At 34.8% G+C, this 144,179-nt stretch overlaps 1 protein-coding gene across 1 annotated transcript; it reads right to left on the bottom strand.

Annotated features, from left to right (window-relative positions):
• Positions 1–41,915: 41,915 nt before the first annotated feature.
• On the bottom strand, positions 41,916–122,259 carry Fgf10 (fibroblast growth factor 10). Its single transcript, XM_027954426.3, has 3 exons — positions 121,868–122,259; positions 48,285–48,388; positions 41,916–42,250 (listed from the first exon to the last, which is right to left on the bottom strand). Exons 1-3 carry the CDS (start codon positions 122,196–122,198, stop codon positions 42,053–42,055), a joined length of 633 nt encoding a protein of 210 aa, XP_027810227.1. The 5' UTR covers positions 122,199–122,259; the 3' UTR covers positions 41,916–42,052.
• Between the last annotated feature and the right edge of the window lie 21,920 nt (positions 122,260–144,179).

Genomic DNA, 144,179 nt, shown 5'->3' with positions numbered 1-144,179 from the left:
GTACTAAAGGTAATGAACTGAAAAAGTTGAGACTGGGGTGGGCTGTTAGGCAGGAAGAACTCACAATTCCTTGCATTGTTTTTTTTCCAAAATTCTACACCCTGTAGCCATCACCATTCTTGGTTTTATCTGAGGAGTAAATATGGGCTACAGTGACACAAGATATCTAGTTTAGCAATTTGAAAGTCAAGGTCATCTCCATAAAGAAAAGAAAGTTTTGGGCATCCCCAGGCTGTTCTTAACCTGTCTCGCAGATCAGGAAGTGGAAAATCTGGTAGATAACTCGATGGATTTTCAAACTCCTACAGCCCACTGCAAGCTGAGCATGGCACATCATCCCTAACACATTCTATCAGTGCTTGCTGTTATCTCACCCCTTGTCATAAGCTCACTTGGGAAGCTTAACTCTGGCAGTGAGGTTGCCACCCCTATAATTGTCATTCTGATGTTCAATTTTACCTCCTTCCAAAATCTAATTCTCAAAGCAATTTTTATATCTTGAACACTTCCTCCTTATCTCTGTATAGACCTCTAAAATGTGCCTTTTAATGAAAACTGCACCTGTTGATAAATTCTTCAAGAAGCATAGACATCTTAAAGATCAAAGAAAAAAAGGATTGAAATTTGTAAGTGATGTTATTTTAAACAAAAATAGGTGAAACTGACATCCTATGACATTATGGAGTGCTATGATAGTTTTGCATTAGGAACTCCACAAATAAAAGACTTAAGATCAAGAGATGAGGGACAGAAATTCAAGAGATGAGACAGAAATCTGCAGGAAAAAAATCAATTTCTTTCTTCTTTTTGTTTTTGGTACTGGGAATTGAATCGAGGGGGTGCTCTATCTCTGAGTTACATGCCCAGCCCTTTTCTTTTTAATTTTATATTGGGACAGGGTTTCACTAAGTTGCTTAGACTGACCTTGAACTTGCAATCCTCCTGCCTAAGACTTCTGAAGCTCTGGGATTACAGATATGTGCCACCATGCCTGGCAAAAATCAGTTTCTATAAAATAGTTCTCTTGTTATAGGTTAGGATGAAATTAGTATAAATTCAATAAAAATCTCTAAATATTTTAAATGTACATACAGGGATTATATAATTTTAATGTTTGAAAGTTCTCAACTCTTGATAATGAATCAAAAATTATTCCTGGATATTAAAAGAAAGTTATAAATGTCAGGTCCATGTCCCAGAACCACTGAAACCCAAGGGTTAGGGCTCTTGCATCCATGTATAAAAACACAATTCATGTGCATACATTGAATTAGATGCAGTCTGTTTTAGGACCATAGATAGCAGCACTGGTATAAACTAGGAGCTTGTTAGAAAGGCAAATTCTCAGAACCCATCCCAGACCTACGGCATTAACATCCACAGTTCAGCAATATTCCCAGTGATTTGTATTCAACATCCAAGAGCACTGGTCTAGAGAGATAAACACCAGACTAGGATACAGAACACTTGTGTGCTATGTTTCGGTCACTTTTATAAGCCATATATCCTCTGTGAGTGTATTCCTTACAGCTAAAGAAACAGATATAATTATACCTACCCAACTTACTACAGGACTGTTGTAAGGATATTAAATGAATTATGGAAAATATGTAGAAATACTTCAAAAGATTAAAAGCACCCTGTTTATATAAACTGTCCCTCTAATGTGGTCAATAGAACCACAGATTTGTAGAGCTACTTGGCTGTTCAGTTTATTCCACCTCTATATTTTGAGCCACATCCTTGATTGCTGCATGGTTAACCCCCACTCACATTTCTTTAGCCTCCTACTATAAATGCCCAAAGGTAGCAGCACATTACTTTTTTTCTCATAACTTTTAAGTCATAGGGAAGTAAGAAACAGAAGTTAAAAAAATAGCTTAGTTAATATCCATAGAGTGCCCAGTAATATACTATATACACTAATATAATTCCATATTTGGAAATTTAGGATTTCAATAAAGCCAGCATGATTTTATGAGTTCCACAGTTTCCTCTCCTCATGGTTCATTAATGTTTGATTCATGTTTTTTTGATTAACACACAATCACACGATGAGCTGATCTGTGTCTCTATGAAAATTTAGTACTAGAACTCCACCATGAATATCTGGGGAAATGTAGACTATAATATCATTATCTTTAGAGCTCTCCTGGGCCCTATTCTCTGGCTTCTTTTGTCCATTTATCATTTCTGTTGCTATTTTGGACTTCATAGCTTTTTCTTAATGTTCTTTTTGGTATGTTATATAAAGAAATGGAATTCATTGTGATATATTCATACATGTGCATAACATAATTTGATCAATCTCATGGCCCTGTACCTCCCCTTTTCTTCTTTTCCTCCTTCCTCCTGATCCCCATCCTCTTCTTTAATGATCTCCTTCCTATTTGCATCAGATCCTCCCCTACACTGTCCGCCCCCTTTTCTCTCTGACTTCCACATAGGAGAGGAAACGTAATGACCTTTAGCTTTCTGACTCTGGTTTATTTCACTTAATATGATGTTCTCAAGTTCCATCTATTTTCTGCAAATGACATAATTTTATGCTTCTTTATGGTTGCAGAAATAGGAGTGCCCAGTAATATACTACAGAGTGTATGTATGATACTTTTTCTTTGTCCATTCATCCATTGGTGGATACCTAGGCTGGTTTTGTAATTTGGTTGTTGTGATTTGTACTGCTGTAAGCAAGGCTATGCATGTATCACTTTAGTATGCTGACTTTAACTCTTTAGGAGAAATACCAAGAAAAGGTACAGCTGGATCATATGCTAGTTTGATAACTAGTTTTTAGAGCAGTTTCATACGGATTTCCTTAAAAGTTGTACTAATTTACAATCTCTCTAACAGTGTAGAAGGGTTCCTTTTCCTCACATCCAAGCCAGTATTTATTATTATTTGTATTCTTCATTATTGCTATTCTAATTGTAGTGTGATGAATGTTTTTTTTTATTTTAAAAACTGACCAAAGTAGGAATTTTTTGCATTTTCCTGATTGCTAAGAATGTTAAACATTTTAAAAATATATTTGTTGACCATTTCTATTTCTTCTCTTGAGAAATAATCTGTTTCATTCATTTGGTCATTTATTGATTGGGTTGTTTTGGTGTTTTTTTGAGTTCTTTTTTCTCAATATTAGTCTTTTGTCGGAAGAATAGCTGGCAAAGGTTCTCTCCCATTCTGTAGGTTCTCTCCTCACACTCTTAGTTGTTTCCTTTGCTGTGCAGAAACTTTTGAATTTGATACCATCCATTTATTAATTCTTGGCATTATTTCCTGAGATTTAGGAGTCCTATTCAGGAAGTTGTTGTCTGTACCTAGCTTTTTGTGTCACAAAAACTTCCAACTTCCTGCTACCCTCACCCCCATACCATGAATATGTTCTTCTGGCATTCCTCAATAGAAGTCTGGGTTCACCTTTAACTTCACTCCTCATTGCTGACTCCTGAACCAGCTCTGTTCTGTTCCAAGGGTCTGTCTTGCCTCTTCTATAATATCTGGGTGTGGATAAGAGTATTTCCTGCTTGTACTTGGTGTGGTGTTATATACTTCTCAGTAACTTGCCATGCTGAATTTAAAATTCTAACAGAGTTTGCTTCTTCTTCTCCTTTTCCTCCTCCTCCCCTTTTTGCTCCCCTACTTCCTAACCCTCTCTCCTCTCCTCCTTCCCTTCTCCTCCTCTCATACTCTTTGTTTTCTTTCTTACATTGCTCCTACCTGAAGCTGTGTCATAACCCTAATTACCCATGCTGTGGTTTCTCCTGCTTTCAGTTTATTCTCTTTTGAGTCTTATTTTTATTCTACTAGGCTCAATTCCCATCTTTTGTGCTTAGATCCATTGTGTCTCTATTACATATGATGTCTGTCTCCAATTTAAGGCTGTGTGTTCTCTGGCCATCTGTCACTAAGGGTAGAACTTAAGGTAATACAAGTGTTGGGCCTCACCATTTACTTGTTTCTTGGTCTCATTTTCTGTTTGGTGGGGGACACTATTTAATTCTATTCAAAGATATTATAATTCTAGAAGAATGGTGTCTTAAAGGTCACCAGAAAGTTAGTGCTGAGGAGACAAAACCAATCAGGCTCCATGATATTTCCTTTGATGACTTGTCAACAAAGAAGACCAATGATTCAATCATCTACTAGTAGGACTTCGAGAACTGCAAACATGCCTTTTGTTGATACCTCTTTATGTAATATACACTCGTAGCAATTCTAACAGGTTTTATTTTGATTGATATAAACTAAGCTAAGGATTACAAATCTTCCTATTTAGCTCCATAAAGGCTGATAACAACCAGTGTCAGTTTAAAATTTGGTAAGAACTTATTATTTGTGTCATTGTAATTTAATTTCTATTTGCAAAATTTCATGAGACCTGTCTTATATATGTTTTTCCACATATTCTTAGTGTTTAGAGCAAGTAGAAAATTCAACCATCAATCATGAAGAGGTATTTATTATTGAAAGAGTTAAGAGATCTTAAGAAAATGAGTATAAGAAAAGTGGATATCTTAGGATCTCACATGAGTTTGGTTACTTGAATTTAGTTTCATTTAGTTTGAGTATTTTGGGGTAGAAACTGTGCAGTACTCCTGGTAATATTTAAAAAGTAGAATTTCTGCCAGCTATTCATGCACTAAAATTCTTACTGTCGATGACCTTGCAGACTGCCTTTCAAGGCTACGAGCAGTATTTCTATCATTGTGTTTTGTCTTCACTCTCAGATTAGATGATTTTAACTCATTTCAATGAACTCTATCTCCTTATACTCAAACTCTGGCAAAGTCTCCTTCCATGTTGAATGGGGGAACTTATAAAATTTATAGAATATTGGGGAAATAATGGAATGTGGCTTACAAAACTAAGGAATAAGGGACAGTGTGTTTTCCCTTTTCTTTCTTGAATCATTTGGTTTTGAGAAAGCCAGCTGCCAAGTTGTAAAGATGGTGAAGACTTCTCCTTGTGGAGAAGTCTATATGACTAGGACCTAAGGCTTCCTACCAGGGGACAAGTGAGGCCTCATGAAAATCGGAATAAGAGCAAACAGTACTGAAACAGGGATCCTCCTGCTTCCACTAAGACCTTAGAAATTACTAAAGCTCTGGTAGCCACCTTGAAGGCCATCTCATGAATTCCTGGTTCACAGAAACAATAACTCTGCTATATCAACAGTCAACTAACTCGTTACACAGCAATATATAACTAATGCATAAAATAGATACTGAATCATTAGTGGGAAGTTCTCTGATCTGGATGATAATTAACAAATATACAAGTCTTTAATCAAACAAAATAAATTAGGATTGCTCATATCTAATTGATTTCTACTTTTACATATTTAAATCACTTACCTGTCATTTAGTATTTGAAAAAAATTAAGTTTAAAATGTAAAAGGATGGGGTTGGGGTTGTGGCTCAGTGGTAGAGTGCCTGCCTAGCATGTGTGAGGCACTGGGTTTGATCCTCAGCACCAAATAAAAATAAATAAATGTACTGTGTCCATCTATAACTGAGCAAAATATTTAAAAAAAAAACTAAAAAGATAATTCTATAAATTAAATAGAGGAGAAATTTGAAATCCCAAATACAGAATTTATATTTGAAAATCTGCAAATTAATAATTTTAAATTAATAGAAATCATCATTGTATCTCTCAGTAACTATAGAAATCACTAATCTCTGTTTGGGTTGGTAATTTTCAAGATACATTAAAAAAATTAAGGAAACAGTTTAAAGTGCCACTTGTCAATATTTTCCAGTTCTGTGTAAATTTAAGTGAACATATAAAACATATTTTCTCCTGCTGCTGACTTTTTATTGTCCTGGGCCAGTAGTAAATGTGAGACTGCCATGCTAAAGGCTATAATTTTGTGCAGGAAACCACAATATGGTCTGGGAATAAACCACAAGGACTTAGATGAAAAGATAAAGTTAGCAAAAAAATCTTTTGACAATCCTATCAAAGTCTATTCTCTGAAGAAAAATTCCATTTATTCCTTAAACAATGAAATGAATATCAGAGGAAATGCTAATTTTGTTGTTTAGTCAAACAACAGTTCTACTTTACATGTGTTATTTAGGCAAAAAAAAATTGAAATAGAGTCATAAATATTTTTAGAGTAAAGCTAGTTAGCTTTAAAATAATGTATCCTTGTCTACAAGAGAGAATTTTATTTTTTTAAAATTTTCTTTGGGTTTAAACCCCACTTTCACCACCCACAAAGTCAATTACTCTGAATATCCTCATTTCATTATCTTTTATAACATTTTGAGGAGTAAAATTAATTGGAGCAAATAGTATAGTTACTATAGAAATGTTCTGTCAGTTCTCTGGAGTAGCATGCAGGTTCCTGAAAGTAGTCCTGGGATGGTTTTTCTGATTTTAAACCTTTCTAAGTTGAGGTCCATGAGATCCAGAAAGAATATAAAATGCCCAAGAGTTCCTGTAAGTTGTTGTATTTAAAATGCTTAAGTTGGCATGAGGAGTTTTTAAAATGTACCTGAAAGGAGTGCATTTATCAGTTTTAACTCAGCTGAGTGGGAGCTCTTTAAGAAAGGTTCTGTCTATACTATGCCCTTTGTCCGCACAGTATCTTTGCCCAGATAAACTCTTGAGTGGGAGAATGTGCTCTGCCTACACTCTGGCTGAGAGCTTGCTCCTCATACTCTACAAGCCCTGTCTTAGAACATTCACTAGAACACTATCAATGCTTTTGCCTGGAGAATTTAGTGGAAAAATCCCAGGGAAATAAGACCCAAATATAACTTCTTATCAAAAACCTCCCTTGCATATAGAAGAACATATTAAGGTGAAATAAATGGGCACAAAGAGTCTGAATTATAATAAGACAAGACATTATCTTTTTCTCCAAATACTTATTGTGCATATTATAGACATGCAGCTCATGCAACATAAAAAGAAGAAATTTTAAGACTAATTTTAAATAGAAAATTTGATAAGAATGCAGGATATTAAGGGAGTTTTGTTTATTTTTTCCCCAAAGGAGTCCTTAGCCTTTAATGTAAAATTATTCCTATAATATATCAAGCTATTAAGAGACAAGATCAATGACAGGACTCCAAGTACTGAAAGGCATTAAATGCAGCAATTTCTATTTCAACAAATGGATCCATAGTTATTTAAATAAGACTGCAACTAAGTGATGATTTGATTAACCTCTTGAAAATTCACTTTCTTAGCAGAACAACATTGGTTCTACACAGAGAAACAGTGAGCAGTACCTTCAGCTGGTGGAAATCCAAAGCTCTGTTTTCCACAGACACATAAAATTAGTTGAGACTAGCCAATATTCTAGCCTATAGTGAAGTCTGTGTGTGTGCTTTGTCAGCTTCCATTACTATATCCTGTCTGCAAACCAGGTGCACAAAACATTGCAAGGAAGTGGAGTCTGGTTGCTGATAATTAATGGAGTTGTTTGGTGAATGAAAGTCAAAGCTATAGCAATATATTTTCCTGGAGAGTGTGAGAAAAGTTTTCCTGAAGCTAAAACAGGATCTTGCAAATGAAAGCATATAATCTGAGAGAACACGTAACCAACAATAAAAAATTAAAAAAAAAAAGAAAGCATATAATCTAAGTGAACACGTAAATTTTTAAACTCATTAAAATTCAATGTCTAACTACCAAACTTAAAGAAGAGGGAGGGATAAAAGATTTTTATAGGGCATATTAAAGTTTTCTTATAAAGAAAATAAGGCAAAGCTACTCCTGCTGATGAACTGTGAAAATAATGGCTCACAAAACATCTTACCATGCTTAAGGGCTAAAATTTAGGTTATGTTATGGCTCTATTCTCAAATGTGTGTCCTCTAGATAAATTTGATCCAAAGTTGGTGATATATACTTTGTGTTCACCCATATTTGAAATTGTTTTCCCTAAATGCATTCATGATTTAAATCATGTTTTATGGTGGAGATGTGAGTGCTCATTTGGCAAAAATAAAAATTAAGGATTAGGTGTCAATGATTATCTATTATCTGATCAATTATGTTGGATACCTATGAGTAAATCATTTTTATTTTATAAAATTGGGAATATAGAATTGGGACTATGTCAAGACAAACCAAAGTTTTTCAAAGACTTACAGATCATGTATTTATATAATAAATGATCAAAGATTATTGAAGGAAAATAATCCCACTGATCCAAGAGAGTTATCTATCCTATTTGGAACCAAAGTCAAATTGCTAAATAGGAAATGAAAGCAAAACCAAAACAGCAATAAGGAATAAACAAACTAAAAACCTCCCTTACCTATTAGAAAACTGTCACCTTTTTCTAGCTTTAAATGTTTGGTCAAATCTCCAGCTGTTTGGCAACAGGAATCATTTAATCAACTAGCAAGTGCCTGTCAACATCTACTAGATTTTTAACCTTTATTTGTAACAGAATCATCTGGGCAGTTTATAAATGTAGATGCCTTGTCCTGGAACCCAGAACCTGCTGTTGACCTGGTCTGAGGTTTATTGTTCAGGAGGGAGTTATAAAGAGGTAAAACACCTATGTGAAACAACTAAGCCTGTTCTTAGGGCAAGGAGTGGGGTGGGTGAGATTACTATGTAATTTAGAAAAACGAATCATTAAATAGATACCTTAGCAAGTAAAGGATGACATTTTCTATTCTCTTTTAACTTTATGTGTTATTTCCTTTTTTTTTTGCATTGAAACAGTGAATACATTATGAAAATTCACACAAGGAGCTATGTCATATCACTTGCTTTGACATGTGATGCTTAACATTTTCTTGCTGGTAGTGACATTTTGAATCTGATGTGTTTTGAAACATTTCTTTTAAAAGGAATGTGTTTTTCAACTATTATACTGTACAATAAGAAAAAAGAATCAAACACGGCATCTGCAAATTATGACACAATATGTAACAAAGTAGTGGAAAACTATACTTTTGAACAAATTATTTTAAAAAGAAAACAAAAGAGCAGTTCCTTAATTTCACTCTTGGGTGATAGATTGAGCTCAAAACAAGGACACAGTCATCCATGGGAAGCAATTAGAACAGGAAAGTAATGAAGAGCACTGTAAGACACCGATAATCAGAGGGAAATGGAGGAAGAGGAGTCCATGAAGGAGGACAACAAACAGTAGCCAGTGGGGAAGAAGATGTCACCAGAGTATTATGGCAGTGAGGGGAGGGCATATCATCAAGGACCAAGTGAGCCATGGTGCTAAGTGTTATTCATCTAAGATGAAGAGGGCAGTCATATCATTGGCCTTTTATGGGAAATAGAAGTAAAAGTCCTAGGATTAAGTAAAAGTCCTAGGATTTTAGGAAGTCAAGGATCTATGAGAATATTTAGAATTTTGTACTGGATTTGGGAGTTCTCTGCCATAGGAGCAGAATTTTATGTGGAAAACAAGACTGATCAAGGGCCTCTTGGTCTCATGTGAGTTACACTCTAGTAAATAGTGAGTGATAGCAGTAAGTAAACTAGGTAGATGCATTCTGATATATATTTTTGAGCCAAAATTGATGAGTATCACCAAACAGCACATTTAGGAAGCTCAGAGAACACAAAGAAGGATAAATACTAACAAATGTACACCTAAGTATACACTACTCAAGCTTCAGAAAACCAAAAACAAAGAGAAAAAATTGAAAAAAGTTATAGGGAATAATATACTTTACCTATAGAAGAACAGGGTAAGAATTATGGTAGACCTCTCCTCAGAAACAATGCCAGAAACAATAAAGTGGAACGAAATGATAAAGTGTTGCAAAAAAAGTATACCACATCCCTAGAATTGTATATCCAATTATCTTTAGGTATCAAAGAAGGAATAAAATTTCTTAGATATTTTAAATTGACAGTTCACATTGACAACCAATGTTTAGATAAAGCTGGTTTAGGTTGTAAGAACATGAATGATGATTCTTATAAATAACTTGAGTTAAAAATGACTTAAATTTATCTGTAACTCTTTTTCTTCCAATGACCGCTAAAAAAGGATTCTGACTTTGTGAGCTCAGTCTCTCCCTCTTCCTTTTAGAAGTATCTAACATAAGAGAAAGAGAAAGAAAGACTTGGTGGAGAACAAGATGATTAAGAATTAAAGGAGAATTTTCCTCAGTTTTCTCTTCTTCTCACTTTGTATACATTTGTATGTGAATATTGAGAGATCAGCTTGAAAGCAATAGCAATACATGCATATATGATGTGAGTAAAATTTATGGGCAAATAAAGGGATTTTAAATGTTGTTTACATGATATAAATATTCAAGTTGAGTTAAATTTTTGTTACTGCTCTGTGTTCCATCTCTTCTCTGAGGACCAATGAGTTATATCTTAAATAAGTGCAGAGTACAGTTATAACTCACATGATTATCATAAGATTTTCCCTAAGTTTGTCAAAACTGCCATATGCTGTTGAGATTTCCATGACCATATTAGTTGATATAGATGGAAATATTGTTTTGGACGAATTGTGACAGGGCTTGGAGGCTTTTACTTGTTTTTTCAAGAGCATGACACAAGCCTCTCTTGGGAGGGGCTGCTTCACACCAGTCAATATGTAATTTCTAGGATATTTATTGCTGGAATAATTTGACCATGGGAACATGTCAGTTGTTAACTCAAAGTATTTCTAGAAAATAATCTCACAATGGAGCACAGATTTTCATTCTATCTGGATCCAGTTGTTTGTCTGGAAACTAAAACTGTCCCTTAAACTGAAAGATATAATAAATAAGAACTTTAACAATCAATATAGCATTATTTCTTTTTCTTTCCCCTTGTATTCTCCTCTTCTTCCCTCCTCTTCCCTCCCCTCTCCTCTCTTCTTATCTCCTCTCCTTTCCTTTTCTCCCACTGAGGGTATGGCAGATAACTTGTAGTATTTTGGAAGATTATGGAAGTCACTGGACTTGTGTAACTTCAGAGTTTGTTACTGAGTTGTTGTTGTGTTTTTTGGGAAAAAAAAGTTGGGGAGACAAAAAGACCGAGCTCATTATCTGGCTATAAAACTTCCTTTTTGACTACGACTTTACCTTAACTGAAGATAAAAAGTATAGTATGGTAAATATATGAACCAGTAATTGAATTACTTATTATCAGTATCAAATATTATACATAGTACATAGTTGAACATGATTTATCTTAGAGCAACTGGAAGAGCAATATAGCTGTTTATACCCACATTACCACAAACCCTTGAGTGATGTGCTGGGATGTGATGCTGGGGTGGTCACAGTGTCACTAGGTGATCAAAATTTTTCAGCTTCATTATATATGAACATATGTGGTCATATATATGGTCCTTTGCTGACCAAAATGTCATTATGCAATGATGACCACATATATAAAACTTTATTTAATCTTCAAAAACTGATTACTTATCTAATTATATAGGGCAAAGAATATATATATATATATATAAGTTATGCAGTAAAATAGCAAAATGTTGGAATAAAACCAACAGCATAAACAAAGGCCTGTGTGCTCCTCTCCTAAACCTATCTCTCTTTTTTTTAATATCCCAAATGTATATAATAGATTTAAAATTTGAAAGAAAAAGGCACACAATCAATAGAAATATGTAAAAAATACATGGATAACCCATTGCCATATACATGTATATAATACATATACTCTATACATATTAAAGCATGTTTTGAACCCTTTATCATTAGAGAGACACAAATTAAAATAATCATGTGCTATCATATTTTGATTATAAAATTGATACAAATTAAAAATGTAACAAATCCTGGTGATGAGGTTGTGGGACAAACAAGCATTCTCATGTGTTATTGATAGAAATGCAAACTGGCTTTTTCAGAACTAAATTTGTTAATATCAAACAAATATAAATATGCATTTTTATCTTTTGATCCAGAAATTAGACATTTAGCAAGTCACCCTAAGTATGTACTGTAAATGATACAAAACTGCACATGCATAAAGTTTATTACAGAATTGTTTGTAATTCCATGTATTAGAATAATCTAATATCTTTCTATAGAAAATAAGTGGAATCAACTGTGATATATCCACTAAATAAAATCAGAGAATATCGGTGACAAAACAACTGATTTTCTTCACAGTTCTCTTAATTTAGAAAGCCAAGGGGAGAAGAATGTTTTTAGTAGGCTATTCTCCATGTAAAAAAGAAGTGAATCTAAAAATGTTATGAATATACATTTTATTTGTACCAAACATATATATATAAGTCTAAATAAGGAACTAAGGAATTGTTTAAACATAGAAGATAAGTGGGAAAAAAGAGGAAAGCAGGGGAGAATGGGAATGAGTGGGAATGACGTCCTATCCCCATCTCTTGCTCTTCCTTTGAACACTGCACTATATGGTTAGATGGTTACTTTGCTATAAAAATCGTTTTTCTATGTTTAAATACTTAAACAGTTGAGCTTTTAAAAATTCTCTCATATTCTATGTAGTCTTTTGGTCTTTCTTATTTTACCAATATGTATTTCTATAACTCATCTACATTTTTAAATTTAATATCAATGTTGAAGGACATTTCAGTTTTCATTGATTTACAATTATAAATAATGCCAGCTGCTTAGAATATTCTCATACATGTTTTCTGTATATTTGTCTTCAGGTTCACCTACCCAAAGTTTCTCTGGGAGTCGAAATGAAGTTGTAGTAAGGCATATGAATATTTCGCTTTATAAGTTTGTGCGTAATATTTTTCTAAAATGATCAAAAGAATATACTTTCCCACATCAGTTGTACATGAGTTCCTGTTGATTACATTACCCTGTAATACTTGGAGATATCAGATTTATTAATTTTTGCCAAGGTAATTGAAAAATGCGGGCTTCCAATGTGTGGAAGAGGAGGGAATATTTCTTGATTTTTTTAAATGAAGTCAGCATCATACTTTTAAGGAAACCAGAGATATTACAAGAAAATAAAACCATAGATTGATATTTCTCATAAACATATATGTGAAAATCCTCAATAAAGGATTATGAATTAAATGCAGTAATATTTAATGTTATGACACCAAGATTGAGTTTATTTATCCTGAGAAGGCAATGCTGGTCCAACATTCAATATCAGAGTAAGTCAGTAAGTTGATAAACTAAGAAAGCCATATGATTGTATTTAGCTAGAAGAAGACAAAGTTCAATATTCACTCATGATAAAAATTCTTGACAAATGAGGAACAATGGGGAACTTAATTCAATAAAAGGATGTACAGAAATACAACTAACATTACACTTAACTATGAAAGACTAAAATCTCTTCCCCTATGACTGAGAAAGGGGAAAGTATGATCATCCTCTTCATTACCCCTATCTAGCATCATACTTACGGTCCTAACCAGTACAATAAGCAAAAAAATAATAATAAGGTATACAACTGATGTTGGCACCAGAACTCAGCAACTGCTCTGCATGACACAAATGGACAAGAAACCATTATCTTCAACAATAGACTGAAATAGTTAGGGTAGAGTTAGAATAATTTGTGAACAAGAAATCCACTCGATCTGCACCATGGCATTGTATCACTCAAAAGCATGTACTTGATGAAGCTACAAGGAAGGGACAGAAAATGAAAGATATGCTTAACCAAACTATTGAAGGCAACAGTTTAAAAGATCCTCAGTACTCTTGGAACCTAAAATCTCATATATATTTGATAAAAAAATACCCATCTTCCCAAATTGCTTGTGGCATGAATTTATTAATAGATTATAACTTGTAAGTGAAGCATTGATGTGGTCTAGATATGTTCAGCTTTTGTTTACTATTTATTTAAATGTATTTTCTTTAAACCACTCACTTGAGACTTATGGGTCCCTATCTCTTTAACATAGATTTTTTCAATTTGTGTTTTGTGAGGAGCACCATACAATATGGCATTGCCATGTTCCTAAGCTGCCAAAATGTTTCTTCCAGCTGCCTTGATGATAAATGTACCATTATATGTGTCTCCACAAGAGCTATAAGGCATTGAAATTTTTTCTCAGCCACAAGTCCTCAAGGCCCTTAAAAGAGGAAGTAATTATTTTCAAACTACCACAATGACCTAAGTAGAAACATCTGGTATTTCTATATCCACTACTATAGTAGAAAGGTAGCCACACTAAAAGCTATCCAATTGCTGTTTAAATAGTAATTTTAGAGAACTATTATATATTCCATAATGATATGATTTTTATTGATTTCTGTATGGATTTCCTTACGTACATTAGGGAATTAGTATATGTCAGTCTACGAACCAAGATGCATAAATACTTATGTAGAAAGCAAAGTGAAACAGGTGGAGATTATATAGAATTATTTATAAGAACGAATCAATCCCAAAGAAACAAAAATTTAAATCTACAGGCAATGAAATACTCAAAATACTTAGGTTAACTTCCATCAACTACAGTAGCGTTACCTTTCCATTCTGTTCTCTGAGGAAGAAATAGTAGAAAAACCAGTTATCACGTGGCCTGAGACTATTACCAATCTATGGCTTTGTATTTCATGGGCAATTTTATTCCTTAGTTCTTTGTTTCAGAAAAGAATATGAAATCAAATAAACAAAACAGTTGAAGGATAAAATGTTATCAGAAAGGTAAAAGGACCTGCATCTTCCTATTGCTTTGTTAAAATAACTAAAAAATATAGTTGACCTGGAAGAGAGATTGACCTTGAAAATTTATAATAGATTGTTAGTTTAGCCTCCGGAGGGGCAACAGCAGCTCAGCAACGGGCAAAAAAAGAAAGGATTCAGAAAGTGAAGACTAAGAAGTTCATGTCAGCAATGGCTGGTATTCATGTTCTGGAGAATTCTGTTTATACAAAGGAAAAACAAGGTCAAAAAGCCCAGAAACATTTTGTGGGTAACTTGTATAGTGCAAAACCAGTTTATTTTCTCTGGTGGCTAACTCTTTTTAAGTAAAATCTCATGTTTTTCCAGTCATAGTAGCCACACCATTGTTCAGAGGAGTACAATTTCTGTATTACAATATTAATAAGTAGGAGTGAAGAGTTACCACAAATGTAAGAAAAAAAGAAACTTAAAACGAACACATTTCTTTTATATGAATGATGGCATTGGAAAAAGAATTTTATAAAATTAGAGGCAAGACTTAGTACACATAAATGGCATCTATTAGTTTTTACAAGGTTGTTTTGAACTCACAATTTAAGTTTGGGGATCTAGTTAGCAGAGTGCATTATTAAAAGCCTACAATCTGGTGATCTCAATTCAGATAAAACCAATAGAAATATATGTAAATCCTTAACAGTGTCTTACAGTTGAATTAAAGTATTTGAACCACCCGAGTAGATATGAGAAAAAATCACTTTGACATTATTACTTCAGAATGAAGGCCTTTGTGTAGCCAAAGTGAACATATGTAAACTCTGAGGAGTCTTGTAATAGCTATGGGAACATATTCCTGTTGAGTTAATTGCACCTCCAGTAAAAGACTATTTTAATCATCTTGAGCTGTGTCCTAGATCTCTCATAATAAAGTAGACATTCTGCTTGTTTTACAACACAGAATATGAGGTCACTATATCAAATTGTAAAATTTGTTGACTATGAGAAGAAATTTTAGTATGTTGAAACATCTTAATGAAGAGCATTTAAATTTAGGTAATTATATATTTCTTTTACCTTGTTCCAGGGATTAAACTAAGGAATAAGGAGGAAAAGCAGACAAAAGATTCTGATTGAAGAGGCAGCAGACTATGGGGTGATCTGATGGACTTCAGGTTCCAGAAGTACAAGCTATAAGTAAGGCAGGCAGCACAATGAAGTGTGGATTCCCGTAGTACAGATTTCCCCCCCTACTTTTTAAAAATTGGTGCACTGTAATTGTATATAATGATGAGATTTGTTGTTACATATTCATACATGTCCCAAATAGAAGAATATAATTTGAATATAAAACGTTCTTGCCTTCGGAAGATTCTTTCTCTGTAAAGATGTAAAATTGGTGATTATAGAACCTGGTTTGCAATATATGGAAAGTAGTCACATATTGTTTGGTCTGAAGCTTGGAACATAGTAGGTCCCCAGTAATATCATTTTTCCCTCCCTACTACATCAGTATAGCAATTATGTTTTAAATGTCTTGAATTTCAGGTTGTTGAGAACTGAACCATGACTCATTCATATTTATAAGCTCAGTATCTTATCATATGCCCTGTGATAATGAAGCTAAAAAAATTACATGGAAGTAATAGAATTACTTGTATATAGGAAGACGAAGGGAAATATTTAAACAAACATGTTAAAGGTTATAAGCATGGCTAGCAGCATTACCTTGACAGTAACATTAATACAAAAAGAATTAGATGGTTTTAAAATGAGATGAAGGACTTGGAAGCCAATGTGTTACAGTTCAGGAGAATTATCAATCACTTGTGTAAGAATCAAAGGCATACCTGAATGTTCCAACGTTGATTGATCCAAGAAGTCTTACCAAGCTCTCTAGACCAAATGCACTTTTCCTCTTTACCTTTTAACCACATTCACAATCAAAGTTATGATTGGTCAGTGACAGTGCAGTAGCCAGAGTTTGTTAGGCTAGAGCTGAACAAAACAGACTAGGTCCCTGCTGCTATTATTTTTTGGTTGGAGTGCTCACATTAGGCCAAGACTTGACTCATTCATACCTAGTTCTTCATTTCACACGAATAAATCTTGCCTCCCTGCCTTCTCTTCCCATCAAGATGAATAACACACACACACACACACACACACACACACACAATTGTTATATGCTTCTTCCACAGTATTAACACTTGCTAGGAAAAAGAATCTTAAATAATAATAATAATAAAAACACGAAATACTAGTGACTGAAATGAGACATTAAGTTCTCAATTTGTGTTCTCAGTCTTACCATTCTACCTTTGTGTTGCTTGGATAGATTGATTTCAGGAAATAGAAATAGATCACTGAAGCATATTCTTAAAGATGAATGCTTGGAGAAACTCTCAAGAGAGTCTACTAATCATCAGAAGAAAATACTTGAGAATCAAATACACAGTGAGTTGGGCATGCCAAACGCACAATTGACACCTGCTGCCCCAAATAGTGGATGTCTTATTAGTCATTCTTTTCACTGTATACCACTATGTGAAAAAAGTGACATTTTTGAATTCTAAACTTTTGAATTCTAAAGCAATGGAATTGATCCAGTGAAATTCCAAAACCTTAAGTGTCCCTAAGTACTCTGTAAGCTATTGAGAAGCAACTGAATCTTTTTTCCTCCTGGGATCCATTGGAATGATTTATGGTTGAGAGATTTTCATATTCATTTACCAGACTACTTATGTATGCTGGGAGCCATTAGCCAAGTAGGTATGACAATTTCCTTGCCAGCGTACCCCATGTTGCAGTGACATTGAATGTAGGTGACCTTGCTCAAGGACCAAGGCGGATTAGGGTGTTCCCGGTTTAAGATAATCGGGTTTAGGGCGTTCCCAGGTTAGGTTCCAGGTTTAAGGTTTAAGATTATTCCTGCTGGGAATAGGGCGTATCCTGCTGCCTGAGTTCCCCTTGAGTTCTCACGGGATTCAGACAGTATTCTTTGGGAGACAGAAGCCCAGTGGAGGTGGATTTGGGCAGAGAACGTGGATTTCCCCAGAACGTGTTTGTAGACGGCTGGTGTGAGTTCGGGAATAAAGAGTTGCTGTTTGAATCCACAAGCTGTGTGATGGCTTGTGATTGTGTGCCCAGCCAGACTGCGGCATACGTATAATAATTATATAATACAAAACAAGAACAAAGACACAAAGTAGTTGCTAACCACAAAGTTAGCAAGTTACTTGGTAACTTGAAACAATAAAATTCATAAAAATTTTGAACCCAATAAATAAATGCCAAGCACAATTAAAAAATTCTTAATATTTGATGAAATAATTAAAACAGCTAAATTATTCCAAAAGGAATTATAATATTATTAAATATGCAAAAGATTAGATTTCACCTAAGCAATAGTATTCACGAACAGTAATTTATGCATACACATAGGAAGATCAAATGGTGAAACAAGAGAAGACATTCTTTAGCAAGATTTGGGGACATAATTAAGATGAAATATTAAAAAGAATTATTCCATCTTTAATACCCATAGCTACATTCCCAAGTATAAAATTATATCATTAAATGATTTCAAATCTAGCTTTAATTGGTATTATTCAATAATTTTGAGTCAAAACAAAACATTAAAACCACAAAACATTTAAAATGGCTTATGTTCAACCACGCTAAAATTGGGCAAAACATATTGCTTCACTAGAGTAAACCTAAGGCAGGTATCAAATAAGTTAGAATTTTGAAAAGAAATGGGGATGGTCAACTTGAAGAAACTGTCAATGCACTGCACATTAAAAGGGGTTTGTACCTCTCATCTGTTTCCTTGTAAACACATTTAACTGATGGGCTAATACATTTTGACTTCAAAACCCCCAAGTTATTCATTATGGGAGGAACTCTAGGGATGAAGGAGAATCTTGGCATACTTGGAATAGAATTGAAACCCTAGTTGCAGCTCCTTACACAGACTGTGTCTTAGGGATGGCCAATAGTCCTCATTACTGCAAGTGTGGGGGGAAAGGCACTCTCATTCATTGCTGGTGGGACTGCAAATTGGTGCAACCAATCTGGAAAGCAATATGGAGATCCCTTAGAACACTTGGAATGGAACTGCCATTTGACCCAGCTGTCCCATTCCTTGGTCTATACCCAAAAGACTTAAAATCAGCATACTATATGATGTAGCCACATCAATGTTTATAACAGCTCAATTCACAGTAGCTAAACTGTGGAAGCAACCTAGATGTCCTTCAGTAGATGAATGGAAAAAGAAACTATGGTATCTATATACAATGGAATATTACTCAGCATTAAAAGAGAATAAAATTATGGCATTTGCAGATAGATGGATGAATTTGTAGAATATCATGCTAAGTGAAGTAAGCCAATCCCCCAAAACCAAAGACTGAATGTTTTCTCTGATAAGTGGATGTTGATTCATAGTGCAGGGGACATGGGAAAATTGAAGGAAATTTGGTGGGGCAAAGAGAGGCTGGGGTGGGGTGGGGATATGTGGGTAGAAAAGATGATGGAATGAGATGGACATCATTACCCTAGGTACATGTATGACTGCACATATGGCGTGACACTACATCGTGTACAATCATAGAAATGTAAAGTTGTGCTGCAATTATGTACAATGAATCAAAATGATTCTGCTGTCATATATACCTAATTAAAATTTAAAAAGAATACAAACAACAATAAATGCTGGAGAGGATGTGAAGGAAAAGAAACACTTTTTCACTGTTACTGGGTTTGAAAATTAGTATAATCACTATGGAAATTAGTATGGAGATTCCTCAAAAGACTAGACGTGGAACTACTACCATATGACCCTGCTAGACCTCTCCTAGGTATTTATCCTAAAGAATTAAAGTCATCATACTATAGTGATACATGTATATCCATGTTTACAGCAACACAATTTACAATAGCCAAATTATGGAACCAGCCTAGATGTCCACCAATGGATAAATGGATAAAGAAAATGTGGTATATGTACATAATGGCATTTTAGTCAATCAAAAATAAAAATGAAATTATGTCATTTGCAGGAAAATAGATGTAACTAGAGACCATTATGTTAAGTGAGATAAGTCAAACTCAGAAGGTCAAGGGTTACATGTTTTCTCTCACATGTGGGTGCTAGAGAGGAAAAAGGAAAAGAATGGTTGGGAGAGGTCTCATGAAAATCCAAAAGAAATCAATAGAATAGAAGAAAGGGACCCATCAGGGAGGAGGAGGGGAGAGAAAGGGGAGTTACTGGGGAATGATATTGGCCAAATTATATTGCTGTATTATGTGCATGTACAAATATGCAACACCAAATCCCACCATTATGCACAATTATAATGCGCCAATAAAATTATGGAAAAAAGCTAAAAAACAAAACAACAGACAGACTATGAAAAGTACTAACAGGATTTCTAGCCTCTCTTGTTGTGGAGGGGAAGAACTTGAAATTTAGGCAGAGGAGAATGGAAGTGAAGCATTTCTGCATCTGGCATGGAAAACCGGCTCTTTTTCTTCAACTTTTAGAAAAAGGCTTTGGATTAAACTTTGAAAACAATATATAAATGCAAGCAATTCAAAACACCTACACATCTAGGATTTTAATAAGGGCAAGAAAAGGAAAAATAAAATGGACAGAGAAGTTCTAAGAAACACCCTTACAATTTGTATTTTCAAGTTTCATTTCCCAAGAAGACCACAAAAGAGAAGATTCGTTTGCATGTTTAAAAAAATTTATAAAATCAGCCAGGAGCAGTGGCACATGCCTGTAATCCAGCAGCTTGGGAGGCAGCAGCAAGAGGATGACAAGTTCAAAGCCAGCCTTACTTAGTAACTTAATGAGTCCCTAAGCAACTTAGTGAGGGCCTGTCTCAAAATAAAAAATAAAACAGGGCTGGGGATGTGGTTTAGTAGTTAAGCACCCTGAATTCAATCCCTAATAAAAATATTTAATTTGGTGCCAGTAACACTAGAACTACTTGATTATTTTGTTTCCTTTTCTGGAAATTACTATTTATTTATACTACCTTCATTGTAATAGTGAGATAAAACATATTTCCTTATTTATTTAAACTACATATATTTAGTATGGCCAAAGATTCAAATAATGAATACATGTCTCAAATATATAATTCAAATAGTGACCACATACTCATGAAAACAAAGATTCCCTCAAAATATAAAACTTGCAGTAGCAAGAGTGTAACTCTTCCCAAAGGCTAAAGGGTATAAAGAATGAACAAAAGATTCCATTGACTACACCATTACTAATATTTCAAAATATGTCTTTAATAAGAAAACATTTCTGGACTCCATGGATAATGTTAGAATATATGAAGATTATTTGAAAATTACAAATTTAAAAAAATGGCTTTCTACACTATTTTTATCTGTTCCAAGAGTAATGAGGATGGGGTGATAAAGTCAAATATTACTCTGTGAAAATGGAATATAGGAATAATGACAATGGTTATCATAGAAGTTTAGTATCAGTATTGAAGAAAAAAAGTTTTGATGTAGAAAGTCTAAGGATCCAGAATCTGAGAGGTGTATTGGGGTGGAAAAATTAGTAACAGAAAGAACTGTCTATTTAAAGACCTAGAGACAACAAGGTTCATGGCACATTTCAGAAACCTGAAATAAATTCACTATGGCTGGAACTCACGTTTGAATTAACAAAACATTTGAGATGCTTCTAAAGTGAATACACAGTAGGTCATTACAATGGATCTATGGTCATAATTTGTGAATATTCATGTGGCCTGTAAATGTGCGTGTGTGTGTAAAATAGTAATTAGTAAATCCAATCTTAAATTGCCAATTGAATTATTTTAAAAAATTTAAGACATGCTAATGAGGTATCTCAGAGTTGATCTAACTGAAAGAAAATACTCTTATAAATCTAGTTCCAATGAGAAGAAAAATGAGAGCTGAATAAGAAACATTGATCTACTTTATTTTCACTGAATTAATCACATTAAAAGTTACTGAACATCACTATTTTCCAAATAAAATGTTTGATTTTCAACATTTTTTATAATCTAAGATTAACAAATTCATAACTCAATTGAATTCATATAATGCTATTTGATAATTTATTTATTAATTTAAGAAAAAGTTATTGAGGACAGACTTCATGTCAAGAATGACCCATGACATGAAATGCTCATGTTTATTAATAATCAAGTAAATAAAAGTAAAAGTAAGAATGGATTACCATTTCACAACACCAGGTTGTGAAAAATATTGTTTAAATTTCTGAAAATACAGGTTTTGGCAAGAATGCGCTATAACAGGAACACTGTGGAAATATGACTGTTAGTATCACCATAAAAAGCTACTTCAAATCAGCTTGTAAAGTAGCAAATGTGCTCACCTCAGTAATTCCTCTCCTATGGGTGTGGGTAGTAGATGTTCAAAGCATCAGAAACCAAAACACAAAAATCACCAAACAAAACTTAAATCTTTTGATGGTAGCGTAAATGAGCAATTAGTAGTATCTTTAGGAAACCAGGCAACAATGAAAATGAATTAACTGCAGCCAAACTTAACATGGATGAGTTTCAGAGCCACTCTTAGGAAAATATTTACAGAAAATATACAGAATCTGATCACTTTATACATACATGAGTTCAAAAGCAAGTTGAACTACATAATAAGTTACCTGGGGATACATCAATCTGGGCTAAAACTCTTATGAAAAATGAGGCATTTACTGTCATAATTCTTACTTTCCTTATCATCTCATTCCTCCTTTTGATGGCGCTATTTATTATGCTGTGTATGGCTCCTCTTCTTCAGTTATCTAAAGTTCATAATGCTGAAACTTATCCGTTTGACAATAGCCAAACTGAAATGTTCTTTCTCCATGATTCCCTTCCTTTTGGCTTTACTATGTTGTTTAACACATTATACTTGCACAAGTTTACTTATCTAGTTTTTTGTTATTACCCTTGATTACATCCATCTCACAGATGGATCACAGACCTTTAACTTCCTCAGCCTCACAGGCCTTAGCAAAATGCTTAATATCCAGGAATGTTTACACCTTTTCTTTTGTAAACTAAATTGTATCTCAACAAAAAGTCAACCTGTTTTAAAAATCTTAGCAAAACCCATGAGGAGGTTATAGGGTAAAAGAACACTTGGGTGTGTATTTTCTAATTTTGAACAAAATATAAGGTAGGGAACTCTTGTAAAGGCAAAGCTATGAGAAAGGACTCCCTGTGCATGAGTATACATACACAGATATTTGACTTCTTGAAAGTGGTGAATGCATATAATTTTCAGTGTGAAGTCCTATGTCTACAGAAATATTTTCAGAACTATTTTCAAATCACACTCTTCACAATGAATGTATTTAAAAAATATTTACTTCTGAGATCATTGATACAACTTTCCTTTGAAGAGATCGATGAAATAGTGTTTATTTTTTTCAGAAACTTTTTTGTTGTTATTAACATTGTAAGTGAAGAGCTTGTTCTTAAAACAGAAGTGCTTGCTCTGCTGTTTTCTGGTTATTTACACTTGTTTATTTGTTTGTTTGTTTTTGGTACTGGGGATTGAACCTAGAGGCACTTTACTATGAGCTACATCCCCAGAGCCCCCTTATTACTTTTTATTTTATTCTATTTATTTTGAGACAGGGTCTCCCTAAGTGGCTTAGGGATTCACTAAATGGCTGAGGCTGGCTTTGAATTTGTGATCCTCCTGCTTCAGCTTACAGGTGTGCCCAGTTTTAATTGTTGGTAATGTTCTCTTTATTCTGAATATTTATACACATCTCTTAAAACTACTTTTGCATCTTGCTAGAGTTAGTTGAATTAAAACTAGATAATACAACCTGTGAATCCACTAAACTGGCCACCATAAACTCCACTGTACGCTGAAGTGCTAAAAGTAAATAAATTGGGAGAGTCACATGGTCCACCTTCCTCTTCCCACAGAGTACCTCTACTACTACGATTACTCATGACTGTAAAACAGAAGGTCAACAGTGTCTGTATATTTGTGAGATATCAGGAAAACAAACTTTTCATGCAGCACACAGATTATTTTGTGGCTTTTTACACTCCTCTTTTGAGACTATTTGAATTAATCTAGAGGTTGCCACTAGAAGGGGGGGAGATGAAGAATCACCAAAAAAAAAAAAAAAGTGCTTAAAAGTTGTCATAAACAAATTGCTTTCTTTTTACCACTGTCTGCCATGATAGTAGGCAATAATGGTCCTTCCCTTTGATAGAAAGAAAAGGGAAGTTCCTTTTGAATGGGCATAAACACAAAGATAATTAAGGGGTCAGAATTTAAGATAATCAAACAACAATGCTTCTCCAAACAGGATATTCTTTTTTTGTGTTTTCTTCAACTCCACTTCTCCTCCCCACCATTTCATAAAATAATTATTTTTTAAAAAACATAAAAATATGTTTAGGCTATAATCCAACCTATGAGATGAAACATCTCAAAAGAGAAGGAAGTTACAAGGCCAGAAAAATTAAAGTAATATGTTGTAGAATTATGGATTTGGTTTTCATAAGATTTGGTTATTAATGATTAATTTAGAAAAAAACTAGAAAACCATAGTTCATCAGGTTAAATATGAGTTTATTTTAGGCCACATGTTTCATCATTTCTAAATTAGAAGGTATGTGTATCTGAAAAATTTAGGGGACAAATTAAGTTTCCATCTGAATCAAATGTTAGTAAGAAAACTTAGATATTTCTTCTCATAGTGCAACTGTTTTTGCATTTATTCAGCTTTTTTCCATAGGCCAAGAACTGTGATAGATTTGCATGTATATTTAAAGTCTTTATAAACATCTTAAAGGATGAATTATAATTGCTATTTTACCATAAACAAACTGACCTTCAATTCAACTAATGTATAACTGACATAACTGATGCAGATTTGAATGCAGGTGTGTCTGAGTCCAATGTTTGTATTTTCTCAACAACAGTGAGATTTTATTTTATTGACCTGTGAAATCAATTGCTAAAGAAAGAAAACAAAAATTGTATTACTTTAATATGGGTGCAGGGGAAATACTTGGCAAAAAGCAATACACGATTTATGATTTTCATCACTGCACATTATACCCATATTACAGGAAGGAATGGATGACAAACCTCTTTGTCAAACTCCTAGGACCTGCATAACAAGTAACATGTAACATATTTTCTACAGGTGTTTATTTATTTTTTTGTTTTCTTCAGTGTTTGAAAACAGTGTGTGTGTGTGTGTGTGTGTGTGTGTGTGTGTGTACCATCATGTATATTTATTCTTGAATCTGCAATTCTACCTAGGTGGCAATAAATCTGTTGCATATTTCATGCTCAATTAAAAAAAATCTTACAAGATTTCCATGTATTATGGAAAGATTGCCATCTGTCCCCTATTTAATTAGGTCCATCCTGATTATGTTAAATGTGTTCTGGCTCCCGTTAAAATTCTCTAAATATACATGAAGGAGAAATTGTTAAAAAAATGAATTGTCAGCAAGAAAGGAGAGATTTAAACAAAGAAAGAAACCCTAAGAAAAGCTTGACAAAAAGAAATATCTCAAACCTGAATGCTTAGATTGAATTAAATAATAACCTTTCCCCTTCACCTCTCATGACTAATCCACACCAAAATGCAAATGCAACTTGAAACCAATCATTTTGGAAGCTTCAGGAGTTTGGCTAATTTTTCCTTCCTGTTACTTTTTGTTTCGGAACACCTTTAGGCTTTGGGGATCTTATTGGAGCCAGGAGGGGAAATGCCAAAATACTATAGGGAAGGCTCGATATTGGGGTAATTTAGACCTGATTTGAGGAAGAAAAATGTTGCTATAAATGTGCTATGTTAAAGAAAAATCTCTGCTTGTGATAGTTACACTAGGTTGAAAAGATGTAAGAATTGCAGGCAATAAAACAAAATTTAGATAATAGTGCAAAAGTAAAAAGTTGTTAGAAGCTTGTAGGGCTGAGGGATAGTGTATTAAGCTCTGGTTCTGAGGATGGGGTTATCTCGTCTGCTTTGTTATCAATTCTGTGGTTATTTTAAAATCTCTCCCCTGAATTTTACTACTTCAAAAATATATGACAGCAAAATATGATCATACTGATCCATTAGCATTCTAAGGAAATGCAAAATTCCTTCTTTCATTCATTTATGTATTCACTCAACAGATATTTGCTTGCTGACAACATGCCAGAAGTTATTCTAAGTTCTGACCATACAACAGTGAACAAAAAGTATCTGCCCTATGGATCTTAAATTCAAAGAATAAATAAACAAACATGTATTTTGTTAGATTGTATTAAGTGACAGATAGAAAGAAAAATGAATCCATGTAAGAATATGTTTTTTTTTATATATAGAAAGTTCAAAAAAGGCCTTTCCTAAAAGTGCCTTATTAAGGAGAGAACTGATAAATAAGTAAGACATACAGAGATCCCAGGGAGAGTACCACAAGTTAGGACCAGTGTACCCAAAAGTCCTGAAAGTGCCCTTGTGCTTGTGAGTTTGAGAAGCAATGAGAGCAGTATGGCTGGAAAGCCGTGAGCACGGAGGAGACTGACAAAAAGCACATGAAGAATTTTAGCAAGAAACTTATATAGCTTCTGAGCTTGGAGTTTATGCTTATGTGTGAAAGAAATAACAGCAAAGTTATTAAAAAGCTGCTACTCTATCATGAAAACGGAATACAACTGAAAGAACTGTGCTACCAGAGTTTAGAGTTGCTGTGTACCACTTACATAATTTCTCCCAAAGATAACCTTACATCAGCTTCACCAAGGCAATTGGTACAAATATAATTTTTAAAAAGCACATCTACATGCACAAAAATAGGTAAAAAGTTTGTTTAAATAAGAGAAGGAGATCATTGGAGTAAAAAATTTAACTTTCGCCTGATTATACCATGCATTTCAAATGAGTCAGTTAAAATCCCCAAATGATGCTGCCTCCTCCTCTTCACTTCTGCTCTTTGGCTTTCTCTTCCTTTCCCTCTTCTCCATTTTCTCAAAATGGCCATTTTTCCTCTCGCCCTATCCGTCTAGGGATGAGCAGATTTGCTCCCGTCCTATCTATGGACGGGCAGCTTTTTTTTTCGTCACTTACCCCCAAGTGTTCCGGGGCTCCCCGTATGGGCCACCATCTGCCGCAACCTGTCTGCAGCAAAATGACCGGGGGGTGACGAGCAACTTGTGTACATTGATACAGCAGGAGTGGGAGCCATTTATTGTAGGACAGGAGGGGTATATATACATTCCACACAGCTTATCTAATTAACATAAACTAGATACAGCAGTCAACCAATAAGGAATCTCCACACTTAATGGCTCTCTGGCATTACTTCACAAACCACTCCCTCTGGCAAAATGCCAGGCGCCATCCAGACTTGTTTACAGACTCTAACACATATACATATTGGAATTGGTTTATGAGTAAATGACCTTATGCGCTTAGTCGCCTGGGATAGTTCTTGCCTATTCCTGCTTCAAGGCATAATTATTAACAGTATTCCTATTCATTATTGAAAACTTTTTTGTTTAAAGAAAAAACATGTATGCTTATTTTATACACAATAGAATTGGACTTAGAAATAAATAAGGATGCAATTGGCTATCCATATTGAAAAGAATAAAATTTTATCCACATCCTACACCATAATAACAATAAATTCTACACAAGTTGAAAGTCTGAATGTGAAAAAAAATCTTCAAAGCCTTCAGAAATAATTACAAGAGAAAAGGCTTAAATTTGAGAATGATTCTTTTAAATGGCATGAAAACACAAATTATGTTAAAATTTAAGTTTTATATTTTGGAGACATTTTGGCGAGCAACCTGATGATATATGGAAAATTTAAAATATGTTCAAACTCTAGAGTGTTCTATCTTTAGTTATGCATTAAGGAGACTTTTGATCTCACACACAAAGGGACTTGTACAAGTCATTTACTGTCTTGGTATCCATGAAATTTACATATGCATCAGTTTGAGGGAGAAGAAATAAATTGTGGTATTTTCCTGAAACAGAATGCAATGCATCAGTTAAAACAAATGGACCACCAAATAAAAATTTGCTCAAAATCATAGGGAGGCAGATATTGGCCCTTTTTTTCTTGAAATTGACTGGGTCACCTGTTCCCTGTGTTCTGCATACCAAGAGTGCCAAAGGAAAATGCACATTTTATCAAAGACTATTTTTGTGACTTTAGAAAATAGGAGTCACTAGATACTTTCATATTTTAAAATTTCTTAGCAAACTTAGAATTTTTAAAGATATCCTGTCTATAAACTATTATGTTTAGCCATTTCAGATACTTGAAATATAACAGAGTGACCTTAGAAAAAGTCTAAAGACCTAGTTTGGAACTTAAGGCACTTTCAATATTATCTTATTCTATATTAAACTCAGACATGTTAATATAAAATTTTGTTAGTTCATAGAAGTTTTTAGGATACCAAGAAAATGAGCATTATACATCTAAGGTAAAATAAACATAAGTAGTTTTCAGTTTTCTTGAGTCAAACTATTATTTACAAACTATTATTGACCACCTCTAACCCTTATTTTAATCTGAGTTTCCTTATGTCTGTTATGACTTTTGATTACTGAATACTGACCTCTGGCTCATGGAGATTTAGGTATCTTTACTGAGCTGAGTGTTTATGTTTTGCATTTTTTAAAAAAATTTTTAGTTGTAGTTTTTGCAATATCTTTATTTTATTTATTTATTTATATGTGGTGCTGAGAATTGAACCCAGGGCCACACACATGTGAGGCAAGCGCTCTACCACTGAGCCACAACCCCAGCCCCTCTGTTTTTCATTTTTGTTTTCTCTACTGACTACGACTTTACCATGGTGTTAAACTAGCTTTTGAGAAGCAAAAGGGATATTTGTCCTAAAATAGATCATTTGCTCCCACAGATATCATAGATATCAGTGTTGAGGAACCAATCCATGAACTAAAACTGAGGGATCTTCATAATAAATACTATCCAAGATGCTGGAGATTGCATGGTATTCTCGTTCATTGATCGGTTTTAATTTTGCTTTTTCATCCCTGAGTTGAACATCTTCATTTTTCCCATTTCTCTTCTTTTTGTCAGTTTGCATGCTCTACAGATGGCAAAATAATTAACATCCAAGTGTTGGGGGCAAGGATGTTGGTGATGGGGTCTTAGCCAACTAATCAAGGACCTGTTTCCCTGTACTCTGTATTCTCTTTAGAAGTTGAATTGTGCTGTTGATGATACACGTTATCCTATTTAGGACTGTTAGAATATAAATGATTTCCTTAAATTTATCTTTCAGGGGTTGAGGGTATAGCTAAGTGGTAGAGTGCTAGCCTAGAATCCTCAAGGCCCTGGTTCAATAACCCTAGCACTGCAAAAAAAAAAAAAGTGTTTCATAAAAGTAATTATAATTTGGGTTTCATTCTGTATTTCTTCAGAGGCATCAAGGGCAAGTTCATTAGAACTCAAACAGGCGAATTCTAATATGTTAAATAACAATGATGAGTGCCTTTTGAGGAGGGAAAAGTGCTGTACCTCATTTCCTTGACTAGCTTAGCTGTGCAGTAATTGTTGGGGAAACATCTGGTTACTGTCATATACTTTAGCATCCGATCTCATTGCATGACATTTTGTTCTGTGACATTTAGTTCCCACTTGGGACTTGGAATTGGAAACCTAAAATTAAGTTCCATTTCAACATAATAATAGGGAATTGTCCTGGATAATGATGTTTGAGGTTCCCTGTGATGAAATTTCAACAGAGCACATTGGAAAAATAATAGCCAATTGTTATCAATGGTTTTTCTCTATAAAAATACAAGTACATAGATAGGTCCCAAAAGCTATTTGGAAGACAATTGTGGAACTTTTCTTGGTTTAGAGAATATTGCCCTTTGCCTCTTGGAGATAAGATAAATTCAAATGAGCTCTCTTAGAATGAAATTTATATATCTATATACTTCTTATTTTCCTTTTATAGCTTTTATTTTCTGTAAGGATACTTTTAAGAATGTTCCTTTTGGAGTGTTTGATTATACATTTCCAAACTTCAGGTTTCAGCAAGGAAACTGTTTATCATTGGCCTTTTCTGTTGGCTATTCAATAACATAAAAAGTGAAAGAACTTATAGAATTGTCCTTCTGCCTTTTGCTTCTGCCTAATATTGGCACAAAGCTGATTCCCCATGTCTCTCCTTCATATCAGAACTAAATTGGTAAATCTGTTCTTATTCTCTCCTAGGTTGTTATCTCCCTCTAAGATAGTACTAAACAATGATTCTTCCCTCATCAATTGGCTCCAAGAAAGTATGTATTTTCAGGTTTCTTAGGTACAGTTATTAAACCCACCATGCTATGTAAATTAAAACCGAGAAGATTGCCATGTAGAAGAGAAGGCCACCTGCTACAGCTCTCTCCCAACAGTCCCTGCTATGGTTTGAATATGTCCCCCAAAGTTCCTTTTTTTGGAAGTATAATACCCAGAGCAACAGTGTTTGGAGATGGAACCAAATAGGATATCTTTAGTTCCTGAGAGCTCCACCTTCATGAATGATGATTATAAGAAGTCTTGAAGTTGCAAATTAGATCTATTGTCCTCTTTTGCTTTCCCTTCTGTCTTCCATCATGGAATGACACAACAAGAAACTTTTCCCCTAAGCCCCATGCATGCTCTTTGACCTTGAACTTTCTACCCTCCAGAACTGTAAAAAAAAAACACAAAAACATCCTGCCCCAGAAATTACCCAGTTTATGCATTCTATTGTAACAGCATAAAATAGATTAAGACATCCCCACATTAAAAATATAGAGTGAGATGAACATCATTACCCTAGGTACATGTATGACTATGTATATGGTGTGACACTACAATGTGTACAACCATAGAAATGTAAAGTTGTGCTGCAATTGTGTACAATGAATCAAAATGCATTCTGCTATCATATATACATAATTAAAATAAATACATTTTAAAAAGAAAAAAATCAACAAACTACACTTACAAGGATAGTTGCAGAGGAAACAGACTCTGATGAAGATCTGCGCTTTATTATTCAGTTTTTTTGCTGCTGTACTAAAGAATTCAGCCAGAATAATTATAAAGGAGGAAAGGTTTTTTTAGGGGATCACAGTTTCAGAGGTCTTAGTCCAGAAGGCTGGCTTCATTCCTCAGGGCTCGAGGTGAGGCAGAACACCATGGTGGAAGAGTGTGGCAGAGGGAGGCAGCTCACATGGTGATCAGAAAGCATAGATTCCACTCACCAGATACAACTATATACCCCAAAGCCATGCCCCCCAATTCCCACCTTCTCCAGCCACACCCTACCTCTTCAATTACAACTCAGTTAATCCCTATCAGGGAATTAATCACTGATTGGGTTAAGACTGTCACAACCCAATCATTTCTCCTCTTACCCTCTTGCATTGTCTCACATGTGAACTTTTTGGAGACACCTCACAGCTAAACCATAACATACATGCAGAAGCTTTCTTGTTCAGTGCTCTTGGGAACCTCTGTGAGGGGTGAAAGAAGCAGAGTTCATAAGTGGGAAATGTTGATATGGCACCAAGGACCCACAGATGTTTCAGCTGATCCCATGGAGGATGATCCTAATGTAAAGTCCCCAGTTAAGCAAGGGAGCAAGGTTTGTGTACCTCGCATGGAGCCTTCATTGAATATGGCTACTACAGTGAAGAGATGTAACTTGCCCTCAGCAGCTGGGAATAAGCAAGGGAAGACATGTAACTTTTCTAGAAGTCCTCACACTACCAGGGCATACCTTTACTGTCAAGGGGAAATTTTAAAATATCAGTCCATTTTGCTTCTTAAACCAAATTTCCCAATGACTACATCACCTCCATATCTGAAGTTAAAAGGTGTGTCCATGCTTAGTACTTTCTACCTTGTCTTTGTCTCCTGTGTTCTGATGCTTTAGGAAGCCCATCTTCCCCTAAGAAAAAAAGTGAGGTTCAGGAACAAAGTGCCTCCTCACTAGCTGGCCTAGGGCCCAGTAATCCATAGTGCTGAGAGAAGCATGATTTCAATATTAAATAATGGTTTAGCCAATTGTCAGAAAATGGTTTTCTGGGAAAAAAAAAAAACAAATAATATACAAATTAAAATTGAAATCTGCATAATGAAGCAATCTCTTGAGTAAATGTGGAGGTTTTAAAAGTGATCTACTTATTATTATTTTATCACATAAGACATTTTTTCAAAATATTCACAATTGACTGGAAAGGGGAGAAAACCAACATGTACTGAACACTTATTTATTATCAGGCATTATACACAACAGCTAACAAGTTAAACATCCAATGCTTGTGACCGTTCCAAGTGTTAAGGATTGTTAACAGAGTTTTTTGGCCATTCACTGTAATCCAAAAGAGGCAACTTTTCTAAGTTTACTGCTAGAAATTGACGGAACCAGGCTTTAAGAAATATGTTTTTCTGACTTGAAAGTATATTCTATTACATCTTTAAAAGTATTGACAAAGAGAGATATGTCATTAAAATGAAACACTTTCATTACCCTTAGAATTACATTTCTTTTTAAAAATTAAAATGTTATTGATGCATTAGAATTATACATATTAGTGAGATATGTTGTTGCATATTCCTGAATTCACATAATATAATTTTGGTCAGTTTCTTTCCCCAGTACCTCCCCTTTCTCTTTCCTCCTCCCTAACCCTGGAAATTTCTGAAAAAATTTTAGCATTGTGTTATAAAGGACATGGTTTTGATTTTTTTTTTTAAATTTTGTAGAATGTCTATATAGTGGACAGAAGAGTGATTTTGGAGCCAGGAGACCAGCTTCATTACCTAGCATTGAGCTCTGGAAAAGAAAATGAATTTCACGTTTCTTATTGGTAAGATTAAGATTAATTGAAATAAGTGAGGCAAAGATAGCTAAATACTGCACGTTCTCATTTAGATGTGGAAGCTATGAAGTTGATATGATAGATGTAGAGAGTAGAATAGTGGTTACCGGAACTTGGGGAAAGCTGGGATGGAGACATCATGGTTCATGGATACAAGGGTACAGTTGGATATAAGGAATAATTTCTAATGTTCTATAGCACAGCAAGATAATTAGGATTGACAATGATTAACTGAATATTTTTAAATGCCTAGTAGATAGGATTTTGAATTTTTTCTACCACAGGGAAATGATAAGTGTCTGAGATAATATATGTACCAATTATCCCAATCTGATCATTACACATTGTATACATGTATTAAAATGTCACACTATAACCTATACATATGTACAATTACTATGTGTCAATTAAAAATGAAAACAACTTTTAAAAATTATGATATTCAGATAGAATTGTAGAGGTAATAGCTCAGCTACTTTCCTGCATTTGATGTAGTATACCAATCTTGAACAGATTTTCTGGTGAGGGAACTATACTGTGCCTCGGAATCCATTTGTGATATATTGAATACTCCTCTAACCACAGGTGATTTAGCATAGGGTTATCTCAGTGTAATTTTATTTTTGCAGAAGCCATCTATTTTATTGAAGATTCCTAGTTCCTTGCATGTTTAAACACTAGAAATACAAAAGGATATGGGGGTTCAGAGGGTGAAGAAAGAAGAATGAGATGCAAAGCACTATAGGACCCCTGGACACTGTTGTTTGTCTTCCCTAGTAATAGCCTGAGAAGGGTGAATTTTGTCCAAATACCCACCCCATAAAATCTCTTCCTGTGTGAACTAAACTGGGTAAAAATCTAAATATGTAGTGAAAGAAGATCATAACCAAAACAGAACTCCAAATGAAGTTTAGAAAATACTTAGCAATAAACTTAGTGAGAAGTGTACAGACCATGTCAATAGACTTGAGAAAATTAAATGAGATAGTGTGCACTTGAAGAAAATTCAGTATTAAAAAAAGTTTATTTGTCTCTAATTAATGAGTTTTTTGGCTGTCACACTGATAGGGTGTTACTGGCATCTAGTCTACAGTGCACAGGACAATCCACCATAAAATTTCAATAATAGAGTAGTTATGAAATCCTGGCTTAGACAAAATCCTCAACAGAGAAAATCACTAGTAGAGAATCTCTTGTGGGACAAGTGTAATTTAAAAACAAACAGTTCTTGGTCCAATAATTTAGATTTTTATTCAATATATTAAATTTATTTTTACCTTCCAGAAACATTAAGGAGAGGTTGAAATTTTTGTGTTTATCAAATGGAATGATGAATTAAAAAACCTGTGAAACATTGGGTGGTGATTTCCAAATTATGGTGCTCAGACCAATGTAGATGCTTATGGTCCAGCTGTATCATTAAAGAAGGAAAAAGACACACACACACACACACACACACACACACACACACACACATGGAGAGAGGTTTGGCAAATATAACTGTATTTACAAAAGATCCTTGTAGTTTTGGGTATATAATGCAAGCATTCCTTTGTTTTATATGTTGTTGGTTCTGGATGGATTTACTAAGATTTTGGAGAAGGGAGTCCTTATTTACTCATTTTGTGGTTGCACTTAGAAGGATTATAGGAAAAGGGACCAATTTCATAAGGTATTTAGATTCAGAGTTGATTATGTCATTCTACTTGCAAAGTAAGACTAAAAAGGACAGAAGCTAGGATGGTAAATTATTGTAGGTACAGTGACCTATGTCTGGTGTTAACTGACATGTGTTAGACATAAAGTCACATGAATCAAAACTTGCCCTGGAAAGAGGATTAAGAGAGCATCTGATCTGTAATATAAAGTTTTTTAATACAAATAAATATAACCATCTAATGTTCCATTCTGCAGTGGGCAATATTAATTTGAAAATAAACTTTTAGATATATTAGCCATCGAATTATTTTGTAGTTACATCTTCTTAATTGTGTAATTTCCAATATTTATGTGTAAAAATAATTACTAAGAGCTGGGCTAATTCATAAAAATTGTTACAAACTATTAGGAATTAGTGGAGGCTGCCATAAATAGATTTATTATGTATTGGTTTGATGGTTCATTTGTTTTTCATATAGAAAACAGGAAAGGCTGATATTTGTTAAGAAATCAAATCCTCCAATTAAATGTCTATTCTAAACTAAATTTTCAGACTTACCTCAAACTCATCTAATTTGCAATTGAAGCATAGGTCAAATGTGGATATTTGACTCTCTCTTGTTAAGAGCCATTGGTCAAACTAACCATATAATAAACTCAGTGGGGGATGAAAGCATGACATGATTATGGGGATACTGTAAAGATCTATGGGTTGAATAAGTAAAGATTGAGCAAAATTTTACTGGTTTTTGGCAATGACATATCTTAGAAGCATGTTAAGTTTGCTTTGCCAAACAATTCTATTGAACTATCTAAAAGCCTTATGAGTCCATATTTCAGACAGCTTTCCAACTATGGGTTATATGATAAAAGTTATAGGCCCTTATTGATTTCTTTAAGTTTCCATAATAAGTACCAAAAAAATGAATGGATTAAACAGAAATCTATTTCATAGTTGTGGAGGCTAAAAGTTGAAATCTAGGTGTTGCCAATTTCTTCTCAGAGATCTGAGAGGGAGTATATGCCATTCTTCTTTCTGATAGTTTACAATCAATCATTGCTATTCCTTGGCTTGAAGACTCAGTACCCTAAACTCTGTCTTCCTGTTCACATGGTGTTCTGGCTCAGTTTCAGAGCGTTCAGTCCATAGTTGACAGACTCTATTACTCTGGGTCTGAGATGAAACAATACATTAGAGTGGAAGAACATGGCAGAAGAAAGCTGCTCAGTTTATGGCAGCTGGGAAGTAGAGAGAAATAGCAAAGAGCCAAGGACAAGGTATAATCCCCAAGGACATGCCCCCAGTGACCTACCTCCTCCAACAATGCTCCACCTGCCTGCAATTACTACCCAATAGTTCATTCAAATTATTAATCCATCATGTGGATTAATGGACTGATGAGGTTATAGCTCCCATAACCTAATCATTCACGCATGTACATTCTTTCATTGCCTAACACCTGAGCTTTTTTAGTGACATTACAGGTCTGAACCACAATAGACTAAATATGTTGAAACATAATTCCTAAAGCTACGACATTTGGAGGTAGGGACCTTGGGAGGTAATTACATGAGAAGGTGGCCATTTATGAACAAGGGAGCAAACCCTCATTATAACTTGACTAGTCTAACAACCTGATTTTAGACTTCCAGCCTCTAGAACTATAAAATATAAATATCTGTTGTTTTTAAAAGCCATATAATATATGGTATTTTGTTTTAGAAGACTTTATGGACTGAGACCTTTCTTGTTTGCATGCCTATGTCTAAATATCACCATTTTATGAGGACACCAGTTCTATTGGATCTACTCTAGTCTGACTTCATCCCAACTCATTACTTCTGCAATGACCCTGTTTCTAAATAAAGCCACATTATGAGGTAATGTGAACTAGGACTTCAACCCGTTATAGTCCCTATGCTTGAATTTTGTTTTTGTCTGATTGGCTGTTTTTCCTTAATACTAGTATTAAATAATTTAGATGATTAAAATGCACTAGTTTTTATCACTAGGGAATATTTATATGTGTGGAAACAGAAATTGGGGAAAAATAGAAAGAAAAATATAATAATAATCTAGGTTACCAGAACTTCTTGCCTCTGATAATCTATATACTGATATTACTGTACAGTTTTTACTTATTTGAAGCAGCTGAAGTAGATGGTTGATCCTAATAAAGTCTGCCTCTTTCTCGTGAGTTCAGTAAGTAAGTACATGTCACATAGCTATTAAATATCACCTAGCATAAAAATGGGGACAAATAGGAAAATAAACTAACTATGGTACTTGAAATATGCTGATTTGCCCTTTTCTTAGGAGATCTTAGAGGAAGGAATGTAGAGCTTCCCTAGGGTAAGATGAGGAGTAATGATTGCTGATATTGGCCTAAAATTAAAATTAAAATTCCTGTTTAATTTGTTTCCTGCATGAGAGTAAGCTCAAGTTGTAAAATATGTTTCATGTATGGTATTCAGTTTATCAGGAAAACAAGGTACTGTCCATTATCTATATTTATATAGGCATTGCCATCTTTCAGTGTTTCTCAGTTGGAAAGTTCCCTAAAAAAGATACTTTTTTCTTATGTAATTTTAATTGATGTAGGCTTAAATGCAATTGATCTGAGCATATTGATTCATGTCACTGAAAATAATGGTTATAGGGCTATAGAGAAGTCTGGTATTTAAATGCCAGATGTTAAACTATTTTTTTTGTGTGTGTTGAATTGAATTGATAAGTGACCCCTAACCTTAATGCATCCCATAACCATAAAAAGCAGTCTTTTCAAAATTTATAATACCTCATGAAACACTGGTTTTAATTTACTTCTTGAAAGACCTCTCTGAGAATATTTGCATTGTCAGCAACTTAAATTGACCACAGAAATGATAACTAAATAATTTAGAAAATTGTAAGATGATTTAAGCATTTAAGATGTGTATAAGGTAATTAAAACCAAACTTTAGAGGGCTAAGGCCATACTGCAGTGGGTTATTCTACAGCTGGGGTCACTGCCTAAGTTGTATGAAGGCACATGTTCAATTTACAGTTGTAATGAGTAACACGGGATGTTTTGATTTTTCATTTGTTGTGCTCATCTCTGGAGGATGCAGTTGCCTACATTAAAAAATGAACATGGGCTCTTTGTGGAGGATAATAAAAATGTGTAAAATAATACATGCCACATGCATGTATGGTTGGCATATGGCTTTTCTCTGAGTATAGAATTGTTGCCTTTAGCTCCTATCATGATGCAGGCTAATGGAAATGTTCACTATTATCCACTTAAGAATGAGACCGTTTCTTTGATCTCATTAGTTTGATCATGATTATTCCATTTTAACTAATTCATGGTGCTTATGCATGAGTTTTTAGTAGGTTATTCACTTTCAGGGCATTTTATTTTATATTTTATTCTAGTCTGAAAAAGGAAAGAGAAATGCAGGTTACAAAATTTCCTTTTGAGGACTGGGTTGTGGCTCAGTGGTAGAGTGTTTGCCTCCCACGTGTGAGGCCCTGGGTTTGATCCTCAGCACCACATATAAATAAACAAATAAAATAAAGGTATTGTATCCATCAACAACTAAAACAAATGTTTTTTAAATGAAATTTTTTTTTCTCATGTTGAATATATATAAGACAAATTGAAGGACATAAAGCAAGTCATTTCCTTTTTCTAATGAATGACACTGGTGTTTCTGATTTTTTCCCCTGTATGTCGATTTGCTTGAAAATACTTCTACACACTTTTGAGATAAAATTAAAGAAATACCTACAACATCATATTATGTCACTGTTATTCAGTATAAACTTTCATTCATCATAATTTATCTTTACAGAACCACAGTGAGTCTGGCTATAACCAGGGCCCCACTCCTAGCTTAAAACAAAACAAAACAGATATAATCTTCTATTTTAAAAAAGATGCCTGAAAGAAAAAAAAATCTTTAAATCTCTCTGATTTGGACAAATAGATGAAGAATAATTAGAACTGGTAAAAAAAAAAAAAAAAAGAGGGGGGGGGGGGTGGGCAGAAAGGAAAGAAACAAATTCTAGCCAGTAGTCTCTTTTAAATAGATACAGCTAACAACCACTATGCTTTTTCCTAATGCACTCCTGTTCACTAACCCCAATCCTGGGTGCTTCCAAAGTCTACACTCTGGTTTTCTGGTGGTCATGTGAGTTAAGTGAGCCAATCACAATGTCTGTATCCTTGTCCCACTGATTGGTCTGGAGGTTGGGATGCTATCTGTACCTGATAAGCAAGAGTTATACCTAGGATATTTCTATTGTTGGATTTTGAGGAAAAGGAGTTTTGGGTTGGGAAGTTGGAAAGAAGTGAATTGGAAGCAAGCAACAATCAAACACATAAAGTCCATCCAAGATGAGAGCAAGTGGGTGTCAGAAGAAGCAGATCTTAGTTGTTTCATTTCCCAGTTCTGGTAAGAACTCTGGAGTTGCCCTCCCCACACCCTCCTGGAATATGTCTTTCTTCTTCTTGCAGCTTGGTTTTAGTTGCAAAAGTCCTGTCTAGTAAAATAAATATTAAGAACTTTAATGAACATGGTATTTGTAGGTATATGTGCTGTTCTATGTGTACAATAATCTTCTCAAAATATTTGTAGCTTCTTACATATGTTTGTTTAGACAAAGCTTGGACTAGTTAAAGACTTTCTGATATGGAAAGGGTTAATCATGTCTCTCTGAATAATCATAAATACTGAATTAACAACATCCAAGTTATTATTAGAAATGTGCAGTATTAGTACAGATCCATTTACTTTGTGTCCATAAACTTGCCTGGGTCCTGGAGTCAACTTGTGCTATTATGAATTTTTTCTCTCCACTTTTCAAATGAAATTTGTGGGCGTATTCCATCCCCTTAAAATCAGATTTTTCAGCCCCCCCACCCCCAGCTTTCCTCCAAAAGTCTCTCATTGTTTCACAAGCCATCCTTGTTTCCAATTCATTCTTCTTTATCCACTGTGTAAACGAGGTGGACCTGAATACTTAGGAAAATCGAAAGCATTTGGTTGTTATTAGAGTAAGGATAGCCGACTCACACATGTAAAACATTAAAGAAACCTTACAAATGTTTGAGTACATTTTTTTTTCCTGTTGTTGTTGTTGGGGCATTTAACCACATCCTGACTTGCACACCACCCTCCAGCTTTTCTCTTCATTATCAGGTAGAGTTTTAGGGTAATAAAACAAACAAGAACAATATTTTTATATTATTTTCCCAGCATTTTTATTGCTTTTATTTAAATGTAACATACTATACACTGTTCAGCCTTTTGGGAGGTAGGAGGAGGGAGTGATTCTGTACCTTTAGGAGTCGCTTCCTCAGAACCAACACTGGTATGGACACATATTTGTGGCTCATGCACCTGAATTTCCTGGGCCAGGGCCCATGCTTCCCACAGAGGCAGAGCTCCCAAATCTCTATTTTTTTTTTAACCTACAACATTCAGGAATTGAACTTCTTTTCCTTCAGTAGTTGCAAAAGGGACCAGAATTCTATATCAATATCCAGCAGAGATGACATTTTTAAATGCAAAGGAAACTCATACTCCTTACCAAACCATTTCTGTCTTTACCTCTGTTGGGGTGTGGGGTGGGGAGTGGAGCAGGGTGGGAGGAGAGATGTTTTCTATTTTGGGACACTGCAAGCTTTGATACACTTTGCTAGAAGCTGTCTTGAGGACCACAATGATGACTGTTTAAACAGTTTCTTGGGTAATCTAAATGGCTATGTGAAGTAAGAATCCAGTTTGTGCCCTGTCTGCTGTCACTGTGGTCATCAAGTACTCTATTTGTTTCACTAAGTATTTAGTTCTTGTTGTGGGTGGTCCATGTTGATGCATCAGGTGCAATTATTATTTTAAAATAAAAGAAAAAAAAAGATACCTAGTTTCCATAGGAATGTGTTACATTATAGCTCTCAGATTCAGTTACCAATGAAATTTTTAACAAGCAGATCCCAACCACAAAAATCAAACATTTTTAGAATCCTATTTGTCAAAAAACAAATTGGAACAAAGTATCATGAGTTGCAACTTTAGGCATTGACCAGAACAATGTGCCTCAAATGCATTTCTTTTGAAATATCAACTCCTTTAAGGAATCATAAAAATAGACCTTTATGAAATTACTTTAAGGGAAATTTTCTTAATAAAGCTAATTTTTAATTGACAGGTTAGCTGGAAGTGCTAGTTAAGCATCAACACAAATAAGTTATAAGAGGTTATAACAAAACACCGGCCTTTCTAGAGGTTAAACTTCAGTAAAAAGACATATTTGGGGAATCTTTTCCTTGTACCAAAATACTGTGTCCAAACAATAAAAATAAACAGACTTTTTCAAAACAAGAAATATGAAGATAAAACTGCAGCATCAACATAATCTTATAGTTATCACTTAAGTATTTAGAACAAATAATATTTTTCTACATTTTTAAAATTACTACAGACACTGCAAATAAGGCTTATGTATTTATTTAGTGGAATACATTGTGATGACGACTGGTACACTTATGTACTTATGTACTGTTTTCTATACCTGCTCTAACAAATGAATTTCAATATGGCTACATTATGGAACTTTCTAAAGCTCTTTAAATTTACAGAAAATAGGTTTATTTGGTTTTGTAAAGACTAGATCATACAGCTTGAACAGGTTTCAGTATATGGTTACACATATACCAGGATACATTTGCTCAGTTTAAGCCCCTGGGAGAGTTGCACTTCATACCCATTTCCTTGATGGTTCTTTGGGGGAGATGCACTATGTGGGACTTACAGAGGGTTCTTCCATTTGCAGATAGCCTCTTCATCATTTATCACTGTGACATATGGCAAGAAATCATGAGAAAGTAATGAGGCTAGGCTACAAAAATGCATTTAACAATTCACTTTCCTTCTTTAGTATATTATTGGAGATGAATTGATGCATTCAAAGAGAAGAGTTTGGCCTTCTCATCTATTTCTTAGAAAAGGAAGTGATATATGTTTTTAAATGATGGCAGACAGATCTCATTCAAGCCATGGCAGAGTACTGACATTTTTATTACTGATGGATCTTATTGCAGAAGTGCAAATTAAGTCAACTGATAGCACATGGGGAGCTCACATTGCTTTCTTAATTTCATCTTCTATTTTTGAAGTGTTTGCCAAGTTTTATAAACACTTTGTCATGAACATGCATGTGGTGTGCTGAAGAAAAAAAGAGAAGGTAAATCAGAGGGCAGCTGCTGAGGATACTCTTTAAAACCCCAAAAGATATTTAACATCCTATTAAATAAATAACTTAGAAAGAAATAGAAAAGGATGAAGGCAGAATGCACAAGCATACCATACTATTCGTATTGTTAGAACAGTTTCACACTAACACATTTATATTTTTAAATCCTATCCAATTCTTCTATGGTGCCACACCCAAAGCTCCTTTGGTTGCACATATGATATGACCCAAGTGCTTTCCAGTAAATGCTTGCGTGTCTTACTGCTCATTGAATCATTAGGCTTGAATGAGCAATGAAAGTCTTTGATATGAGTTCGTATTCCATAAATAACTTTCCCGAAGATCATTCAACAGATTGTTCCATGTCCTTTAAGTTCTGTCTCAGAGGTTCACAAACAAAACAACTTGACCAAAAAACCCAGCCATAATGTTGTTCTCTTGGGAATAACTTCTATCCCGTTTGATCTGCCTTTGTCTTAGTTATAAGGCATGACACAGAGCTAAAGAAAGAACATCATATGTCAGCAGTGAGTACAAAAACCGTCAAAGGCTTCCTTTCTTTTAAGGAGGCAGATGTCTGCAGTGTTTCTTTGCCTTTCGAGCTACTGTCTCCATGAAGGATACTGACTATTCCTGGCCAAAGAGCCTTTGGTTCTTCTGCTTCCACAAACATTGCCTTCCTCTATGAGTGGACCACCATGGGAAGAAAGTGAGCTGAGGTGTTTTTCCTTCGTGTTTTCTGTCCTCTCCTGGGAGCTCCTTTTCCATTCAACGCCACGTACATTTGCCTGCCGTTGTGCTGCCAGTTAAAGGATGCGTAGGTATTGTATCCATTTTCCTCTATCCTCTCCTTCAGCTTACAGTCGTTGTTAAATTCTTTCTGCAAAGGAAAAACATAACATTTTATTCCTACAGTGAGGCTGCTTGATTCCATTTAACACAAACTATCTAAAGAATGCCAGTCAAAGGTCTTATTTGCTGTTGTCATTTTTATATAAGTTGTGCCCTTAATGTATAATGTCACTAACAGGGGAGTCAAGTTCATAGCCACAAACAGATTCTGTGTTTGAAAGCATATGATCCATTTTAATTAATCATTATAACCTTATATTTGAGTCCTTTTTAAAAATCCAGTGTGCTTTGAATATTACACGGTTTATTCATATAAATCCTAGAATGATTCTTAGGAGCAGACAACCCACTGATGATATCTGTGATGAGCCAATAATAAAGAATGGTGTTATAATCCTTCCTTAGTGGCGATAGCCAGAGATACTGTGGGAAAAAATAGAATTGCAGGAAATGTGAGTCAAGCCTGCAAACCTTCATATAGAACCACAGCAAGAGCACATACATTGACAAGAAGGCAGATTTCATAGGAACACCACAAGAGTACTACTTAACTTCAAAGGGGAATACTTTCCTCTTTTCCAAATACCAAATACCTCAATTTTAATAAATTATGTACAGTTTTCCTTAACTTGGAATTTTGAAAAATTTTATTCTGAACTTGAAGAATGATTGAAAACTTGGACATGGAAAACATCTTGTTTTGTTAATTGTCATGTCAAAGAAATTATAAATGTGGTAAACAACAATGCCCACGGAGGATAAGACTAAAAACTTGGAAATCCAGTTTGTGGCCATGGCTCCTTAGTCTGTCATCTAAGGTGGACAAGTGGATTGGGAGAGTTTTTAGGGGCAAAGATTCACTTTCATTTTCTTCACAAATCCAGCATCTTACTCTGGAGTTAGTAACAGGGTTGACCCATTGACCTCAGGACTCTAGCTTCAGAGATGGCCCTCTTCTCTTATTCTGAAGCTAAGGTAGTTAAGCTAAGGGCTTTTGCCCTTGGGTTCCACCTTCCACATCTAAATCAAAAGCACTATGGGCAAATTTTGGCTGAGGCCTTTATTTGGGTAGTTTATTTCACCTTAGGGACTTTTTGAAATTTCACCTAACTTTCAAAATCCTGAATGAATACATTCAAGTTTCTGTGGGAGAGATCATAATTTTGAACATTATTAGAACCATCACAGCAGATATATTTTGTTAATGTTATCAGCTGTAGTTTCCATTTCTGGAATTTATTAGTCCTAAGTGCTTCTCTTCTATAAAATAATCATAAATTTTTCATTTATTTCAATTTAGTCATCAAATGATCACTGAACTGAAAGAAAGGAAAAAAGGTGAATTATTTAAGGTAAGGCTTTTAATAAAAAAAATTCTTCAGTATAAATACATTTAATCCTCAGCATGGATTTCTTATTCTCTTCAACACATCCCTGTCCCAAACTATATGGTTTTCAAAGCATATATTGTTGATTTTGGGTACCAGGGATTGAACTCAGGGGCACTTGATCACTGTGCCACATCCCCAGCCTTACTTTACATTTTATTTAGAGACAGGGTCTCACTGAGGTGCTTAGCACCTCACTTATGCTGAGGCTGGTTTTGAATTCATGATCCTCCTGCCTCAGTCTTCCAAGCTGCTGGGATTACAGGTATGTGCCACCGCACCTGGCAAGAGATTTCTTTCACCAATATTTAGATTTATTTCAAAAGGGGGTGCATTTAGAAAGTAAAGAAAGATTGAGACTATTTCAGGTAATATCATATTGGAGATGACATGGTGTATAGAAAAGTGGGAGGGAATATTGATAACTTTTCTTCCTTCAAATGAATTTTTTTAAAAAATAGTAGTGTATTATAATTATACACAATAATGGGATTTGTCATGCCATATTTGTACCTGGATATAACATTATTTGATCAATATCATTCCCTAGTGCAATCTTTTTCCTTCTCCTCCCCCAAAATAAATTTATAAGTCATATTTCTTAAAGTGAAGTACACCTGACTCAGCCTCCTTTTCTAAGGTATTTTTTAACATTTGGCCCATAAATGTTTCATACTTCTAATCTCTGGAGGAGGGATCTAGGAATCTATATTGTTTTTACAATGCAGGCAAAGCCTAAGTACTAATGTAAAATAAAATTAAAAAATTAAAGTAAAAAATCTAGGCTAGAGCAAGATCCAAAAGCAGGATTTGGGCAGTTTAGAAAAAGGTTTTGGATTTCTTCCAGCTATCTGGAAAATTTCTTTGTTTCTTAAATCATGCTGTATGAGGGCCTGTTTTACTTAATTCAGTTTTAAAACTTACTTCATTCCATCAGTGAAGAGGAATCTCAGAATACAATAGATACATTGTTCAGAGAATGAGTGGTCAAGATATAAGAAAGATATATGTATATTTCCCCAAAAGGAACACTGGAAAATATTTAAAAGAGAAGAGATAAAGAGCTAATTTCATCAAACACTTTTGGTACCTAATTGAGAGTTTTCAGGAAGGCTTTCAGAATTGATGAAAATTATATGGGAAAAAATTAAAGACAGGAATTAAAAAGAGTTGTTTTTTATACAAAATTATATTACATATACAATCATGAATTTTGATGTTATACCTTTTAGATTAGTTCTAAATTGTTCTATTCCACTCTGAGCTGGACATCAATTTGAGTAGATTTTTTTTATTTAAGTCACAACTTTTCATTATAATAATGCAAAAATCATAAAACCAGAATCTGGTTAGAGAATTAATTTCTTCCCGAGAGAGGCTGGAAGTGGGAAGCATGTTCTCCAATGGGCTGAGCTCTATGCCCTGTGTGGTTCTAGATGTTGAGTATATAGTGGGAGACAAGGATGACCTGCCCTTGTTGGAGGTCACCATCTAATGGAAGATCAAAGTTCACAACAAACACATTAAGGAGAGATATACTAGATAAGAAATGCTAGCTAAGACCTCTGTGAATAATTCAGTTCATGGACTATGTTGGGGTAGAAGAAAAAAGTGATGGAAAATAGTAGATATTATGTCATAATATTAGTACTATGATGTCAGTTCATTTGGGTGTTATGTTTTAGATATGAGGTGTCCCCCAAAAGCTCATGTGTAAGACAATGCAAGAATGTTCAAAGGTGAGATGATTAGATTAAAAGAGCTGTGATTTAATCAGTAGATTAATCCACTGTTATGGAATAACTGTGTGGTAACTGTAGGCAAATAGGGTGTGGCTGGAGGAAGTAGGTCACTGGTAGTGTGCTTTTGGGGTTTACATTTTGTCCTTGGTGAGGAAACTTTCTCTCTCTGCTTCCTGTTTTCCATGCCTTGAACTGATTGTATCAGCCACACCCTTCTGCCTTGATGTTCTGCCTCATCTTGGACCAAGAGCCATAGAGTCAGCTGACCATGGACTGAAACTCTGAAACTATGAGCCAAAATAAATTTCCCTCTTCTACATTGTTCTTGTCAGGTCTTTTGGTCATGGAAATTGAAAGCTTAATCAAACAGAGTTAGCTATTTCTTCTTAATGTTACATTTATAAATAATTAACAGTTAAATTAGTTTAATATTTTATTTCAATTAAAATTTCTTCTTTAATTTAATAGTATTATCTAGCTTTACCTTAAAGCACTGATTTTTGACTAAATGTGTTTATCAGTAAGAAATATACATCTACTCCTCCTGCACAGTAACTAGCAAAATAATCTAGCAGGGACCTAGGCATGTTTAATGGATCTCCCTTCCTTCCTTTCCTTTCTTTCTCTTCATATCTCCCTTCCTTCCTTCCTTCCTTCCTTCCTTCCTTCCTTCCTTCCTTCCTTCCTTCCTTCCTTCCTTCCTTCCTTCCTTCCTTCCTTCCTTCCTTCCTTCCTTCCTTCCTTCCTTCCTTCCTTCCTTCCTTCCTTCCTTCCTTCCTTCCTTCCTTCCTTCCTTCCTTCCTTCCTTCCTTCCTTCCTTCCTTCCAGATTAGATCATGCTATGTTGTCCTGGCTGCCCTTGAACTCCTGCCCTCCAGTAATGGTCCCATCTCAGGCTTCTGAGCAGCTGGTGCTGCATGTGCATTACATCATGCCTGGCTCCAGGCATGGTTACTGAAAAGAAAAACAAGAAATGCCACAAAAATGATTATGATTTGGACTCCTAAATGGAATCACTTTTTTAAATGCTCCAATGCTCCATTGCTCTTAAAAGGTTCATTAATGGAGCGATTCATGATGGAGAATTTGAACTCAAATTACTTTGACCCTCATGGAAAAAAACATTTATCCTGACATCCCCAAGTCCCCAATTAAAATTGGATTTGATATGAATAAAATGCAAGGCTACTCTATGTTCAGACCACTGGTTCTTAACTTGAAGTTGAACCAGCAACATCCATAACATTTTGGATCATGCTAGAAATGCAAATTCCTGAACCCTATCACTGCTCCACAGAATCAGACAATCTGGGTATGGCTACCACCATCATTTTAAAAAATAAGTCCTCCCGTAGATTCTGATGCATACCCAAGTTTGAGAGCTACCAGCTCTGGGTAGTCATTATACTCAGCCTTATTCAAGAAAGTAAGCTTATTTATAATTTAAAGTAAAATTATTTTTGATCCTACAAAAAATGTAAAAATGATACAAGATATGGCCAGAAAAAATAGGATTATTTAAGTGAACTGTGTCACTGGCAATTAAGATTGTTATATATTTTCCAAAAAATGCAATTAAAATTTTATATAGCTAATTTCAATGTACTCCTCTAAGGTGGAAACACAGAAAACAAAACAAGTCAAAACAAAACACACAGAAATATTTAAATTCATTTAATACCCCCCTGATCTGGCTCTGGGATTGACACAAGGAACATATCTACACTCATGAACTGATCTACTCCTGTCATCATTTGCATAGACTAGAACTTAGTTTCTAACTTTATCATAAGTCTATTGCATTATTCCTGGCCCTTCCTTTAAACAATTAAATGTTCTATATTTACATTGGACAATTAAGTGTTCTATAGTTATTTTGTTTTTGTTACACTGTCCTATGTATATTGTAAATTACTTTTCAAGTTAGTCAAGGCTCATTTTCTATACTTCTTTCTTATGCTTCTTTCATATGCCATGTAGTAGATGTTCATTCAATTGATTGATTGACAGGTTGTCTAGAAATCTCAATAAGATAAATTGTCATACTACTCATAATTTAATTTTTAAAATTTAAGTCTAAAATAGCTGCTTATTATTTTTAATTTTTTTGTTGTATGTAACAGAGTACCTTTACTTTATTTATTTATTTATTTATTTATTTATTTGATGATGAGAATCAAACCCAGTGCCTCATACATGCAAGGCACTGAGCCACAACTCCAGCCCCTAGCTGCTTATTATTTTATATGAGACTTTATAGTCTAAGAGAATTGGTCTAGATGAGTTTGCATTAGTGATATTCAAAATAGTTAACCCTACATATGGTAGACAGGTATGGATCTACCCAAGGCACTGACTGAATACTGGCACCACAAGGACCTACTGCAAAAAATAATATTCTCACATCTATCTATAATTTTCAGGCATAATTTGAATCAATTACCATTGTCTAGATATATAATTCTGAATGACCTGCAAAATGATGACTTTCTTGATGTTTTCCCATTTGGGGTTTTAATAAAATATAAAACATTTGAGTTCCTATTTTATCTTCATTTGTAACACACAAATACATAGTATATTTTTTTCTACTCAGTTCAGGATCTTTGTTTTTAATGATTCTTCTCCTAGTTGTCTGCCGCTCCCATGCCATCTGACCAGATGCTTCCGTGAGAGTCTGACTAGTTAGAAGTTCAGAACACTCACAGACAAATGCCAGAAACAGCCTGTGTGGTAGACTAATGGGTGAACAACAGAGGAGATTATGGGGTTGGAAGAACTGCTTTGCCAGCCCTTGAGACTCTGGTGGCCAGACCACTGTAATTCTATTTACCAGCAAAGGATGATAACAAAGATATTCAATGTCTGGAGGAAACATTCCAAAATGTTGATTTACTGCAGTGGACTTTAAAAATGAAAGCACAATACTTACTGAGCCATAGAGTTTCCCCTTCTTGTTCATGGCTAAGTAATAGTTGCTGTTAATGGCTTTGACAGCTACAACTCCAATTTCCACTGATGTTATCTCCAGGATACCTGAAACATATAATTAAAAAAAAAAAAAAGATTAACCATGAAAAGTCACATAAATTGAGGTGAAAAAGAGTAAAAACCAAAAGAAACTATTAACTATATTTTTGATGTTATTTAAACACAAGGCAAAAGAAAAAGGGGGTAGGGGGAACTCAACCAACTCTGTTTCAATGTGTTGAAAACCCTAGCAAATATTTCCAGCAAATATGTGGAAACAAGTAGTGAGGTTTTAAAAGGATTCCCTTCCATTTTACTCTGAACATGAGCATATATAGAAAAATATTGTTTTAATTAAAATGCTTCCTTTGCTAACTCTGCATTTTCAACCCCATAAATATTGAAACAACTCTACTCATCTTAGCCTAGATTTCACAAAAACTTATCAGAGTCCACATCTGTACTGTGGCATTAAATTAAATCCATAGCATATGTCAATAATATGTCAGATTTACCTCAATCTGTAAAAACAATGGTGAACTATTTTTTCTTTGTAGGACATTTAAAGTAAATCTCTTGGCTACATTTAACTAATAAATTTATTTTGGGCAAATGTGTTGTCATTCTGAGACAGAGACTGATCCCAACATCCATAGTATCTTTAAAATAATGGAATCAATACACTGAGATGGAAAGTTTTTTCTTCTAGAAAAAATGAAGTTAAGTGAATTAGTAATTGATAGACAAGATCTTTTCCTTCAAAGACACGTGTTTAGATTGGTGCAGGTAAAGATGATCTCTGAAGAGTTGGTAGGCAGCTAGCTGTAGGGAAGGCATTTGATGTACTCAAAGAGCCCGCTCATTTTCGATCTAAAGATCTAAAGAACTGAAACTACTTCTGATTTAATAATTCTTAGGAAAGCTTGCTCAGGGAAGAGAAGAAATGTGATGATTAGTATGTGGCCTCTGGAGCCAGGGTATCTAGTTTTGTCTCCTGGCTCTGAATTTATTTGTGAATGACTATAGGAATAGTCACTGAGATGGTCCATGTCTCAATTTCATTTGTCAAATGGGCAACACAATAGTATTTCCCTCATAATCGTGTGGAGGTAAATAAGACAGTACACACTAAGAAGTTAGACTTTGCCTAGAACTTAGTATCTCAATTATTATTAGAGGGTCATTTTCACCTAACAGTTCTAGAATAGTTTCTTTAACAGGTTGTGTAAAGCTTGACTATAACAGAAGAATTCCCATTAGCTTAACCCATAAAATCTGAAAGTTGTCATTCATCAAGTATTACCTATCATGAGGAACACTATCCTAACTATAGTCCTAAATGTGGTGTGTTCATACTCTTCTCATGGGGATAAAGTGGCTTATGCTAAAGGCCTGACTATCTTTCTCTACTTCCTTCACAGGGTGGCTTCTTGGAAGCTAATGGAAATGCCAGATTCCCCTACTGCAGACTTGGTAGAATCAGAGGCCTGTGTCCAGGCTGCGTGACACAGATCATTCTGGCCATGTATCCTATAGGAAGGATCTGACTTAATGCAGTATACCTCTTCACTGAATTTCTCATTCCATTTGTGAAGCCAAACCAAGGAAAGACCATGAAGGATGAAGGAAATGTTATTTGTATTTTGAAAACCCTGTTCCTTTTTGGTGTAAACACACCAAAATGTAAACACACACACACACACACACACACACACACACACTCCTGAGCACATCTGGTAGATTATAGTTTAGATACCTCTGGATTTCCTTTCCTTCTTTCTTTTTTTATTTTTTTAGATATGAAGACATCTTTTACTCATTATTTAAGATGTCAAATTTCTCCCAATTGACCTATAAACTTAGTGCAATCTTTATTATTATTATTATTATTATTATTATACTTTGTTGTATGTGACAGCAAAGTGCATTTCAATTCATCATACACAAATGGAGTGCAACATTTCAATTCTCTGGTTGTACACGGTGTAGAGATGCACCTTCATGCAATCATACATATACCTAGGGTAATAATATTCATCTCATTCCACCATCTTTCCTATCCCCACAACCCCTCCCCACCTTCCCCTTTGCCTAATCCAAAGTTCCTCCATTCTTCTCATGACCCCCCAGCATCATAGATCAGCATCCACTAATCAGAGAAAATATTCAGTCTTTAGTTTTTTGGGATTGGCTTACTTCACTTAGCATAATATTCTCCAACTCCATCCATTTACCTGCTAGTGCCACAATTTTATTCTCTTTTAATGCTGAGTAATATTCCATTGTGTATATATAGCACAGTTTCTTTATCCATTCATCAGTTTATGGGCACTTAGGTTGGTTCTACAGTTTAGCTGTTGTGAATTCAGCTGCTGTAAACGTTGGTGTGGCTATGTCACTATAGTATACTGATTTTGAGTCCTCTGGGTATAGACCAAGGAATGGGATGGCTGGGTCAAATGGTGGTTCCATTCCAAGTTTTCTGAGGAATCTACACACTGCTTTCCAAAGTGGTTGCACCAATTTGCAGTCCCACCAGCAATATATGAGTGTACTTTTTTCCCAACATCCTCTCTAACACTTACTATTGTTTGTTTTCTTGATAACTGCCATACTGGGGTGAGATGAAATCTTAAGAGTAGTTTTGATTTGCATTTCTCTAATTACTGAATATGTCGAACACTCTTTCATATATTTGTTGATCATTTGTACATTTTCTTCTGAGAAGTGTGTTCAGTTCCTTAGCTCATTTATTGATTGGGTTGTTTGTTACCTATAGATTTCTTTCTGTTATGCCCCTACTAGGAAGTTGGTATTCAAAAAATCAACCTATTCAATGAAACTTTTTCCCCTGTTCGCACTCTGCAATGGTTCAGGCTTCCTTAAAAGGTTTATTTATTTATTAAAAAGTTTAATTTTTAAACTATTACATAAAATTGTACATATTTATGGGGTATCTTGTGATGCTTTAATACATGCATACATTATTTAGTGTTCAAATCCGATGAGCTTATCTACCTCCTTGAAGTTGAAAAGGTTTGGTATTGCTTCAAACTATAAAAAGGGAAGTCCTGGGTGATTTAAGATCCTTTTGAATCCCAGAAATAATATTTTGGGTGCACCACAAATTATAATTAATTGATAAGTTATAATCGATTGTGGAGAGTAGGCTGTGCCCTGCTCTGAGTTACTTCACAATGCATAAGAGTAATTTCAGGCTTGCCAAACCCTGAGTTACTCCCTTTTTTGAAGTTGTACTTTATCATGAGCTACTCTGATTTGAGTCAAAGTGCCAAGGTAAAATGACTCTATATCCTGTTTGTACAAGTAAACAACCACCATCTGCCTGGCAAAACCAGAAGGCACAAATTGATAAATAATTTTATATGTGCCAGTTTTTCAAACCAAATCAAGAACACACGGACCTGTGGCCATTCCAATCATGTAAGGAACACCAGATATAGGAACTTATCAACCTCACCAGATACAACCTCCCCCCAAGACCTGTAAAAAGTGGAACTCCTCAAGATTAGACACGGGGACACCCTGATCCTATCATTTGGACACTTCTTATGAGTCTTGCCTGGGAAAATTGCCACAGCAAGGAATATCCAATTTCCTGTCCCTTTGGGTTTCAGCATGGGGCAGTTTCTCCTGCCCTTGATGACAGTGCACAGCCCACTCCAAGCTTATATCCTGAAACTGAAGGTGCCATCCGTCCAGACCCTTTGCTTTGGCAACACTGTGGAACTCGTTCATTAGGACCCTTATTGAGGAATTTGGAGCCCGACCCCACAGTATGTAGATCGTAGCCAACTTTTTCTTCTATCAGACACCGTGTCTCTGATTTGATATCAAGCTCCTTGATCCATTTTGAATTAACTTTTGTGCATGGCAAGAGAAAGGGATTCAGTTTCATTTTGTTGCATAGAATCAACAAATGGGACTTACTCAAACTAAACAGTTTTTTCTCAGCAAAAGAAACAATAAGAGAGGTAAATAGGGAGCCTACATCCTGGGAACAAATCTTTACTCCTCACACTTCAGATAGAGCCCTAATATCTAGAGTATACAAAGAACTCAAAAAATTAGACAATAAGATAACAAATAACCCAATCAACAAATGGGCCAAGGACCTGAACAGACACTTCTCAGAGGAGGACATACAATCCATCAACAAGTACACGAAAAAATGCTCACCATCTCTAGCAGTCAGAGAAATGCAAATCAAAACCACCCTAAGATACCATCTCACTCCAGTAAGATTGGCAGCCATTATGAAGTCAAACAACAACAAGTGCTGGCGAGGATGTGGGGAAAAGGGTACACTTGTACATTGCTGGTGGGACTGCAAATTGGTGCAGCCAATTTGGAAAGCAGTATGGAGATTTCTTGGAAAGCTGGGAATGGAACCACCATTTGACCCAGCTATTCCCCTTCTCGGTCTATTCCCTAAAGACCTAAAAAGAGCATGCTACAGGGACACTGCTACATCGATGTTCATAGCAGCACAATTCACAATAGCAAGACTGTGGAACCAACCTAGATGCCCTTCAATAGACGAATGGATAAAAAAAAAATGTGGCATTTATACACAATGGAGTATTACTCTGCATTAAAAAAATGACAAAATCATAGAATTTGCAGGGAAATGGATGGCATTAGAGCAGATTATGCTAAGTGAAGCTAGCCAATCCCTAAAAAACAAATGCCAAATGTCTTCTTTGATATAAGGAGAGTAACTAAGAACAGAGTAGGGACGAACAGCATGAGAAGAAGATTAACATTAAACTGGGATGAGAGGTGGGAGGGAAAGGGAGAGAGAAGGGAAATTGCATGGAAATGGAAGGAGACCCTCAGGGTTATACAAAATTTCATACAAGAGGAAGTGAGGGGAAAGGGGAAAATAATACAAGGGGGAGAAATGAATGACAGTAGAGGGGGTAGAGAGAGAAGAGGGGAGGGGAGGGGAGGGGGGATAGTAGAGGATAGGAAAGGCAGCAGAACACAACAGACACTAGTATGGCAATATGTAAATCAATGGATGTGTAACTGATGTGATTCTGCAATCTGTATACGGGGTAAAAATGGGAGTTCATAACCCACTTGAATCAAAGTGTGAAATATGATATATCAAGAACTATGTAATATTTTGAACAACCAACAATAAAAAATTTTTTTAAAAAAGACCCTTATCTGTCCACCTGCAGTGATGCTTTGACTCTTTGCACTCATCTCTCTCTCTGCCTGTAGTCTGGGTACAGAATCCTATAACCCCATGGCTGCCTTAATCCTTTCTGTGATATATGTAGGTGTGTATGTGTGTGTGTGTGTGTGTGTGTGTGTGTGTGTGTGTGTACCACTGAATTAGGTATAATGTGACTTGAATGTTATAGACATTAGAAATTAAGAAATTAAAATTAAGACTGAAATAGAACAAACGAATTTGTGATGGCTGGGCTTATGCCCATCAGGTGACCCACAAGTATTCAGTGAATCACCTCCACTGAAAGTAGTGGAGTCTATGAGTTCATTGTTATTCAATAAATTATGACTTTGTGGAAAGACACATATGTGTTTGGTCTATATTGATGGCATAGCTTGCTCATGACAATGGTCATGTGAGTAGTGGACAGTGACTGCATCTATTAAAACATCTGTGAATGTGAAAGCAACTTTCTGAGGGACTGAGACTAGTTCCTACTTTACTTTTCATTTAGATTCTCTACTTTTCATATAGATTTTCCTCCTGTTTTCTCTAGTCTTTTTTGGTGAAGATGATCAAGTTCACTTATAAAATTATTTTTTGGAAAGCATCTCTGAAATTTTGCTTGAGGATTGTTAGACCAATAGCCTGTAATTCTATGTGAGCATGCTTTGATGTAAAATGAAATGCCCATTGAAAGAGGCTCCTGGTGGAAAGTGAGAAAAGGGCACACTGGAAATCCCTATGTTGCAATTACTGTGCTTCTACAATTATCTCAAAAATTGAAAGTTTTTTTAAAAGCACTGTTTTGTTACCGAAAGAAAATAACAACTGCAAATTATATCACCAATAAAAGGAAACACAATTGTGTTTCTCAATCATGTAAATTAGATATTCTGTAAATTTAAAGACATATTCTCATAGTGTAATTCTGTGATTTATATTTAGTTGTAGCCCTTTCAGTTTTGTTGTCCCTCAAAAGATGAATTCACCAGTTGGTGTTGTAAATCTGTTTAAGGGTTTCTAGACAGTATAGTTCAAACAATTAGGAAGACCTACGAGGAGAAGGGCACTCTTCTTAGGGACTAGAAATACAAAGTCAGATAAGTTATGACTCTTTTCTGGAAAATGTATGTTCTATTGAGAACAAAAGATAAATACATAGAGAATGACCATAAAACCTATTATGTGATAGTTGGTGCCAAGACAAAGACAGGGAAACCGTGGATCTAAAGATGAGGCAGTTTCTATTGGCTGGGGCTCTAAGGCAAACTTATGGAGATGACAAAGATTGTGTCTTTGTCTTGTCTTTTCATCCGTCATAATGAGAACTAACACTAACACTGCACGTTAGTGATTAATACATTTTCAAATTAATTTACTTGATCTCTAGAACTTCATTATGTACTCATGTTCTGTTTATCTAGGAAAGGATAGGAGGGGGGTTGCATTTATTTTTCACATCTAGTTTTCTAGAACCCTGTCTATATCCATTCTGTTAAATAAAACTTGTGTTTGCCCTTTATATTCTCCTTTTGTGCCAATGAGGGGGAGGGGGAATCTCGAAGGAGAAAGTTACCCTGGAAGCTAACGTGTTCAAGGAATTTTAAAGGTAGGTAAGATGAGGACAGAAAACAATTAATTATAGTTCAAAGAAAATGTCTTAATAGTCATTGAGAGACAAAATGTGTTGTCATCGCTTTAACAGTAAGGAAATCGTCCTGAAGGAGAAAGGTGGTATTTGAGGTGAACTTTTCAGGGGTATGGTTTGAAGAGATGAGGATTTGGGAGGTGGGGGAGGAATATTCCAGGCAGAGAGAAGTGTATGAGTGAAAAAGGGCGTGGAAGAGAGAAATAAGTCAGTGTGTGCTTGACACACAACTTGGTGTTCTCCCCTGTGACACTCTGTGGTTGCCACTCCAGCTACAACTAAGGGTTCTGATTCACTGACTAGTGATGGTGCTTTCTGGGGTGAGGAATGTACTTTAAAAAATAAATTATTGGGAAACTTGGAAGTAGCTCAATAAAAGTCAGAGCCTCGTGAATCCTGAACCAGTCATGCCTGCTATTTTTCTCTAAACATTTTAACTCAAAATAGATTATAATGCCATGTAGTTTGATGGTTTTAGTCATTGTATGAAAATATATCATGATTAGTATAACATAATACACAAACCCAATCTTTTAAACTAAACATATCTCTCTAGTGAATTGTGGTCAGAGTCCCAAACTGACCTATTCTATCCTAATATAGAAAGACCAATGGTGCTTTTGGGGTTGTTCTTACATTTACAGTATACATGTCAGAGACTAGTTGGCTGTACCCACTGGTGTGACACTAGCTCTCTCAAACTTGGGCTTATGCTGAGAATCACTGTGGGTTTATCTTCTTCACTGTGTATCTTCCTTAAAGAATCATAGTAATCACAATGATCTTCATTTTATTTGTTACTAGAACATAGTTCCTGTGTATGCTTAATATATATTCATTGTTTGGAAATAAAATTAATTGATGAATGATCCGTTCAATGACTGGCCAAGTAAGGAAAAACTGAATATTCACCACATACAGAATTTTTGTTTTGACAGTAAAGTCACATTTGTAAACTTTTCAAATGAATTAATTCCATATGCAAATACAGTGAAATCGAAAGAAAAAGAAAATGTCAAAATGTGATATGCTTCAAAGGAAAAGACAGTGAAATATAAAATATAAATATTTGATATCAGCTGTAGATAGATTATTATAAATACAGAAGCTTTTTAAATTTTTTAAATGTATATATTGTTCTTCAACAATTTGTTATTATGATTATAATAAAAGGAGTCTTGAGCATGAACAAAAAGGCTATTTTTGGTATGAATTTCTTGATTCTGAGGACAATAATTCTTTCTTTAATTTTTTAAAAAAATTTTTTGGTACCAGGATTGAATCCAGGGGTCCGAAACCACTTAGCCCCATCCCTAGTACTTTTTAATTTTTATTTTTTGAGACAAGCTTTTGTTAAGTTGCTTAGGACCTCACTGAGTTGCTGAAGCAGCTTTGAACTTGTGATCTTCCTGCTTCAACCTCCTGAACCTCTGAGATTACAGATGTGCACCACTGCACCTGGCAGGACATTGATTCTTAATTAAGAAAAATACAACATTTGGGGTAGAACAAATTTAAAGAACAGACAGCACAAAAACAAGGAACTGATACACAGTAACTCTCATATGCTATATACATTTTTATCTCATTCATGTCTCAATCTTTTTTAATTCATCAGAGGAAAGCATTATATTCTAAAAGTTTTGAAACCAAGTCTTGGAGAAATTAAGTGATCTGACCAAACATAGACCTCCCTTGGATCCAGTAAATATGGTGTTTGGATCCAAAGCCTTCTCTTTTTCCACATCATTACAGAATGAACTCCACAGTAACAACATGATGAAGGCAATGGTAAACGGGTTTCACATTTTCTCCATATTGTAACAAACACTAGATTTTTAGACTTCAAAAGCATTTCAGAGAAGCTTTATTTCATCAAAATGAAGAAATTAACTGCCATATAGATCTGTGTAACTGAAGTTTTCCAGCAATCAGATATGATTTATTTTTTAGAAAAATAATTTGGCACTTCAATATTTATGGTCACTTACTTCCTGTTTCATATATAGAGATTAATCCAATTTAATGTTTTTCTTGATGACTCAAGGTCATCAGCAATTTATTATGATGATTTTCTCTGCTGTGAGAGCAGAAAGCTCTCAGAAGCTCCTGAGTAACTACATTAAAACAAGCTGATAAATTAGTAAGGAAGCCTGCTAGAATTGAGTCACAACTATTAGCAAGATTTGATGCAGCTCCATTCAGAGTACAGGATGTGAGCTTTTGTGTATAACCCTGTGGTTTGTTTATATATTTATTTATTTTTATAGATTCTCAGTTGTACACCAGAGAGTAACCATCTGCACATTATAATTCTGGGGCAAACATAAAAATATCTACTTTATTGATAAAACAAATATGGTAATTCTTCCTATGTTATAAAAATTATAATAATCTGCTAATTTTAATTATCCTCATCAACACTGAAGTTGAAAAGATTATATGGAAATTAATCACAACCATGAGTTTGGGGAATTCATGGTCCTAGAAAACAAATTGCTACTTTTCCTCTAGGGTGTCTGATAAACTCTAGGCCTCTGTGATACTGAAGAAAAACTCATTTTTCATTATCTTTTTTTTTTTTTTTTGGTACAAGGGATTGAACTCAGAGACACTCAGCCACTTAGCCACATGCATAGTCCTATTTTGTATTTTATTTAGAAATAGGGTCTCACTGAGTTGCTTAGAACCTTGCTTTTGCTGAGGCTGATTTTGAACTCATGATCCTCCTTCCTCAGCCTCCCAGGCTGGTGGGATTGCAGGCGTGCACCACCACGTCCAGCTTGATTCATAATTGTCCACCAAATGTTCATCTGTTGAAAGCTTAATCCTCAAATTCTTATGTTGATGGTCTTTGGAGGGGGGCTTTGGGAAATAGTTACTAATGGATGAGGTCATGAGATTTAAGCTTCCATTGTGGCATCAGTCACAATGAACAAGAAAGACTTGAGCCAGCATGCGTCTCTGCTTGCCATGTCATATCTCCTGCCATGTTATGATACAGCAAGAAGGCCCTCACCAATGTCAGTATCCTCCAGAGCCATGAGCTAAGTAAACCTCTATTATTTATAAATTATCCATTCTCGGGTATTTTGTTATAGCAACAGAAAAATGGCTAAGATATTTCCTCTTATTCCTTTGAAAACCTCATCTACCTTTGTTTTAGTTAGGGGTGAGCTCAGTTTGTACAATCTCTTTCTCCTACTGCAATTGTCAGAAAAATATTCAACTTGTCACCTTTAACAAGTTCCCAGTGATTTCCCCCCTTTGATGATTACATGATATTTAAAAATTTACCAGAAATTATGAAGTGAAAATTTGTCACCAAATGCATGGGTGGCATTTGTCCAGCAAAATCCAAGTACTTGATGCAAAAAGGAAGAATGGTTATTGAAGTCCACTTATGGAGAGCAACAGCTGAAGGGCAACAGAACTATGTTAGTGTCTGCTAGTTTAAGACTTGCTTTAAACCTGTCTGGGATTAAAATATCATTTATTAAAATGTCATTTATCCTGGGGTCACACCTGTAACAGTGGAGTAAGAACTTTCTGAAAATCGTCTCCAAATGAGACTACAATGGGACCACATGCTTTAGACTTGTCTGGGATTACATACTTAGTTAATTCAACAATGTTTAAAACAATACATCTATGATCTGGCTTAATTGTCTTAAATGTCAAAATGTGCCTAATTGCTGTATGTTGAGTTTAATGGGATCCACAATTGTGATATAAATTTAATATTTTTGTATTACCCACATATTTCCTCATTTTATTTCTTTACCCACCCCCCATACACAACTTTTTAAAAAGGAACAGTAAAGACTCATTTCATGTGGTGAACTTAAAGGAGTTCAGACATAAATGGAAGGGAATTAAAGAGCGACTCCAAGAGAGCAAAAGAACTTGACTGTGTCATCATGGCTCTGCTACTTAATAAATATGTGACGTTGGATACATCAGTTAAACTCCTGAAAGATTGGCTTTCTCATTTGCAAATTGGAACTAATGGCCTGTGGCTCATAGAGTGGCCTGGAGTTTCAGAGAGTGACTATTGAATATATATTTACTGTTTCTTAAATCAAAATAGTGGCAAGTTAACTCATCGTCACTACTGGCTTTCAAAATTGAGCCTGCATGAGAACCATCTGGAACATCTGGAAGGCTTGTTTAAAGATATATTGCTTGGATTTTTGACTTAGTATTACATCTAGGTTGGGGCCATAGGATTAGAATTTGTAGCATATTGATTTCAGGCAACGAAATTTCAGGAATAGATACAACAATGATAGCAGCTTCACACACACACACACACACACACACACACACACTCACACACACACACACACAAAAGGACAAAAAAAGAAAAGAAGGCAAAAGGAATTGAAGGTCTTGTTTTGACAGGAGTGGGATTTCTTAACATCTACTTAAGTGTAATACATAGATTGGGATTTGTATACAGGTATATGCACTGTTGCCTCTAGTCAGGTTTTTAAAGGCCTATAATAAGATTATTATCAGAATTTAATTTTTTTTCTCCTTAATAAGTATTTGGAAAAATAAGAGCGTCAACTGCTTTTATAGGTATTCTCAAAGGGCTAATTGTGTTGGCAATCTCAGGGGGCTAAATGGCCCCCTTAATGTTATTCTCATGGCCATGAAATTTCCTTAAAGCAATAGGGATTAATTTTATCCCCAACCTTTTACCCAGAGCTAGAGGCATGTACTTTTTCTAGGATGATCTCATCTTTAAAAGGAAGATACCAGAATGGGCTAATCACCAGAGTGGGCTAATCATTAATCTAAGTCTGATCCACCTTGTACAATTATAGACTCCAGCTGCCTTTTCAGCATAATGCTATAGAGCTATTTAGTTTCTCTATCTGCCACAGTTCTTTCAGATAACCTTGACATTCATTTAGAATTACAGTTAGAAACAGGTCTTGAATTAGAAAATCCTCATCATTTTTCCATTAGAAGCTATACCTTTCCCAGTTTGTAAAAGAGTCAGGGCCTTTACATTCTCAAATGGTAATTTAAGTCACGAGATAAACACTTTTGATGAGTACCCTGGCTAGTCCTGAAACAATTGCCAATTTGAGACTGCTTTGTAATTTAACTATTGCCAGTGACCTAACATTAAAAGTATCAGAAACTTACAAGACAATCTAGGACCAGTATTCTAAAGTTGTCAGTAATTTATTGAATTATGTTAAAGATAAATTTCTTACTGTATTTTTGTCATGAATGAGATGTGACTCCAGGTCCTATACAGTGATCATGAGTCCACAATATCTGGAGATAGCCAGCTAATGTTTCTTTTTATAACATACACTCATTATTTTCTTTCTAATTTCTTTTTCCTCAGAAGTAGAGTTTTTTTTTCATCCATTTAACCTTACAAAAATATGTCAAGAAATAGACAATCAACTATCAATACTGTAATAGTGTCATGTTTTCAAAATTTACCTTCTGCCTTATTTGAGTGAGGCATAAATGACACAATTCTAAGACAGGAATTTATTTGCAGTTCTTCTAAGTATCAAGTCTGTGCTAATATAAATTGAACTCACAAAGTGCAAAAAGATTCTACATCCAGTTTTGGGTGAAGTAAGTACCTAGAAAAGCGTGTGTGCCCAGGAAATAGAAACTCCATCCCCACTCCCAACTACCAGCAATCCAGGGGAAAGAATACAGCACTGGAAATACTTAAATGTTTAAGTCATTGTTGTGACCCAAGCTGATTGACATTTGCTCTTATTTTGAATGGAATCATTGGTGGCAAATAGCACAAAACAGAAGAGTTTAGAGCTGCAGAAAACTTCAGAAAAGTTTGGCAGAATTCTTTTGAATGGTAACAAAACCAGGAGAATGCAAAGACTAATTACTAAAAATATTTCCCCCTGAAAGGTAATTTTTTTTTCTCTGCCATAAAAGGTATTTTTAAAAGTTTTATAAATCTTTTATTAGTTTTATTTTTTTCTTCCCATTTCCTTTACTAGACAAGTAAGCCACATAAAAATGATGAAAAGTTAGAAATCTTGGCTTCGAGTCAGACCATTCTCTCCACACCCCACATGTGCCCTATTGTTATACATCTCCTGCATTTCCCACTTTGGGAAAAATCCTGAGGCAATCCTTACATGGCATGTGTGTCCTCATTGAACACTGAAAGGAAGGAAAGCTGCCATTCTGTATAGGAACAGTTCCACATGCTGGTTATGTGAAAATAAGGGACAATCTCTTCAATGTTATTGCTTCCTGAAAAAAATCTATTTAAAAAACTATACAACACATACAATCTAAGCAAAATAGTATTAGAAATATGTTCTCTCCTAGAAGCTAACTGACCCCTCAATTAGATCTATGATAAAGAGGCTCTGGCAAGCATCTCAATTTGCATACTTTTTTCATGTCCCCAAATTAAGTCGTAGATTATTTTGAGGAAATCTACATGCAATTAAAACCTCTGATCAGTCTAAATTTAAGAATGGATTTCAAAGCCTCAAAATGAATGAAATTGACTAAAAAAAACCAAAACACTTTTACTGTTTACTAAATAGAAAGACTTCTGCAGTAAGAAAAATTCAGGTCACTTAAGGCTTAGGAATAGACTACTTAACACATTGTGAAATAAGGGAAGAGCTTGAAGAAATTTGGAGATAGTCTGCCTCATGTCCTATTCTCTTCTACAACAGATAACCCTGGGAGATGGAGAGAGACTGAGGGGCTTATCCAAGCACCTGTGGAAAGGTTACTGAGAGCCTGAGATAAAGACTTAGTCCATTCTTTCTACCACACCATGAGATTTCTGTAAACATTTACAAACCATTGGCAGCCAGACAAAGATTTTATATCTACTTAATGTTTTATAGACTAATTTATCTTGTTCATTACACAGAAACAATTCATTCTACTTGAGTCTTACCACTCCTTTTTATTTATAAAGGAAGAAAAAAATAAATAAAACTACATAAAGGGTAAGAGGACTTATTGCATGGCATATTTCAATAAATGACCACCATATTAATATAGATTTTTACCCTAAAGATAGTGCTATAAAATGTCTGCCACATTTTTTAAAGTTTTTATGAATTTCTTTAATGTAACTATAATATAGTGCACTTTTTCTCCTCAATTTAATGAAAAGTAAAATGAATTGGCACAGCACATTTTGATGGTGGGTTTTTCACAAGAAAAAACCTTACTTGATGCATTGAAGTGTTCATAAATAGTTAAGCATGAATAGCCTTAAGTAGGAAAATACTTAATGTGGAACAATTTTAAGGGTTCAACCTCATAATTCACTTTTAACATACATTTTAAGTCTGACAAGCTTCTAACATGGTACGGGAGAATGTATAATTTAGCCACTTAAGTCTTTCCAAGGTTACTTAAAAAGAAGTAGGTGTTATGGTTTAGACATGAGTTGTTCTCCAAAAACTCATGAGTGAGATGATGCAAGAATGATCAGAGGTGAAATGACTGGGATATGAGAGTCTTAAACTAATCAGTGTATGAATCGGCTGATATGGATTAGCTGAGTGGTGACTGTGGGCAGGTAGGGCGTGACAGGATGAAGTAGGTCACTGGAGGCATGACTTTGGGGTTTATATTTCGTCCCTGGTGAGTGGAGCTCTAGCTTTCTCTCTGCTTCTATGTTACCACGTCCCGAGCCACTTTCCTTTGCCATCTTCCCTGATGTTTTGTCTCACTTTGGGGCCCAGGGCAATGGCGTTGCCCATTTGCAGACTGAGATTTCTGAAATCCTGAGCCTCAAATAAACTTTTCTTTCTTTACCTTGTTCTCATCAGGTCTTTTGGACACAATGATGAAGAAGCTGACTATAACAGAAGGTAATTCTAATACCTACTAAGAAATAGAAATATTACTATATAGTATGTGAATCTTGATTTGATTGTGCAGAGACAGTTTGTCTATTTACATTTACTTCACAAACTGAAACAATGACTTGTTCCTCATCTATAGCTATAAGCTCTGATTCTGTGACTCATATTGGCAATAAGAAATTCTGACCTGTGCTTAAAGGAAGTGTTTAATCAAGATACTAAGGTCATGGCTCTCTTGACTAGAGATTGCCATGTATAGGCCAGACACCACTTCATCCCCAAAGTCCATGAAAGTGTCCTGTCATTGCACAACACATGGATGGCAGAGAAAACAGAACTGTTAAGTTGGCAATGGAGAAGGACAGCATCACAGATTCATTTCTGATCACTAGTAAAGCACATTGCCAATGTGCAGAGCACATTGAAGGGAGTACTTTTATAAACATTAATGTACAGGGTTTTCTGGGTTCAATATTTTGAAAAAAATTTAAAAATTTAAAATACTATGAGTCAGATATACTAGCACAGATGATGAGGGAGAGTGACACTGAGCTTTAGAGGTATTCTAAGAACTGATGTTGTTACCTGAACTGCACAGAAGGAGGAAGTATTCCTCCTTTTTAGTGAGATACAATAAGAAATGATATCAGAATCCAACAAAGATTATTTTTGTGTGTGTGATTATGTACATGGGAAATTGGATATTATCTAAGATTTTTGTAATGCTCATTGAATAGTTTTGTAAACAAGTTAATACTTTATAAGTTAATTCCTAGACAATGTGAATTCTATCTAACACACTATGATCTGTGTACAAAGAAATAAAATGATCTCAGCATCATTATCACATTTTATCTAAAGACTAAAGCTTAAATTGGTTTAAAATGATATGTTCTTGAGAAAGTGCCCCTGCCATTTTAGAGAAAACATGATTTGATAAAAATTCCAAAGTGAAAACTGATGGCAAGGTGTTGGTTACCTGGTAGTATATACTCATCTTGGTGCAAGTCTTAGTAAACTTCTAAATAAAGCACATTAAAACTTCAGCATCCAATAGTAGAAGATAGGTTCCAACTACTATATACTTGAATTCTCATACATCTAAGATATTTCTGGGATCCAGATAAGAGAAGAGATAAAAAAGAAGATAAAAACTAAAAGTTAACAGGAAAGAAACACTGAATGAAATAGACTTTCTTGATTTTATGTATCTTGCATTCTTGAAAATTTTTCTTGATTTTCTATATCTTGAATTCTTAAAATATATACCTCAACCATGCTAATTGTATTTAACTTACTAAATTCAAATTTTATCCAAAATTGATGAAACTTAAAAACTTGGAAGAACAATATTCAAGGAAAAGTTATCTTAAACTTCATTTTAGTAGGGATGAATGAGTCCAGCCAGATAAAGCCTGATAATATTTTGAAGAGGTTTCCATTTGCAATTATCTGTCAAAATAAGAAAATATTCCTTCTCAAAAGAAAGTTTTTATGTTTTTTATTGCATATGATAAATTAAAAGAAGAAATTTTAATTGACTTGCTCAATCTTGACTAGCTTCTGTTGTCAGATAATCATTTAATTCAACTGAAATAAAAGAACTAATTCATAATAATGTATGGTGATTAAGATTTTGGTGGATAGATACACAATAGGAAAAAAACAGAAGCAGGAAAAGACTGGACAAATTTGAAAATAACTTGTCATATTACCATCAAAATTGAAAAACATGGGCTGGGATTGTGGCTCAGTGGTAGACTGCTTGCCTAGCATGTGTGAGGCACTGTGTTCAATTCTCAGCACCACATATAAATAAACAAGATAAAGTCCATTGACAACTAAAAAAAATATTTTTTTAAAAATGGCAAAACATAACTGTAGGTAGTGATTGACTTTGTAGCACGTTATGTTGATAAAATTAATGGAAACATCTGTAAAGAAGAATGATCAACAGCACCCAACAGTTTCATACTTTTCAATTTCTGTTACAAATATTTCCTCTTCTGCAAATTCTAGATCAGATAAAAACTGTTTGTAACATAATTTAATTTAATACAAACACTGCAACATTTCAGTGAGGATTATTCTTGGACAAAACTCAAAGTAAACCTTGTTTTTTTGTTGTTGTTTTCATATAAGAGTCCTACAAATGACATCCAAATGGATGTCAAATTTGGTGTCATAATCTAATTTTTAAAGGGAGCTATATTTGAAGTCTCTGTATTTTACCAAAATGACTCAAACTCATGACCCATAACATGGCATAGGTTTCACAGTCATTGTTCTTCAACAGACATATGGATAGGTAGGTAGATGGATGAACAGATACATTCTGTCTTATACAAAAGAACAGGTTAAAAAAACAATCTTAAAATTAAAATAAAAACCAACCCTTAACAGAAATAAATATAGACATGACCTTTAAAATCTTGAAAAATTTAAACATTTGACAGAGCAGGGAACTCAGGAATAAACTCCATTAATCAATTTTTACTTATGTATAGCTCATAGTTATTCTATAGCTGAGCTGTATAACATGTCTTTATGTATTCATAGAAAAACTCAGCATATTTGCATTTCAAGGAGAAATTTTCAGTAGAGAGATTTCAAGTTGTGTCAAAAGTCTGATCTTTGATCTTATGGCTAGAGCAAGAACTACAGTGAAGAAAGAAAAGAGTGAATTTGGCTAGAGGTAGGAAGAGATCTAGCTTGTTCTTAGTTTACTGAAAGCATGACTCTTCTGTTTTTCTACATGGGCGTCATCCATCTCTCTTACTTGATACTGAACTACAAGGACCTTGCCCATAGCAGGTGCTCAAGAGATACTCATTGAATAAATAAATTAATTTTTCTAAAGAAACTCAAGTGCAAGGTATCTGTTTGAACCTTGTCAAACTGATTTTCCTCTGTAGTAAGAAAAGAAGAAAGAAGGGCTGGATGTTCCTCTTTTGGTTCACCATGCCTCAATCCTCAAGTTAAAAGGGGGTGCTATAGTAAAAAGGACACTATGCTCCCTTGGCAGGAATTACATCTTAAATTGTGTGCAGCTGTACTCAGGATACTCAATGCAGTAAAATCAGAAATCCAGAATAGAAAGGAGTGTAGAGCAGCATGTGACCTCTTCCATCCCAAAACTACCCCTAATTTTTCTTTCATTCTCCATGTAGTTTATTCTAGCCTGGAAACTAAATCCTCACATTATTTTGCATGCTTATATGTTACTCAAAGCAGTGAATAAGTTTCCCAAGGACTGATGTCCAAATGCAACCCTACAAAAGTCACATTAACGATTTTTTGATGCTTACTGAGTGCAAAATCCATCTATTGCGCAAAGACTTACTGTGGCTTGCATGCTATAGGAAGGGAAAGAACAAAACAGAATCAGAAGCCTAATCCAGAATTATTCTCTTCAGTCTTTTCCTATTAAATTCACTTTCTTAAACCACAACAAAAGCCAAGGATAATTTTGTTCCCTTTCCTTAAACAAGGGCGAATGACAAGGACCTTTTCAAAAAGATTTTTTTTTTTTAATTCCCTTAATTACAAACTTAACTACAAAATCCAACATCTCGGTTCTCACCCTGCAGATCTTTGCCATGTAAACTTGGTCAAGGAAGTGAAGATAGAGATTTGCTACAAATATCAAACATAAACAATTGATTGTTGTCTCTAAAACACAGATGAGTGTTTTCATCTTGAGTTTTTAACAGCTTTCTGACATGGTGGAGATCCTATCTTTCTTCCTCTGGTCAACAAACCTTCTCATCCCTCTTTGCCTTGTCAGTCATTCAACACTTCAGCTCTGAAGAGGATGACAAAGCCTTCTCTTTAAGTTAAGACTTAAAGACTACTAGAAAAAGCACAACTATTCATACCCTTCCTCGTCATCGGCTCCTCTTATTGTTTCTCCAACTTGACAATTCACAAAGACAGCCACTAATAATTAATTAGTCTTGCGGTCCTGGGCTCTGTGATCTAATTGTGCAAGTTTTTGCCACATGTCTTGTCCAGTTACACAAGTTTGATTTCTGAGAGCTTCAGAGTCTTTTCCTTAGATGCCTTCTCACTCACAGGCTTCAAGGATATGCACACTATACTGTGCAAGGACTGTTCTTGAAAACGTTTTTTTATGTTTTTTTTTTTCTTTCACCTTCATTTAACCCCTCCAAAAATACTGGCATACATGTGAAGTGAGAAGTGTATTATGCTCTGGAATCTGATAGTCTTGCTTTTTCAATTGCCATTTTTAGCTAACTACTATATAAGGAAATAACATTGGAAAGTCAGAGATATTTTTGACTTTGCAATTGAAGCAAAATATTGACACACAAACTCTTTTGGTAGTGAATTTTGCTGGCAAATTTGCTACAAGCAGAAAAATATACAATCATTTACTTTCTTTATAAGACTCTTTGTCAGACAGATTCTGTTCATTTCCCTTAACCCTCACTGTAATATCATTTATAAGATCTTCATCCTTGCTGTAATATCTTGACCCTTATTGTAATGTCATCTATGAGATCTCGACTTTTACCAACAGTCTATCTAAATCATAAAATACTTGTAAAAGTCCAAGGAAGACCATAAAAGGAAAGTTATTTCAAGTAGATTCATATCTAGAATAATTTGTTGATGTATTTGAAGGATTATGGGTGTAGACTTTGCTCTTAGTAAATAGGTACAACTCACTGATTACTTTTGGCTTCACTAAGTCAATTTTTCACTCTGTTTGTTGAAGCCTTTATCCTAATTAATTGACATAATATGAGCACAGCCTTTTAACATAGCATCATTGTCTTCTGTTTCATCAACACCTCCAACTTAAACCAGAGCACATATTTGTGTGATAATTTAAATGAAAAATATCACAAAATGAGCATGCACCCAAATCAGAAACATTTGCTTTAAAATTTATGACTCAGGTCTTTTAGTAATTGAGTCAAAATTACCATCTAATCTCCAACACAAAACAGCTGTTTCAGGTGGCAGAATCCTGCCAACCTCAAGATAATTGGCAAGACCTTGTTCCAATTCCTCCTTATGCTCTACTGAACCTAGGCAAACAACTGTGAATTTGCACTAAAATTCCCTTTTTGTATTAGAAATCTTGGCTTCCCCTGGAGACATAAAATCTTACTGGCCCCAGGAAATGTGCCAACACAAAGCTGGTTCAGGATAAGCCATCCTGATGGTGCTTGCTCTTGTCAATCTTAAACTGTCCTTTTGTATTTATGAACCCATCCACATGATTTGCATATTTTGGATGTATTTTTTCTACTTCAAAATTTATCCAATACTTGTTCAAAAACTAAAAATTATTTGTTTATTAAATAACATTTCCACATTTCCCCAAATATTGTATTTTCAAAAGAAAGACAGTTTAAAGAAGCATTATAAACAAGGTGCAAGGAGACAGTGGCCATGAATACTTCTCTTTCTCAACATATGGCTTATGTTACAACTGAGCAAGCCTCTAGCTTTCATCTCTGGGAGCTGTGAAGTTGATCGCCCATAAGGTCTCAGTGTCTAATTAATTCTTACTTAAAATTCACCTAAGTAGGTCTAACATGGATAGGAAGTTGGTTTTTGTTAGCTGTTCCACCTTTCACACTACCATACATCTGGGAAATATTCAGTTTAAGATCAGGTCCAAGTCTCTTGGCATTAACTACCATAAAGCATTAAGATATCAGCAGAAATTTGTCTCTGCTTCAGAAAATTAAAAGCACATTTGGAATATAAACATGAGTGTACTACTAATATTACTAGGATTGATTGAGAGACATTCTTTCATTATAAAACAGATAAGAGAAGATATTATCAGATGAAATAGATAGAGTGGGTCTAAATGGTAGTATTCTCCTAAAATATCTGCATAGGTATTTTTTTTAATTTTTTATTGTTGGTTGTTCAAAACATTACAAATTTCTTGATATATCATATTTCACACTTTGATTCAAGTGGGTTATGAACTCCCATTTTTACCCCGTATACAGATTGCAGAATCACATCAGTTACACATCCATTGATTTACATATTGCCATAGTAGTGTCTGTTGTGTTCTGCTGCCTTTTCTATCCTCTACTATCCCCCCTCCCCTTCCCTCCCCTCCCCTCTTCTCTCTCTACCCCCTCTACTGTCATTCATTTCTCCCCCTTGTATTATTTTTTCCTTTCCCCTCACTTCCTCTTGTATGTACTTTTGTATAACCCTGAGGGTCTCCTTCCATTTCCATGCAATTTCCCTTCTCTCTCCCTTTCCCTCCCACCTCTCATCCCTGTTTAATGTTAATCTTCTTCTCCTGCTCTTCGTCCCTACTCTGTTCTTAGTTACTCTCCTTATATCAAAGAAGACATTTGGCATTTGTTTTTTAGGGATTGGCTAGCTTCACTTAGCATAATCTGCTCTAATGCCATCCATTTCCCTGCAAATTCTATGATTTTGTCATTTTTTAATGCAGAGTAATACTCCATTGTGTATAAATGCCACATTTTTTTTAATCCATTCGTCTATTGAAGGGCATCTAGGTTGGTTCCACAGTCTTGCTATTGTGAATTGTGCATGCATAGGTATTTTTATGAATGCTAAAAATTAAGCATATTAAGTGCTACTGATTTTTATGGTTAATACACTGTTATTATGGTAGAGAAACTACATATCCTATATTAGTAGTACAAAATTTGTTCTATTGCTTAGGAAAATACCAAAATCACAATTTGAACTGTGCAAATTATAAATCAGGTATTACTAACAAAACTGATCAGATATCATCATAGTTTGGTAAGATTTTTGACTATTTAATTTCAAATAAAATAAATAAATAAAAAGAGCTTACTAGGATGTTTCCTTCAGATCCGAACTCAATTTTAGTGAATAGGTTTTGCATTCCTGTTCTTGATAATTAGAGAGCTGGGTGGGAAACTCATTATAAGCAGTGATTCCTGATCATATTATGACAATTGCTTAAAATTTGTTAACCCACTAGAGGTAATGTAAAAGGGTAGACAGGTGAATGGGAAATGTTTTCCTATGGTTTGATCACTGAAAGATTTATCTGGGAGCTAAATTTACATTTCTGACAAGTCTTTACCTTTGCCAAGGTAGAAATTAAGCTGGAGTAGGTGGTCCTTTACAGTTTTATGCACATATTCAAGGGGTTCCTCTGTTGCTGGGATAACTCCACCAAGACTTTGCTTCATTACATTTTTCATTCTGAAGTTTTGCTCAACAATTTGGACTTGTAAAAATTGCTTGCCAAATAACTATCAACATCAAAATGCTCATGCCCATAAATTTTATGTGATTTTAGTTTTTATGAAATAGTTGCATTGATAAGTAAGAGAAAGAGGAAGAGGAAATTGGAAATGTGAACCTTTGTGCCTGTAATTGGAGATTCAGAAATTGTTTCTCAAGCAATTTCCATGTTTGACTCAATGTATTCTAAAAAAGCATTGACATTTAAAACATTATTTAAAAGGTCACTGTGAAGACATATTGAGTAAGTTGTACCCAGGGTGTTGCATGTGCAATTAGATTCTTTTCTCTGTAAAGCCTTGCCAGTTTCTTAGATGAGTGAGGATTCACCAGCTTAGTTTTCGACACCTTTTGTCTCCTTGGGTCTGAAACAATGTTGTTGATCCCATTTTGCATGTAAAAGACATGTGGGATTGAGAATCAAAAGCAGTTATCAGCCAAGCTATTCTAACATACCTAACCCCAGACCACGGAGAGCAGAAATCATGCTAGCGTCATGCCACAAGGAATGTGAGTCAGTGCCATACTGTGGTTCTTCAATGCTGTGTGATTGGTTGATATTTACATGTGGATACTTTTGGTTCTAACATGGAGACATCCAAGCTGTGTTCTGATAAATAAAAATAACTTGGAGAAGAAAAAAGCAAAACAAAACAATAAACCTCCCCAAACCTATAGCATCTTCTCTATATTCCTATCATCTCAGAAAAAAATAAAACAATTAGTAGTATTAAGCCCATGAGATATATAAGCATAATTATGAACCTTATTTGCCAATGGAATAATACAAAGAGGTGTTAGCATTTTGTTAACATCTCTTTTTCCTTTTGGTAGGGACTCTATTGATAATCGTTTCAACTTTAGCTTGGCAAACCCATAAACTGATTTGGGAAAAGCTAGTTAACCTATCAGAGTTTCCTTTCTCAGTTGTAAAACAGGGATGCTGCCACAGAGGTGATTATCAAGGCCTTTCTTAGCTTTTACAATTCTATGATCTTGGAACAAAAGCCAAAATTACAATTTGGGATTTGACACCTGATTTTATACTACATTAGTGCCATGGAACTGCCTATTTCATTAATCTCACGGGTTGAATTTCTCTATATGACCTAGCCTGATTTTGTTGATTTTCCTTTAAAGAAGCTAAGCATACTATCTCTTTGGCAATTGTGGGTGATTCTTACAAGCACTTTTAATCATAATGGGGAAATAAAAAGCAATGCCCTGTGGTACATATATCCTACTGCCCTCTAGTGGTTGAAACCATATCTTCCCTAGACTACCCCGAGACTGCTTCTCAAAGGAGACACGCAACACCCAACAGTGAGGTCTCAGTGTCTGCATTTGCTTCCAGGAGATCACAATGCCATGGGTCCTAGGACCACACTTTGAGGTGCATGAATTTAATTAATTAATTTTCTTAGATACATAATTGGTTTAAGGAAGGAACCATATTCAGCATGTGATATGAAATCAGTTTCTAGTTAACAGATGATAAAGAGGAAAAAGGAAGAAGGGAACATAGGAGAAGGAGAAGCAGAAAAAAGAATATGGAGAAGGGCAGGAGGAAAAAAAGAGAAAGGGGATGGCAGGGAGGAGAAGGAGAAATTAAATCCATTGGACTGAAGGGCTTATGTGGCAAAACTACATTGTGCTTGATTATTGCCAATCTGTAGAAAGTGTCTAAGTCTAGGATCAAGATGACAGGCTATGCATTAGGACTCATGTTGAGTCCCTCTTATATTTTACAATTGTATTTTAGCAAACTGTTATTAAAAATAGACCTCTCAAGAAAATTTAGTACTAGCTGAACCAAAATCGAGATTCTACAATTCTATAATTGTGTAATAACATAATAAAATCAGTCTAGACAGAAAATATTCATCATTTTTTTCTATAATTTATTACAGAAGTTAGCTGTGCTGATAGAATAATGAGTATACGTAGCCAGATGCAGTGAATTCTTGCATGGTGGAATTTCTTTCCAGACACAGAATGGCTTTAGTAACAAAATATAATGTGTTCAAAGCACTGTACAAGACACTGAGGGTACAGATGGAAACAAGGAACTCAACAGTGGTATTTTGAAGTGAGCTCAAGTGACAGAGGGGAACAGAGAAAAATGTATGTATAACTACATTGAATGGTAGCAAAAATTTTAGGAGATTACTAATAGCTTTCCTTTATGGGGCCTCTCTAAGCACTTAATCCAATGCTAAGCACCCCAGGCCATGACTTGATGTATGACATCAAACCTCTTGGCCCTCACTAGATCATGTTGGACACTGTTGATTTTCAAACTGTTCTTCTGTTAATTAACTTATAAAGGGCATCCTTTCCCTCTGTGCAATTTGATTTCCATATTCTCAACAGTGGCCCTTTTAGTGCAATGAAAGGAGATGATGAAGGTCACCAGTTTGAATAATAAATGCTCTGTTTTTGTACCTCAGCATCTCTTCATTCCTGTTCCATAGGAGGTGGATGCAGCTATAGGAAAGTGGAGGAGACCCAGGAGATCGGAACCTGATACTCTCAACTGTGCCTTAAGTCTGGTTCCTTATTCTAGCCCTTCATTGGAGTTCCATTCTCCTCCACTGACATTTCTGAGCCTTACTCTCTTTCTTTTCAGACATGAAAGGTCACATGAGGCAAAAGGAAATTTTCATCTTTTTCTGCTACAAGTAGGAAGAGCACTACTTCCTCACAATAATGGTAAATACTTTTCCGAATATATTATCCCAGTTTTCTGCTTCTAGGCAGAACTTAGTTTCCTGAAACTTTGTGATACTCCAAATTCATATTTCTCCCCCTCTTTCATATGAGGATATAGTGCCTTTTTATTATGTCCATAATTTTAGACTTTCCATCCTCTCCCACTATATCATATTACCCATATAGTCTAAAACATTCATTTGAAAATACTACTTCTTCTAGCCTTTTTTTTTTTTAAATACCAAGTTTTTTTCTGAAATATCCTGAGGCATCTTATGCGAATATCTCTTGAAATCCAGTTTCCAGTTTGCTTAAATAAATAAATAAGTTTGAGATTGGCCTCACACTTGTGATCTTCCTACCTCAGCTTTCCAGGTCACTGGGATTTATAGGCATGCACCATTGTGCCAGGCTAGAAGAAGTGCTTTTAGAGGTCACATGAAAGTTTATCAGTAATTTGGATTAGACACAATGGATGGCCAAGGGTTAAATAGATCACCTAGCTTTATTCAAAAGGTGGTTAACCCAACTGAAGTTCAAATTTAGTTTTTCTTAATTCCAACCTACTGCTCTTTCCACTAGTTTTAGAAAAATTGTACTGTTGCAGAGTAGCTACTACCTGAGCTGGTAAAGCTGGATGAACAGGAGAGCTAGTGACTGCTGTTATTCATCCAGCTGGAATATAAAGATACTGGTAAGAAATAAACCCAAGGGAGACTATAGGAAAGTGGAGGAGACCCAGGAGATCTGAACCTGATACTCTCATCTGTGCCTTAAGTCTGGTTCCTTATTCTAGCCCTTCATTGGAGAGCTAGAATTTTTTCTTTTCAGAGATGAAAGGTCACATGGGGCAAAAGGCAATTTTCTTTATCATATTTAGAAATGGGTCATGAGTGGCTGGGGAAATCATGACTGAGAATTTGAGAAATTCCTATATGATGGAAGAACTTTTCTCTTCCTCTCTTTTAATCGTTCTCATTTCAACATTTCATCCTACTAGTGTTTCCGGATTTTATTAAAGATATAATCTCGCATTTGGTTTAATTTAATCTTTTCCACATAACTCCCAGGCTCGGAATTTAACTTCAACATGAAAGAATGATGGGTAATGGCAAGAGAATAAGTTATAAATCTGGATAGCTTGTATTTTCCTAATCATTGCTTATTAGAACTTATCTCCCTATTTGTATTATGATAATATAATAAAGAACATTCAAAACAATGATCATTTACTAAGAGGTATTCACACATCTTTTTATTGACTTTCCAGTTCTCTTTGGGTTTTTTTTTTTTTTTGTTGTTGTTGTTGTTGTTGTTGTTGTTTTGTAGTTGTATCACTTAATTTCCCCAAACCTTTCTTCTCTTCCTCTAGAGAGGGTGAGGGAGGACATTCTCACAGAAAGATTTTTCTAACAAGTAATATAATGGAGAGGGAAACTACATAAAATAATGCTTATGAATTAGGGCTTTGGAAATTTCAGACTACTTGAGTAAAAATTCTAGCTAAACATATTATCTTTGTGACCTTGGGCGAATTATTTAATCTTGCTAAACCAATTTTTTTTATCTGTAATATGACATAATAATAGAATTTAGACCTATAATTCGAACTAAATGAGATTATGCCTTAAAGCAGTTACAACAATGATAATAGTTATATAGTAAAAATGATAATAATATTATTTATCTCTTCATTTTGCATATTTTAGAAGTTTGAAAATTTTCATCTGAGTTACATTCAATCTGAGGTGAAGTTTAAAGAGAATAAGTGATATATATATGAAAAAGAAAAAAAAAACCTAAGTTCTTACTAATTGAAATAGAGGTGGCAAGTCAGAATGGTAAACTAGAAAAATGATCAAATGTGTGTCTCAAATTTTCTTATATCCTACATTCTTCCACCTAAATCAAACTGAGAAAGAGGACTATCTTAAATAAGATAGATATTATCATCTCTACTACTACTATTGTAGAACAAATTCTCAAGTTCTTCAAATTCTCTAGTGTCTAATGGTCTTGCTTGTGAGTGTTATTTCCTAGAACTAGTGAGTCCATACTACACTAGTGACTTCCATTTGTTTTGCAAAAAGTCATATAACTCTGCTCTGATACTGAAATATGATAAAGAAAACAAAAAGAAAGAGATTATTGAACACTACATAAAATACCAATCAATTGAATTCAACAGTGTAGTACATAAATGCCAATGAACAAGTGAGATTTATCTTGAGAATTAAAAATAAAATTTAGAATTAAGTAAACTACACCCCTTGACACAACTAACACTCAACATTAACCAATAAGTTCAGGTCCATTCACTGCAAACTAAAACAAAACCTAAGAGAATAAGAATTAAAGAGAGAGAGAGAGAGAGAGAGAGAGAGAGAGAGAGAGAGAGAGAGAAGCACACCAAATTATCATTACCTTTGGATGATTGAATTATTTAATTAAAGTTACAAAAATAATCTACTAAAAACTTCAATAGATCTTTAAGTTGCTTCAGTACAAGTCATTCTAAATCAAGAGTTTTTTTATGTGCCAAACACTATTAGGACATAAAATGGTCAGAGATTCCCAACAAACAGATCATTGTAATAAAAAGTATATTGAAATTATTATGTGTGGTAATGATACATTGAAAACAATCCATATCTCCAACTAAATGTATTACTTAAGGAATTTATTATTCTACTGTATGGTTCTTCGAAATACCTGGTTATTCTATTTCTACTAATGATCACAAAAAAAAAAAAAAAAAAAAAAAAAAACGTTAGAAACAACATCAGTGGTTTGAGGACTTTCCACTAATGTAAGCTTTAAATATGATGATGATAAATGACCACGATTCTATAGAAGCTGTAATTCAACCTATAACTTATCATACACAGTTCTTGTATATTAGAAAGAAAGAAGATAATTTAAAATAACCATGACTGACTCTGAGGGATGGCATTATTGGTGATTTTTATTTTCTTTATATTCTTTTGTATATTCTATAACCAGTATTGAGAACTTCCTTTTTCAGAGTGTAAAGTTGATTTTTAGAAAAGATGACTTATGATCAAAGTCAAGGGATTAAAAAAAATAGAAATTATGAAGCTCTGTGTAGACATCCTGGTTCAGAGTCCCTGTAGTGACCAGAGCTCCTCTCTGCCATTTAGAGGAGATAAATGCCCTATCAACATTGAAAGATGTGGCATGGCTACCATTCAGGTTGACAAAAGCATCTGTCCAGCCTGCTCAGCTTCCCAAGGCTTTGATGTTTCAGAGATCAGCAAAGCTCTTCCCTTGTTTTCCCTCATTGCAGCACAGGTTCAAAGAAACAATTATTATGAAGAAGCTAAACTGTAACAAAAGCCTCCCCACATCTTAAAATTACAATGGAAAGTTTCTCTATAACTTTATTTGTCAACTGCTCTAACAGCTGAGTTTCTTTATTAATTTTCATTTTCTGTTTGCCATTAATAGTTCTGTTATAAGTATCAAAGACAAAAAGGACAAAAAATAGAGATATTTTATTGTTAGTCAGCAAGGAATGGAAGAGAATATAGATAATTAGTGTAGAAGGGCAAGTTGTATCTAGATTTAGATTATTTAACCAGCTACTTGTTAGTGAATTTGAAGCATGTTGAGAATATCACTCAGAGTGTGGATTGGAGTTAATGTAAACCAAATCAACGATCTAATTTCCTTTTTATTTAGGAGCAACTAAGTCCAATTTTAAAAAGCTCTTTTTTACTTTCTTTCTAAAAGTGACCAAAGCATACAATGAATATGATCTAAAGAAGGTGTTATATAAAAGTATCCAAAATATCTAACCTCTCTCCAGAGAGATTAAAATCCAAGCACAAAGAACATTTTAAATTTGAATTATTTTTATTTGAAGTTTTCCCATCTTAGGTTCTCCGTTTTATAAAGAGATGACCAGAATAGTTAAAATGTTTCAGAATTCTTAATACAAGTAAGTTTAAGACTTACTAATACAAGTGAGCCTAATCCACCATTCAAAAAATATTATTATGTGCTTTATAACTTGTTTTTATCATTAAAATGTACAAGTGATGGCATTGTTCTTTCAGTATACTAAAAATATTTGCAGTTAAGGAAAAGAGAAAATAAGGCACAAATTAAAATTAAGAATAAGGCACTCAATTAGGCACATTATCTTTCTTTATATGAATAGACTTTGTTGTGTTATGCCAAAGCAATTTTCTTGTTGTGTATTTGCAAATTGACTAAAACGCAGTGATAACCTCCTATCAACACTATGTATGTGAAATAGTAACCTGTTGGACCCATGCTGAGAAATTTCTACTTCTTTTTTCACTTTGAGATTCTTTGAATGCTGTCTTCTTATCTTAAAGGTTTCCTCTGGCCATTTGACCCCTGGCTGTAATGTCATGCTTCCTGTTCTTTGCTCTTCAGCTCCTTACCTTGCCACTCCTGGCTAAATTGTTCCACCCTTTCAGGATCCTTATTATCTCAAAGAACCAGCAGTCAGGCCATCTGCTCCCATTCTTTTCATGTTCCTATCAACACTCATCTCTCACTTGGGTCTTCATTCTCGTACACTTCTTTCAAATGAGATAGAACCTTGCCCATTTCCCTTAATTTTCAATTCCTTTCTCCACTATTTGGTTAGTGAAACAGAAAATGGTACAAAACCAAGCTTTGTGGGAAACTGGGGGGAGGAAGTTTTTTTATGTGGACATAACTTTTCCCCATCCACAAAATGCCACTACTGCCATTTAATGAGTAGCCACTAAATTTTAAATTTTCCCCTTCACATACATCTACCACTTTGGACAGGTAAGAAGGGATGACACTAAAGAGGGAAGAAATATATAAAAGTGACAGCATCCAAGAAGACCCAAATAGAGAGTGGTGGGCAAAAGCAGAAATTTACACCAACACTATTTGGAAGGTGAAATTAAAGTAGCCCAAAGAACAGGGGTAATGCTCCTTGGGATTGCTCCTTTACCAGTCTTCTAAAGAATTGCTCAAGAATTATAAACTTGAATAAAAATCATAAAAACCTTTGAAATCTATCATTGCATCCATAAGCTGTCAACATTTTAGCTCCCCTTTATCTCTTTAAAAAGTACATAGCACTGACGTAATATTGAAATATTATAAGACCTGATAAAAGCATGAAAGTTTAAGAACCTAGTATATGCAGGTATTGAAATAATATGTGTTAATTCCAAGACAAAGCTCAGTGTTTCTTTATCACAATGGCTCACACATGGCCTTTTGTCAAAATAACAATATTACTTTTCATTATTCCATCAATGCTGACATCAATGATTAATAGCCCAGGAATAGCTCCTAGCTTTCACTTTAAAACTGAAGAACAGTACCAGTCGTGGGATTCTGAATGAAAATGACTTTTGAGAATTTAGGCTCCATCAGAAGAGCTGTTTTTTCCCTTTGTTTTTAATACAGAGTCTTCTTTGTAGTATTTAGAATCTACCAACTTGGGTAAATTCAGAAAGAGAAGAGAATCAGTTATTCACTATACTTAAAAGGAAAAATAGAAGTGTCAATCAAAGATAAAATCTGCCAATGAAGAAAAAATCATGGATCTGATTTATAGAATACAATGAACAATCAATACATATGTTTCATTATTTTACATATTCAGGTATATAGGTAATAGATACCTGGATAGATGGATGGATGGATAGGTAGATAATTTCCATATCCCATTATTAGAAAACAAAGACATAAAACTCATCAGAGTCTTCAAGTCAGTGAGTTATTTTAACTTATTCTTTGAAGAAGAACATTGAAAACCCTATAATGTCCACATTGCATGCCATCTTATTTTAAGGGAATCAACTTGGAAGTGATTTCAGATCCATTATTTTAACTCCTGCTAGGGAGCTACTACAGTTGCTCAGCACTGATACAGATAAACAGAAACACCCCTCATTCCTCTTCTAGGAAGAGCTAGGAAGCAATATTTTCTTTTCTATAATAATTTTTAAAAACTAGGCATGTATCTTTAATAATCCCATTATACCATCAATATTTGGAAATTTAAAACCCAAATGGAATTTAGTAAATTTATTTTTCAGTCCATGCTGAAAATTTGATCTTTATGAGCATCATAGACAAATCAAATAGGAGCAATTGTATGTGTCACTAGGTTGTTGTAAACTAATAAGAGATATCATTTGAAAGTTGGTGACAAGATTTCCTGAAAGATTTTTGTTTTCTAAATTTAAAAGAAACAGTAAACATGTCAGCTTTGAGCTGAGCTATTATTTGGGCAAAAGTTAAATATATTTTTTCTTTTTACCAAGATAGAGGTTTTGTTGATTTTTTTTCTCCTCCATTTTTTTCTTTTCTTTCTCTCTTTTTTTTTTTAAAACCAACTCCCTGACCTACTTCTGTTTCTAGGGACAAATATTTTGTGTTTTTAATACTTAGGATTGAGAATACAAGTTTTCTTTCAAGATGATTTTCTGTGGAACATTTGCTAATAATAACAGTAAGTTTCAGCATTGTTCTGATTTTATGGTATGTACTGGGTCAGTGGTTTTTCAGGGTCAGTAAAGGAAAGGAAGTTTTTGGACTTTCAAAGGATTTCATTTGAAAAATAACTCTCTGAATTTGGATAAAAATCACTTGTGTATTCCTAGTAATTTTCCTCACATAGACAACATGTAATATAGGTAATTACTCATAGGCTCCTTTCTTTTTCTATCATGTACATGCCATCAGTCTGTGGCCTTGGCTGTGTAAAAGATTCAGTTATCACAATTGATAGTCACATTCCACCTTATAACTTGAATCACCATATCTAGTGTGTGTACACTATTTTTTGCATCCTTGTGGATATTTTTAGTAATAAACAATAAAATTTATTTTAAACCATCCACATCAGCTCTTTATTACGAGGCAAATAGGATTCCATGTGTGAGTCTGCAAAAAATCTTAAAAATAGTCTTAAAATAACAAAACATTGGGCATTACTAACAGTATATTTTTTGTTTCATTGCAAAACAATGAATGAGAAAATGGGAAGATTTCATTTGAACTGAGAAAAATGTAAGTAAAGTAAATAAAATTAAAGCAGTATTTCCCAAAAGGATATCACATTTCAGTCATACTTTTACCGTTCTGTTTATACGAATATTAACACCCTAAAATTTCCCATTACTACTTAACTTCATTTTTATGCACGTGAACGATTATTTCCATCATCAATATCTGTCCATATGTGTGCTCATTCTCTGCAACATTTTGGGGTATTTCTCATGTTAAATATAACCTTTCTTTGACTGCAAGTTTTTCACCAAGTTTCTCTCTATTTTTATTCTGTTCTCCCTCTGCTAGAAAAGCATAAACTTTTCTATATGTGAAGTTTCCATTGTCTCACATTTCATTACTTCCTTAGCTCAATAAAATTAGATTTCTACTTGCCTTTCATCAGGAACCAACTTTTCCCAAGCTCCTAAATTCCAGTGTGCTTTTCTCATCTTATTTCTCCTTTCAGGGGCACTTGATGTAGCTGACCTTCCATACTTCTGGAAACAGTTTTCTCTACTGTCTTCTGAGATATCACACTTTCTTGACTTTTCTCCTATTCCTTTGGCACACCTTCTAAATCCTTTTTCTTCCTTCTTCCCTTGCTGTACTCAATGTGGAAATACTGGACTGACTTTGGACTCAGGCCCAAATGTTCTATGCTGGTTCCACAGGGACCTCTGTTGCATGAGTTTACATTCCAAACATATATTGCTGATGCCCGGGTGTATGTCTCCAGCCATGACCTCTTCCCTAAACTCTAACTACTTATTAGCTACCTTTAAAATTTTAATAGTGATCTTAATACTTCAAAATTGATTTGCACTCTCAAATCTGTTGCTTGTCCCACAGGTTTCTTTGTCTCAGTACAAAGCAATACCATCCACTTGTTCTCCTTCTTTTGCCTTTGTATCTCCTACCCCTATTTACAGTCAAATATGAAGACTTATTGATTCTACCTTCAATATTTGTCTTGATGCTATTACTTCTCCACAGTATTTCTCATCTGCATAATATTTCCATTTTTCTTTTCTACTATCTCTTGTCCCCAAAGTTGTCAAAATGATTTTTGTTTTAAATTATAAACTGTATTATGTCATTTACCTATATTATTCCTTCCAGTGGGTGCCAATTAAGTTCCATTAGATGTCGGACTCCCAAGCAAAGCCTTCAGGAACACAATTACTTTTTAAACCTCTTTTTCCATACAATATTTTCTAGCCAGCTGGTCTTTTGGCTGCTTTAGCACATTGGTTTTATTATTTGTAGTTAGGTACTCTGCCTGAGCCTACTTTCCTGATTCTGTTATGGCTTACTCTATCACATAATTTAGGTCTCAATGTAAAAAGTCTCCTGACTAATAAACAGTATGTTTTAGAGTAGCTCCATCCTGTGGCATGCAAACACACACACATACACACACACACACACTCAAAATAATCTTCCTTAGCAAAAGCAGTAGGATTTCCCAGGAAAGAACCATCATATTAAGCAGTCCTTTAGGTTTTTAAAGGATGAATGGGGGGTTGCAAAATACAAAAGGGAGGTATTGTTCACACCATCCCAAGCAATTGGATACATGTGCAACTCAGAATGCACACTTTGACAGTGACATGAAAGGGAGATTTGAGTGAGGCAGGAATATTTCCAGGAAGCCTAGGGAGGATGCTATTAGAATGATCTGAACCAGAGAGCTGAGGACACAAGCCTGACTTAGCCAGAAGCAGGGGGATAGATTCATCCTTTTTTTTTTTCATGTGTCCACTTTTTTTTTTTTTGCAAATTTTTATAGAGTTATCTACTTATCTAGGTAGTGAATTAGAAATAAACAGACAGAGACAGCCTGCCTCATGGAGCTTACACCATAGAGAAGAGAGATAAATAGAATTGTCACTATAAAAGTGATCATTATGAGTTGCACACGTATCCGATTGTTTGGGATGGTGTGAATAATACTTCCCTTTTGTATCTCATACACCCCATTCATCCTTTAAAAACTTAAAGTATTGGTTTATATGATGGTCATTTCCTGGCAAATCTTACTGCTTTTGCTAAGAAGGATCACTCTGAGGGTATGTGTGTCCACGCATGCACACATACTGTTTATACCGTGGCTATAAATTGATTGCCACATGAATAAATCATACTTGATGCCCTCCTTTGTAACCAAGGCACAGAGCAAAATGTCTACCTGCAGCACATAATAAGTGTAAATCCATACTTGTTGATTAAGCTCTACTCTTGCCCTTACAGCAGAAGTCTGTTGCATTGGTGGCTGGGACCTAGTGACTCCGGCTCAAATTTTTATCATTTCTACAGGAAAACATAGAACAAGATTTTTTAATGTCTTGATAGTATACTTTCCTTTATGATGGAACCATGGTATATTTTTTATTTAATGTAGAAGATAAATATAGGAATCTTCCATATAACCATTCTCCAATATGTTATTTTTCCTAAGACAGTCATAATTTGGTATAAAATGTAAATAGAATCTGCTTCAGTGAAAACATTTGACAAATATGAGGATGATTAACAGAAGCTTCAAGGATGCTATTGCCTTCTAGTTTACTATATATGAGCTGGTGAATAGGCATTAAGGCAACATTTCTGTTGCCTTAACTGTCTCAACTATTCTGAGAAGTTGTGCATTTAAAGGTAGACCATTGGTGAGTTATTAGAAATGTAATTTTCTTTTATGAAAACACTGGCAATATAGAATAAACTATTCTTTAAGTTTTAAATGAAGTTAATACTAATAAAACTTACTAATGCAATAGTCTTGCCATAAATGGAAATAGGGACAGAAGAAAGGGCACTTAATTAGATTGGGAACTGAATTTTATAATCATTCTGACGCTAATTATGTATATTTGTGCTCACTAGACACTCTTAGCTGCGAAGAAGTTTCAGTCAGCTGTGAAGAAGTTTCAGTGCAAGTGTCTATGACCTCTATTCCAGATAAGGTGAGACCTGTTATTCTTCCCATTATCTACAGGAGTTCTTGGGATCAGGTTGCCCAGACTTAGCAAATAAAAATGCAAAATGCCCAGTTAAATTTGGATTTCAGATAAACAATGCATGCCCTTTTTATTTTGAGAATATACATATTCCATATAATATTTTGAACAAATCTAGATTAAAACTCATTTGTTGTTTATCTGAAATTCATATTTCACTGGAAGTTCTATTAAGAGTTTAATGGACTTGAAACATTTCTATAAGGAGGGGTCTCAACTGATAAAAATCTGGCAACCATACATGGGGAGGATGCTGGGCAGTGGTGATTTATGTTTTATGCTTCTCCTTATCATTTCTGGCTCTAAATTCTTTTTTTTTTTTTTTTTTTTTTTGTACTGTGGATTTAACTCAGGGGCACTTAAGCACTGAGCCACTCCCACAGTCTTTTTTTATTTCTTATTTTGAGACAAAGTCTCCCTAAATTGCTTAGGGCTTTGCTAGATTGCTGAGACTGGCCTCAAACTTGCAATCTTCCTGCTTCAGCCTCCTGAGTCACTGAGATTATAGATATGTGTCACTACTCATAGTTGCCTCTAAATTCTTGCTTACCCTGAACGTTCTATTTTATGTGTCCACTAAAATTGCCTTTGAACTTTTCGTGACTTTTTAATGTTTTGTGCTCTTTGCTAGCTGTATTGAGAAGCTGAGATTCTTTGCTGCCATATTCTTCGCCTCCCCAGACTTACTGATGACATTATGTATGAAACAGACTTAGCTTAATATTTACAATTAGGGAGGGTATAGAGGTTATGCCAATGCAAGTAATTTAAGATTAAATAAAATATGTGCTTACTTTCCATAATACTTCCACCACACTCCCTGCTCCTCTTCCACTTTCTACTCTCAACTAATTTCTCACTTCCCACTTGTCTCCATCGCCTTTTGTCTCCTATTTTGTTTTACCTCCTCTTTCATTTCCTGAACCTGCTCTCCTGTCTTGCTACTTCATTCAGGAGCCAGATCTCTATTAAGTTCACATGCAGAGCAATTTAGCTATCTCATCCTTTTCATCATCACTTTACAAATTAAGGTCTTTATGGCCTTTCAGCTTTTTTAATGATGGTAATTCATCTCTAAGAAACAGGGAAAGCATTTCCCCTTTAAGTATACCAGAAATGTTGATATATATAAAGCATATGTATGTGTCGTACATATTGGCATTTCCAAAAGCTGAATATTTATCTCATTGCCTTTGTTGGAGTCATTTTATTTCCTGCTGGAATTCATTCTATTTTGAAAGAAGGTAGACTCAATCTAGGTGTGTATAATACTTTGATTCATAGTTGGTTTTGAAAATAGTTTAGAATTCTAATTTTACTGTGGTTAAATATCTTTAGGGGAAAAAAAAAACACAAAAGGTGTCACTTTAAAATCTGAATTTTTTTTAACCTAAAAAGTTCTTGAAAAGCATTTGAAGACAGTGAAGTCAAGTGGTTAAGATTAGTCTTTGGAAAAAATATACAAAAAAAAAAAAAAAAAAAGACAAGTCTTTGGAATCACACAGAACTGGGTTCAACTCCAAGTTTTTCTGTGGAAAATCTAAATCTCATTTGCTTATCAGAAAAACTAATATATGAATATTAAACTAATAAAGTTATTGTATTTTAACTATTAATATGTATATATCCTAAATTTATATGATATACATAAATGGTTAAGCTATGATATTACTATGAGTCAGAATATTGCAAGTCTTAAGCCAACATATATGAGTATTTCTAATGACATGAAAAAGTGACAAGAGAAAAATACAAGTATAACAAGGATGAAATGTTCTATATATGGTGTGAGGCCCCCTCAGAGTATCCTTGTCATTTATAATTATATAATCATAGATATAGAGAAATGAAGGAAGGAAACTCACCAAAGTTTTCTGTAGGTAGGATTATGAGTAACTATTATTTTAATACTATTTTACTGTATATATTTTTAATAATAGGCATGCAATGCTATTATAAATCAAAAAATTGTATGTTTGTATATTAACCTATACATATATGACACATAAAAATATAGGCATATATACATATTTTATATATACGTTCTTAAGTTTTGTGTAATATATTATTTATGTATATAATTTTAAAAATGTATACAACTTAAAATATCCCAAAGAATTTTTATAAAGGAAATAGTTTTATCCATGCATGATTTACTTAATGAAAAATAAAATCACTATCTGACTTTAGCAAAGAGCTCATCAAATTTCTATGGTATTTTCTGGGTGCTGTGGTATATACTTGTAATCCCAGGACTCAGGAGGCTGAGGCAAGAGAATTGAAAGTTCAAAGCTAGCCTCAGCAGTTTAGCGAGGCCCTAAGCAACTTAGCAAGACCCTATCTCAAAATAAAATGTAAAAAGGGCTGGGGGAGTACTACAGTGGTTAAGTGACCCTGGGTTCAATCCCTGGTATCAGAAAAAATAATTACTATGGCTCATTGTTGATTTTGTTCTATGCATTATAGAGCACTGCAGGTTTATTTTTAAAGAATATGATTTTAGTAATTTTTAAGTTGAGAGTATGCAAGTTGAGAAAACCTGTTTTTATTATTATCATTAGGTAGTTTAGTAAAAAGGCCCAAGAAAAAGTATTTTATCTTCTTTACCACACATGCCCAAGAATTTAAAAAAACATTCAAAATTAATCTTTTCAGGTCCAATTGCTTAGTCTGGAAGTGGCAAATAAATAAAAGTAAGCTAATTCAGTTTATCTCACATTAAAATGTGAATTATTTTAACACTAAAGTACTCTTATTCTTTGGGAAAAAAATGATAATCCCTGATATGAACTTCTTTTTTATCTCATTCAAAAGACACTAATCAGCTATAATAAAGCATTATTGTGTCTATTTCCTCACAGAAAGCAGTGATTTAATTTATAATCCATTGATAGATAGTTATGCTTAAAAGCAATCTCTACTATTGTTTCCAAACTATTGCAAATAAACCCGTATTATTTGACTTCTATTCTCATTCCTGCATTTTAATGGTGTTGTTTTGCATTTGCATTTATATTTTTAATTGCCTCAAATCCTTTATCAGGTCAAAATATTTGTAAAGTAAAATAAATCCTGAGAATACTTCCTAAATATCACACTGAGACCTTCTCCTGTATCTTCTAAACTGAAAGATGCTGTTAGTTAAATTGGAAGGTATCTACAAAATTTTTCTTCAGCAAAAGAAGATGCAAAGTAAAAAAAATTGGTGGAGAGACTGAACAATCTCTTTCTATTAGCTTTAAGATTAAGTGAATTGTCTACCAAGTCATCAACAGGGACAGAAAACTCAATAACTTATTATGCAGAAAAATGCTCATTTTCCCTGTAAAATGCATGAAAGAAGGTGCCTGCTTTACCTAACCAGTTCATGCTTCCATTTCTAAAATAAAATTGGAGTTATAAAAATATGCACTTAATTACTTCATAATTAATATGAGGATTCCTTCTGCCCATTCTGGTCTCATATTGGTAGCAATAGAACTACAGATAGTACAGAGGAGGATGCAAAGCTCAGAGCAGGACAGTGAATAATTAGCTGCAAATCTGGAGATCTTTCTCAATTTAGCAGTGAATTAGAATATGTTGAGTCCCCCTTATTTTTACATGTTAGAAAGTTCCCCTTTTAAAGATAACATGGAGAAATGGATTAGTTAGCAAAGGACATAATGGATTCCATAAACTAAACTAGTTAAGCAAAATTCTTTAAGAAGCTGGATGGCATGTTAAATGCCACATCCTCAGTTCTTACTGAAGTGATTATGTCTAGCATATATGATACCTTAATATTGTAGTTAGTGTTATTTCTCAAATTTATTAAAAGAAAGTATATTTTAATTAAAAGTGCTTTCTAAATCATTAAATATAATTATCTACACTATATTAGATTTATTATAAATATATCTTACCACTTACATCTTAAATTTAATATTTTATCTTAATATAAATTATTTCTTATATCATTAAATAATATATTTTAAATTAAATGATATTTTATGTTATATATTATGTGACTCTAATGATCTCATACTAAAGGGACATTTGCTTTTTTAAAGTCAGTTAGTCAATTTATTCTGAAATTTAACTGCATTTGAAATAAAGACCATGAGAGCCCCCAAATTTCATTCATTGTAAACTTTACATCCTGCTCAGAAAACATCTAAATAGACACTGGTGGTCATATACATGTTGAAATCTCTAAAAGGGGTGTTTGGGGCTGTAGCAGCAGGTCATGTGTGGCGATTTGTTCTGTTAGAAAAGTTATAATGCAGCTGGAGTTTTAATACTAAATCTGTGATGGATAAAACCCAGGGCTACTGATTCAGCTACTGCCGGCCCTGAGTCACACTATCTCCTCTCCAAAACACATGTAACATATTAACAATCCGATAATTAGTGCACATTCCTGCTTGCTCCTTAAAACCTCACTCCCAGATGCGGCTTTGGTGGGATTTTGGTTTAATTAGCTTTCATAATTCACTACCATTGCAATACCAGTTCCCCTTCCATTCATTAGACTTTCTATCTGGCTGGGCAATGTTGATGTAAATTCAGATCTTAAAAAAGCTCTGACTTTCATATGCTGCATGAACCCCTCTCTAAAGTATGTGTTCATACAGTGCATAATTATGGTTTAAATGGCAAAAAGGGAACTAGAACTTACAAGAACATTTCACTTATACTTAGAAAAATGACATAAGAAAGATGAAAATTGATTCATCTAGCTTGGCCATTTATCTTCTGGACTGTTTAGAATGTATAAAGTCTCACCTTACAAAACCATTCTGATGTATGTGGCCCCAATCTCATATTAAAATTGACCTTCTGGGGCTGAGGTTTTGACTCAGTGGCAGAGTGCTTTCCTAGCACATGTGAGGCACTAGGTTACATCCTCAGCACCACATAAAAATAAATAAATAAAATAAAGGTATTATGTCCATCTACAACTAAAACTATAATAAAAAATGACCTTCTGAAGGGAGTATGTAAAGTTAAAGTGTACTAGAGTTCTGAATGGGATAATGTCTTCGCAGTGAACATGGATAAAAGATTGAACCAAAAAAAAAAAAATGACCTTCAAGGTTCTGGTCATGGAAATAACAGAAAGATAGAAAGCTCTGGGAGGACTCTGCGTAATATCCTTCTGTATATTTACATTCTATATGTAAATGATACAATTTATTAATAAAGCAGAGAATAAAAAAAGCATCTTAGACTCCTGAACACAAAACAAAGGAAGATTAGGTGTTGGTATACATAAGTTATCATAGAAACAAAGACAGTGTAATGCTCCATATTTTTTTAAATTTTTTAAATTGTAATTGGACACACAATATCTTTATTTATTTTTATATAGTGCTGAGGATCGAACCTAGTGCTTCACACATGCGAAGCAAGTGCTTTACCACTGAGCTCCAGCTCCAGCTCCTCTGCCCTACTTTCAACAGACCAAAATGATGTCAATAAAGTATAACAAAGCATAGAAGTTTTTAATATATAATTTTGCATGACTATTTTGAAAGCAGTGTACAATTTCTATTTAAAATTTCATGATTCAATTTTCCTATTATGCATTTTGTAAGTAGAATAAATTGAGATAAATTATCTTAAGTGGTACTTTGTGCCAAATATTCGAAGCATATCACTGCCTTTCCCAAGAGGTTTGATCCACTAATTCTTTAACAAGAGAATGCTGATCATACAACTCTCAGTGTCAGGAAAGGGAGGGAGGTAAAGTTGTTAAAATTTCCCCTAGGAAATGAATGATGAAAATCTCAGGATTTAATTTCAGCTTCATTCCTAAACTTTCACTAACTTCATTCTGGCTTGCAGTCTATTAGTTAGTCAACAGGGACAATAAAAAACATTCTTTGCCAACTGCATTTTAACAAATTTGGGAATCAACATAAATTAGATGACCATTAGCAATTCAGTTGAGATTAGCCAACTTCTCCCACTGAAAGGGAGTGGTTCCCATGGGCAAAATCTAGATAAAGAATCTTACCCTCTATTATCAACAAAAAGTTGGATATGTTTCAGTTTATCAGAAAATCAATTATCTTTGTCCCTGTTGGGGAAGTGAATTAAACCCAAATTCAACTTAGATTTAAGTTTAAAATAAGTAATTTTATTAGCTGATCTACCTAACACTTTATTACACAATGCATCCAATGTTGTAAACATGCTTTTTGGCAATCTCTTACTTTAGCTCAGGAACTGACTTGGAAAACCCTGGACAACATTTGGATAATGACAATCTCATCTTGTCTTCTTTGGAGAGTAATAATGTAAACAAAATGAGCTCTTTACTGGCAGCCAAATGCAATGGAGATTGTGACTATTCCTTTCCTAATATCAATGTTCCAGGGCTCTTTTCTGAGCATGTTTCTGGGGGCAGAAAGACTCCATGCCTTTATTTAGTATAATAGAATCTTATGTGGCATTATCAACTGTTTTTCTCAAGTCAGACTTTTCTAGTGAAAAGTACTACTTGAGAAAGTCATTAATTTATCTGCTATTTTTAAAAACCAGCTCTAAAGTTCTCTGAAGCTTTAATGGAGGGAGTGTCCATGAAAAGGTGTCTAGGATGGTTTTAGTTGTTAGGAAGGGCAGGAAAGCCTTATCAAACTGATGCAGTGTTACCCAACTGCCATTCTGCAGAAGCAAGACGAGGTGAGAGAGAAGAGAATTACACACTTTAGACTAACCGAGTGACCTTACATCCCTTTCCTTCCCAATATACTTTGCTCAAAAGAAAAAAAATTCTAGTGTTTCACTTCTTCCTGCTTTAACTGCCAAAAGTATAGAAAAAATATTGTTACAAAGAAAATATATGTACACGTGGTAAGAGATACCTTTGAGATCACTGACACTACCTATAATTTCCTAAAACTTTACAGAAAAACACATTCTAATGCAATTTGGAAACATGCTGAGTTATTTTGGCTTAGCAACTACAAAACCCTAAAGCTGGAGTAACTGGATATTAGATCTGAAAGGAGCCATACAAGTGATCTTCAACCTCCTCATTTTACAACTAGAACCTAAAAAAGTTCAGACAATTGTACAAAGTCACAGCTTGCTAGTACTGGGACAGGGCAAAACATCATCTTTTCATTGTGTGTGTGTGTTTTCCTCATTAGTTCACAGATATAAAAGTTGTTCTATTTGTAAATGAAGAACCATGAACTTGCTATCAGAAAAAATGGAAAGAATCGAGAATGTCTATTTGGAATTTTTTTTTCTTCCTTTTTTCTTTTTTTATTTATATACGACAGCAGAATGCATTACAATTCTTATTACACATATAGAGCACAATTTTTATATCTCTGGTTGTATACAAAGTATATTCACACCAATTCGTGTCTTCATATATGTACTTTGGATAATAATGATCATCATGTTCCACCATCATTTCTAACCCAACGTGCCCTCTCTCCCCTCCAACCCCTCTGCCCTGTCTAGAGTTCATCTATTTCTCCCATGCTACCTGGTGATATTTATCATTTAACTATTGTAATTGCCCTGAGTGGGGTATTATTAGTATCTTCATTTTATCAGAAGATGACAGGCACTATAGGTTCAGTAACTTGCCCAAGGTCACATACCTCCTAAGGGCTGAAACTTGGATTCTAACTAAGCATCTGATCCAGTGTCCTTGTTCTCAATTGTTATGCTATATCACCTCCCTTTGTGGGGTACTAAGTCAGTTAATAGACCAGATTATATGATCATGAATCAGAGTTCCTATGAGCAAGAATAGAGCTTGTATACTCCAGAGGCTAGTGACATCAAATCAGGAGGCTTTGATGAAGGAAAAAGGCATTTCCAGGTCAGCTTAGACTATTGGCCCCTAGTGGTTTTCCACCTTTTCTGTGTTTAAGAACAGAAAGAATGTTACAGATAAGAAGATTATGGTTCACTGAGAATGGGGAAAGTTCTATTAGGCAGAAGTTGAGTATTAGACACATAATCAAGGGGGGAGATCTTTACCCTATGCTCATTGGCTAATTTCCTTATAAAACTTCTGCAGGTCAGGGTGGCTTGGAGTGTTACACCCTGTACTTGGAAATTTTGTGTTAATACTGTCATGCTTTTCCTGGGGTGCAATGGGTGGCTATCCTAGAGCACATAATCTTAAAATATGAAAAATTCCTAGGTATAGATAATTTATTATTCAAGATTTTGATACTCTTAATTATGTGGCTTTATAAGCACATATTTGATTAGCTATATTTTAAATAAAACAGAAGTGCTATTTGATTCAGAAGCTCAGAAAAACAAAAGAACATTATAGGACAGACAGCTAGCTGTTTTCTTGCTCTGCTAATAAAGGTCTCCCTCCAGACTGTTTATATAGTATGCACAGAGTGTCAACTGATGTGGATTGGGCTGGAAACTTTCAGACATAATTAACTTCAGTAGCCAGCCTCATAATGCATCACCTATAATGCATAGCCCAGCCCATACCCCAGAAGAATCTAACAGCTAGCTCACCCCAGGATTGCAACATTTCATGAAGAATTTGTGATTAAAGCCAGACATATAGACAGTAAGAAACCATGTGGTCTGTATTATCTCCACATATCAGTTTTAATGGTACATGCTCTACCCATGACAACATTAAAAGTCAGTACATTATATCTTAAATTGACATATCTATTTCAAAAGTCAAGAAAAAAATGGAAATTGTGTAATTATTAGGATTTACCTCCCGAACCAAAAATCTCAGAATAATGGACTCCAAGAACAATTCTGCTTTTGTGGTGCATTTGTTCTCTATGAGATACAGTGTGCATGCTCAAAACTCAGTGTACACCAAGGATCAAGCCTTTTTGCAGTTCATTATGTGCAATCTTATGCCCCACCAAGAGCCTTCTTACAAGAATCTGAGTCCCATAATGCCAGGGCACCATTCTCTTGCATTTCTTTTGAATCACCTGTAGCATCTTGTAGAGTACTTAGTGTGCTGATGAAGTCTCAAGATTCTTCTTCCTGCTATTAGTTATGCTCTGAACTTGAATGTTTTTGCACAAGAGATTTTTTTTAAGAAAAATTTCCCTTGACCCACACTGGATGGATGGCATTGAAAAATCAGACGAGTATTCAAAGATATTGAAATGGTGTTTTGGATCTCATAGGGAACACAATCTTTAATTATTCCACCTAGCTTTTTCATTGTGCAGCTCTTTAAGGAAATAAGTGCAACACAAAAACATCCACATTACCTGGGAGAATACAAATCTGGATTAGATAAATCTTTCTGGGACAGTCTTGAAGATTCTGAAGAGTAAATTGAAGGTGAAGAAACCAGACTGAAGTCTTAAATTTATTAGTTGAATAACTTCAGTAAATTGACTTAGTGTCTTAAAATCATAATTTTTCCTAATTGTAAAAGGTGATGATGACACTTTCCTCAAGGGCTTATGGTAGGGACTTATAGCAGCACATGCAAATCATTTGATTATAGCAGATACTCTCTAATGGTTTGGATTCATTTGCCCCTCATATGGCTTGTGCTGGGTATGTAATAATGGTATAATTTGACTATGACATAATTTGAAAATGTAATCTAGTTTTAGCACTGAGATGGTTTAGAAAATGTCATTTCCTTGACTGAATCACCTTTGTGGAATACCTATAATCTTTTATGAGTCCTAAGAGTTGTACTTTAATCACCTCAATCCTTAAGTCCTAAACAATGTAAAATGAATTTGCTTTGACCAGTGTTCCTTCAATACTTTGGTTCATAAGGACATATCATGACCTCACGGGATGGTCTTTGTCAAGATTCACTTGGAGAATTCATAATGTCACTATAAAATAATATCTTGATCACATCAGAAAGATCTAGAGATATCACTAAATTGTTCAAAGTACACTCCATCAAGAAAAGTGGTTTTAAAGGGTAAGACATTTAATACGTTAACTGAACTTTCCTAGTTAGTCTGCATTTGAGATCTTCTGATGGCTTTTGGTTAATCCACTGAGTTTCCCTGCTAATATCTAATATTCCTTTCCATGGAACAACTTAGCCATATGCATCTGGCCCTTGATCTCTGAACACAGGTCATATTTCTAATTTAGACCAAGGCTACCACTCTGAATTCCATGCAGTGTCTCTTATAGACTACGTATTTCTTCAAAAAGCATCTCTTGAGTGTCTATCTTGATGGCTTCTTCAGACCTGCTTCTGTATTGATTTTATAGGTCATTCCATTTGCATTCAACAATGAGAAATTTTTCTACATACCTATTATTCTACCTTCTTTGGCCCTAAATTAGATTGTAAGACTCATAAGCATGAGGACTGAAGTCTTCTGTGTCTTCACCTAATACCTAAAAGTTATTTGTAATGCCTTATGATAATTAATGTTATCATTACCATGGAAAAAACAAGACACCTTTAGCAACCCAACCATCAGTCAAATGACTATGAAAGAACAGCAGCACAATGACTATAAAATATTCTGTCTTAATAGTATTTCAGAATTTAGATCTTCTAAGGAGAACTGCTACTGCTGAAAACATGGGTGAATTCCCTAATTTTCCTAACTTCAACTCCTAACATTTCTGATGAATGTTCTCCTAGTTACCCGATTGACTCAATATAGAACACAAATCAAAGTGCCCAGAAATATCTATGTTAAAAGGTAATCTGTATACCCACAAGTAATAATAAAAAAAAATTTAATGGAAGGAGTTGCCTTGCAGAAGCAATGCTGTGTCAAGATTGTTCTTCAGTGTTGAAATCTTGACTGGAATGGTGACAATCAGAGGGTTTGCTAGTTCAGCTAAACATAGCTTCTGCTGCTGCACAGAGGCTTCCTGGGTCTTCTTAGTTTCTAGTTTATTGCTTTCTGAGTTAAAAAAAAAATAAGTTGCAGAAATAACAGCTGAAATTTTTCAGACACTCATGAGAGCCTTCTATTTTAATGCTGAGGCATTTGAAGGCCACTCAAGGGGTACATCCATCTGTCTCCTTTCCAGGGGCAATGTCACAGATTTGAGACTCTGACAGTCCAGTCTCTAAGAACTACTGGGTGCATAGGGATGACCCACAGTGTTAATTAGATGAGCAAAGTTTGGTGCATCACTCTGAAAAGTCAATGGGGAGTAAGAGTTCCACTCCAAATGACTGAACATCAAATAAGAATTTGGAAGGGGTCAGAGCATTTGGAATTATCACTCCAGATAATGGTTCTGTTTAGGAGCTGAGCCAGGGAGGCGAGAGAAGTGTGTCTTGCATAGTCTGGCAAGACTTGGAAACATTGGGCTTCTACAGATTCGTTGTGCCTTACAAACTCATTATTACATTGCACTTAATAAATCTGCATTTGATATTTTCTGTAAATTGGCTTGAAATTTTTCACTGATTTTGGATTGTCTGCTCAGCAGTTTTATATTCTCCATTTTTAGAGTGCCCGAATGCCATTTTTTCTTTTTCTTTTGTCTGTATTTGCACAATGTATCTCAAATACACACATATACAAAGATACCATCTACCATTCTCTCAATTGATCTCTTTACCAGAAGGGCGATTTGCATTTATCTTATGCAAGCAAATCCCATGCATTTATGCCTTCTACTTCCATTCCTGAAGGTCCTTTGAAAAGACTATACTCTCTAAAAAAAGCCTTACCAAAGATGATAAAAACATATAGAAGCAGAAAATATTCCATAATGATTAGATTCAAATAGACTTGGCTTGGCATCATGGCTCTGCTATTTAAAGTTCTTGTCAAATCAGATGTTACCCTTCAATTCTCCTAAATAACGGGAATCTCAGCACCTGCCCCTTATTATTTTTATAGACTGACCAGGACATATGGAAAGCTCCTGAAACCTAGCTTATGACATACAGTGTCTATTACATTTCCTCATGTTTGACAATGCTAATGTGATTCTCAGCAGAGAACTTACATGCATTTTGTCAGATTATCTCATGTAGAGAGATCACACAGTATCAGGGGATACTGTCTGTTGGAGAATAAATACTATGCAAGGTTTCTTCTGCTTCACTAGACATGACAAATTGTTACTCCTATCTGCCTTATGTGTGTGATTCTTCCTATACTCACGTCTCTAATGTATTAAGGATATTCTATACACATCCTTTATCTCCTAGAATTACTCCTTGGAGAAGCTTGAGTTGACATCGTGTCTCTCTTGCTTGTTCTCACCTTAAACATTCAGACCTAGGTCAAGGTTCACTTTTCACTCTTTTTTTTTGTCCTTCTACCTTCCTGTTATTCAGGTATTTATTGTACAATATTATTATATGTTCATGTGTCTTTCCCTGGTTCTAGGTTGTGAGCAGCAAACTGAAGACAGAAATTGCTAATGTAATTGTCCCCAAAACATTTCACAGGGCCTTGAGGGTAGTAAGTGCTCAATAAATATTTGTTGAATAACGAATGTACTTTTGAATGAGTGTGTCTTATAATTTTTTCGAATTCATGACAATATGAATTTTCCTGGAGTTTATTTTTGGGAAAAACTATAGATAAATATAGTTGACCTAAAAATTATATCATTTTTTAAAAGTTTTGTCTTATTTACCGCAGATCTATTTCCATCATTTAATGCACCACTAATACAGTTCTCAACTTGTAATACAAAACTTAATGGTTCTTTAAGTGAAGACTGGCATTACAGCAATTGGTGAATCTCTAACATAACTCTTTTCTAATAGCTAATTGTGAATGTGACCTGGAAATTTCGTCCTAAGAAAATGGGAATTTTTAACTTACATAAATAGAACTTATGAAATGGCAATTTTCATAAGCAAATACAATTCTACAGTGAGGTTCAACAATTAGCCTATGTCTCTGTGTGTGTGTATGGGGGGGGACACTGGGGATCAAACCCAGGGATGCTCTACCATTGAGCTACATCCCCAGCTCTATTTATTTATTTATTTATTTTTTAGACAGAGTCTTGCTATGTTGTCCAGGATAGCCTTGAATTTGGAATTCTCCCTCAGCCTCCAGAGTAGTTGAGTCTACAAGCAGGCACCACTGCACTCAAGTAGCCATTGGACATTCTTGAAATCAATAGCAATTCTAAACATATAGACTGGAAGATCTAAAGAAATTTCAAATAAAGTTTCACTGTTCTAAATATTCTATAAGAACTTTTGGAACAAGCCAGTTTCAAGGAGTTTGAGATTTCATATGGATTATCTTATATACTGCAAAAAAAGCCAAAAATGATACATTTGTTGAACAGTGAAAAAAGAATGAAGGATTCATCCCCTTTTGATGTGATTTTTCAATAAGGTCAGGAAAAACATCTTTCTTTACTGAAAGTTTTACAATATAAAGAATATAAAGAAAGTAGTATTTAGCAACCTGGTATTTGCTCTGTGTCCCTAAGATATTTATTTATTTTTATTTTTATCAGTGAATAATTATACATAATATTAGGATTCATTGTAACTTATGGTAACATAATTTGGTCAGTTTCCTTCCCCAGACCTCTTCTTACCTTCCTTATCTCCTTCTCCCAATTCCCCTTCCTTGACCTTACTGCTCTCTTCTCTATTTACATGAGATTATTTTTAATTTTCCCCTTTTATTCTCTTTTTTTTTTACATATGAGAGAAGACATATGACCCTTGACTTTCTGAGTCTGGCTTATTTTGCTTAACATGATGTTCTCCAGTTTCATCCATTTTCCTGCAAATGACATAATTTTGTTCTTCTTTGTGGCTAAATAAAACTCTGTTGTGTATATATAATACTTTTTTTAGGTGTTCATCTGTTGATAGACACCTAAGAGGGATAAGGATATAGCTCAGTGGTAGAGTACTTGTATAGTATGTGTGAAGCCCTGGGTTCAATCTCCACTGCTTGGGGACAAAAGAAAATAGGTAAGCAGACACCTAGGTTGGTTTCATAACTTTATTAATGTGAATTGTGCTGCTAAAAACATAGGTGTGCATGCATCACTATAGTATGATGGCTTTAATTCTTTCATATAAATTCATATTATATAAATACAATTCTTTCATACATATATATATATATATATATATATATATATATATAGCTGGGTCATACTATGGTTTTATACCCAGTCTTTTGAGGAACATCCACACTGATTTTCATAGTGGTTGCACTAATTTACAATCACATCAACATTGCAGAAGAGTTCTTTCCCATCCCCCATCCTCACCTTCTTTATTATTTTTATTCTTGAAGTTGCTATTCTAATTGGAGTGAGATGAAATCTCAGCATAGTTTTGATTTGCACTTCCCTAACTGCTAAGGATGTTGCACATTTTTGCATACACTTGTTGATCATTTGTACTTCTTCTGAGGAATATCTGTTTAGTTCATTTGTCCATTTATTAATTGGTATATTTGATTTTTGGTGTTGATTTTTTGTGTTTGTTCATATATTCTACATATTAATCCTCTGCTGGAAGAGTAACTGACAAAGATTTTCCCCCTTTATGTAGGCTCTCTCTTCAACCCCTTAATTTTTTCCATTGCTATGCAGAAGCTTTTTCATTTGATGCCATCCCATTATTAATTCTTGGTATTATTTTCTGAACTTTAGGAGTCCTGTTGAATAAGTTGTTGCCTATGCCTGTATGTTGGAGTGTTTCCCCTGTGGTTTCTTCAAAAAGTCTCTGGTCTAATTCCTAGGTCTTTACTCCATTTTTCATTGACATTTGTACCTGGTGAGAGATATGCCTCTGGTCTCATTTTCCTACTTGTAAAACCAGTTTCCCCAGCACCATTTGTTAAAAAAGCTATCTTTTGTCCAACATATCTTTTTGGCATTGAAAAAAAATATTTTATTAGGTATTGACAGACCTTTATCTATCTATCTATCTATCTATCTATCTATCTATCTATCTATCTATCTATCTATCTATCGTGCTGAGAATCAAACCCAATGCCTCACACATGCAAGGCAAGCACTCTACCACTGAGCCACAACCCCAGTCCCTTTTTGGCACTTTTTTCCAAGGATCAGATGACTGTATCTGAGTGGGTTTGTCTCCATGTCCTCATATTCCATTGGTCTATGGGTCTTTTATAATGCCAGTACCGTGTTGGTTTGGTTGCTATGTTTCTGCAATATACTTTGTAATCATGCTGGTGCACAACTGTAACCTCAGTGGCCTGGGAGGCTGAGTCATGAGGATCAGGAGTTCAAAGCCTGCCTCAATAACTTAGCAAGGCCCTAAACAACTTAGCAAGAACCTGTCTCTAAAATAAAATACAAAAAAGGACTGGGAAGGTGATTCTGTGGTTGAGTGCCCCTGTGTTCAATCCCAGTACCAAAAAGCAAAATCAAGTATAGGAAATGCCTCCAGCATTGATGGTGTTTTTTTTTTTTTCACATTGTTGTTGTTTTGTATTTTGTTTGTTTTGTTTAGTTTTGACCTAAGTTTACTTTGACTATTCTGTTTTTTCTAGATGTGTGAAGAATGTAACGGCATTTTTATGGGTATTGTATTGAATCTATCCATCATTTTGGTAACGTGGCCATTTAGACAATGATTCTACCTGTCCTTGAACATGGGAGGTCTTTCCATCCTCTAGTGTCTTTGTTGTTTTTCTATTTCTTTTTTCAGTGTTTTGTAATTTTTGTTGTTGGGAGTCTTTCACTTTTTTGGTGAGATTTATTCCTAAGTTTGTTTTTTTAAGCTATTATAAATGGAATTGTTTTCCTGATTTCTTTTTCAGTGGATTCATCATCAGCAAATAGAAAAGCTGTTTATTTTTGCTTGTTGAATTCATATTCTGCTAGTTTGCTGAATATGTTCGTCAGATGTAGAAATCTTCAAGTGGCTTTTTAAAATCATCTCAGTATAAGATTATCTGCAAACAGTGATGGTTTGACTTCTTAGGATATTTAGTTTTTAGTTAGAAGGTGAGTTGTCAATGACTTCATATCCATTTGAAATCACTAATGATTTTGATATGTTTTTGGCCTATGTAATCCCCATAATTCTTTTTTTTCACTAATAATTTTATTGGTAGCCTTTCCTTCATAGTTTATGTGTCTGCAGCTCTCTTACACATCCCTAGGAACACAATTAAAATAGGCCTGGACAATATGGTAATGAGACAACAAATTTTTAACTGTAGTAAACATGAATAACTTTCAAAATATTTGATGGACATTGTATAATTCATTATGTAGTTCACAAACTCACAACTTCAGTGTGCACTGTAACAAAAAAACAAAAAAGAAAGAAAGAAAGAAAACATCAGGGCTCAAACTCTGGCTGTAAACTAAAGCTTAGGTGACCAAGAGACTCTCAAAAATCACCTGAGTTATATTTTTTTCCTTGCTATTTAATATTTTAAGAAAAAAAATGCATTGTTTACTATGACTTTTTAAAGAAAAGGTGAAAAGTTACTTTTTGAAGAATTAAGAGAAACTACTAGATTGTATATTCTGTGATTGGACAGGCATGGTTATTATAAAAAAAATTAACAACTCTGCCATACTATATATATTTATAGAAAGATACACATTCATATCTAGGAAATTTACTGATGTTTAAGAGTAATCAAATACTGTTATTCTCCAGATATGATCAGGTTGTCAATCTCTCAGCCTATTGTCTATCAAAATGAAAAGTTTTGGTAGTCACAACAGTAGGGTAGGGTTGCTGGCATCCAATGGATACAGATCAAGAATTTTGCTAAGCCTTCTATAATATGCAGGGCAGACTCCTAAAATAAATAATAATCTGGTTTGAAATGTCAGTAGAGCTAACAAACCTTGATCTAAGAAAAAAATAATATTGTAGTTGCAAGATTATGAATTAGAAACCACAGGAAGAGAATTTTAATTTAAATGCCATATGTGTTTCTCACATATTTATGAAGATATTACTATCTAGATCTAGTATGAAAAACAAAATCATATGTGTAAAAGTATCTTGTAAAACTAAATAAATTATCTAAATGAATTAAATCACAATATGAATTCTTCTGGTTAAAGGAAACCAAGGTAGAAACCTCATAATGCAATCTCTGCAGATGGTTTTATATAGAGAATGTAAAGATTTTAATTAGGTTACTAAGGCCCCATTATTTCTCATACTCAATGAAGAGATATGAAGACAAAATTTTACATATGTATTATGTATATATATGCATATGTATATATATTGATCCAGATATTTTAGTATACCTTAGATTCTCCAGTTACAATTAATGTCAGTTCTCAGTGTGGTTGGGAGATGTTTAAAATGACTGAGTGTGATTTGCAGAAGGATTGAAGTGACCTAAATGACCTCTGAAAGCTCCTTCCATACTTAAGACCTCCACTGACTTTATTCCCCAAGATTAGCTGTCAACAGGCTTTGGCAGGTTGTCTTGTGGGATTCCAGACATTGCCACATTCAGGAGCTCTTTAATCAATTGTCTCCTTTTGGTCTCTTCATGCTTCATTCCTGGTGGTCAAATCCATTCTCAACTAATTTGCTGAAAAAAAAAATAGCTTTCTTTTTGTTATTGTTTCTTTCTTCATAAATCCTGATTCTGTAATGCTTTTTTAAAAATACATTTGGAAAGAAACTCAAAACCTTCTTCTTGCACCTCCCCCTTCTTGCTCCATAAAATTCCTTCTCCATTCTGAGCCATGACTAACATGTACAGTATGCTTGCAATGAAAATTGTTTTTCTCTCCTAAATATCCTAACTCCAGATTTTCACTATTATGACTGTAAGCTTTGATTAAGATATATGTTGAAAGTAATAATCTGTTTTAATTCCAGTTCCAGGTTCCTTCCCTTATCACACCAAGGAACTTGAGAAGAAGATTTAACATAACTACATATTACAGTTCATTTCAGCCTAGAGAATCACAAGTAGTTAATGCTACTAAAAGGGGAAAATACACAAGGCTGGAAAGTGGAGAAATAACTACAGACATAATTAGCTACAAGTGTGATTGTGCATATCTGAGCAATAAGAAAGAACATTTGGCTCTTCCTTCAGAGTACAAAAATAAATGTAAATATGAGACGTGTTAAAAATAACACAGCCTGGACACAATAGAGCACAGTTGGACAATTTGGGGGCACTAAGTACCATGATAAAATATTTCTGTCCCTTCTATTAGTATTTTATCAGTCTTCTTTCATTTAATCCTCTAAAACTGTTCTTCTATTATTATGCTTATAATAGTCTCAGATTTTAGCCAATCCAGTATTGAAATTTTACTCTCTCACCTCTGTATCCATTAATTCCTAGTTTGTGTTATTTTATTTTCTCTTTCACCCTCTAATGGAAGCCAATTAGAATAATGAGGGCAAGAGGTTATATATACATCTGGCCCCTGCATTCAACATCCTGGTTTATCTTTACACTTTGTTGAGAACAATGGTAAAGGTGGGCAAGGAGATCCCTTTGTATATATTTTTAATGTCAGAAAAAAAGAATTCTGTGATTTCACATATGTGACATCTGAAATGACTCAGACATGGAGACATCATTGCTTCTTAGTTTCATGTTTAATTGACAGAGCCAGGAGAGAAGGAGGTGAAGAAAGAAGGCAGGACTTGCATGGAGTAAGGCTCTTTTAGGGACTGGGCTTGAGCAGGCATGGCTTTCATTATATTTAAGTGAATTAGTCTGTTTCCTTTAAACAGGAGAGATTAACAAGCCACCAAGGGCCTGCTGTGGGATTCTGACACTTTTAGTGGCTTGTGACGTATGATTTGTGAATATCAATTTACCTTCAAAAGCAAAAAGCAAATCTTACCATTAGCATGAACTATGACAAAAGCTGATTTTAGGTTAGTTTGGTTGAAATTCATTAGGAAAGGCATTTGCTAAGATGCAGAGATAAATCTTTTATTTGATCCAGTGTTCTGATACTTTTTAAGTTATCCTTTGGACTTTGAAATGGCTACATGTAGATGTGGGCATTTGATATGAATAAATTTTCATTAATAAATAGAATACCTCAAGTCTTAAACTTGGGAACTATGGGGAAATTAAATAAAAAGGGGAAATATCAGAAATCCTAAGTAAACTCCTCTTAAAATTTTTCTTTCTTAGTCAAAGAACATGTCTTCGGGCAGTTTGGCATCAAGACAACTATTTCTCAAAGTGCAAGACAACAAAATAAACATTTTTCCTCATGTGTGAATAGGTAAGAAAAACTTCAATATTAAATAAATGACATAAGAGATTTAAAACTGAAAGAACTGATAGAAAAATTGATTCTTACTATAAAACTATTTTAAAAACATTTCCAGATCATCATTTTTTGAAAAAGCAAGTAAGAGAAATAATTTTATACTTTCTTTGGAACACAAAACATTATGACAAATTTTACTTCTGGAAAAATACATATATCTTTCCAATCCATTTATTATTTAGCTATCATGAGTATTGAGACAAAAATGGTCAGGAGTCAGAATTTTGTAGATGCAAGTAAGAATTCATAGATGACAAGAAGAGATAAATTTTGGTCTTTATGTAAGCAAAATCTAGTCAAGAGAATAAAGAGTACTACATGTTTCCTCCAACAGTAGAATTTGATCATCTGATATACCATAGTAGAATTTCAAATTGTGATTTATTGACGAATGCAACAGCATAGTGACTTAGTGCTAGGGTCACTCTACCTGGGTTCCAACCCTACAGCCACCACTTATTAACTGTAAGACTTCAGTGAAAGTCATTTGGTCAGTGTCCTCAAATTTTCATCTGTAAACTGGGATGACCTGGTATCCACACCCTCAAACTGTGAGTTCATTTGCAGATTCATTTGCAGCTGAAATAAGTACATATATAAAGTACACAGGACTAACTTAGCATTCAGTACCATTAGCTGTTATTAATTGGTCCAGGACTAAAACCAGAGCTGAAAAAGTATCTAAAACCAGGAGGTAAGTTACCAGTTGCTGAGACAATTCACCTAGCATTCAGCAGTCACGTAATTCTGCCTATGAAATTCTCATAGGTATGTTTTTTAAAATGTGCCTATTTAATAAATGAATGCCACAGACATCAGAATGATAAAAATAACAATGGCATATGAAGAACCCACATGTTGATTAAAACTGAACTGCTGATTAAAACCTGGACATTTTCCGTGAGTAACATAGAGAAGCAAGGATTTTCTTTATAGTCAATTTGAAAGAATGTAGGAATATTATGAATCCTTCATATATTTTGATATAAAATAAGAATGCATTTAATAATACAAGTTATTCCAAGTTCTCATTTTTCTCTTTCAGGTCCCCAGCTCTAATTCATCACAAAATATCATTATTACTAACATGTTTAAAAAGTTTGTTAGTTCAGTTAGGGTGTCAGTCATGAGTAAGAACATGGGGGAATTAGGATGTTCTAAGGTAGCATGGTCTTTATTCTACAACCACTGTCATCAAAGAGAGAAACAACATACAATATGACAATTGATGGATGGCATTTTTCTGGTGCAATTCTGATTCTTTAAAAAGAGAAATAATTTTATGCTTTCTTTGGAACACAAAACATTATGGCGAAATGCTTTTAGTCAAGTGCCTCATAAGACATAGCATAGCAGGATATAACAAATAATTTTGAAACCCCGTGAAGTCTTTTAGGTTTGAGGAAAACCCCAAACATGCTACTTTAGGTTGGTTAGTACAATAATGATCTTGGACTAATAAATTATGGCAAATGTCAGTGGTTATATATTACTAAGTTCAGCTGAACACATTCTGATTAGCTTACTAAATGACTTTGGAGCCTTCAGTACAGAGAAAAAAATTAAATATAGAAGAAAATAAGGTACATCAGAAGTGTGTTACAGTTTTGTCAACTCTTTAACATTTTCATATTCATATCTTCTATGACTTTAGAGAAGATATTCCTTGAGTTACATGGGATACAAATCTGGGATGAGTTGTCTTTAGTAGGTATAAAGAAATGTAATATATATTAGAAGTGAGACTATAATTTGCATAGTCATGAGACACTCAAGGTAGACATGGTCATAGTTTTTACTATAGTTTCAGTCCTGATCATCAGAAAAAAGGGTCATGTATAGGAACTGAAACCCAAATAATTTCCAATTTCATTCATGAAAAAAAAGAATTCTTCAAAACCAAGAAGAATTCTTCCCAACAAGAGATAAGAAATTAAGGAACTGCTAGAGTTCCAATGATGGTTCCCAAGGAAGCTATAAAATCTCATTGATATTTCTTCTTCATGTTACCAGAATTGGAAACTTTGCTCCAAATTCAAATCATCACTTTCAGGGCTAATGTGGCTCTAACACTTTGGGGATTAGAGGCAAGTATACACAAATTCCTGTGGCTTAAAAAAAGATGAAGTAGGGAAGAACCCTGAAAATCTGTTAACACAATTGCATCTGCTTGTTTCATTCCCAGCTCTTGCTCATAAATAGCAGGGGTGGTGCACTCGGACATGGTGAGAAAACAGCCCCAGTGAGATGAGGATGTCTTCTCCTTCCCCCTTCCAGCTTGAGTGCGCATGTGTGCGTGCGCACACGCATGAACACACTCTCAGACACAACAGGGAGCTGAAAACTGACCTCATCTTAGATTTATCAGAAAATCTCTTTCACCAACCAGGGAGCATTAGAGCTTAAGCAATGTTTTAACTTACTTTAACATTTCTTTTTAAATAGAAAACACAGGCACTTGCTCCTTTTCCAGAATACATGAAAAAAAATGGGAAATGTGTAAACATGGAATATGTACATACAATCTTTTCGGTCAAATTTTTCATATTATACTTTCCTCCCATCATTTCCACACTTAATGTCACTCTTACTATTATGCTTTCTTAAGTTGTTTTTTAGAGGACAGAATTAAAGTTCACAATGTGTTATACAAACCCTTTATTTGACCCCCCATCCCATAAGACATTGCTGAAATAAGATGCATACTCTGCATTTTGACCAAGCATACCAGTGTATTCTGATCATGTGGTAATAATTCAAGTATGAGAAATATCTACTATTGCCTATTAATATTAATTATTTCCAATTTGGCCTCCTTCTCCTTCTGCTCCAAATCTCTTTATTAAGTGCTGAATAGAAGGAATCTTATCTTTATTAAGAGAAATGACTAGGTCTGAGTTTCAAATAAGAATGCACAACTGTCTCTGTGGCTATTTTGACACTAAGAAAGTTTCAGAAACCTCCTGGAGATTCAAATGCTATCTTCCTGGCCTCAGTGAATATAAGTAAAATGCTGTGCTTGAGGTAATCCTGGGTCATGTCTCTTACTCAGTTCCCTCGCACCAGATCCCTATTCCTAATTGCCCCTACCTTTCCAAATATCAGCACCATTATCTCTCTTCTCAAATTACTATAGCCCCAGCACTCAGTCAACAATGAGTGTTAAGGAGGAAAAAAGTGCACACCATAACACTCTAAACTAGCAGCTGTTACTATCAGCCTCAGCTTGGAAAAAGCCCCATTGCCCAAAGACTTGATAACAAAAGGTTTATCTCCTGTCTACAACTTCATAGTTCCTACTGCTGTGAGAGAAACTAATTTTCTGTTAAGAGGGAACAGCAAGTCTGGGATTGTTGCTCAGAGGTAGAGTTCTTGCCTAGCATGTATGAGGCACTGGCTTCAATCCTTAGCACCATATATACATAAATACAAAAAGAAAATAAAGCTATTGTGTCCATCTACAACTAAAAAAAAAAAAAAAATCTTTTTTAAAAAAGGAAATACCAGTCGTAGAATCATACTGTTTTCTCCAGGCCTCAAAAATTCAATTGATATAAACAGACATGATAATAAATTTTAGAAAAATTATGCTATTATGAAAACACCTTGAGATGAGAAAGGCTTAAACACAGAATGTTGTGTGAATTGTACGCATAGTCAAAAGAGGATAGATAAAACAAAGTAGTAATTTGAAAAAGAGCAAAGGCACAGTAGCTTCAATGAACTGTATTTAAACATTGAAAACATCCTTCAGACTATTAATTACATTTTAATTGCATTATCTATTATTTTAAATAATTTATCTTCTGTCACTGTTAACTATAAAGGGGACTCATTAAGTAGAAAAGGTTTCCGTGGGGTTAGCCTCCACATTCAGGAGGGGCTCTTGTACCAGTGCAAGAGAAACTCTTTAATTCAGAGAGACTAAATTGATAACCTAGTAGAGAAGAGCTCACCTGTATAGCTAAGTCCTAAACCAAACAAGCAAACTTTTTCTTATTGTATTATCTAATAGGAAAGCAATTTGAGCAAATGCACTATATATTTTAAACAATGGTTTACAAACATGGAGTCACTCAAACTTGTTATCTGTCCATTTAGATTCAACTATATTTAAGGTCCTATTGTGAACCTCATACTCTGTGTGTATATATATATATATATATATATATATATATATATATATATATTACATAAATTAGTTACAGAATTAATTAAGAAGTAGGGAAAGTATCAAAAGTATCAGCACTTACATCTATTTGAGTCCCTGCTTGGTGATTTCTGCCTTAAGGTCTTTTTTTTTTTTTTTTTTTGTCAAGGATCCTTATTCTACACAAAGCTGTTATCGTTTGCAGTGTTAACTTTCTGGGACTGCTGTAACAATGTACCACAAAAGTCGTGGCTCAAAACAACAAAAATTTATTATCTCTCAGGTCTGGAGGCCAGAACTCCAATATCCATTACACTGGGCTGAAAGCAAGGTGCTGTCAGGGACAGATTCCCTTTTGAAGCTATCCAGGGGCACATCTACTCCTTGCCTCTTTCAGCTTCTGGAACCACATTCCTTGGTTGATGGCCCATCCACTCTGTTCAAAGCCAACAGTGCAGCATCTTCAAATCTCTCCTTCCATCATCAAATCAGTTCTTCCATCTGTACGTATATCTATTCTCCTGCCTCCCACTTCTAAGAACATTTATGGTGGCATTTAGGGTCCACATGGATAATCAGGATAATATCATCTCAAGATTTTTAATTTAGCCATACTGGTAAAACTTTACAGTTTCCAGGGATTAGAACCTTTGGGTAACTATTATTTGCTCTTTTGTAGTCTATTGCCCTCCCCCAAATTAAATGTATTCCATATGCAAGATATTCATCCCATCCTTCAACATTCCCCAAAGTCTTCACCCATTATAGCATAAAGTTCAAAAAATTCATGTAAATGTCATCAACTCAAAAATTTATAATCTCCTAATCTAAATTATGTATGGATGTTACTCGCATCAAGAATCTAATCCTGGGGCTGGGGATGTGGCTCAAGCGGTAGCCCACTCGCCCGGCATGCGTGCGGCCCGGGTTCGATCCTCAGCACCACATACAAAGATGTTGTGTCCGCTGAAAACTAAAAAATAAATATTTAAATTCTCTCTCTCTCTCTCTCTCTCTCTCTCTCTCTCTCTCTCTCTCTCTCTCTCTCTCTCTCTCTCTTTCTCTTTAAAAAAAAAAAGAATCTAAATCCTGTATGGATGATAGTCTGATCAAGATCCATCCTGGGGGAATATTATTCTCCATCAATGATTCTATAAAAGTAGGAAATACGTTATCAAGTCCCAAAACACAATGGTGGGTCATTATCATTCCAAAGAGAGAAAAATGTAAAGAAGAAAGAGGTCACTAGTCCCAAGCAATTTCAAAATCCAGCAGAGAAAATTCCATTAAGTTTCAAGGCCTTGGAATGAACCTTTTTGACTTGAGGGTCCTGCCTCTGAGCCCATTTTCAGTTTGGGCACACAGATCTTCCTGTGCACCAGGCTCTGCATTCAAAGTGACCCTTGCTTTTCTTTTTCTTTTTCTTTTCTGACAGTGTTTATTTATGGCTAGGTACTTTCATCAGCCTTCCCTCGTTTTTCCTTCTCTTCATCACTCTTTAGTCCAAGCTGGCAGAACTTCTGCTGATATAACATTCTCAAGTACTTTGTGGTCCTACTGTGTATGTCATGGGTTCATGCCATGAAAGGATCCTCCACAGATCTTTTCTGCATGATCTCACGTCTATTCCTAGCTTCTGCTGAGATAGCTGAGGAAACCCTCTGTCAGTCTTGTCTCTTCAGCACTAGCTACTCCCTGGGCCTTGTCTGTGGAGTATGTTTTCTTAATAGTTCATCTCCTAATTTAGCATCCTTCGTAATCTGAATAGGTTGAGTTTCTCAAAGCATCAGACACTGTCTCTATTCTGCTTATTAGCTAGTAATCTTCACTTTATTTCCTTTCTCTTGAATTTTACTTTAAGCAGCCAGAAGCAACTAGACTGGTCCTTCAACAGTTGCCTTGGTAATTTTCTCAGCTAAATATACAAATTCACCACTTCAAAGTTTTGCTTTTCACACAAGGATTGCCTGTCCTACAGTTTCTAATAACACAATCCTCATTTCTTACTGAATCCTCCCCAGAAGTACTTTTAATGGTCATATTTCTACCAACATTCTTTTATGAGGATATACAGATTCTCTACTGGGATAGCTTTTCTCTACTGTGTCCCTCATTGCCTTTCAGTTTCTCTCCAGAATGTCTTTAATTGCCACATATTACCAGAAATCTGCAGAAATCTGTTTGAATAAATCTAGCTTTTTTTAATGGTGTGCCTCACAATTCTTCCAGAATATGCCCATTGTCTAATTCCAGAGTCACTTTTATACTTATAGGTATTTGCTACTGGAGCACCTCACTTTGTGTTTCAAAATCGGTATTAGTTTCCTATGGCTTTTCTAACAAATTACTACAAAGTTGGTATCTTAATACAAATACATTCCTTTACAATTCTGGGGCCCAGAAGTCCAATTTCAATTTCACTTGGTCTCGACTAAAGTGTCAGCAGTGACAAGCTCCTTCATAGTTTCTAGGGGGACAAACTCTTCTTTTCCTGTTCCAGCTTCTACAGTCACATTCTTTGGCTCATGGCTCCTTCCTTCATCCTCAAAGTCCACAGCTTTGCATCTTTAAATCTTCCTCTGTTATCCTCATCAAATCACCATTTGCCCCCTCTATGTCTAATCTCCCTCTGTCTCTCTTACAATAACAATACTTGCGTTGGCATTTGGGATTCACCTGGATAATGTGAGATAATTTCTTCATCTCAAAATCCTACATTTAATCATTTTTGTTAAAACTTTACCTCATAAAGTAACACCCACAGGATCTAGTGTTTAGGACCTGATGTCTTTCGTTGACAAGTATTCCACATACTATAGTTATTATTTTTTAACATAATTATCTTCCTGAAATCTGGTCCTTAATCCATAAAATGAGCATCCTGAACTAAAATATTTTAATAATAATTTAGTTCAATGCAGTGCACTCATTTCATAGATTAAGTTTCTGAGGCCAGATAAGTAAATGACTGGCTTAAGATAGCACAGTAAATGTTTTGACACAGCCAAGACTACAAGCCATATCCCTTTACTCCCACTCTCTGCAGTACATTATTCTTTTTCTCCAAAGAAATTACTAAAAATTGTTCATTTCTTAATTCACATGGTATCCAAGAATTCAAACTTCAATCTGAAATCAAGAATAACTATCTCATAGCCAGCAAGAACTTTGAAGAAGAGTGAAGTCATTTAATATTTACTGAACATAATCAATGGTAATCTAGAAATCTAGAAAAATAGGCAAAACATAAAAGAGCCATTTCATGATTACATAATTTTTATTCAGGTATTTGAATAAACGTAAGTCCTTCACTTTCACTTAAGCAACGATGACCTTACTAACTTATTTTCTAAACTCTTAGAGTTATAAAATTTAGAACTGAATAAAATTTTAAGAGATCACTTACTTTATCCACTTCTTTTTAGGTAGGTAGTATACTAATCACATTTTCTGGAATAGGTAACTAACACAAAAAAGTTTAAGTGACTTGACCAAGGTCATATGGTTTCAAAAGAGCAATTCATTTCTCTCTCCCCCCACCATATATGCCAGATATTGAATTATTGAATTATGTGCTTAAAGGAAAAATCAATTAAATATAGTCTGCTAGTCTGCACACTCAACAAGTATTCAGTTTATGAGGAAACTAGATGGGTTATTGTCCCCAAAAAACAGTCAACCAATCAAATGTAGAACTGTGCTATGATACTAGACATAAGGTTTTGAGGAAGCACAAGTTTTCCAAGGACAACAGAGTGGTCAGGAAGGCTTCTCATCTAACTGAAATCTTAAAGGAAGGAGAACTGGAGATAAGGGAAAGGACACCATTCCAGATAGATTTTGTATATCTGTGCCCTGGGGACAAGGCACATTCTGGAACTAAAAACAACTTTGAATAATGGTAGTTTGGTAAGGAGTCAGGCCAGGGGGTTGGGAGGTGGCAAATCATGAGGATCTTATCTGATATATCTTTGAAGGAATGTAAATATGATTCTAAGAACATTGGGAAGAAATTGAAATATCTAGGAGTGAACTGTCTTGTGTAGATGTGCCCCTTACATAGACCAAACTGACAAAGAATTAGATGATTTTATAATAGAACACTTAAGACTGAGTGGGATGCTATTAATAAATATGCCAGATCATGAGACATTTACTGGGACTATTCCAGGCAAATCAAGACAGGAGATCACCCTGGCCACCACTGGGCTGGGTTTGAATCCTGACTCACTTAGGCTAACTATGTAACTTCAGTCTGGCACTATTAACTTTCAGGCTCGGTTTTCTCATGTAAATGTGGAAAGGTAACGATGATTATCTTACTCATAATATAGTATTTTCTGAGGATAAATTGATGAAAATATTAAAAAATGTTTTGTAAGCTATACATTTAGGTGGCATATTATCAATTTTCTGTTTACGTTTTTAAAACTATTCCCTAATCTAGGGATCTTTTCAGATAATGGGATAATTAACAAGAGTCATCATAAGAAAGAGTAATGACAGTTAACAGTTTTGACTCTGAAAATGTGCCAAGTCCTATATTTACAATTTTCCATTTATGGTCTCATTTGTACATTCATGAACTCATCTTCCCAGCAATGATGAAGCAGATGACATTATTATCTTTACTTAGATGTGGAAACCAAGATCTGGAGGGTAACTTGCCCAAAGTCACGTGGTTATGAGGTTTTAGAATTCAGATTCTCCACCAAGAAGTCTGACTCCAGAGCTCAAGTTCTCATTAGTGAATGTAGATATATATATCTACATTATATATACTGTCAGAATCCTGCTCCTAGTTTGTTTAAAAACTACTTAACTATACTCTTCTGTAAGAAAAAAACAATAAAACTGCAATCTACTGTCTACTTGATTTCTTTTCCTTATCAATTAAATCAAGTAAATCTAAGACAATTTAGAATAATAATGACAAGAACAAATACAGAACTGGATCAGGTGGCTATTGATGCCTTAGTAGTTCCCTTTTGGAATCTTCCAGAAATTACATAGTCCCTTCCCAGTGATATTAACATAATAAGCAATTTTTAGATAGAGAACACTTTAAATTTTAAAGTAGTGACCACTTGACAAATTAGGAATAGTAAGGATGTAGTAAAGATCTAAAGAATTACATCTTTTCTCATGACCCTCGTATGAAATTAGTTCTGTAAACTCTTTTTAAAAAAATCAAGCTACAAGGGCTGAGGATGTGGCTCAAGCGGTAGCGCTCTCGCCTGGCATGCGCTGGGCGCCGGGTTCAATCCTCAGCACCACATAAAAATAAAATAAAGATGTTGTGTCCACCGAAAAACTGAAAAATAAATATTAAAAAAAATCAAGCTACAACTTTTGCTATGTACCATATTTAGATTACGTCTATTATAGTAGCATAGATTTTTTCCAAGTAGTCCTGTGCTTTCTTTTTCCTTTACTTTAAAAAGTAAAGTGCTAATAATAAAAATGAAGAAGGTTGGTTTTAATCAAAATGTTAATGCAAGCTTTTGCCAGAAATCTTATGTCCACAGATGTAGAAATGTCTGCCTGCTCCCTCTTACCTGGTAGCACACACTAGTACCTTTATTTTGCATGCTGACCATCATGCGAATGGTTCCACCCATTGGTCTGCCCAGTTAACTGAAAACTTCTTGTCTGGCTCTGCACCCACATGCTTCTGTGCCTTCTCTTGGAATATTTACTCATCTGTGTCTAGCTGGAGTCTTTTCTCCTCAGTGTGACCTCCTGATGTTATCCATCACTCGCTCAGATAGAGATTGCTGTTTATTTAAATCCTGCCTAGTTTGTTAGCATTGACTATAAACTGCCTTATATGATCTTCCAGTTCCAGCTCCCTGTAACATCTCCTGTCTCTAATCCAGACGGCAAATCTTGTGAGGGTTGCAGCCACAAAGGTCAATCATGGGATGAGCAACAATAAATAACTAGAGGTTTACTGAAAGTTGAACATTGGTAGTAATAATAGTTTAAAACTGTGCCATAATTTGAAATAAAATATGTGGTTTGACATGTCTAATAATTATGTTTACTTTTTTTCTTTTTGCTTTTCTTCCTATAGCTTTTTCAAGTCTTACCTATATTGTTACCTATATTGTTGTTATAGTTTTTTCTTTTGTTTTCATAACTTGGGTCCTTAAAGACATTTTTTTATCTTCTATTCATATTTTCAGTTTCTTGCTCTCTTGTCAAGCTACCCTTCAATCTTCAAATATGTGTACCAGTCTCTTGAAGAATCAGGCCTCTACTCTTGTCCCCAAGCTTCAGAACTGTTAAGGCATCCTTTTTGTTTCTTCCATAGCCAGTGCCTCAGTTTTTCATAATATATCTCTTGATTTGCTTATGTTTTTATGTTTTTTTTTTAACATTGTCTTAGGATTGCAAACTCTACGAGAGCAGAAATGTCGACATTTTCCAATAGTGTTTCTACCCAGTGCCTCACATAGTAACTGACAAAAAGGAGGCACTCACCTGTCTGTCGAATGAGTTAAGAGGTAAATGATCTCATTTAGTCTACCACGTAGGAAAGAGGTGGCTCTTGTCAATATCTCAGTGTTACTAATAACAGCTTGCCTAAATCTATTCCCTCTTGTCTTGCAGTTTGCATCCAGGTCTTTGGCTTCAAAGCCAACCTTCACTTCCAGCCCATATATAATCACTTGGAATCAAAGCCCACACTTTCCATCACTCTATCACATAGTCTCTTTAGCAGGATCTGGGCCTGAGCCTTCCTTACTTTGATACCCTGGCTGCGATTACTTCTGTGGGATTCCTCTTAGATCACAAGTTCTCATTTCAGTTAATTTAACATCCAGTCGAATGCCAGGGCTTGGATTATATTTCCCTCACACCTTTCTGGTTGTGTCAGTCCTTTTGCAGTGCTACTCATTAGCCTGCTCTTCTTCCTGTTATTTCAAAACCCTTGTCTTTATCACTCCAGCGGAGTCTCTCCTCCTTTCACGGGGTAAGTCTAAATGAGTTATGGTATCTTCTGCTTTTCTGCTTTGCCTCTGGATTCTAATATTTTCATTATGTGTACTTTACTATCTTTCTTGCTTTGTATATGTCAATATTTTTGAGGTTTTAAAACCTCCTGTATTTTTGTTCATTGAGATTTTATACTATAATTTGATTGACATCCTCAGCACTTTTGCCCCCATATTTATGAAATCACACTTTTTACAGAGATAACCCTCCAAAATGTGCAAGGAATATAATAATTACTGCTATTACTACCATCACAAAAATATCTACACTGAAAAATGAAGAATGTAAATCAGGGTCGTGTGTTTCCATTTTCCCCATAAGACCGAATATGAATTCTTCTTTTAAATAAATCTATTGGTCAATCAGTTACTTAAAATTTGAAAACAATTTTAAAAGGTTTTAAAATTGAATCATTGTTATAGTAATAGATAAATTCAGTATATGTAAATATCCACTTTCTGTGTATAATAAAAATAAATCTAACTCACCAATCAGTCCCAAAAGGTTCTTTCTTGGAAGAAGCATGAAAGAATAATCATACTTATTTGTCCAGATTCTAACTCCTGTTTAAAAATATGCCTAATGAAGACATACCATCACAAAGCTGAAGATCTTTTTAGTAAACTTACCATGAAACCCTGAACAGATTAAAAAAAGAATGGAAAAAAAGAAAATAATGGAATAAGAATGGAAGGAAGTTTGGAGAAGAAAAATCTGTCCCTAATTTCTGATTTTTTAAAATTATTAACTTTTTATCATTTATCCTTAAAAAATATTCCATCTCCTCTACTAGAGCAAAAGTGGTTTAGGGTGAAAATATATACTGATCTTCCTAGTGTTTTGTACTGCACTAAGCAATGAAAAGATGCTTGCTTGTATACTCTTTTAAAATGAATAAACAAGTAAATGACCTAAAAATAAAAGACACTTACATTTCTATATTTGGTCAACCTGTAGTACATATGGATGTATGTTTTGTACTTCTTAGCAATGGCTAAGCAGTATTAAGAGAATGGGTTTTGTTTTTAAATGCTACATTCATTTGGCAGGGCATACAGAAAAGCTTGATAATCTTCATGACATTCTGAAAGCTGGGAATGTCAAAGACCTCCAAGTCAGCATTCATCTACTACTAAAGTAGAAGAAAGATGATCATTAGATTTTCTAAATCATCTTCACTTTCTTTCACAGGAGTTCAGAAAAAAGGCAAAAAGGTAAGGAAAATGACAAAGTAGCTAGTAAGTGATGCATGAGCTTCAAAGAAAGGTACAATGAATCTTTAGGAAGAGGCATTGGAAACAGAATTTAACCTGGAAGAAAAATGCAGATTGGGGACCTAGATACAGGTCCCGTCCTACCCATTTTCAGCAGGGTGCTTATCTGGGTTTGGCCACTTCCCCAGAGGCAGAACTTCTTTAGAAGAAACTAGTCTAGAGACTGGGGAAAGGAAGAAAATATTGGAGATTCAAAATGAGAAGAAGCTTCTGATGGAAAGTGTTGAATTTAAATTATTGGAAGATTTTTAGACCCAGAATACAAATTATCTTTTTTAGATGCTACACATGCAAAACAATCTAGGCCTCTGGCCCTGAGTATCACTTGGGGTGCTACATAATACTATTGAAAGACTTTTCTTGGCCTCAAAGAAGTGGGGGGACAATAAAAATAACAAAGTGGTTAAAAGGTGATAAAGTTATAGAGAATCACAAGGCCACTAAAGTACAGTTGTCACACAGTCTCAAAAACCAAACTATTAGAAAGAATTAATAGAGCCTTAAATTGTGAAAACAATTTGAGGATGTCAAGTTATGCCCAACACAGGGGTAAGGCCTCAAGAAAGGATAAGAATAAAATAAGAACATATGTTTATCAGTTAAAGCATTTTAACAAGGTCCTGGAAAGAAAGTAACAATTATTTAAAAAAAAAAAAAAAAGTCTTTTTAAAAAGTTCTTACTCTTGCAGTTGACCTACACTTCAGAGTTAGATTAGAGTTGTAGTGAAATTATTAGGTTTGTTGAGTTGACAATCATTTGGAGTTTGGCGTACTTCAACTTAATCAATATTTTGCTATCTATTAGGTTTCATTAGATGATTCATTAACATCTCAGTGACATCACTCATTGTAGGAAGGGTGCCAAACATTCAAAAATTCCTCATTAATGATAACACACATACTGACAGATTAGGTATAGGCAAAGGTAGACAGATTTAGGTTGAAGAATTATTAGGTGAACTATAAAATAAGGCAATGCTTTACTGCCAGCACTATGAATCTATCAAATGGTAATTGGATGCACGTGTTAGCAGCAGTAAAAAGTCACTGTCCAGTTGTCCACCTTACATGGGAATCTACTCTGAGTGTCTTCTTTGATTTATTGTTCCAATTAGAACACAGCGTTCAAAGAAAGAACACAACTGACCTGATTTAAAAGCAAGGGAGCACTTCAGGCCATTATTTTGTGGGTGACCTGGCTCCCTTTTAGATAGCTTAAAACTTTCTCTTTGTGAAAAAAATCTGTACAAATTAAGCACTGGTTTCAAACTGATTCTGTAAAATAACAAAATTTCATATTCATTAATTCAGTATCAGTGTCACTGGTGATGTCCTAAGATGTGAGTATACTTCCTTTAATCAATTAAAAGACAGATTTCTAGGTTATTCTTTTTTATACTACTGACTGGCACAGGTAAAGGTAATATGCATTGACAACAGAGTGCCAATTACAAAAAGTAAATATTTCAAATCTGCAAAGCTAAGTCACAAACACCACTATCAAATGGCAAATGTAAAAGATCTTAACCTTGCAATATAATGTGAAAGATTAAGATACTTTTGCATAAAGAACTTTGAGACATAATAAGATTCATTTCATCTCTAGACTGTGATAAAACTGTATTAACATCACATGGACATGAATCTTATATTCCATATGACTGCAAAGTTAAAAGAGGCTCTTTAATTTCTGGAAGGGAAATGCTAATATTTTACTTACTTATATTAAGCAAACATCAACTATTAATGTTGACAAATGTTGTAACAGTAATACTAAAACTGTCATCTGAGTTACTCTTCATTGCAAAGTTCATAGAATTAATATTAAGATAGATTAAATCACTTTGAACTAATACACATGTATTACTCTTCCTTCTGAAGCATAATAAAGAAATATAATTTGTGCTACAATTTTGGATAAGCTTACAGACATTTAAGGCTTAGGAAAGATGTGGATATTCATAGGCAGCTCATAAATGTGAGGAACATTAGTTCCATTTCAAATGAGCTGTCAACTTTTTCCCAACTTTTGGCTTGTGGAAAGTTAGACGTTTGGGTAATAAATGGGGTTTGCCTCTGAACATTAAGGTAATTGTACAGGAATTTAAAGTGTTCATTCATGTCTACCATAAGTTCTTTAAATTCTAAGGAAGTGCACTGAAATAAGACATTTTGCTCTAAACTGGATAGTAATAATATAGAAAAATATTCATACAATGGAGTTTCTTTGATTTTACAAGACACAACTCCTCCTCCTCCTCCTCCTCCTCTTTCAATTCTATGTTTAAACATCATTTTTTAAAATACCTGCTTTTAAAGAGTGGTCCATACCTTTGAGTCATAGTTTACTGAACACTGAAGACATAGAAACTAGTGTCTCTGAATTTTTCTATTCCAATACTGGCACGTAATTTCTGCCAACTGTTTTCTTGGATTTCTTCAATAGGTGATTATAAATCAGGTTTATGAAGAGGAAACTCTCTTGAATTGTGCATTTTTAATGGATTTATGATAAAGCCATCAAAGCGGAGGGTCCATATGGTAGGAATGCAGTAAAGGTAACAGGACAGTGTCGTGTAAACATTAAATACAGTGCCTTCTACCTTCATAAATCCTTGATGCTCATGATTAAATGCTGCCGGTTATAAATTATGCAACCAAATTCTAGAAACAGCTACAACTTAAATAAGACACCAATGGAAGCCATAAATTGTCTTTGAGTTTTCCTCCCAGAAAACTCTGGTGTATTTGTTAGGAAACAATATCAGAGTCCCTACTTTCCTCAGCTATTATTTGTCTTATACTTTATTAAATTCCCTAAAATAAGCTGTAATCCTGATTAGAACATAACAATATGATCGATTAACCCTAGACAAAATCTGTTATTTTTATGTTCTGAAGTATCTTTTTGATTTGCAGATTCATTTTAAAAGCATTCTTCAGATAAGTAGCTTTGGGTCTCAATGTGTTGCCCTTTTTAGAGTCATATAATAGAAGTTCATGCAACAACCCAATTTCCCACAGGTATTTACAATCATATTATTTTATTACACATGGGAACAATTAAACATTTGGCCCTCAGCTGTAAACAATTACTATACAAAATGACATTCATAGATTTTTCTTAAATAGTCATGTATTCCTAATGACCTCTGTTAACATAAGTGAGATTGATGCATGTGTACCTTATGTGTGTCCAGAAGCAACTGTATTCCCAAATACAGCATCAAGAGAGCGACTTCACCGAGACCGTGCACTAATATTGCCTGTAATCATGTGGCTACCTGCAATGGTTATCTTTAACATATTTGTTTCTGTTCTACTGTTACTTTACTTTCATTCCAGTTTAATTTTAAAAACTATTAGAGCTCACAGCAAAAAGCAAGTAAAATTTTGTCTAATCTGTTTTTTTTTTTTTTTTTTTGAGGTGTGGGCTAGATCTAATAAATCAATATTAATGTTGCAGGGAGCAGAGAGGAATAGTGTATATGGACAGATAAGCAAATAGGCTTAGGCTTATATTCTGGTTCAGTCAATTTCTAGATGATTAACCTTGGACAATTTACTTTTTCCAACTTTAGTTTTCATGTTTGAAAAATATGGACAGTTATATCTATATCCTTGGACTATTAAAATTATTAAATGAAATATGTGTTTAAAGAGATGGGGCACCTACCACATACTCAGGTCATATTAATTTCTCTATTGTCCCCATACCTTGTTCTCAGAAAAGTACATAAGCTCTGGGCTGTTTGGGGTATATCCATCCTTAGTTGTCTCAAGTTTGGAGATACATTTTCCTTTCACTAGATCCCTCTTTTCTTCAAGTGACAACTATGCGAGCGGCTCACAGCTGTTTTCCTTATATTCAGAAAGAAGGCAGTCATTCCCAGTTGCAAGGGTACCTAACAGCTGTTTGCAGCCTTTCCAGAAGGCCAGACCTGGATCTGAGTGGTAATGTTTCAAGGGCAAAGCTCTAGATGTAAAGAATGATAAACCAAAACCTAAATGAGCCTGCACATATCTAGTGACAGATACACCACAGCTATTCTAAATTATTCAAGCTTTCTCAGACTTCTAGCAGGAGAAACAATTCATTTCTGCTCTCTTTTTCTACTCCCATAAAATGGTAAAGAGCAAAATTACATCCCCTCCTAAGAAAAGAAATTATAATATTCACCCAAATAGAGAGGAGTTTCCTTAGCACACATTGTATTTTTAGAACCATCAAACTTCTGGGAACTAGCTTTGGAGATACAAGTTAAAAATGATTTTGCAATACTTCTGGGTGGTTTCCTTATTTCCCTTTTGTTACCATTTTACTGGCAAAAAGCCAGTAAAACAGTTGTTTAATTACCCAGGACATCACAAACATATAACCTCTTGGATAAGCTGTTACTGTATTTTAGTAACAATAATACTAGGGTCAAGAGTAACAATATATATATATATATATATATATATATATATATATATATATATATATATATATATCTTCAAATAAGCAAACCTCAAAAGAAGAGCACTGTGTATTGAGGTAATTAATAACTTGTTTAGGAAAATGTTACTGAAATGTGGTTTTTGGACAAGGAACTGACACTCTTCAGGGGTTAGATATCCTAATATTTAACAGGCTGACTGACTGGCTTCCCTGTGGGCATGGCAAAAGTTTGTTCACATGTAATTATGCAACATTTAGACAATATCTTAATGATACCATGTAGTTCAGCTGAATCAGTCCAGCTGGAAATTGTAGCAGCATTCTGATTAGTGGACCACATGTTAAATTAAGGCTTTTTCAACCTGTACCTTTTACTTGCTAGGTTTTGACACACAAGTTCTTGGAAAGCTTGAATTATTTATAGTTTGCCAACATTTAGAAGTATAATCCCTCCCCTTTTACTTTTAAACATTAATTAAAACTTACTATTTAATATTTAGCTTATTATTTTTCAAAAAGGAATGATTAGTAATTAGTACACAATCATTCAGGAGAGGTGTTAGTATATTTTGTACAGGTAGGATAAAAACTTGCTACGCTTGTTTATATAATAAATGTTATAAACTTTTCTCTGTCCAGAGAGTCCATACTGTAAAAATAAAATTCAATTTATTTGTGGAAATCATTTTACAAAATAGTTTATCACTCAGGATTACCTACTATTTTTGATAATAGGAATTTAACTTGAATAAAATAAAAATAGTGTAGTTTTCTTAGCATCACGTCATAAAGACAATTAAAATGTAGCAAATCAAGTTATTATCATTTTTTAAGAAAGAAGAAAGCTTGCTCAAGGTAACCACTCTGAAATTTTATTTCTTTGAGCTCTCCCTCATGAGCCAAAAATACATAGAAATTCAGTCCATTGGAATTTAGAAAAAAAAAAAAAAATCCTCAGCTCACTCTGTCCAACCCTGTGTTTGGTTGGACAGCTTCTTCCCCCTCCTCTTAACTGGATGCCACCACATTATTTTGCTTCAGAAGTAAACAAAAATACTGTATTTTTAGTCAATAACTATAAAATCATACATAGTATCTAGCAAATTCAGATAACAAATGACTTTCAAGCAAAAACAATCATCATTAATGACATTACTCAGCTACTTTTGTTGAGTCAAAATGAAAAATACTTCTAAAATATTTTATTACTTGTAAACATATTTCTGATTTTAGAAAATAGAAGCAGTACTTGAGGAGAAACAGAATTCATGCTGAATATATATGAGACCTAGAGGAAGAAAACTAAGTCTTACCTCATGTAACACTTTATTTAAAAATAAAATGTTAAATCCTGGTCCACTGTCATTTGCATCAGTAGCTGGTACTTTCTGTGCCAAGAGATCTTGAAATGTGTGACCCATGTATTTAAGTTAACTGACAAATGTGTGCTTAGAATTCCCAAACCACTAAACACAAAAAGGTCCTCTTGAAAGGTGACTTGGAATTTACCATTGAGATAAAGCTAAATGGTCATTAAAGATGTTTAAATGTCATTGTCTACTGTCTTCAGTGTGCCATTACATAGCCTTGGGATCCTTTCAAATAACAATCAATAGAGGATGAATAAGTCTCACCACTTGAAAGTAAGTAGGAAAGGAAGCCAACAGAGTAATCTGGCTTGGCTGGATTGATTCAAGAAGAGACACAATATCCACCCCTTCTCTCTTCACTCTCCCTCCCCCATCCTTCCCACACCCCTGCAATAAAGAAAGAGGGAAAGAAAGAGAAAGAAAAAGGAAAGAAAGAAATCTAAGGATCCCACGCAGAATCAGAGAAGAAAAGATCACTCTATGGGATAAACTATAGCCATGGAAACAGACTTATGACTTTTACTTTGAAAATAAAAGAATGACAATGAAATTTGTGTGAGGTCTGTGTGAATCCAGTCCCAGATGTTTACAATGCTGTAGTAGTATGGCTCTGCAATATGAGAGGTTTCAGAAGAAACAGTACAACAGGACACCACAAAGCAGCGCATATGCTGTTGACAATGCAGACATGAGCATCATGTTACCAATAGAGAAGGCAGGCAGAAGACAAATAGCAGCGGTGGTGCCTGAAAAACTAACTTCATGGACTGCAATCACCCCAAAACCAACAACAGGAACCCAAAAGGAAAAAAAAATCAAAACCAGAAAAGTGCTTTTTGCTCCTATCTAAAGGTGGTGGGTCAAAGGGAGAGGGGTGGGGAGAGAGGAAGTGACTTTTCTTTCTTAAATAAAGTTCCCATAAACCCCTATAATTGACAGCGGATAATTATTTTCAGCTTGAGAAGCCTGTCCCAAAACTCTTAAGATTGCCAGGGAAAGGAAACAAAATGTGTTTACTTGAGCCACTTCCAGACGGGAGGGAAAGGGGACCTTGGGTGAGGTGGGGAAGGCACTGAGGACAGAAAGGGGCATCTAGGTGCTACAACAACTCTCAGGCGCCCTGCGTGGTCCCGCTAGTGACAAGTGAGAGAAAAGGGGCGGATAGGGTGGCCAGGGGTGGGGGTTGTAGAGGGAGCGCGCCCAGGGGAGGGGATGCAGCAGCACAATGTATACATGGGAGGGGGGGGGTGATTTAGTGTGAAAGTATTCCACTTAATCATTTTACAGGGGTTGGGGACGTAAATATTTAGTTGGCCACATCTGGAACAGATTTTCCCCCCGTGTGGGGTGGGGGGGGGTGGATAATTGGAAGGAGGGGAGCACGCATTTGTTACTTACTGTACGGGCAGTTCTCCTTCTTGGTACCGCTGACCTTCCCGTTCTTCTCAATCTTGAGAAAGTACTTGGTGAAAGAGAATAGCTTTCTCCAGCGGACATCTCCCTGGAGGTGATTGTAGCTCCGCACATGCCTCCCCGCACTGGAAGGGGAGGAGGAGGAGGAAGAAGAGGAGGAAGAAGAGTTGGTGGCCTCTGGTGACACCATGTCCTGACCAAGAGCTTGGCAGGTGACAGGGACGGAAGACACCAATAACAGCAACAAGAAGCAGCAGCAGCAGCCAGGCAGGTGGGGAAAGGCTGAGGCACAATGTGTCAGTATCCATTTCCACATTGTACTGAAACTCTCGGCGCTGGAAATTGTCTCATCAGAAGGAACATACTGGAAGGGTAAGACCCGGTGCAAGGCGAGGAGACAGCTGGAGGTGGTGACTGCTGGTTAGCTCCCTCTGGGCGCGGATCTGGTCAGAAGTGAATGCACCAACATCCATAACTCCTCGGAAGGGCCGGCTGCCTCTCCTTGCTCCGCTCTCGGATCCGCTGCCTGCGCCTCTAGAGTCTCCGGGTGAATGGTGGACGTGGGTGGCCGCGGCAGCAGGAGCTGGTGGTGGCGGTGGTGGTGTTGGTCACCACAGCTCCCCGCTCCCCCAGGAGTTACTTTGTCCTCTTCTTCACTCCTTTCTTCACCATGTTAGATACAACAAGGGTCTGAAAAACAGATGACAGTGCGGTGAACAAAACCCAAAGAGGGTGGGGTGAGGGGTCGGAGGAGATATCTGCGCTCCTCTGCGGTTGGCACCTTCTGAGCCCTTTCTGCGGAGTCCCAGCCTGCTGGCCACTTCTAAAAGTGTGTCCCTTGGGGGCTGTCAGAACTGGAGGCAGCTGCACGGTCGCTGTTTTCTTCTCCCTCTTCCTTTCTCTTTTTGGTGGTGCCTGTTGATTTGAAGCCTCCAGAAAGTCACTTCTTGTTTGGGGTGGGTGGGGGGGATGGCGGCTGGTGTTTGGTTTGGCCCTATCCTCCACCCCCCTTCCTTTGGAAAGCCCGCTTGTAAACAGGTTGAAGCCCGGAGTCTAAATGTCAGTGAATGCCAGAGGTGGGCTCTGCCTCTGCTGGTCAAACCTCATTTGCAGGGGTGGAGAAGCGGGGGGAGGGGGTCAAACGGCGGTGGGACATCTGAAACCCTCGGCTGCTGGGAACGCCAGGGAGAGGGAGGGAGGAAGGGGCCGAAAGGGGGGAGAGCAGGGGAGCGAGAAGAGAGCGCGATGCCTTTGCACGGAGCTCGGGGGCTGTCGGGTCCTTTCCGCGCCGCCGCCGCGGGCGCAGCCTCCGCGGACGCCTCCGGCTCCCGCTAATTGCTGCGAGGGCGTCCTGTGCTCGCACCGCTGGCGGCTGGCGCGGGTTGTCCTCACGCTTTCCGAATTTTGCTGTCTTCCAGCCCGAACCAATCCCCTCTGGGGAGCCCCTTTCTCACTTGTTTTCCAGCGTAGGAACCCCACCCGCCCCCCTTCTTCTTTTGGCAGTGAAATACTTGAGAGCCACCTGGTGCTAGGCTTTTTCTTTCTTTCTTTTTTTCTTCTTTCTATCCCCGAAGAGGGGAGGGCTGGGGAGAGAGCTGAAGATGCTGAGGATGAACCCTCCCAAACAGCAGATTATGAACTGGTGGGAGCGAGCACAGAAAAAGGAGACCTCATTAGCTTCCTTTCCTCCTCTTCTGCCAGCTCCAAGGAGGTCTCCGCTTTAATGAATTACTGATTTCTCGCTTCCGTTGCCGAAGTAAAAAGTTCACACTTTGTCCCTCTTTGCCTTTTAAGCTCGGGGAGATTTATCGTCACTCTTAAAAGTCTCCTCTCTCTTGGAGCAAATGAAATCAAGGACCCAAATGACCGATTTCTAATTGCTAACATGAGTCCTTTACTGAATCACGCGTGCACTTCAAAGCGAACGCACTTTATTGAGATCGCAAAGATTTTTACCGTACAATTTGGCCGAACACTCGGCTGTTTTCTGTTCTATGCAATTTCCTTTGCACTTGGCCATAATGGGGCATTTTCTTAAATCTTCAAATTTAATGTTTAAAGGGCTTTATTTTGCGACATTAACTGCACTGCCAGTCTCCCTCTCTTCTCACTCTTCCACACACTACTCCCCAGCTCCCCCATTGCTCACAGAAACTAGTTCATAGCCCAGGTACAGACAGAATTAAGTCCAAGGTTAGGGAGATTTTGCCAAGAGTAAAAAGGCACAAGGAAGATTATCCTGTGATAATCCATTCCCATCTAAGATACAGTTCCTAGAGGACCACTTGTTTAAGGAATCCTCTAAAGTAGGGAAAGTTTGACTGTATGGAATGCTTTAATATGTATTGGTATGTTATGTCAGGCAGTTGGATCCTGTGTTTTGTTGAGGCATATGAATTGCCAATATTTTACTGCTTTCCAGTACAAAACTGGCAATTTCATATATTTTAACCCAATAGACTGCCAACCTAAAATGGAAATATTTCAAGGTGAACTTGGGAGTTCAACAACTGCAGCGGTAATTTGGAAGGAACTAATCAGAAGAGCTTGTATACAAAAGCCAGAATCCCTAAATGTGCATTTGGCCTCAATCTTTACTGTGAACTGGAGAAAATACAAATGAATTTAGCATTAGAGAAGGTCATTAAAAATGATTGCCCAACTTTGTTGTTTAGTGAGTGGAAAATCCCTTTACATGCATGCTCTTATATTTTCCTGTGCATTCAGAGCTTTGAAATAGACATTTAACATCAGAATCAGGATTTTAATTATATTATTTATAACTCGTTGAGATGCTTATTCAGAAGATTTCAACAATGTGGTGAGCATCACAGATTTTTAAGTTTAATATAATTAATTCTGATTTCTGTAGCTATTAATTGGAAAGTTGAGTAAATAAAGAGCATACGTCAAACAAGTCGTTCTTTAATTAAAGCATGAATATTGAAAAATGAATCCACAATGCTAATTTTGATTTCCTAGTTCACAGTTTAATACCTGAGCAAACACTAGCATAAAAGAATATACTGTTTCTGAGGGATTTGAGTTTCAGCTCAATAGTTTAGAAGAATCCAAGTATTTGAATTGACAACTAATTAAACTAATTGACAACTAATTAAACATTTTTTTAAATTGTTTAATGAAACCATAGAATAAACATTCTACAGTCAAAAGTTTAAAAACACAGGAAGTTATTATTTTGGGGTTTCTCTACACTAGGAACCAACACTTTTGATACCATCTTGGGATTTTAATATAACCTAAAACCAGTCTGTTTGTCTGTCCCTCTCTTACGCACACACAGGCACACAGACACACATCTACCAACTTTCTGTTCCAATGTAAGTCAGTCAGATCTTTTAGCTGTAAATTTTGTTTTCTTCCTGTCTAAAATTGGAAAAATAATATGGTCAAAACTTCCATATTCAAGTATAGCTACAGCAGGTGCAGGGCTTGAAAGTTCTAGAGCCCTTTCCCTGCTCTTCTGCACAGCGTGATGACAGGAAGGGCCTTTACAAAACAGCCCAATGGAAAAGCTGACATAGCTTTTTAGATTATATCTCATTCTTCTTTTTCTCTTCTGTACAGCCTTTCTTTTACAGCACAGTTGAATCCCTAAATACCCCACTACTTTGCATTGTTAGGTCACCTCTTAGGTTAGCCCGAGAAAGCCTGAGAAAAGTTCCACAGGAAAGATGCACTATTTAACGGAATTCAATCTCTCCCAATAGATTTGAATCACTAACATAAATGTATGAATGTAGATTATATCTCTGTAATGAGGCCTGAATCATTCTCAGTTACTTCAAAGGACTGAAATTCTACCTTCCTTTTTTTAGCAGCAATAATCAGGTCTTAATGGGTTCCTTTATTAATTGTTTCTCTACTAGGATTGAAAAGGACAGTACAAGCTTCTGATTAGAGTGGTACCTACTGATTCTAAAAGGCTGTTTTTCTCTTTTATTCAGTCTCTTGGAAGGCATGCTTTATTCTATGCTTTTTTTTTTTTTGATGCTATTAACATATCCAGTAATATTAGGCTAAATCTTTATTGAGTGAAATAGATGTGGTCTTTTGGTGAATGTGACATTTTGAGAAACTACTGAGGCTTTTTAAAGCAAGACCATGGTGGCAGCCATTTACGAATCCTATAAAGTGCCTCTTGAATATGAAAAAAAGGCAATCTGTGTGTGTGTCTTACCAGAACCTTCAGTAGCTATTCTGTTTGATCAGTTTACACTTTAAACATGTATTTACTGGATTCTTCATGTTGCTCAGATTATCTGTGGTTCAGTTACAAGATGTGTGTTCTATTACCTATAATGTTATTGGCAATGTCAGTAAGCTGCTTCAAATAATGCTAAGTCAGGTCAAAAGTCAGTCAGTCTGTTCAACAATTTGGACATATGCATGCCTCATTTTTGAAGTCTGTGGTGCAGCCAGCCCTTAAGAGTATGTGCCCAGCATGTTTTTCCATTTGGATTTAAGAGATGTCAGTATGAGGATGAGTTTTCTTCCTAAGCTGAGGCTAATAATAAGGTTACAATATAGTATTATTTGGGACATATTAAACAGGGACATCTGATTATTACTACTTTTAAACTAGGGGCTTCAAGTAAAAGGAAAAGAAGTGTTTCTCCATAGACAATAGTGCAGTACTTCAGAATCAGTGTTAATCTTAGCAATACAGGATGACCATCCCTTAACCAAAATGCTTAGGACCAGTAGTGTTTTGGATTTCAGAGTTTTTGAATTTTTGAATATTTGCATATATAGAATGAATATCTTGGGCATGGGACCCAAGTCTAAACATGGAATTCATTATTGTTTCATATACACCTTGTGCACATAGCTGGAAGCTAATTTTATTCAATGTTTTAGTGAGCGTGCATTCTCACTGCCACCTATCACATGAGGTGAGATGTGATGTCATGTCGGTGCCCAGAAAGTTGGAGATTTTGAAGCGCTTTGCATTTTTGGATTAGAGATGCTCAACCTATAGTTGATTCCAACTGATGGATTTTGTAGATGAATGAACTGATGTCCAGGCAACTTGGTGGTAGAGTAGAGTTTTAAACTCCAGTGACAGACCCAACGCTGTGACATTAATTTTTTTGCAACACCTGTCCTATCTGTTTTCTCTTTTCTCCCTCCCTCTTCTCCTTATCACTGGCTACTCATCACCCTGTAAGCATGCCAGAGTGGATGTGATAAGAAGGGTTAGACTTCAGTTATAGAAAACCAACAATCTTTGCTGCAATAGACTAGCCAGAGAAAAGTAATAAAATAGTGTAGTATAGAATTATTAAGTACCAGCTGATTAGTCAAAATAAAATAAATACTGATGTATGTTTGGCAAATGGGGTTATTTTATATACAATGAACATACATAAAGAGCAATGCATACCACATATTTTCAGGATTCTTCAAGGATTTTTTTTAAAAAATCTGAATTTATAAGTTCTTCTCCAGAAAATTGATGGTACTTTCTTGAAAAATACACGTACAATTCGAATTCAATTTTTTGTTTCCTAATATTAAGTTTTCGTAAAATGTGATATCTTTCAAAGCATATGTATTTCTTAAATAATTTCTTTCAAAATTTGAAACCAGGTAAATTTTCTGTTCCCTCACCTTCAAATAGACTCAATGAACTGTTATTGAGAAGGAAATATGACCAAGAGGATAAAAAAGATCTTTTGAAAGAAAAAAAAAATCTATATAAGAATGTTGACAATATATTCACAATAAATTAGCAAGATTCCTGGAAACTGAACTCTGCATCTTGGTACCAAACACAGCAAACATGTTTCCACAAAGCTGCTGTTTATTCCCTCCCAACTGATGGTAAACAGAACCTTCTCTTGACAAAGTTGTGAAGTCTCTGAAGAGCTTTGTTTGTTTTCTGTGTTCCCATCTGTCCCTTTGTAGATTGGTGCCTCCTTCCATTTCAAGCCATCTAGGTTTCTAAGTCCTGTTACATATGTCAAAAATTTAAACCTGATATTAGTTATTTTTGTTTGTGAATTAATTGGCAGATTATAATGTTTTCTTTAAAGTGTTGGTGTTTTGCCACAACAGACATTTTCAATGTGTTCATTTCTTCATCTATTAATTTGTTTTTATTCAAGTCATGCTTGTTGACTACTTGCTATGTGCTAGCTGGACATTGTGAGTGCTGAATGTTTTCACCAATAAATAAAAGAGAAAACAACTTAACCTCTATAGAGCATTCAGCCATACGTGAATGAATGAATGGTTTTAGGCACTTCGTCACTAATGTTGGGCAAGCTAGGAATATCTTGGGACTCAGAAAGCAGATGGAGAGATTTGGGAGGGAAAAGAAGAACCCCTGGAAATTCTTTCTGATTGTGCTTCTTTACAAAAAGAGCTAAGAGGAGTTGTGACTTCTAACTGACTTCAGGAAGGACCAAGACTCCATCTTTTCCTGTTGTGAGCTTCTACAGTCACGCACTCCAAGTATCTCCTACAGGTGGGGATTTTGGCCACAACTTTTCTGACAGTTCATCCTTACCTGCTTTCCTTTCCTTTTGCTCCCAGATTTCTGGGTGCATATTTTAAGCTTTATAGCTGATTATTTTAATTAATATCCAATAAAAGTTCTCTAATCTATCTGTTGTCCTCTGTTCCTACTATTAAAACCTGTATTATCAAATATAATTTGATCTGATAACTACTCTATTTGCCTATTTTTGCTTCTATTTAATAGACTTTGGGAAAAATATATATTTTCTATGAATGAGTAACAACAAAAATTATATTGCATTGGGGTAAATGCAGCATTTGTTATATTGTTTTTTCTTGCATTAACCCCCAGATCCATTCTCTTCCCATCTCTGTTCAGTGCTGTGCTGGCATCTATGCCTCACCAGTGCTCTTCTGACAGATGACTTGCAGTTGGCTTTGTCAGTAAATCTTCAGAAGATCAGCATTTCTTCTTCTTCTGTTTGTTTCAGCGTTACTCTTCTGACAGTAACTGCATCCTTATAGGTCTACACTTCCCACTGGGTGACAACTACTCTAGGTCTCCTCTGGCCATTTAAGCTTGAGCTTAAAGATAAGGGTTCCTCTCTATTGCTGGTCTACCTATATTATCCCTTGCTGTTCCTTTTAACTGTACCAACACCTCTGTAAATGGTAACTTCATTAAAGTTAACTGGGATGATTTCTATTCTAGTCAGCACTCTGCAGAATGCGGTATACCTTTTCCACAGTAAGTAAGCCAGTTCATGTTTTTGTGTATATACAAAATAACAGGGGAATGCAACTTACTATGAAGTACATTATAAAGTATCTAATGCTTGCTGGTGGTGTGCTGGATTCTCTGAACTGTACAAAAGATAATGACACATGGCATCTGCCCTCAAGGAATATAAAATCTAGGATTGTATTTTCATTGATTATTCCAGAGCTTTTTATTTAGCTAATGATTTTGAAGTCCAAAATCAAAACGTTAATCATTTTGATTGCTGGATGTTCAATAAAATACTTTTACATAAATGAAAAGGATTCCAGTAAAGACATCTATAAGGATTCCTTCAGAAAAGTAACTCAGAAAAGTAATTATGCACACAAATGACACATTTATAGAAAACAGTGAAGCTCTAGATTAAAATTAGCTTTCTTCCTTTCACCTTACTATGAAAAAATTTAAATATTTCCTAATGAAAATTTTTACTGATATTTAAAGTCATTATTTTGTGAGTGAAAATACACTAATTTCTAGTTATAGGTTGGTATAACACTAATATGGAATATTAATGCTATTATTTTGGGGCACACTGAGGGCTACTGTTTGGACATTTTATTTGTATCTAAAGAAAATTCTTTATACATGGAGAACCAGGCATCCCAGCATTGTACTCTTAGGCATAAAAGCTAAGTATTATACCAAAAAATCTCAAGATGAAACATATATACTGATAATTTTGTGAGTTGGTGATTGTACAGACAGTTCCACAAATTTCACAGATAGATGATTTCTTACAGAAACAGATATAGCCCAAGTCTACAAAGCCCCAATCAAGGCTTTCTCATTTGTCCTCTCACTTATTACCCTCAGCAGTTATAAGACATTGCACCTCTGTAGCTGGAAAGGACTCAAATTCCCTTAGTCCTATAGTCCTTACTTTAAAATTTAGAAGTAAAGGGGGTGGGGCGCTGGGAAGGTAAAGGGAGCTGAATGGGCTGGCAGGGCTGGTCATGACAAGCTGTTCTGCATGTGCTAGACTAGTGAATGGCAAGTTTCAGCCTCAACACACATAAAAGGTAGAATTCACTTCCAAGAATAACAGTGGCCACTTCTGAGGCTGCGGGGCTGGGAGAGAGAAAAGGGAACATTACATAATCTCTGGAGCATTTTGCATATGATGTTTAGAACATTTTCAGGGTTTATTCCAACTAGCATCTTGGAATAGCAGAGATCACGGCTTGTGGCTGAGGACATTCTGGGCCATCCCTAAATGGAGACTGTCTTGTTCAATCCCTTCAATCTTAGCTAGGGCTAAGAATTCAAGAATATGCCATATTCCAATGAACTTCTGCTCAAGAATCTATAATGGCTTACTCATGCCTGTACAGTTAGTAGAGACGTTGCCTTTCTTATTCTTATTTCAGTTATCAGTGAAGCTGAGGATACTTTGATTTAATATTTCAACTTTACTGGCAGAATAAAAAGCCTTAGAAATTGTGAGAAAGAAACACTCATTTGTCCTTAACCACTGTTGTCATGCCCACTTGTGGGTGAATTAGGCTACATTCTTTCTACAAATTAATGCCCTAGAGAGCAAGGTTTCTTGGTTTTATTTATTTATTTGTCTAGCTGTTGTTTTTACCATTACATCTCTATGTGCTGTGGGTGAAAATAGGAAATGTATGTGATAAATATTTTATTCTCATGGTTTCTGAAATTTGAAACTTAATTGTGGGAAATAGCCCTATTCATCTTGTTATGTGTATCTACACACACACACACACACACACACACACACACACATTCTTCAAGGATTTCTTGTTAGTAGTGTAGTTTTGTTTTGAATCCTGGGAAAATAAAACCTGCTAGATAATTTGAGATTGATTGGAAAATAATAATTAAGAACCTCAAAGGCTTATGTAAACAACAGGTGCCCTGTTCAACATTTGCCTATTCCATATAAGTGCTATTTATGTGAATTGATGCATGATTCTGTTTTAGAGGTCAACATCTAGTCTCTTACAAATAATGCTTATATAAGAATTTCTTAGTAGAAAGGAAGTGAGGTCATTTTTATTGGATGGTGACTATGAATATTTGATTTATTAAAGAAATTTAAGCATTTAAGAATAGCTCTCCAGTCTGAGAAGACTGGGGAGGAAATAGAAAGGGGCAGGGACTTCAGGTATGTATGTGTGAGTCCTGGTAGGTGCAGTAATTTGCCCAAGAGATAGAGCCTGGACTTGTCTCATATTTATTTGGACCCAGTCCTATGCATAACAAAGCCCTGGGTACCCAGATTCAGAAATGCCAGATGGCAAAATTTGAAAGTATCAGATTGGAAAGGGGTAAGGACAGTGGTACTTCTCATTGATGTCTTTGCCTCTTTGAGGTTTCTGATTTTAATGTTTATTCCAGAAAACTTTGGGTTCTGTGTGTATACTCAAAAGCAGTTCTTCTGTTTCTCTCTTCCTTTCCCAAATGCAGGTGAGTGCTGTACAACCACTACCTCCCATTATTGATACCACAATAGTTAGGGTAAAGAAAGCCTTTATCCTTGATTTGGGGACTAAGATCTATGTGTCAAATGACCTTTATCTTTCTTCCCCCTGGAACAGAGACCTAACTTCTAGGTTACATTTTTGCTGGGATGAAAGATAATTGGTTATTTAGTTTGAAGCATAAGGCTGGATGGATTCACAGAGCTTCTGGGTAATTAGTGGAGAACAAACTCTTCTAGGTACTGGAGGACATTATCTGGGAGTATTTGGAGCTTCCTTCAATGAAGAGTCTTAAGATTCCACTCTGACTGCTAAAGATTTGAGTCATGATGCCAAATCATTTTTTTAAAAATTTATTTAGAGAACAAGGGATAGTATAAGGGGAAAAATAACTATTTACACATTACTTAACAGTTGGGATTTAGGTAATAAACTCTACTGCCATTTTCAACTCTCTTTTTGTATGTTGGTTTTGACTGTTGAATTTTAGTGAATGCATTTTAAAATTAAATAAAATTTTAAATTGGAACAAGCATAGTAACCTAAGGACTGGATCTCCCATTATCAAAGTCCAAAATGAAATTGCTCATGGGATTAAAAAAATTATAAATGAGCAAAGCCAGGGGGAAAATGTGACTAGTTTATCTTTTGGTAAATAAGCAAGGGAAATGAAATACAGACAGTAAGGAAGCCACATATTTGGTAAAGATGGAAACCTCAGATTTTTTTTTCTTCTTAAATAAAGCAACTTCCAGATTTAGCAATAGAAAGTATAATTAGTTTGGGTACTTAGGAATGTTTTATTGATAAACACTACCCTTTTAGGCCTACTAAAATACACATGGCTGTAGTTACATGACAGTAGATAAATGTTTTAGGAAGGAATTAATTGTTGTATAAAGTTTTGGGAGCCGTTTTCATTTACATCATTTTTTTGTCTCAAAAAATATTTGCTGCTGTTATTTTGGAAGGAATCTTTTTTTAGGGGGGGTATCCAATTGGCTTTATTACAAAATAACTTTTATAAGGCGATCTGACTGAAGAAGGAATGGATGACTACTAGAGAAAACTGGAAATTTATGGCTATATTATCATGGTGGAGGAGAAAAAGAAAACTCTCTTGTTCCAATTTCCATTAGGAAAGATCAGAAACTGGACATGAAAAATTATATTGAGAGAGAATGAGGGGAAAGTGGGGTGTTTTGTTCCTTACTTGAGACTGCTCACTATGAGAATCCTGGAAAAGGGGATGGGCAGAACTCTTCCCCAGCTGAGCCTTCAAATGGAGGGGTGTGTATCTGGATCCCGCCATTCATCAGAGATCTGCAAGACTAAGAGCCTGAGCCCAGCGCTTTCCTCTTGAGTGAAAAGAAATGTTCTCAATTTTAGTTAAGTGTGAGATTCCTAGGGAGGCTGTCAGGCACTGGCATGACAGCCAGGCAGAAGGAGTCATTGTTCCTCTGGAACACATTGTTCAAAGCAACACCATTTGAAGACCCTTACTTAAATCATTATTTAAAATTTTTGTAGGGTATGATTTCCAAGGTGATTGCATAGATATTATTAAATTAGTGAAAGTCACATACTTTGGGATTGACTGTATCTTTAGCTAGTTAATTATATTTTTTCATAATAAAATGACTTATGTTACACAAATCATGAAGGTAACGTGTTTTAAATTGAACAATATCTCGAACACCACTGTTTACCTTAGTAGATGTTGGGTGTGATGAGTGCTGTTGAATGTTATTCTGGTTTTATTCTCTGATGAAAGTCTATTTTCAGGAACTGTTTCTTACAGGAAAATATACAATTTCTCAGCCTTCATTTTTTAGATTTCCAGATAAAGTGTGAAGAACATTGAGTCTGTCTAGACTGACTAATGCTTGCTAACCTGAGCTTTAATTAGCAGTATTTTCTATAATCTCATTGAAGATAAGAATAATACAGAATATTCGTTGGGCTTACATAGAATGTACTTTTTACATTTTCAGATGAAGAGGATAAACGGAATGAGCACTAGATCTGCAAGTTAGGAATGTAAATTATATTTCCAGTTCTGATGTGAATGGTTGTGAAGCCCAGGCAAAGGGCTAGATGATTTTGGTTCTGAAATTCTTGACCCTGTGAGACCCAGAATCATGAATACTGTATTATACTAGCACTGTACTATGGTAATAGCAAAAATGGTTGATATTTGACATAGAAATACTGACTTCATTATTTGAGTATTTCATGGAATCATGGGCTGATGGAACCAAAAGATCTACTTAATACTAAACTTTGTCTCCCTTTTGTTTTTCCCTAGATTTGCACAGGAGACAACTATGCTCCACAGAGGGAGGTTTACTTGACCAGGATTATCTAGTTAATTAGTGACAGAACTTTTAGAAGCCACATGCCCCAACGTTGTAATATACTTTTCATTGTATCAATATTTTGCAGCAAACAAAATGAAAAATTTTCACTTCCATTTTTAGAAAAATAATTATTTAAATAGTGAGAAATATAGTGAGCAAATGCAAATATGGATACAAGGGAATTTTTAAATAGATTTTTAAACAATTTTTGTACAAGTTTCTCTAAAAAGGTGTTGGCATAAATCTAGGTCTCTTGAGGTGGGAAAGGGTTGAATCTTAGGTCCATGCACTTGACCAAGTACAAGAAACCAAGAGTAATAATGGGTAACCCTAATGGAATAAGACCGCAGATTTCGGTTATTTATTTATATTTATAATATTTGAGAGTCCACAATGCCAATGGAGTCATTGGCTGCAGGAATTGACAGGTTGTTTGTTTTTTTTTAATCTACATAAACAAGCAGAAAAATTATGTAATCTTTCACCAGGTAATTTCTAAAAATTTATCCGAAGGAAAGCATTCTTGGCCTTTTCTTCATCTGTATGGAAAGATGAGTTAATTTTTGATTATCATTCTCACCCTTAAATAAACTGGATTTTATCATTTCTTGTTTTGGCCATTTCCTCCTCTAGAAATATATTTTTTAAACAGAGGTTTCTTTTATCATCATCCAGTATTGTATGTTTGTGATGATTATTTTTATATGTTGAATGGATTAGACCATGAGGTTTTGAGATTTTTGATTGAATAATATTACTGATATGTCTGTAATGATGTTCTGGGATCAAATTAACAAGTGTTACAAGAGTTAGTAGTGTTAATAGACTGAATAAAGCCAATTGCCTTTCCTAATGTGGGTGGGCATTGTCCAATCAGTTGAAGGCCTCAATATGACACAAAGGTTGCCTTCCCACAGTTAAGGGGAAATTCCTCCTGTTTGACTGATGGCCCTAAGTTGTTAATCTTTTCTTGCCTTCAGACTCAAACTAGAAAATCAACATTTCTTGGTCATCAAGTCTGTGACTTTCGTACTGGATCTTACACCATTGGGATGTAAGGGCCATTCAGCGGCAATTTCTGCCATTCCACTGATCACCAGGGTTGATTTGGCTGATCTGGTTGGCTAAATATGTGTCCCCTTTCTCCCCCATGGCTCTGTGTGCCTTCCTCTGGAAACTGCAGGCTTGGTCTGAGAGGACACTCTCCTCCAAAGAGGAGGAACATTCTTTGGTCAAGGTTACAAGGTTATATGAATAGCTGCACCCTCCTGCTAGAATTCCTTTTAGTCCTTCTTTTTCTCTATCCTACTGGTTCTGCTCTTCTGGAAAATGCTGACTAATGGCAGTTTGTTTTCTTTTTGAGAACATTTACTATGGGTTTTTAAGAAAATTTTAGTCTAAGAATTTTTTTGCTCCATAATTTTTCCTAATATAATTATATATTTATTTATATCATTCTCCCCTAGAATGATGTTCTTCTTATTCCTTATATATCCTGCTTAGAATGTCTATACCTTGATTTCATTCCTGTTCCCATGGTTCTGCAATTAGAGAGAAATAAAACTGACTATATTTTAGAATTTCTAAATTCTAGCTTTGTAGAATTATGTAGTGGTTTATTTTAACAGCATCACATTATACAATTGCAGGGTCCGCAATTGTCAGTCTATGTGAAAAGCGTCTCCTGGAGTTTTGCAATGCAGATGTTTATGTGGCAGTCATGATTGGCTGCCTACCCAAGACCTGTTACCAGCTTTTTCCTTTGAGACAGAGCTTCTAATTTGGTAAAACCATCCTCCTTATGGCTGCATAACTCATGGAGCCAAACATAACACACCATTGTCTTTGCTGGTAATTGGCTTTAGGATGAACATGAACAAAGTTGTGGCGTAAGGAAGGGCTTCTGGCAACTTTACTGATAAATAAAAAGAGGTGTCTGTTTTCTTATGCAAGCCATTGTCAAATGCAGATGTGGTGCCTGGAATTGTAGAGAGTTTGTGACTTTTAGAGGTCAAGATATAGTTAGCAGCCATGCAGGATAATAAATCTGTCATGGGAAGCCACAGGCTTTCTGGCCTGAAACAACAAAAAGACAGTGACAATTGTGACTGTTGAAAAGTGAGGGGGAATTCTGGAAAGGTAAAAGAATTGAGCTGAGATTTGAGTTACTCCAGAGCTAGCTTTCAGTTTGAGTCTAGATTCATCAGCCAGACGACACAATGCCCAGTTACACAACTGAAACTCACCCAATATATAAAGAATAATAAATAAATAAATAGATAAAAACTAAACAAAACGAAGATCCTGTCTCAAGTGCAAGAACAGTCAGCATATATCAATACCAAGATGACCCTAATGTTGGCATTAGCATAGAAGGATCTTAAAGATCTTAAAGGAACTATGCTAAATAAAATATATTAAAGAAAAACACACTCACAATGACTGCAGAGGTAGGAATCTAAACAGATATATAAAAACTACTCAAAATCTAAAAAAAAAACCACAAAAAACTACAAATTCTGGGATTGAAAATTATAATGTCTTCATAATAAAAGTTTTACTTCTTATAAAAGGAATTTCAAAGAAAAGAATCAGTGAAATGAACATAGGTGAGTATCAACTATACATTTGAAAAATAGAAAAAAAAATAAAATAATATAAATAAACTTTGAGACCTGCAGCACAATATATTAAGTTCCAATACAATGTCCAAAGGAGAAAAGAGAGAGCATGTGACAAAAACTGGAAACACAAACGGTGGCCAAAGTTTCTCCAATAGATGAAAAACACAAATCTATAGATATGTATAAGTTTATTGATTTCCAAATTTATATGAATAACAGGCCCCCATGTCTTAAAGAAATCAAGCCTGTTATGGGAAAATTTACCACAAAATAGAAAACAAAACCGCAGGCTGAGATGGTGAAAAATTGAGGAAGACATAACTCTAATATTTTACAAAATATTTCATTAAAAAAGGGGTTGTTTCTTCTCAATTCATTATGATACTAAGCTAAATTCTGACAAAGATTGTAAAAATATTAAAGACCACTATCTCTCCTGAAAAAAAAAAAAAATATATATATATATATATATACATATACACATACCTAACTTCAAAAAGTACCATGTGGATTCAAACAATATGTTAAAAGCATCTTAAACCTGACTAAGTAAAATTTTAACCCAGAAATAGCTTTTTTTTTTTGGCAACGCTAAAGAGATTGGGCACAAGGGCCTTGCATATGCTAGACAAGTGCCTATTACTACTGAGTTATATACCCAGCTCCCCATTTTTCTTTAATATTAGAATAGATCTATGTATATCAATATATTAATAGAAAAAAAGAGGAAAAAGTCAATTTTAAGAAATGCAGAAAAACATCTATGAAACTTCAGTAGCTACTTACGATAAAAATCTTCAACAACTAAGAATAGAAAAGGACTTACTTTCTCATCTTTTTTTTTTAAATTCTGGTACTGAGAAATATCACAAACAATTTTATTCTCACAAATATAATATGGAGGAAATGAGCTGATTCATTTAATGATACCATCTATAAAAACTCATGCAATAAGAAATAGACATTTTGAATAGGCCATATCTATTAAAGAAATTTAAACAATAATTAACTTTCCAAAACAACTAACATCAGGCTTGGATGTTATACTAGTAAATTCCACAAAATAGTTCAGCAAAAAACAACAACAACAACAAAAAAAAAACACAAAAAAAATAATTCTGTACAATATTTTCCATAAGACAGAAGCAATAGGGTTATTCCTAACTCATTCTATGAGATCAGCATCATCCAAACATCAAAACCAGATGAGAACAGTGCAAGAAAGAAAAACTACAGAACAATATCTCTTATTAATACAGATATAAAATTCCTCAACAAAATATTAACAAATTGAATCCAACAGTATATAAGTAAATTACATATCATGACCAAATGGGATTTATCTAAGGTATTCAAGAGTTATCAATTTTCTAAACCAATTCATAAAATCTGTTGCTTCAACAGGCTAAAGAAAAATCACATGACCAAATTAGTAGGTACAGAAAAAACACTGGTCAAAATTCGACACCCAGTTATGATAAACACTCTCAAGAAAGTAGGAAGAGAGAAGAGCTTTTTTGACTTGGTAAAGACCATGCAAACCAAAAAAAATTATACCTATGTTAGTACTTGATGATGAAAATTTAAAACTTTTTGAATAATATCAGGAACAAGGCAAGGATGCCTTGTCTTTCCACTGTTTTTAAATGCTCTACTGAAAGTCCTAACATAATAACAAAATAAGTAAATAAATACAAAGTGAGAAAGAGGATAATGCAAATGATATGATCATCTACGTAGGAAATCTGAGAGACATGATAAAAGTACTCTTCCATGAATCAAGAACAATGTTGCAGAATAGAGGCTAATATACAAAATTCAGTCATTTTCCTACCTACCAATAACAAACATGTATAACTTGAAATTTAAAACATGATTTTATTGACATTATCACCTCCTTCAAATTAAATACTCAGGTATAGATAGATCTAGCAAAATATGTATAAGACCTAGATGAGGAAAACCACTAAACTCTAATGAATGATATCAAAGAAAAACTACAACTGAGATTCTATGTCTATAAGTAGGAAACTTCACAGTGTCAAAATGAGTTTTTCTTATGTTGATCTGTGTTTTTAAGGCAATTGCAATCAAAATCCAAGCAATTCATTTTGTAGATATTCATAGATTCTAAAGTTTATGTGAACAAGCAAAAAAAAAAAACAAGAAATACAGATATAAAATTCCTCAACAAAATATTAACAAATTGAATCCAACAGTATATAAGTAAATTACATATCATGACCAAGTAGGAGTTATCTAAGATACTCAAGAGTTATCAATTTTCTATCCAAATTCAAGAATTATTATAAGTTACAGTAATTAAGACAGTAGTATTTGTGAAACACTAAACAAATATATCAATGGAGTAGAAAATCTCGAAATAGACTTAGGTAATTACAGTCAACTGTATTTTGACAGAGAAGCAAAGGCAATACAGGAGAAGAGGCCGTCTTTTGCCCACTGGTAGGAATACAAAATGGTAGAGTTATTTTAGAGTACAGTTTGGCAGTTTCTTATAGAATTAAACATGCTCCTACATTTAATCTAGCAAGTACACTCATTGATATTTACCCAAATGAATTGAAAACTTGTATCCACACAAAAATTTCCACATAAATGTTATTAGTGACTTGATTTGTAATTGCCCAAACTGGAAAGCAACCAAGATGTCCTTCAGTAGGTGAATGCCTAAATAAATTGTTATATTCAGATGTTGGAATGTCATTTAATATTAGAAAGAAAAGAGCCACAGGGAAACATGAAGAAAATGTAAATGTGTATTACTCATTGATTACAACCAATTTGAAAGTGTTAGACATGTATGATTCCAACCAAATAACATTTGTAAGAGTGAAAACTATGGAGACATTAAAAAATTCATGGTTACCAGAATTTAGAAAGAAGTGAGAGATAACTATGGAGAAAAAAGAGGATTCTGGGGTCAATAAAACTATGTGCTATGATAATACAACAGCACTACATATCTTTACATATTTGTCAAAGCCCATAGAATATACAACACCAAGAATGAGTCATTATGTAAGCAATGTTTGAAATTTAAAACATGATTTTATTGACATTATCACCTCCTTCAAATTAAATACTCAGGTATAGATAGATCTAGCAAAATATATATAAGACCTAGATGAGGAAAACCACTAAACTCTAATGAATGATATCAAAGAAAAACTACAACTGAGATTCTATGTCTATAAGTAGGAAACGTCACAGTGTCAAAATGAGAGTTTTTCTCAAGTTGATCTGTGTTTTTAAAGCAATTGCAATCAAAATTCCAGCAAATTGGGTGATAATGATGTGACAGTGTAGATTCATGGATTGTAATAATGCACTGTTCTGAGGCAGGGCAATGAGAGTGGAGAAGAATGTGTGTGTCAGAAGGGAAGGAAACACATGGAAATTATCTGTAATTTCTGCTAATTTTGCTATGAACCTAAAACTGCTCTAAAAATCAAATTTATTAAAATTTTTAAAGAATTTTGAACATTGAAAGAATATAACAGAATGACATAAATAATCAGATAAATTTCGACAATTTAGATGAAATGGGCAATTAACTGAAACATACAAAATACTGAAAATATCCTAAAAAAACTACAAAACTTGAAAATCTCTATATTAAATAAATTGAATTTGTAATCAAAATCTTACCTCTAAAGAAAACTGCAAGCCCAGATGTCTTCATTAGTGTATTATTTCAAGTATTCAGAAAGAAATCTCTAATCCCTTACAAATTCTATGAGAAAATAAAGATGGGTCCCTCTATATTCACATTTCAATTCATTTTTTAAAAATTTAATTCTTATTCACACTACACACAAAACTAACTCAAGGTGAATTATTGATCTGAATATAAAAGAAAACATGGGAGGACTTTTTCATGATGTTCATGGAAACACAGGTTTATTAGATTTCTTAAATATTAGCTACCAAGTGGTAAATTTATGAAAAGTTAAAATTTTCCATGTTCAGAGACACACACCTGTAATTCCAGTGACTTGAGAGGCTGAGGAAAGAGGTTCACAAGTTTGAGGCCAGCCTCAGCAACTTAGCAAGGCTCAAAACAACTTAGCAAGACCCTGTCTCAAAATAACAAATAAGAAGGGCTGGGGATGTAGCTCAGTGGTGAAGCACCCTTGAGTTTAATCCCCAGTACCTTGCCCCAAAAGTTTTAAAATTCATGCTCACCAAAATACAGATTACAGAAATGAATAGGTAAACCACAGGTGTGGATTAAAAGTACACAAAATATGCATCTGAGAAAGAATAAGTATCTTTGACAGATAAACCAGGCTTAACAACTCAACAAGCAAAAGACAACACAAATCCAAAAAGTTTTAATAGACATTTTAAATCACAAGAGATATGAAAAGACATTAAGTACATTATAAAAGTGATCAGCACAATCAGACATCAGAGAAATGTGAACTAAAGCTAATGTCTGCAATTTACTTTGAAATGCATAAAAAAATAAGATGGCTGAATACTGAAATAATGGTGAAGAGACTGAAATGTAACAAAACAAGTCCAGTAAAACTAAATGGCCAAATATAGGTGATCAGTGTTCATTACAAAATTCCTTCCAATTTTGTTATATGTTAATTTTTTTTTTCAAAATAAAATCTTTGGAAAATGTAAAAAAAAAAAAAAAAAAAAACAGCAAAATATTCCAAGAAGAGGAAATGAAAAACAATGATGAAAGTCTGTAGAGGGAGGGATTACACTAAAGAAAATTCTAATCAAAGGAGAAAACAAGTCACATTAAATACCAAAAATAAACAAAATGGTTGCAAATACAAATCATGTCTCAGGAATAACCCTGAATGTTAATGGCCTAAACTCACCAATCAAAAGCATAAACTAGTAGACTGGATTTAAAAAAGAACCAACAATATGCTGCCTCCAAGAGACTCATAGAGAAAGACATCCACAAACTGAAGGTGAAGGGTTGGGAAAAATCATACCACTCACATGGACTGTGGAAGCAAGCAGGGATTTCTATCCTTATATCAAGTAAAGCAGACTTCAAACTAAAGTCAATCAAAAAGGATAAAGAAGGGACTACATACTGTTCAAGGGAACCATACACCAACAAGACTTAACAATTATAAATATATATGCCCCAAACAATGGATCAGCTATGTTCATCAAACAAACTCTTCTCAAGTTCAAGAGTCAAATAGACTACAATACAATGATTTGGGGTAACTGTAACACTAACAAAAGCTGAACAAAGAAACTATAGAACTCAATAATACAATCAATGACAGACTTAACTGACATATATAGAATATTTCATCTTTCAACAAGAGAATATACTTTCTTCTCAACAGCACATGGATTCTTCTCTAAAATAGACCATATATTATGTCGCACAGCACTCTTAGCAAATATAAAAAAGATACTACCCTGCATTCTATCAGATAATAATGGAATTAAATTAGAAATCAAAGATAAAATAAGAAATAAAATCCACTCCAACACCTAGAGACTGAATAATATGCTACTGAATGAACAATGGGTTACAGAAGACATCAAGGAGGAAATTTAAAACAATTTAGAGGTGAATGGAACACAGATAAAACATATTGAAATCTCTGGGACACTATGAAAGCAGTTCTAAGAGGATAGTTCATTGCCTGGAGTTCATTCCTTAAAAGAAGAAAAGGTCACCAAATAAATGACTTAACATTACAGCTCAAAGCACTACAAAAAGAAGAACAAATCAATACCAAAAGCAGTAGAAGACAGGAAATAATTAAAATCAGAGTTGAAATCAATGAAATTGAAACACAAGAAACAATTAAAAAAATTGACAGAACAAAAAGATGGTTCTTTGAAAAAATAAATAAAATTGACAGACCCTTAGCCATGCTAACAAAGAGAAAGAGAGAGAAAACTGAAATCACTAAGATATGTGATGAAAAAGGAAATATCACAACAGACACTATAGAAATACAGAAGATAATTAGAAATTATTTTAAAAACTTGCACTCCAATAAAATAGAAAATGTCGAAGGCATCGACAAATTTCTAGAGTCATATAATTTTTCCAAATTGAATCAGGATGATATACACAATTTAAACAGATCATTTTCAAGTGACGAAATAGCAGATGCCATCAAAAATCTACTAACCAAGAAAAGCCCAGGACAGACAGATACACAGCTGAGTTCTACAAGACCTTTAAAGAAGAACTAATACCAATAGTCTTCAATTTATTTCAGGAAATAGGAAAAAGAGGCAGCACTTCCAAACTCATTCTATGAGGCCAATATCACTCTGATCCCCAAACCAGGAAAAGACACATCAAAGAAAGAAAACTTCAGACCAATATCTCTAATACACATAGATGCAAAAATTCCCAATAAAATTCTGGCAAATCGAGTACAAAATCATATCAAAAAGATCTTGCACCATGATCAAGTGGGATTCATCCCAGGGATGTAAGGTAGGTCCAACATACGGAAATCAATAAATGTAATTAATCACATCGATAGACTTAAAGATAAGAATCATATGCTCATCTCAATAGACTCAGAAAAAGCATTTGACAAAATACAGCACCCTTTATGTTCAAATAATAGAAAAACTAGGGATAACAGGAACATATCTCAACATCATAAAGGCTATCTCTGTAAAGCCCCAGGCCAACATCATTCTAAATGGAGAAAAATTGAAGGCATTCCCTCTAAAAACTGGAACAAGACAGGGATGCCCTCTTTCATCAATTCTATTTAACATAATTCTTGAAACACTAGCAGAGCAATTCGACAGACAAAAGAAATTAAAGGGATACACATAGGAAAAGAAGAACTCAAATTCGCACTATTTGATGATGACATGATTCTGTACCTAGAAGACCCTAAAAGTTCCACAAGAAAACTTCTAGAACTAGTAAATGAATTAGGCAAAGTAACAGGATATAAAACCAACATCCATAAATCAAAGGCATTTCTGTATATCAGTGACAAATCCTCAGAAAGAGAAATGAGGAAAACCACCCATTTTTCAATAGCCTCAAAAAAAAAAAAAAAAAAAAAAAGAAAAGAAAAGAAATACTTGGGAATCAACTAAACAAAAAGAGGTGAAGGTCTATATAATGAAAATTACAGAACTCCAAAGAAAGAAATCAAAAAAGATCTTAGAAGATGGAAAGATCTACCTTGCTATTGGATAGGCAAAATTAATATTATCAAAATAACCATACTTCCAAAAGCACTATACAGATTTAATGCAATTCCAATCAAAATTTCAATGACATTCCTCATAGAAATAGAAAAAGCAATCATAAAATTCATCTGGAAAAATAAGAGACCCAGAATAGCTAACAGAATCCTTAGCATGAAGAGTAAAGCAAGTGGCATCACTATACCAGACCTTAAACTATACTACAGAGCAATAGTAACAAAAACAGCATGGTATTGGCACCAAAATAGACTGGTAGACATGGTACAGAATAGAGGACATGGAGACTAACCCACAAAACTATAATTATCTTATATTAGGCAAAGGTGCGAAAAACATGCATTGGAGAAAAGATAGCCTGTTCAATAAATGGTGCTGGGAAAACTGGAA

The sequence above is a fragment of the Marmota flaviventris genome, chromosome 5 (assembly GCF_047511675.1).
Source record: "Marmota flaviventris isolate mMarFla1 chromosome 5, mMarFla1.hap1, whole genome shotgun sequence".
In the NCBI taxonomy this organism is placed as follows: Eukaryota; Metazoa; Chordata; class Mammalia; order Rodentia; family Sciuridae; genus Marmota; species Marmota flaviventris.
The sequence above is the reverse complement of the archived record's forward strand: the minus strand, read 5'-3'. Positions and strand labels throughout refer to the sequence as shown.

Coding starts and splice junctions, on each gene's coding strand:
- Fgf10 (XM_027954426.3), bottom strand. CDS start 122,198: ATGTGGAAATGGATACTGACACATTGTGCCTCAGCCTTTCCCCACCTG. Junction 48,389..121,867: donor GAAGGAGAACTGCCCGTACA/GTAAGTAACAAA, acceptor TATATGTTTCAG/GTATCCTGGAGATAACATCA. Junction 42,251..48,284: donor AGGGGAAACTCTATGGCTCA/GTAAGTATTGTG, acceptor TTTCCTTTGCAG/AAAGAATTTAACAACGACTG.